This window comes from Canis lupus, chromosome 12 (assembly GCF_003254725.2).
Source record: "Canis lupus dingo isolate Sandy chromosome 12, ASM325472v2, whole genome shotgun sequence".
Classification (NCBI taxonomy): domain Eukaryota; kingdom Metazoa; phylum Chordata; class Mammalia; order Carnivora; family Canidae; genus Canis; species Canis lupus.
Window position 1 is genome coordinate 22,670,769 of NC_064254.1, and position 129,780 is coordinate 22,800,548.

The following is a 129,780-nucleotide window of genomic DNA, read 5'->3' on the forward strand; positions in this document are numbered from 1 at the left end:
GACGAATTGTCACGTGGAACATTTATTCCATGTTGCACCAAGAGGCAAACTGGGATTTTAGGTAGAAGACTAAGAAAGTTATATGTCAGTTTAAGACCTTATTTTAATGTAAACTGAGGTGCTCCATCCAAACTAAGTGGGGGAACATCAGCAATGTTATTAGAAGTTTTCTAATATTAACCTAAGTTCAAGTTAGGTGATGTCCAAGTCCCTTCCATGTCCTATCATGAATATTGAGAATGAAAGGATCCTGGACTCACACTATCAGGAATCCCAAAATATTCTTCTTAGACATGAAATCAATTTCATTCCAGTGGCAGATGACATCAGTCCTGAGTCAAGAAGGAGAAAGATCAGTGGGGTGTGAGGTGTGATGTTCTCTGGAGAGCACTTGTGCTTCCACCACTGTATCCTCCTAAGAATCTGTTTAACATGTAGGTGTCTCCTTTGCTTGATAACATTAACTATGAGAACATTTATGACCCTAGTGCCCTTCAAGCTTTTGCTGCTGTGTTTCTTATTACACTTAATGTTGCAAGTGCAAATTCCAGCTAAATATATCCTTCAATTCAAAAATGGTCTCATTCCCCAGTTTGGAGAAGGGTGGGGGGCGGGGGGGTGGGGAGCGGAGGCGACATCTCTGAGATTCAGCAAGTGCTAAGTCGGCAAAGCCAAACAAATATGAAAACGTTCGCCTGAAATGACACTTTTGCATAAGTCCTGCTTGAGGGGCAGCGCGCTTTTATGTTTATTACTTCATTACTTTTATGTTTACATTAAAGAGACAAACGCATCAACAGAGCCTGTATTAACCATGTGTGGACGTGTTTGCCCGGTCCACGGACCTACACCTGTCCATGTATGGGTTATGGAGACCGCACGTGAGCGATGGAGGAGAAAAGTAGAAGAGAGGGAGGTTTAACCCACGGAGAAATAGGTTCAAATAATGTTCATGCCCCCCCCCCCCCCATCCACCCCCTCACCTCCCCATCCACCCCCGTGGGCTTCTGCTCTCCCTCGGCGCGGGCGGAGGCTGTGGGCTGCAGATTCAGCGCTGGCATGAGGAGGAACTGAGCCTGAGCTGAGCCCGAGGTGGCTTTCCCCTGCCGGGTGTCCCTGCTGCAGCCTCCAGGGCCGGGTCCCTAGTTCCCCAGCCGCCTGTCTTCCCGGTGCAAAATCGTCTGCAAAGACCGAGAAGCCGCCGCCGCAGAAGTTGCCCGGCGCAAGACTCCGGAGGCATTGGCTCAGGAACTTTTCACGTCATTTTCTGCTCTGGAGCCTCTCGTCGCGCCTCCGCGCCGCCTTTCGCACCGCAAATCACAGTGCTCATGGGGCAGGCGGAGAGCGGCTCGCGGCGCTGAGCGGAGCCGGACTCGAGCCCGTGATGTCCGGCACCAAACTGGAGGACTCCCCCCCTTGTCGCAACTGGTCATCTGCTCCGGAGCTGAATGAAACTCAAGAGCCCTTTTTAAACCCCACCGACTATGACGACGAGGAATTCCTGCGGTACCTGTGGAGGGAATACCTACACCCGAAAGAATATGAGTGGGTCCTGATCGCTGGCTACATCATCGTGTTCGTGGTGGCTCTCGTGGGCAACGTCCTGGGTGAGTCTGGCCCCGGGCAGCCCTCCCGAGGGCTGTCACGGCCCCTCTGCGCGGGCGGGGCTGCCGGGGCTCTGAAGACCCTCCCTCCCCCTGGGAGGCAAACAAAGAGGTCGCTGCTCTCGGGGTGGGGTTTTCCATTAAAAAAAAAAAAAAAAAAAAAAAGTTTTCTGATTTTAGGAACCAGGAGCGAGCCCTGGAATGGTCATCCCTTTCTGTGCAGGGGGAAGCGGGGAAGCGCGTTCTCCTTTGCCATCACCTCGGTTACAGAGCGCCCAGACAGGGGCAACGCGACAGGGTCTCCAGGTGGATGGGGTTGGATGTGGGGAAATTAGTCATCCTTTTGTGTAACGTAGCCCGGTGTTTCATGTTTCACGGAGGGGGGGGCTTTCTGGAGAGGTAAAGCCGACAAAATGCAAAGCTGGGCTCCTAAGGAGCAAGCTCTCTGTGGCCATTGAAGTCACAAAGGATTTGTGAGCTGGGTAGAGTGCCCTTTGGAGGTTTAGGCTCTGTCTAGAGGTGGTAATGGAACGGCAGGGAGTGGAGACAGAAGCAAAGCACGGAGGGGCACTCACGCACAGAAGCTGAATTAAACAGGAACCATGCTAGGAGCCAGCAAGAAGGAGGGGCATCTGAGAAAAGTACCAAAGAGATCTCAATCATTCATCTGCCTATCCATTCATTCATTCATCCGCTCAACATATATATATATATATAGAGAGAGAGAGAGAGAGAGAGAGAGAGAGAGAGCCTGCTTGTTGCCAGGCTTGGGGAAATTTTGTAATGGGTCTTTTCCCCCCAAAGACGAGAAAAGCTTAACGCTGGACTCCCTGTCTGCCCCTGTCTGAGTTCCTATGCAAAGATAGATATTCCAGTCCGTTTCCCACCTCAGCACAATTTCTGAGTGTTGGGGAGGGGTTACAGAAGGGTACAGGGCTGTAATGATGGAGTTTATTAGAGCTGCTGGGGAATCCACTTAAAAAAAAAAAAGCTTTGGAAGGGAGGGAGGACTTAACATGAATTGTGAATGGAAGGAGAGTGTACCTTGATGAATGGAAAGTGGGAGGTGTTTCAGATGCAGAGGGCAGTGTGGAGGCAATCTCTGCTGAAAATGACAGGAGGAGATGGGGGAAGCTAGAAGAAGAGGCTCTTGATTTTCAGTTATAAAAAGGGAAGATGAGTGAGGGGAGATAGGCTGGGTGGCTTTGAAGTCCAAAGCAAAGAATTTGTAGCTGCACTGGAGGATGATAAGAACTTACTGGGTTTCAGCACTGATCTGATTTTTACCTTCTCTGCCCAAGTGTGTCAGTCTGGGTAGGAAGCATTCAAAGCAGTCTCTCACCAATTCAGCAGGCAGAGTAGTTGGTAGTATGTGACTGAGAAGCATTCTGCGGAGAGTTAGTAGAATCTTATTTTTCAAGAGAGATATGAATCCTCTGAAAACTTTTGTTTTTCAATAATACTGCATTATTTTCAAGCTACTTCTGTTTTGCTCATGTTTTAAAAATAAACATAAGGGAATCTCTCTCTGGGTGATGCAAACAAGGTGAATGAAGGTGAATGTACACATGCTTAAGGTCCTTTGCTATAAGGATAAGTTTGTTAATAATCATGCCTTTCTTGCTTCCCTTCCTGGCATCCGCTTTTAGAGTTAGAGCTATTAAAACATATGACCATCAGCATAGAAACATATCACTGTACTATGCCAACACTTAATGATAAGTAAGTGATCTAAATTTAACATCCAATGAATACCTACCATGTGCCAGACCCCTTCACATAAACCCTCACAGAATCCTCAAAGTAACCCACATTTGACAGAAGAAACAAGACTTAGAGAAATGAAATGGCTCATTAAAGAACATGATTCACATTCAACTCCATTTCTTCTGACTTTAGATCCAGAATTCTCCATGGATACTCCACTCTAGAGCTAGAAAGTATAGAGAGAATGAATTTGCTCCTGTTGTCTGCAAGCATAGAAAATGTACTTCCTGTTCTCTCTCGCATCTATGTCTACTGTTAATAAGTTACCATGAAGGGTTAATAGCTCTGTCATTGTCTCCAACAAAATGCTATCCAGAGAGGAATGTTATTGCATTGCAGTAAAAATTTGACCTGTTTTGCAGGAGTAACTGCAAATGATAACTATTTCCCTTCCCTGATTTGTTTTTCAGGCTTAAATAATGTGATAAAATTTGTTTCCCTTCGCTTTTACTTTATTCTGGTTTTACACAGAATGTTGATGCATAGTCTTCACCTTCTAATTACATAGTTTAGGGGTACATGTTTGTTAGCCTGAGGAGTGTTTTCGTCTCAAGAAGGAAACACTTCTACCTGTTTCACAAGGTCAAGGAAGAGAGCACTGTCCACAGCCCCAAGTGCTGAAATGGCCAATTCATTCAGCTTAAAAAGAAAAATTTACACAAAGAACTGTGCTCTCAAAATACTGACAGCTATTTTCTTCAGGACTAAATCTCAGTGAAATCCTCTCTGGGTGAACTGAAACCCTTTCTTTACTGACATATTCCCTGAAAGTTGATGAAGTTTAAGTTTGACATTTAAACAAATGATCAGTGTGTCATTACTCACAGACAACTTCCTGCTCTTTGATATCACTGTCAAATTTGCAAAACGGATTAGATTGAGAATTGCCTTTTTGCCCCTTTGGTAAAAGTAATCTTATGCATAAAGTGGCAGGACAAGGAATCACATTATTCATGCAAGATAAAGAGGCAACATTAGATATGAAGGTGAAAGACCACAGTGTAGGCAGTAGATGTAATCCCTGACCCTTTGGGTCCATTCACCATTTGTACTTTCATGTAACTGACTACTTGGAAAATCTCAACCTTGTTGAACTTTCAAATACAATATGATCAATTAGAAGTCATTTCCCCCACAATGTCCTTTTGTAAAGTGATGTAACAGGATATGCCCTGAGCAGAATGACAAAGTCTTGATCATCTCCATCTCTTTTTCTTCTCTCCACAGTTCATCTCTCTCATTGTGTCCCTTCTCCTATTTGTATCAGATATTTCTTCCCAGTGATGGAAAGCAGTTTTCTTTGAAAAAAAGTGCAACACAAGTCATTAAAAATAAGACAAAAGTTACTCTACATTAAATGTCTTGAGTGTATGTATTCTAATAAAAGACATATGCATGTCTACTTATAGAATTTTGGGTCATAGAAAAGATGATAGGACACAGTTCTTTTTGGACAGAGTGTTTTTCCAGTATCTTCAAAATTATGATACATATAACCTATTCCTAAGTATGTCTTGTACTATAGCCAAATAGATGCATTCAATTATTTGACCAGTACATTTTGAGCAATATTATGTTTTTAAAATTGTGTACTGGGGGGAGAGCTCTTCAGGACACTCATAGGAATATATTTGATGTTATTTCTACTTATTTTTCCTTGAGTTAAAACTGGATAGAATGATGGGTTCTATTCAATTCAAACATTAAACAGCTGGAGGAAATGAGTAAGTCTATGCCTCTCTTACTTCTGCATTCAAAGATATCATGATTTTTTACCTGGAATACTTCTATATTCCCTGTTGTTGTCTCCATATTAAAAATTAGGAGAACATTCAACAAATGACATCAATCCAGCTGTGCTTCTTGCTTCTTGTGTAACCATTAGCAAGCTATTGAACTCTTTAAGTCTGTTTTTTCTATTTGAAAATTAAGGTTGATAATGCAGGCCTTGTAGAAATCTTATAAGAATATCAAATACACAGAGGTATACACACACACATCTGTGTGTGTGTAGTTTTATTGACACCTAGTAGACACTGAATGCCAATTTCTATCCCTTCATTCCCAGAGATGAAATCTCTCCGTGATGTAGTTTGCAACCATCTTCTGCTTCCATGGCCAGTCTGCGGCTCTGTAGCTCTGCAACTCTTTGTGGCCTCTGTTCTAGGCTTTCTCTCAGTTGAGAGGCTTCCTAAAAACTATTAGTAAAATGGAGTTGGCAGATGTTGCTCGCTTTTTCCATACCAGCTCCACCCACTCATCCCATAACAGGTGTTTAGTGCGTTCATACTACTGCTTTCCTGACTGTCAGTAAAAAGCCTTTGCTAACCATCAGTATAAAATTCTCTGTCAGCTTAAATTTGCCTGTACAATGTCCCATTTATTCAGAGTTTTGGGTGGTTGTTGGGCTGTTGTTAGGTCTATCACTATTAATGTTTTAAATAGCATATGTACACACACGTACACAGGTAATGTGTTGATTTAACTCAGCTGAAGCACACTGCCTATTAAGAACTTTACCTGATAACATTTAAACTAAATGGAGTGGATGAGGAATATCTGTAATGGGTTGCTTCTTATGGAGCTAATCATATATCCCAGATATGGAACTGGCAGAGTTACAAGTTCCCACTACTTCTAAGCCTAAGAAACATTTATTTCCTGTTTCTCCTAATGCCCAATTCACATCTGTGGGTGTTTCTAAACCCACCCTTTCCTACACAGGAGACAGAAAGAGGTTAAAGATAATACATTACTCATTTCTGTCACGACCTGACGGAAACATGAATAATGACTGTAAAAGGTAACGTTAGCCACCGAGCTTTAAATTTGTGTGTTTTTGGCAACAGAATGTAACATATGCTTATCTGAATAAGAATTAAACTGATGCTGTCACACTTTTACTAAAACCGTAACTACTGTGGGTGCCTGGGTGGCTCAGTAGGTTAAGCGTTTGCCTTCAGCTCGGGTCATGATCTCAGGGTTCTGGGATCTAGTCGCTTCAGCCCCTTAGGGCTCCCTGCTCAGCGGTGCGTCTGCTTCTCTCACTCCTTCTCCCTCTGAGCGTGTTTGAGCTCTCTCTCTAGCTCGAGTTCTCTCTCAAATGAATAAATAAAATCTTACCAAAACAGTATACCCACCTAGTTTTCCTGAGTAAAATAAACCATGTTTTTTATTTGAACAGAATCTCAGTGATAACTTTTTAAGTGGCTACTGCATAGATCATGGCAACATTTATCATGTACAGACAATAATGAGATAATATGTGCTACGGATAATTTAAATGTAATGAATTTTTCCTATATTTGGAAAAAATGAGGAAAATGAAATAATGAAAATAATACCAATTTTCAAAAGAGGCCAAATTCAACACTCAAATACAAATACAATATTCCAGTCTTTAAAATTTTTATTGATTTCATTAGGATATACATATGCATTTACATTCATTTTCATCCTTCTATATTCTAGAATATATTTGCAAATCCTCATGTACTACAGCTGTGTTAGCATTCCAAAGCTTCTAAATTCTCTCTCAGCTCCCCATATTTCAGGAGTATACACTGCTGGTGTTCTTTTACAAGTGAAAGAGGATTTTTCTATCTTTCTTCTTAGAGCATTATGACATAGACCAAAATTGTAGGTATATAGGTTCTGTTAACTACTGGCTCACTAATAGGAGTCAGTCAGTGACCTGTGATAGGGGAAGCAAGGATTCATCTCTAGTTCCCTTTCTCACTGAAAGGCAAATATTTATTGAGTACTATATGCTAAGTCCTGAATGCTAAGCTCCACAATGAATATATATATTCATTTATTCAGAATATATCTATAATTGATGCCTCATAGCAAACTTATAAGAAAGAGAGTAATAGCTTTGTTTTACAAATGAGGAAAATGAAATTCAAAAGCTATTTTAACTTGTTCCAAAGTTTGATCAGTTAGGAGCAGAACTAAGTTTCAAATATGGATTGATCAGTTCCCATGATCCAGCTGTGTTCCATTACTTCATCCTGCCTGTCTTGTTTCTAATCTTGACTCAGAAATACAGAAGAAAAAAGAGTGGAAGTGATGCTTAGATGTGCCCTTTAGACAATTTACAGAGTTGTTCTGGCATGTTGCCATGCTATATCTCTGATAGACTACAGTTCTTCAGCTATGTGGATGAGCTCATTTGATAAGCTAATCAAGGTCAGGCTAGGGTTACTTTACAAGAGAAAATTTCAAGGTAAAATAGGTGCTGCCAAAATAATACACTTTTGCCTGTTTGGGATGGGGGTGGAGTGACTCACTGGTAAATGTTAGATAATTGTGGCCAAGGATTATTTTATTATTGAATGTGCTGTCTTTAGATACAGCTTAAGACTGAGAAACTAAACATTTAACATGTCAAATAATCTAAAGATCTCTTTTTTTCTTCGTTTTTGGTCTTCAAACCACCTACTCACGTATTTCATTTTTTTTCTTTTATAATGACTGTTAACTTTTCAAAAAATCATAAGTTTCTATTGATGTGATTAAATAGTCAATCTTTATATCACATTATGGTGTTCCTGGAGCATAATGGTGTTATGTATGTCCAAAGAGCATTGCCCATCACACCAGACATGAAATGACCTTTAAATGCAGACAGTGGAACACTTTGAGATGCTATTGGATGAAGTACATGACATATATGATCAGTCTTTTGAATTGCTGACTCTTTGGGCTGAATTTATTCATTATACTTTTGTTCTCAATGAAGGATTATCTTTTAACCAAGTAAATGAATATAGGATATATATTTTGAATAGCATTAAATTTGTTTCCAACAGAACTATTTTATCCTAAACAAAGCAAACTGCTCAGAATAAATATGTACTTAATTCTTTAAAAATATTTTGGGATTATCATCACTGAGTATTTTTCTCTCCAGTATTTTTATTTCAATATCAAATATATATGAACAATGTTTAATGATTACATAGCATCTTATCCTTCAGAAGACATTAGTACATTTATATTGTATCACTTACTCTTCACAACAATATTATGAAGTAGGTCTTATTTCATGAATCAAATACTTGAAATGATTTAAAAATTATTTTAAAAGTTTGAGCAACTGGAAATATCAAAGCGTTGTGTGTCAGCTTGAGAAAAGGTTGTCAGTTTCTTGTATTCCAGGAAACTATGGTAAGGGATGCTAACCACTTTTGTTTGGCCTTTAGCTATGTCTTTAATACCTGATTTTGTTAATGTTCTGAGTATAGGTGCACATTAACCAAATTCACAAACCTGGCAAAAAAGAAAAGGTAATAATTCCAGTGTTTTGACTTAAAATAAGGAGTTATTTTTATAAATCTTAGAATATTTGAAGTTCTTTCAATCATCATAGTCTCTTCCATAATAGTCATATCTACATGAAGAGCTTTAATGGTTGGAATTGCTAGACTATGCCACAGTAGCAAGTAAGCCTGAATTTTCATTGGCTTTATGTCACAGAAGTTTATTTCTTGTCCGCTTAACATTTAATGTGGGTTGGAGAGTCTGTTTCATACAATGACTCATGGGTGAAGAGTCCTTCATGATTTATGTACCACCTCAATATGTGGCCTCCATCATAACTAGCCTGCAAACTGGCTACCAACGTTCCCCCGTCAACTCATAGTTACACCCTGTGTAGTTCCCTTTCACACTGTGCCAGAATTGGTCTGAGTGACCAGTAATGCACGTCAAAAGTGATAGTGTGTCACTTTCAATATTACATTATAAAAGGTTACAGCTTTTGCCTTGAGTTCCCATTTTCTCTCTCGCTCTTGGATTTCTTGATCTGGAGAAAGTAATTGCTCTGCTTTGTAAGCAACTCACAGAGTAAAGAATTGAAATATCCAGCCAACAACCATATAGGAAATGTGGCCTGCAAACAACTCCATATCTTGGAGACAAATCCTTCAGCCAGTCTGAGAGAACATAACATCATCATGTCGCCAACCCCTAGCTTGACTGAAACTTAATAACATACTCTGAGACCGAATTATCTCACTACATTTCTCATAGGCACTTTAGAAACTGTTAGATAATAAAGTTTCTTATTTTAAATTTTTAAATTCAGGGATGAGTTATTAGGCCTATAAAGTATCAAGCAGCCTCATAGTAGAATAGTAAACTGGGAAAATATACTGGCTCTAAACTACCTTTGCCAAGTGTTGACAATGTCAGTCATGCCCATAATCATTTGGTCAAAACCAATCATATTCTACCAACCTAACTGCAAGCAGGACTGGAAAGTATAAGGGAACACTGTCTCTGTTACAGAAAGCATGAGGGAACACTGTCTCTGTCTAACTATGCAATAGTTAAAAGTATTTTTAAAAGTCTTTTTAACATGCATGGAATCTGAACAAGGGGAGTTAGAGGAATCAAGTACCTAATGGCATAAGCCTAAAAGAAGCTGATAAGATATATCCATTTCACATTTTGGATCTCTGCCAATGGAAATAACATAAATATTGGGAGACTTTGTGCCAGTTATTGTGCTAAGAAACAAGGGTGTAAAAAGATAATAGAAACCAAGGAGCCTGTACTTTGGTTGAAGAGATATACATGTTAACAGATAATCTCAGTAAATTGTGACAAGTGCTCTGATAGATGGGTAACAGGATGCAGTGGAAGCATATAAGAAGGACACTTAGTTCCATTTGGGGGATTAGAGAAAGATTCAGAAGGAAATGACACCCATGCTGCGTATTAATGCATGAATTCAAGTTACACAGGTGAAAAAAATTGGGTAAGGATGTTCTAAGCAGAGGAAACAACATGAGCAAAATCAAAGAGGCGTGAAATAGAATGGGCTATGAAGAGAATGCTAAGCAATTGGGTAACTCCAGTGTAAGTAAGTGCAGATGAGGAGAGTCTAGGAATGAAGCTGGAGCAGTATCTGAGGACTGGGTTATTAATGACCTTGTGTATCATACTGGAGACCTCATCTAGCTTTGACATTGCAGTTTAGAGGAGGCTCTGAAGACTTAAAAGATAGCGCTGTCGTTAGTTTGCATTTTTCATAGAGCATTGTAGGTATAATGTAAAGAATAAACCTATTTGTGAATAATATTTGTAAAAGATATTTATAAAAGTTTTCACTGGGATTTGTGTTTTGTTTGGGGCTCATTTAATCAAGCCTGCTTCAATGAAAACAAAAATTGATAATACAGGACATAATCAATATTTTCTAGATAATCACCTGTAGGATACTAGAAATATCACTTTTCAGATCTCATTACAAAACGTTACAGCTTTGCCCTGAAGCTCCCACTTTCGTTCTTACTCTTGGATTTCTAGTGATTATGTTGCATAAGGAAGGAAAAGAGAAAAGCAGAGAGTGAGAAATGAAGAGGAAACAAAGGAAGGGAAGAGGGAGATGACTAAAAGCAAAAACTATTGCTATGTTTACTTTGTAGACTATTTCAATTTGAGAAGTAATTTCTCATTTTTTAAAGCTTTTTTTAAAAAATATTTATTTATTTATTTTATAAAGAAAGAGAGCAGGGGGGAGGGGCAGAGGGAGAGCAAGAATCAAAGCAGATGCCACACTGAGCATGGAGCCCAATGTGGAGCTCAATCTCACAATCCTGAGATCATGACCAAGCCCCAACCAAGGGTCAGACACTCAACCAACTCTGCCACCCAGACAGGTTCTTCAAGAAGTAATTTATCTTTAAAATAATTTTCATACATCTTTCCTGAAGACTCTTACATGCCATAGCTCTATTAACATTTTCCAAATTCTGTATAGTTTTTCACTGAAATGATTTTCGTAATAACTTATTTTTGAGGTTTTGATGGGTCACTATATTCCTAACTATCCATTTTTTTGGCCTTTAAATTATTTTTGACCTCATACTGAGATACAAAGATAAAAATTTGAGATCTAATGAAAGTTTTTCATATTTTCCAACTAAAGCCCCAAAATTTTTACTCCAAATTATTTGTAACTTTCTAAATATGTTCCTTTGATATTTTATCTTAAGTAGGTATTTTATCATTCAAATAATCGAAGATGATACTGTATTGACCCCAGGGCAACCATTAGGGAATTACAGGGAACGTTTCTTCACAAATTGACATGGTAACACTTAAAAATTTCTAAAGCTGTTGTTAGTTTAAAACCCTTTATTTGCTATTCTAGCTCATAATGGGAATACAAGTTATTAAAAATTGCAGCATCCTTTTCTAGATTTTCAGTGACTTCTTATTCCTACTCAGTGACTATAAAATGAATTTATAAGATACATGGTTTACAACCATGCCTTTGATGTTATCACTACATTGCTAGAAATGGGGTCAGAAAGCCATTGTCTATAATAATTTATTTTATCAATTTAGAATGAATTTGATGAGTCATCCAGTTTGGTAGAGGACTATATTCCTGATAAATGCCATTTTGAAGCCAATTTGTCTTTCTTAAAATGTGCAGATTATACTGGTCTTTCAGAGACAGAAGTAGAGAGGTATGGTTAAGTGCTTATGAAACAATTCTGTGATTAGGTGAAACTGAGTCAAATTTGGTTATAAAAGAATGGCTAAAAACTTAATCTCGCCAATGAAAATATTTACTATAAAAGTTCCCCAATCCTAGAAAGCTCAAAAAGAAATTCATTAACAAATTTCACCAGCTGGTGCAGGAAAAAGTCTTCATAATTATTAGGACATTTATGGGCTTGGACTTGATTTATATTTTAGACTCAGGAAAGCCTAGAAAGACCTTGTTCTTTGAAGTCATCAGAGATGGTGATGGTGACTCATAGATTCCTGAAAGTCAATAAGATTACCTAGTTTATAAATCTATGTGTTTTTCCCCCAGGCATGGTGAATTTTGCAACTGGTCACTGTTGGGAGGCAAAACTGTCTCAGTGGGAAAGGGGAAAATAAGAATTTAAAAACTTAAAAACACATAAAAATAAAAACATAAATAAGAACATAAAAATAAAAACATGTGTATCCACACACAGGTATTTGCATTATATGACAATATGATTTTAATGCACACTAGTTTTTTTCTTGCAGGATTAAGAAGCTACCTTCCAAATTTGAAAAATTCTAAAAACTCTGTATATCCCTTGACTTTGATAAACTTAAGAGATACTTTCTACTATTCCCTGAGTAAATGAACTAGCCTTTAGGGAAGCAAAAAGAATGTATACATCAGAGATAAGTCCTTGGATAAGCATCTGTATAAGGAGTATCCTTTGGACGATCTATCATTGTAGCAACATGTATTTTCCTTGAACTGAGTGCATGTATTCTAGCTTTAGAGTCTTCACAATGTCTAACCTCCTCTGACCCCCTATAGCTAGCTCCTACTTAGCTCACTTGTCACATCCTCAAAGAAAGTCTCTAAGAAGGCCTGCTCTGGATCACTCTGAATCCCTCTTCATGTCTTATGATACCATCCCTTTTTTTGTCATAGAACTTATTACTGTTTGAAATTATATTGTTGGTTTGTCAATTTTTCTATTGTCTCCCTCAGGTAATATGTAGCTTCTGTTAAACCAGTTTCTTTATTTTCTTTTTGCAGGTGCATCCTCAGTGTCTAGAACAATGCCAGGCATACAACAATTTGTAACTACCAAATAAAATACTGGTTTTCTACCAGGAGGAATTCCTTAGGAATAAGTGTGAATAAATAAATAAATAAATTTAAATATTTAAATTTATATATTTTAAATATATATAAATATATTAATATATCATATATTAATATATATTATATAATATATATTATATATAATTTTTAAATTTATATATGTAAATTTAAATATATATATTTTAAATATATTTAATATATTATATAATAATATAATAAATATAATAATATAATAATATAATAATATAAATATATATATTTAATATATTTATTTATTTTTATGTATATTAAAATCAAACATTGCAGGCTTTACATTTCTTTTACATAAAAATTAAAAATAAAACCTTAATAATTTGAGTTTTCAAATATCTTAAGGAACACATGCATTAAAATAATATATGATTATGAGATTAATAACTATGAAAGACCAACTGTAAAAATCCTCTCCAGCACTGAGATCCCCTTGATATTACTATGAAACTATTTTGCTCTCCCTGTGAAAAGTAAATGGGATTTGTAAACCGTGGCAAGTTTCTTCATTTTTTCTCAAGCAAGTTACACCCAGATCCTTCCAAATAACATGCCATATTTCTGCAATAACTGAGAAGAACGTGTAATATACAAAATCCTTACTTAAGCTGTGTTTGTTTCAAATTAACTTTTAGTTGTCTTTTATGTTTAATAAAAGTCTAAGGAAACTTTTGACCCTTGATGTTTCAGATTAAGTAAGAGAGCTGAGACTGAATATTATGGTGATTCCCTACTTCCTGCAATTAAAAGGACTAAGCATATCTCCCTCTTAACCCAGGATGTTTCAGAAGTGCCCACAGAATCTCAGATTTAGGAATTCTTTGTCATTCTTTCCCATTGCCAGTGACATGCCAACTCTGATACACTAGACTGTCCAGACAATTGAAAAAAAATTTCTAAGTTCAGGTGAAATGTAAAGGTAATATTGGTCAGAGCTGGATCATTCTAGACACTTCATTTAATGGAGGGTAAGGGGACAATAAGCCCTTTTGACTAATTTCAATCTTCAGGTTCCTGAAATATCCATCATATTATAAATTTTTAAAAATTGAAATGCAGGGGCAGCCCGAGTGGCTCAGTGGTTTAGCACTGCCTTCAGCCCGGGGTGTGATCCTGGAGACCCGGGATCAAGTCCCACATTGTGTTCCTTGCATGGAGCCTGCTTCTCCCTCTGCCTGTCTCTCTGCCTGTCTCTCTCTCTCTCTCTCTCTTTCTCTGTGTGTGTGTGTGTCTCTCATGAATAAATAAATAGAATCTTTAAAAAAAATTGAAATGCAGTCTTGGGGTATCTGGATGGCTCAGTTGGTTAGGCATCTGACTCTGGATTTTGGCTCAGTTCATGATCTCAGGATCATGAGATGGAGCCCCATATTGGGTTCCATGCTCAGTGGAGTCTGATTGAGATTCTCTCTCTTTCTTCTCTGCCCCTCCCACCACTCATACAGGCATGTGAGTACACTCTCCCAAATAAATATATAAATCTTCAGAAAAAAACTGTACAAATGTACACTCTTACCAGGGATGGAAAGTATTGTAATTCTACCAAACCATTGACCTATTGAACCAACTGTATTAATATTTCTCATATTATGAATCAAGTGAATTACATGTTAGGTTTAATTAGGTTAGAATTTACATGTTAGGTTTTTAAAAAAATTGTTACATTGTCCTAATTATATAACTCTTCAACAAAAACATTTACCATCTGTTGTCTTAGTTAATCCTACAACCACCTGTGTGATACGGCTGTTATTTTCTCCTTTTCCCACGTAGTGAAATTTAATATTAGAGAGTTCCTATCATGTTAGTTGTTTGAATAGTTTTACATATTATCACTTAGCTTCCCCATTTCTGAACAGTAGGTAAATATAATCTCTGTTCTCCATTTCCATTCCTCTTTTGATAGGGCAGCTATGCTAGTATGCATAGCAAGTTGAAAAATATGATGTCCACAATGTAAGGAAAATACAACTTCTCATGCACATTTTTTGGTAAACTCAGCTGAAGTTTCTGGTTCTAATCACCAGAGCCTTAGTGATCTATAAGTCATTGTTGGTACCTGGCCACAGAGATTAGAGGAGAAGAGCAGTAGCAAGTCAAGCCTGACATAGATTTTCTCTCCTGGTAAATAGGAATTCATTAAGCCTCTCTAAGTGCTGAGTCACCATCAGCTACAATGGCAGTATCTACAGATTATTAGTCTGAAGTTATTCAAATATATTTTTATGATCCAAATGGAGGTAAAAGTAACATAGAGAATCAGTGGTCTCAGTCCAACTGTAGCAGCAAAAGGCACATGCACCAAAAAATAAAGCAGCCTGCACCAACACACTGGTTTTCTAGGGCTTATCTAATTTGAAGCTATTTCCTTTTCTTATTTCATTCAGCAAATATTTATTGAACACTCACAATGTGTAATCTGTTCTATTACATTGTGTGGAGGAAATACAGAAGTGAATGAGGCATGGTCCTTACCTACAAGGAATTTCTAATCTTGTAGGAGAGACTAACATGGAAACAATAGACTATAGTATGAGGGTTATTGAAGAGGCATATGTTAGTTAGAAATCAAAAGCATAAAAGTTGGATCTTACTTAGGGTAGGAGGTACTTCTTCACTGAGGAGTTACCATTTGAGGTATTTTTGATATGAGAGTATAATTTTGAAAAGTTCTAAAGACTGAAAAAAAAAAATATATATATATATGTCAGCTATGTTGAAATACCATCCAGGGAATTCCATTAAAACACAGCATTTCATGGACTTTTCTGAGTGGTTTCAAAAAATGACTTTAAATCATCTCCCTTGATGCTTTGCTTTACTCCCATGGTCTTTTTATTTGTTGGTATCTGCCCCAGTCTTACCAGTAGTGTTACATCATGGTGGATTGGATTTTAAAGTTTGAAATCTTGGAGTTATTTGAAAATGAGTTCTAATATATCAGAGCTTCCCAAAGTAAAATTGACCTGAGACAATTGTAACAATGGATTGAAGTTATGAGAGAACAGATACTGGGAAGATAGTTGTAAATCTGTTGAGACTATCCAAGAAAGTGATTTTGAAGACAAAACCAAAGCAGTAGTATTGAATATGGGGAAAAAAGGAAACAAATATGAAAGACGTTATGGATATAGAAATTAGCGACTCATCAGATGTAGAGATTGATAGGAAGAGTGAAAATCTTCTGATTAACAGAAATTTTTAGATAAAGCAAGTACATCGATTATCTTATTTGTCTTTTTCGTAACATAAGAACATATAGAAAGAAAATCAAGTGTCATTAGTAGAGAAATCATTATGAATTTGGCCAAGGCAGGTTTAAGTTTGAATTGCTAGATGAATATACATGTAGAGCTGTCCAGTAGCCTTGCTCCCTCACATGCCATTCACAATTACTCTGAGTGATGTTTTTCTTTGCAAGCAATGCATACAGTTTATGTGAGAATTTCTAAGGCAATGTCTTTTGGAATAATTTAAAGCTACACAGAATGTAAATTTCTTGATGGGCAAGGCATTTGTTGCAACACTAATTGAATTCATTTGTTCAAAAACATTTATTATGTGCTTACAGCAGCAAACAAAATAGATAAAGCTTCTTCTCTTAGGAAACTTATATTCTAATGGTGATATTTAGGACATATATTGACAATAGAACCAACAGGATTGTTGAGGGATTGCATATGGTTGTAAGAGAAAGAAAGGAGTCAATTTTCATTTTAAGATGGATAGTGGTACTGTTTATTGAGCTATAGGACCCTGGAGAATGGGGCAGATGTGAATCAGGGAAGGAGAATCAAAAGTTTGGTGCTATACATTCTAAATTTGAGATAGTAAAGCTAAGTGTATGATGAGCATTTGAATGTGAAATCAGGAGGTTAAGTAAAAAGTCAAGCCAGGGCATGAAGGAGGGAACTTGATGTAATGAGCATAGGTGTTATATGCAACTGATGAATCACTAAACTCTACCCTCGAATAGTTTAACTAAATTTAAATAAATACAATATATTAAATTTAAATTTATTAAATTTAAATAAATTTTAAAATTTATTAAATTTAAATATTGCATTTAAATAAACAATTTAAATCAAATAGTAAATAAAAAAGGTTCTAATACACTGAATATGAAAATCCTTGCCATAGGAAAATGTAAAGGTAAACCCCCTATTATTTGAGGCCTCCTATTTTTGGAAGCCAACTTGAAAGTCAGGTGCTTGTGCATCTGACCCAAATTCAGTTGTGTTAATAAAGAGATATCAGAGGAAAGAAGATTAAAAGACATGCTTTGCAATGGGATTAGGCAGAGAAAACAAGAAAATGTAGCATGATGGCCAATAGGAGGAGTTAGAGAAGAAAAAGGAAAGGCTAAATGCCCAATTCTTGCAGTGATAACTTTGAAGTTGTAGGGATGGAAAAAATTTCCCTTCTTCCTTTCCAAGTTCTTTGGCTGGTCTAATAATCAAATTCTCATAAAGCAGATTATAAGAGAAAAACAAATTTAATTTCATAGGTATGAGAGCTCCAAAGATATGTAACCCAAGGCCAAGTTGGGCAATTGAGGCTTGCATGCTATCCTGAACTAAGGAATGGGATAATAGCCTGGGACTTCAAAGGGGAAAAGGGTGACTCACAGGGCAATAAGAAGAGCAGATGTCTGATAATTAGATGCTTGTGCTTCCACAGAGATAGGCCTTTCAAATAAAAATTTATCTCTAGTGATAGATCTCTTTCTGGGCCAGGCCCCCTATCCAAATTCTTTTAAATAGTTACTGAAGAGATACAAGTTCTCAAGTTTTTCTTGAGTCCTCTACATCTTGATTATCATCAGCTCAAAATAATCCAAATGCTAAGTGGTATATTTTGGGGTCACATATTCTGCTTCCCATCAAAGTAATATTTAGTTATGTAACATTTTAAGCAGAAATATTATAATAAATATTAGGAATTGCTGGTCACAGAAGAGATAGTGGGATTACATGAAATTCTAAAAACATCAAACACTTTTTGGCAATGATATTGAAGATATGGAAATAGTGGGTAGATATGGATTAAGACAAGGAATAAAAACTCTCCTCCAAGGACTTGTCTACAAGTCTATATCTGTGACTTTAGAAATGCAATTTTTCACTGAGATATCCTTAATCCCCTATATGGAGACAAGGAGGAAACATAAGACTCTTTAGCATGCTCTATGTAATCCACTGCAGACAAATGGTTACTTACCTTTCTCTTCAATATATTGGAGTTTACAAATATTTCACCTCCAAAGAGTAGGTGTTACAAGAGTATTGTAAAAAGTTTATAAGGCTTGAGACATATTTGGCTATAGTAGCTTAGAGAAGAAACATTTTTATTTTGGACTACAATCGCTCAGATTTGGAACATGTAAGTCTAAATTTTTTCATGTAAATTATATATATATATACACACACAATAAGACTAGTAGATGTTTGATACTCTTGTACATAAGAACTTATGTATACTAACATGTACTTTAAGAAGTTATTAGTGTCATTAGTTACAGATAATTCGATTCTCTTTTATATTCAGCTCAAGCAACTCAAATGTAAAGCTTCTATTTTCATTTCTAGATAAATATTTAGCATCTTTTTGTTTCTTAACTACCTTGGCTTTTATTAATAAAGGCATTATCCAAAAAAAGAAAGAAAAAAAGAACAAAAAAGAAATAAAACATTATCTTCAACTTCCCTGTAACTGGATTCCAAGTATGATTTTGTGTTTACTTAGAGTATTGATAAGTAAGATAAGTATAGATTAATAACACAGTTTTAATTCATTCTATACAAAATCTAGCTGTCCTCCTCTTTTGCAGGCAATCTCTAAGTATTATATATTAATCTATATACTCTGTATATAACACAGGAACAGTATATATGTTATAGTTTTTATGCTCATTTTTCTATTAAGCATTATAATTAAGTGCTTAAATTTCTATTTTTAGAATAGTGTGAGTATAAGAAAACATGGTCTGTGCTCATATTTAAGAAGTGAAGAGATTTACTGAAGATTTTTGGGTAATAATTGCAAATTCATAGGCATTGATTCCTTTAGAAGATCATGGAATACCATTTTCTCAAGAGAAAATGTCAGTATCCTGCAGCCCGGATACTGATGTTCTCCAGAGATCTAATCTGGGTGGTATGCTACTGTTGAATGAGTGTAATTAAATCTGAATAATGAGAGAACGTTCATTCATTCATTCACGAAATAATTATTGAACATCTTTTTATTGCCAGTCATTCTCCTTGATACTAGAACAAACAAAGATCAAAGAGATATCATTATTTTCCTCAGAGTTAATGATCTCCTGGAAAGGACAAAAATGCAATATATTACATAAAACCACAATGTGTTATCTCCTATTAAACAGATATGAACAGCATACTGAAATATATGAACATCTGAACATCTGTACAAAATTAGCTTAATGGATGGGAAGGAAACAGTAACACAAAAGATGGGACATCAGGAAGTGAATGACAGGAGGGACAGAAATGGAGCAAACAGTGCTGTAGAGACACAGTCCAAACAAGCTAAACTTTCACAATCTTTAGTTTTTCATAAAATGTCTTGTCCTTTAGAATATTTTTCTCCCTTCCACTCCGAATATTTTTCTCCCCTAGGGTTTAATCACCTCCCTGGCAAACCAGTTTATCCTATCTTCCTGTTTACCTATGAGACTTGACTGAAATATCATCAAATTTAATAGTTTGGCTGTTTTATTATTACTTTTTTAAAATCGATTTTTAAAAAGTTATTAGAGCTAGCATTGCTCATTTTATCAATGTAGGACTACAATACTACAATATTAATTCCTTTAATGGCTATGTTAATACCACTTGCTTTCTGACTTTTGCATGTCCTTTATTTCTCTATTGCTGTCTTAATACTGGTTCTCAGCTTGTTAGCACCTCAGCAATGGAACAGAAATGAATAAATCTCAAATTCATTGTCTGCCCCTGTAATGCTAGGTAAAGTTTTACTTTTTTCACAACCTTTTATTTTATTTTTTTAAAGATTTTATTTATTTATTCATGAGAGACACAGAGCACAAGAGAGAGAGAGAGGCAGAGACACAGGCAGAGGGAGAAGCAAGCTCCATGCAGGGAGCCTGATGTGGGACTTGATCCTCGGTCTCCAGGATCACAACCTGAGCAGAAGGTGGCGCTAAACTGCTGTGCCACCTGGACTGCCCTCACATTTTAAAATAGTGTCCTAAACAAGGTTTTTGATTCACTTGTTTAAATTCCCTTTATTTTCATGGCCATAGAGAATTGAATTAAAAGGACAATATCTTTTACATTTGTATTAGTAGCTTAACATTAGGAAAGTGGAATAAAATCTCGCATATCTTAAAATAAAGTCTATATAGCTAGTTTAGACAATTGGGTTTTCCTTATTTGCAGTAACTTTAGGAATCATATATTATTGGGGACATTGGTCATTTGCAAGTTCATTTAATTAAAGTTGTAATATTATTTTATTTTGCATTTTTAAGTCATTATATGACTTCTCTCTGTAAGAAAATAATGCTTTATTTTTAAACAACACTAATAAAGGAAGTAGAATTTATCTTAAAGATATACTTTTATATGCTAGCCCATTCTGTTTAAAAAATAAGTATGTCATATGGAGAACCTCCTCATGTAGTGGAATTTTGAAAACAATTCAATATATAATTAAATATAGATATTCATTTTCATGTTTCAACGTAGAAAATATACCTGAGATGCTAACTCTAGTTATGTTATTCCAATTTTACTATCGATACTATAAACCTTAAAATACTAATATTAGAACCTAATTTTATAATAAGCATGATGAACAAAGTCACAGAAATAAATTTGAGATTTACCATGGGAGATTCTGTTCAGCTCCCTAATATTCAGTTTCTGCAAGTTTGGTATTTAATTTTGTGTCTTTGTCACTGAGTGGGCTGGAAATATGACTATGGAGACACCAAAACAATGAGATATTAATGATAGTTCTTTATCATCGATTCTGGCACTTTTTAAAAGAAAGAGATTTTGGCCTCTTGAGTTTCTATAAAACTAAAAATTTTATTGCTTTTAATGAAAATACAATCATTTGGGACGACAAAATTAGATTAAAAGCAAACATAGAGTGATTCAAAATAAAATATTTAAAAATTTAATAATGTAGAGACACTTTGTTTCTACTAGTCTTGTTTTCCAGTAAAACAATCACCAAAACATGGTGAAAATGATAATTTTGAAGACATTAACTTTCAGAATAAAGGACAGGAAAAGAATGAAGAAGATACCCACTAATAATAGAGAAGAGAAAGGGTAAATGAAAGAAACAAAAAAATCTATACGATATTGATTTTAAAAAAATACAGAAATACCACAATATAAAACACCTCAGGGAGGAAAACATTACACACACGGGCACACACACACATATACACAATAATAAAATGAAAGGGAAAATGTACCAAAATGATTTGAAGACTAGCTTAAAACTTTTAAAATGTATTTAAATAGAGGTATTTTGAGAAAAATGTTGTATCAAGTTCTTCCAGGTGCCCACTGAATATGAAACCAGAGGAAATGGCTTAAATTAAAATCAGAAAGAGTAAGAGTAGTGGAAGCAAGCATAGAAAGAATATAGAAGTTAAAAAAGAGAGATGCCTGGGTCCCTCAGTGATTGAGCATCTGCCTTCAGCTCAGGTCATTATCCCGGGGTCCTGGGATTGAGTTCCACAACAGGCTCCCAGTGAGCAGCCTGCCTCTCCTTCTGCCTATGTCTCTGCCTTTCTCTGTCTCTCACAAATAAGTAAATAAAATCTTTAAAAATGTAAATGAATGAATGAATAAAAAAGAAAGTAATTTCTATATATCTCAAAAATGCCTAAAATGGCAACAATTTTAAACATCACTATTACATAGAGATCTGTAATAGATACCTACTTTTTGTCTTTCCAGTAACCACATTTGACTTTTTTTGCAAATCAGTATTACCCCTTCCTTTTGGAAACTCATTTCATGTAAATGTAGTGGAAGGGAGAAGAAATCGTCAAAGTACTACCTCACCCTCAAAATCAGAGTCAGAAAGAGCTCATCATTTTCCATCCCTCAGCCATAGTGCTTGGCAAAAGGATGATAATTTGACCCAAATGGAAACAATCAAAGTTTGTCTGTTGGATTTTCCATGTGACTTAAGGGAGATAAATGAACTTTTTTTTTTTTACCTAAGATTTTGCTGCTTAGCATGATTAGATCTATAGATGCTAAGATCTTTCCTTTTGCCATGTAGAAGAAAATCATCTATAGTGGGAGAGTTAGGCGCACTTCCAGAGATACAGACCAAGAGATGGAGGGAACCCTAATGATGCTGGAATTTCTAGATCCAGTGAGACTACTCCTTTCCAGTTAGTTGAGCTTTATTTTGTTTATACTCATTAGATTTGGATAGTCAGTACTGAAAAGTATGAATTAAAACAGCAACCAACCTGCATTATACAAGTGAGAAGAAAAAAAGGAAAAAATGAAGAAGGAAAGTGAGCCCTATGATCATCTTTGTTCTCTAACATTGTTTATGCCTCAGAGATTGTCCTTCTCTGTTTCTGTAGAAGGACAAAGATGATATATGTACTCACAGCTGGGTGGTCTTCTAAGGAGCCCTGACTGAATGTGTCAAGGAGTGTGTTGTTTCCTCAGGAACCTCAAATCTACCTTTAAGCCTAACCATAATGTAACACTAACAAGTAACCTGATCCTTCCTATATACCTACCTGTATCATAACATTAACAATCCTACCTCTAAGCATAACCTAATGTTAACCCACAAACTAACTCTGATTTTGCCTATAGCCATAACCCCATCCTAACTGTGACCCAAAAACCACCTATAAAACTAAACCCAACTTTACCTCTAAACCAAGCCTGAAAAGAACCACAATTCTGTCTCTGTACCTACTCACAAAACTGGTCCAACCATACCTCTCACCAAAATCCTAAAGCTAACCCTAGATCTATCTCTAATCCTACCACTAACTGTAACCCTTATATTAACCCCAAACATACCTAACACAAGCCCTAATCCTAATCACAATCCTAACATCAAATTTAACATTGATCACTCAAATTCCAATGTTACTTATTGGCTCAAAGAACCATAAAATCCAGCACTGCATTTCACAGATAGCTAGATTCAGAGGTCCCAATGCTGCCATTAGGATCTAATCTGTCTCCAACTCCCGACTCCTCTCTTCTCTTTTGGCTTCGTTTTCTAGTTCCCTGTGACAAGATGCTGCCAAGAACTCCAGGCCTATAACACACGAGATTCAACCCCAGTGGAAAAAAAATCTTCCCCTTCTTTTGGTTGCTCATACCTAAATTCTAGGATTGATTTAGATTGAACCCAGTTGACTTTGCTTGGGCCAACATAACATCCTTAACTTATGAATACTAATTTGAAATGAGGCTCTAATTGGCCAGCTCTACATCATGTGTCCAGAGAGTGGAACAGAGCAAAGCAAGGCCACTGGATGCATTTATCTGAAGAGTGAGATGCTTGAGGGGTCCCCTCAAAAGAAAAATCAGGTCATGTTCACAGGAGAGAGAGAAATGGATGCTGGATGGCAAAAAGCATAAATATCCACTGCAAATTTTGAAAAAGAATTTCCCTTCAATATCATCCAGCCCAAATCTAATTTTTTAAAACAATATTTTGTTTATTTATTCATGAGACACACAGAGAGGCAGAGACATAGGCAGAAGGGAGAAGGAGGCTCTCTGTGGGGATCCCGACCTGAGCTGAAGGCAGACTCTCAACCACTGAGCCACCCAGGTGCCTCTAAATTTCTAATCTTAAAAATGAGGATATTGTGTGTTTTATCATTTTTAAATGTAACATGTCACAAAATTAGGGATAGGTCAGCATTCTGAAAAAGTAAAGACTACTAACTAAAGATGTTTAGAAAGAGAAGCACTGAATACTTTCAGGAATGTGAACAGTGACCTCTTTCTTGGGCAGTGTAGGTTCCTTCTAGGAAAAACTGAGTCATGACTGTTTCCTTTCGATTCTTTAATACTAGCTTTTTTGTTGTTGTTGTTGTTTTTGTCTGTCAAATTATCTCCTTTCTCCTTCTAATGTATCTACTCCAGATACACATATGCAGATTAATGTATTTTATTGATTTTTTTAGTAATATATCTATCAAGAAAAAAGGCAATGGACAGAATACTACAAAATGCAATTATACATTTAAGGATAATAGTGTTAAATGCCTCTTATGTGTACTTTAAAATAATTAAATTTGTTTTATTTTGAAAAAAATAGCAAGAACATGTAATTTGGGTATAATTTAAAGCTAGGGGAAAAAACATTCACTATAATTGATGATGAGAGAAAATATTATATTAGAATTCCAGGTTTCTCCCATTTGTGTGAATGAAATGAAAAATTCATAAGGGAAGGATTTAATCAGTCAATCAAAAATCTAAAACCATCAAAACATTATTTGCTGCATACTCTGAATGTGCTCAGGACTTGAATGAATACATTTTAAAAATCTACATCCTGTGTCATGAATGTGAATGAGCAGAGCATAGTGGTTAAGGTTGGTCTTTGGTGCTTGAAAAACCTGAGCTTTGCCACTTACTGCCCCAGGTGAATATTTCCATCTGATTTTTCCACCTGGAAGATCCCTTGATTACAGCAATCAGGATGAAAATGCAGATAATTCAAGATACTTTTATAAAGAATTGTAGCTTAATCTAGGTGTTTTTTTTAAAGATTTATTTATTTGTGAGAGAGTAAGAAATGCAGTGGGGGATGTGGGGGCAGAGAGAGAGAGAGAAAGGGAGAGGAAGAGAATCTCAAGCAGACTCCCCACTGAGCACAGAGTACTAGGTCCCTCTCACAGCCCTGAGATTATGACCTGAGCCAAAACCAAGAGTCAGAAACTTAACCCTCTGAGCCACCCAGGCACTTTTAGGAGTTCTTTTACTATATATTTTCTCTATAATTAAAATGTCTTTTTTCCCCTTAATTTTACTATATATGTTTTTGTGCTTATTTATTTTCTTATCTGCTTTTTAAATTTTTTTTTAGTGATTTTGAAAGTGGGTTTCACAAGCTTGATTTACAATGGTTGTTTTTAAGTCTACCAATTGCTTAATAAATAAAGGCATTAACTGCCTTTTCTCCCTCTTCCCTGCTTTTACTTTTTATGATTCCATATGCTTCTTTACAATTTCCTTGATCCTAGTCTCAAAATTAAAATCTACAGAGTAATTTCTGATTTTTGCCATTTATAACAAGACATTACATACAATTTTGACTCTTCTTATCTGGGCAGTATTTGACTCCTCCTGTCTGCTCACTATATTTTACACAATATTATTATATATTCCATAAAGCTTATTTTATACAATAGCTATTTACTTTGAATTCTATATACATTTTTCAAATTATTTGTTGTTATTCTATGATATAATTCGTTTTCAATATTCACCTATAGTTATTCATACCTTTTTTTTCCAGTGTTGATGTCTTGATTTTGATAAATGTATTGTTTTTGTGAATCCAAATTCTCCTTTCCCTACCGAGAGTACAATTTCACTAGTTTGCAAATGAACATAAGATTGACTGGACATAAAATTCTTCAGTAATAAAGTTTAAAAATCTAATTGTATATACATTTTTTCAAAGGTTTTTGCAAGTCAGGACTGTGAAGAAATAATTTTAGCCATTTTTCTTTTTGAGATATATTTTCCTCCCTCCTTGGGAATCACTTATATCTGATGTTATATGAACATATATCACTTGATTTGAATTTTATATCTAGAAAACATTTGTATTATTTCATAAATTCTATTTGCTTATTCTTGAATTTTCTTCAATAGTACATATAATTCTTAAACTGTATATTTGTTCTATTTATTATCTTCTCTTACGTATTTTTTCTCTTTCTCTTCTGAATTCTGAGATGTTTCTCTGCAGTGTCAGTTCTAGTTTCCAGTACCTGTAGCTTTTAAATTCTTGCATTGAATTTCAAGTCTCATTGTACAGTTTTATTTTGAATTATCTACTTTTTGTTCAGCTCTGCTTTGTTAATGAGTCCTTACTCTTCTTCCAAAGAGGCCACCATACTCTTCCATTTTTGGAAAAACTCAAGCAAAATGTTTCTCAAGATTTTCACCTGCTTTTAGAATAATTTTAAATTATGCCCTGTTTTTGAGTCTTCAGTCCAAATTCTTTTATTCTTTACTCATATATTTTTCCTTACCCTACCATTAACATTCATTTTTAAATTTGAGGAGTAATACGTCCCCCAAGTGCCACCCCCCTTCCTGTCCACTTGGTTGCTGGCAGTTTTTCTTTCTCAGATTCATTCTACAGGGTCAAGTTTATGGGTCCAGTACCTATCTAAAGGTGTGAAATACATAAGGCAGACTTTGGGGAGCTAGTATTAAAGTATTTGTATAGTAAAAAGTATGTTAAAATCTAACTCAACTAATTCTGCAGTTTTTAATTCTTGAAATAAAGTTGAACCTAAAAGATAAAAGAGATTATTAAATCACCAAGCAAACATTGATTCTACCTTACTCTTTGCTCTCTACCTATTTGCAACTTTTTGCTTGCATAAATAAGACTCCTATCTTCCTTCTGCTTGCTTCCATGTGGAATGCTTGCATGGATATAGAAAGAATTGAGCTGATGAGAGTAGAAATTAAGATAGATGTTGGTAAATTTTCCCAAATTTTAGAAGATGACCATCTTTTTTTTTTTTTTTTCTTTCTTGATCACTGAAGTACCTCATATCTTGGAATTAGGTATAGGCAGAGCAGATGTATCAGACTTTCTTCCTTGGTGCCATTTGTCCTATTCTGCTTTAGGGAGAGAAGTACTAGCCCAAGAATTTCCATCGAACTGTATCAACAATGCAATTAGTAAAATTGTGTTTAGACTTAGACCTTTGCTGTTCATTTTTCTTTGTTTCTGTTTAGGTCATGCTAATTATTCTGGAAATCCTGAACAGAAAAGCTTAGAGAAACTGCATCAAAATACACATATGTTAAAAAAAATACACATATGTTCATTTCCAAAATATATTTGTGTGAAATTTTAAAAGTAAATTCCAATGATACAATTCTAATTTACTATGGAAAAATGAGATTTTTGGTGATTTTTGGTGCATTTATGAATATATTATTAAATTCTAGACATAATGCATAAATTATCCTTTTTATTTTTTAGCTGCACTGATTTATCAGTAGCAAAAAAGCCATGGAAAAGTAATTTTTCAAGAGAATAAATGAACTCATATATGACACATACAATGCTTAGGAAGAATTTACATAAATCTAAGAGTTGTATTCCACCTTCTACCTAACTAGAGATTAATTGAATATTCTATACTTCAGGAAAATTTGGATGCACCTAGTTTTTTTCCAGACTATTTAGATCCACATACCACACACAAATTTTATAACAAGTATTAGAAAATTAGGATAAAAATGTCTACTAACACCTATTTATATTTGTTCAAATTTATGATATGGTTACTGGTTTTATTGGTTTCAAAATGTTTCTTGACCATAGATTTAAATAATACATTTTTTGAAGAAGCAATTTTAAGAATCTAATATTAGAAAAGAACTTGAGAAAAATTAAAAAGACTATCCCTGCACTCACAGTAGGGAGAAGTTCAAGGTTATATGAAAGCCCATAGGCTCTAAAATCTGGGAAAAAGAGTGAGAAAATTTTTCAAGTCAAATAATATGTTAATTAAATTTTAAGGAAAAGCTTTGATAATCAGGATAATTTATTTTTTTTATTTCTATCTTTGTTTTTCAAGCAAGATATGATGACTACTAGATGTACAGATCTGTTCCTTTTCTTTCTACTACTTATTCTTGTTTATTCCTTTTTGCCCATTTATAAAATTTAATATCACTGGAAATATGTACTGAATATTCATAAGCAAGATATCTCCTTTTTGTGGAGGTGATAGACCTCATTAAAGGAACAGTCAATCTGAATCCTAGACTTGGTGATCTTTGCCTTATAAATGCCTAACTTCAGGAGCAGATCTGTCTTCATAAGCATGGCTTCTTTCTGGATATGGCCCTGTTGAAAGCATGGAAAGGACAAACAGTATGGGGGGCAACACCCTTATACACACACACACACACACACACACACACACACACACTCATGCCCCTTGAGCCTTGGCAGTTCTCATTTTATCTATGTAGTATTTGGTTGAACATCAAGAGTTGTTTAAATATATATTTAAATTGATTTAAAATGTGAAAACAACTGCTTGAGAAGGAATAGTTAATTTTTATTATTTAGAGTTCTCCAGATTTTATTGATATGTCAAAATCAGAACTGAGAACAGCATAATTAAATTATCCTCTAAAATTGCCTCTATGAAGAGATAAACTATGTGCCCTAACCTTTATAAAGAGACTATCTCTATATGAGTATATAAAATAAAATCTTTCTCAAGGATGGATTATTTTCATTTGACCTATATATAAAACCTTATTTGATAGCCTGCAAAGCTCAAGCTTGAAAAATATTTAATTTTTCTTGATTATTGGTTATCTCTCTTATTAAATAATGATATTCAATGAAATTCAATACTGTAGTCATGGTTTAGGCTGGTGGAGCTATTATGTGCTTAGTTGTGTTAGAAGTACAGGAGTAAAGAAATAAATTAGAAAGAAAAAGTGACTGACCTTATGGAGCTCATTTCTACTGAGAGTTGAGACAGTCAACAAAAGTGATAACTAAAATACGTACATTAAAATTTTAGATGAGGTTAGGTGCTATGGAAAAAAAATAAAATGGAAGAGGAGTTAAGGAATGACTAGGGAGGCATGGGTTTACCTTAAAATTGGATGGTCAGAGAAGTTCTCCCTGAAAAGTAACATTTGAACAAAGATTTTTTTTGGGGGGGGGGTGAGAACTCATGAAGGTATCCTAGGAAAGAACATTCCCAAAAAAGGAAACAGCTAGTGTAAAAGCTCTGATGTAGAATCATATCTAGGTTATATGAGGAAGAGTAAGGAATTAGTGGTGGGGAAAAGAGATGTAGTTGGGGAAAAGATGGAATATCTGATAAGAATTTATAAAGACCTAAGATTTTTTTTTGTTTGTTTGTTTCTTCAGGTGAAATGGGATTCCATTAGAAGGGTTTGAGCAGTAAAACACATTTCATAGGATCTCTGTGGCTGGGTTGAAAATATACTGTAAGAACATATCAGATGCTATATTGACTCTACTTGTATCCACTCAATGCTTAATTTGGCAACTTAAGGTTTTTTCTGTATTCTCTTATAAGTGCTGAAAGAGCCTAATCTGTCCACATGTCCAGCCAACTGAAAGTGCCACACAGCACAGACCAGAAGCACTCTCAACCTGTAAGTCAAGGCAGTTAGTAGGTAAATAACACTGCTTTCTCTCACTCCTTGGGTGGGATAACTCTGAGTTGTGTGTTCTACAGTATTACCATGAGAGTAATACTCTTAGGTAAGCTGAGGTCACTGGTATCTTGCTCCATGACATAATTTTTATTAGTTTTCCTCCTTCTGACCCCACTTATCTATTTCTCAACAGTGTTTCTGAGGAACATTTCCCTAATAAACAACATTTACTTGAATTCTTTTCTTAGAATCTTCTTCAATATATATAAAAAAAATCTTCTTCTAGGGGAACCTGGGCTATGACTAGAGCCAATACTAGAAGCAGAGAATTACTTCATAGGCTATTACAATGCTTTCAGAAAGAACATATTAGCTTAGGTGAAAGTGGAAGCAATGGAGGTGGAGATAGTGAGAACTATCATACTCTGATCATATTTTGAAAGTAGAGCCACCAATATTTGTTGACAAGTGAATTGTGGAAAATGATTTAAAAAGAAAGAAAGAGAAAGAACTTAAGGATGTTACTAAAGTTGCTGTCCTAAGGAAGCAGAAGCTTGGATTTGGTCAAGTTCAAATTAAAAATACAAAAACTTTATTTTCAGATATTTGAGTTGGATATGTCTATTAGCTATCCAAGTAGAGAAGCCAAAGAGGCACCTAAATATATGGGAATAGAGTTTGATAGAGAAGCACAATTTGAAGATATCTTTAGGGAAATATTAGAATGTACTTGGTATTTATTTATTTATTTATTTATAATTTTTTTAAAAGATTTTATTTATTTATTCATGAGAGACACAGAGTGAGACAGGGGCAGAGACACAGGCAGAGGGAGAAGCAGGCTCCATGCAGAGAGCCTGATGTGGGCCTCGATCCCGGGACTCCAGGATCATACTCTGGGCTGAAGGCAGGCACTAAACTGCTAAGCCACCTGTGCTGCCCCTGTATTTGGTATTTAAAGTGGTGAGCCTGGATGAAATCACTAAGTAGGTGAATATGCAGAAAAGAAAACACCTAAGGAGTAAGATGGGATGTGCTCTAAAAAATCTTAGGAAAACAATAAAAAATGAGAGGAGACTGAGAAGAATGGTTAGTGAAGAAGAAATCTAAGGAAGCCTAGGTATTTAACTGTTTTAAGGAGAGAGTAATCAGCTCTGTCAAGCGCTACTAAAAAATCAATAGAGATGGGAGGGGAGAAAGCACCATGAGATTTAGGACTGTGAGCATCACTGATGATCTTTGGGAGAATGTTTTGGTGCATTATGTGGTAGGAAGAAGACAGGTAGAATGAATTCAAGAGAGAATAGAAGAGATATTAGACACATTGATATAGAAAATTCCTTCAATGAGTTTTACGATTAAAGAAAATAAAATAAGAAATAGGAAGTACTTGGAAGGCAGAACACCCTCAAGAATTATTTCTTGAGGTTTTTGTTTGTTGGTTGGCCCATATATTTTATTTTTAGGTAGAGACATATAATCACTTGTATTCTTTTTTAAAACTATTTACTTATTTATTTAACGAAGAGAGAAAGAGAGAGCACAAGCAGAGGAAACAACAGGCAGAGGGAGAAGCAGGCTCCCCACTGAGCAGGGAGCCCATTGTGGGGCTCAATCCCAGGACCCTGGGATCATGACCTGAACCCAAGGCAGACACTTAACTGACTGTACCACCCAGGCACTCTCATCAATTGTATTCTTATCCATGTTTTTATCCTTACTCTGGTTGCCTGGTATAACACATCTCTATTGTTTATCTATTATAGTTTACTTAGCTTGAATTTTCTCATACACTTATTATTATATTTGCACTTCCATTTTTTTTTAAATTATGAACTTTTTACATTTATTAATTAATGTTTACTAACCTTTTCACTTATTGAAAGCATTCTCTCATTTTTTTGAAGACTGGGGCCTAAATAATTTTTTTTCTAAATAAATATTTATTAAAACTTTGAGAAGTATTTAATAAGACTAAAAGAAGGCCAAGTATTGGTTGAAGAAAATTTCAGGTATTTTGAAAGTAGAAAGGAAAGACTAAAACAATTTTAATATACGTGTGGGTGTAGTTTACAAATTAACAATTAATTCTTATAAAAATTAAAACTTTTATTTGAGTTCATGTTTGAAACAATTTGAAAATTAGAGAATTGCTGTGAATAATTATAAAAATGTGAAGTTGAAAGACACCTATACACAAAAAATGATCTCATGACTGAGGGTACACTTGGAAATTTTCTTCGTCGTCTTTGAAAGAAAAATATTTAATCTCCTATTTATATTTCTTTTATGAAACTAGCTATGTGTTGAAAAGATGAGCTAAGGTAAAGTGTGAGAAAAGATATCAATTTTCCTTTTTGAAAAGATAGATTTTCTTTTTTTTTTTTTTTTTTTTTTTAATTTTTATTTATTTATGATAGTCACAGAGAGAGAGAGAGAGAGAGAGAGGCAGAGACACAGGCAGAGGGAGAAGCAGGCTCCATGCACCGGGAGCCTGACGTGGGATTCGATCCCGGGTCTCCAGGATCGCGCCCTGGGCCAAAGGCAGGCGCTAAACCACTGCGCCACCCAGGGATCCCGAAAAGATAGATTTTCACACAGAAACTGGAGGTAGTAGAAACTGTGTAAGACTTAAGAATTTAGTAAGTATTTGTTTTATTTTAAAATAAGAGACACAGGCGGAGGGAGAAGCAGGCTCCATGCAGGGAGCCTGATGTGGAGCCTGGGTCTCCAGGATCATACCCCAGGCTGAAGGCAGCACCAAACTGTTGGGCCATCAGGGCCGCCCTGATCTGCTTTTCTACAAAATGGGAGAACTGAAGATAACTTCCAAAATATCTCATAAGTCAAATAACCCTGGTATTTAAATACAGAAATTTGTAGATTGCTGAGGTTAAGTCCTCTTACCATACTTTATCGCAGGGTAAAAAATTAATTCTAAATTCTCTCCAATTTATATTCATCAATAAATACATTTTACTAATAAGATAAAGACAGCTTATTTTATAGATGTGTGTGTTCCTATCTTATAAAACTAAAACACTCAATTATCAAAATGTTTGTTGGCATTCCAAATGAAATATGTAATATGTAAAACAGAATGTTTTCTTTGCCTTGGGCTCATTTAAATATAGAAATTAATAAGTTAAAGATTTTAATTTTCCATAAATTTAATGATTACTTCTCTTTACAATGGTTCCCATATCAAGCCTGAAAAATATCCATGTGATTTCTTTTAAACTTGCCATTTGGAATAAACCTAGAAGTCCTATTTGATTATGAGATGTAGGAAACAAAAACCAAATTCATTTTCTGTGAAGTTGCATTAGGGCAAAAGGGTGGAAACAGCAGGGAGAAAATTGTAGCTTACAACAGAGAACATATAAGAATTAAATGATAGAATGGACAGGAATGATGACATCAGCTCATAAACACTTTAAATGTTTTAACAATCCACTGTAATAGGGTTATTGTACTAAAGATTTTTACCTTGAATGGGAATTCAGACCAGATGACCTGTAAAATTTCTTTTAAGAGTAAAATAGCACAACTCGCTTTTTCTCTATCTTCGAAAATAATCTAATATCAAGAGAAGTCATGCAATAAACTGTTGCTAGATATCTGTCTGTAGTCATTTAAAAAATATGATACAAGTCCAGATATTAAAAGAAATGGTTTGTAATCTGTGTGATCCTAGAACAAATTTAGCTTTTAAAATCATGCAACCTTTCTTGTTTTAATATATCTTCCTTGGATCTAGCTGAACTTTAATGTCATCATCATGGGATATGGCTTGAGATTTATATATGTAAGACCTGTGAACAACTATAGATTGCTACCTTAAACAACATTTAATCTTTTTAACAAGAGCTGCGTTTTTTTTTAACAAAAGAAGCAGAATTCTTATTCTATCTGGAAACCACCACTTAAGAATGCATTATTCATAAATTTGCCTCCTTGCTGATTAGATCTAATCCTGAAGAGATATATATTCTGATGGGAGCAAGAGGTTATTCCAGGGTGTTATCCATGTCATGTAATGATTTCTACTCTGATTCATATGGATCAAGTTGCATCTCACATTTTAAGCTGGTATCATTCTTGCCATTTTCTGCTGGGATGTGCAGTTCAGAACCTCCAGATTAAATCCGTAATGATAAATATGTATAGGTATATTTAGATGGACTCAATGATGAGCTATGTTTTAATCAACATTAGGCTTAGATGAACTATGTAAATGATAGAATCATGCATTAAATCGTCATTTGTGCAAAAGCATTAGTTACTAGAGTTCTCAATGAGCTAAGCAGAGTACTTAGAATATAAGGACTATGTTGAATTACATTGTCATTTTAATCATGTCTTTTGGGCCTTAACTCAAGGCACAAATATGTTTACTGCTGCTGAAGCATCTGTCAGGAAGATGTGAAGTACTGAAAAATGTTTGCAAATTGAAAAATTATTTTTATTTTACTTACTGTGATTATTTTATTATAGATATATTTTCGAAGTTAACTCTTTGGTATTAAGTTTTGTGCTACATTAACAGAATAATAATGCAAATCAGACTGTTTGCTAAATCCATTAAAGTAGAGCCCCCTAAGGGAATTCTAGACAATTATATCCTTCCATATGTTATTGGCATGCTTCATGAGGTAGTGATTTAATCTCTAAGCCACCTGAATTCATGTACTAATGAGTCAGATAATAAAGAAGGTTTAATCATGCTATTTAAGTGTCAGTGAAAAAGGTTTATTGAATGAGAAAATTGGCTTAGAGAGAGATTATAGAATACTTCATCGAATGGAACAGTTCTGCAAATGTCCTTTGGTTTATTTTTCAGCATGGGACCATTCAAAACTATCTAACTCAGTATAGCTTCTTTTATTTTAACTACTAAAATACATAGACACAGAGGATTATTAGAAATGTATGATTTATTAAGCTAGCATAATCATAGATATAAGTATGGCTACATAATTTAAATAATTAATATAATTAATAACAATTATTAGAATAGGAGAAGTCTTTAGTTTGTTAGTACTGTAAAAGAATTTTGGGGTTTTTCCTTAGCTCAAAAGAACATCTTTTTGGGGAGACCTTTCTCCAAAACTGTAAGACTGGGTGGCCAGCAGATACCAACTCTGTGGCCCTGTAGTTTTGATCTTCACTGAATAGACCAGGGGTGGACATCTGCCCTGGGGACACTCAGATGTTTTCTTCTTAAAATTTACATATGAACTGAGAAGTTGTAGCTCATCTCTGACATCACTTACATTAGAATGAGACAAATACTCAAATTCCACTGTTGCAAGGGTATCTGAGAAACCCAGGTCACAGAGAAAACAAAGAGAAAAATAAAATAGTTAAGCAAGGAAAGGAGAGAGAAAAAAACCACACACACACAAATGGCCTTGATAGCTTTCTATTTCCTGATTATAGTCCCTTTTGGTGGCCAGATATGAACGTGTCTCTGGGCTGTGTAAGACATGCTTGTATCCTTACAAGCACATTTCTACTTCTTTTCATAGAAGAGTTGTTTTCTTTAACTTACAACAGAAAGATCTTGACTAGTACAACTTGACTTTGTCACATTCTTCTGAACTGTAGAACCCTTTCAGACATCAATTGACATTGTTTTCACTTCTTAAGAGTATTATCAAGTCTATTTTATTTTATAGAATTTTATTGCTTCTCTGCTTTTTGGCTGAGATCAAATGTATTTTATAGAATTTGATCATGAGGTCATAAAAAATAAAAATTTTAAAGGTACAGTAAATTTCAAACTATGAATGTCCTGGACCTTCATTCAATCTTATAAGTATCTTGCAAATGATTATAATTCATCTTGCTACTAAAATGCCTGCAAGTAATACTCTGTTTGGTTCTGGAAAAGACATGGCCTAAATATTGACAGGAAAAGATGGGCTCTTTTTTTTCCTATTCCTGCAATCTCCATTTTGCTCAGTATTACATTTAATTCAGGCTCTATGTGTTGCCTGTCCCTTTCTGTTGTAGGTGGGGACGAATTACAAATGCCTTGTTGTTTTTTTTTAAAAAGCCTTCATTATCTAGTCCCATCTTTCATGACTTTCTTTCCAAACTCTGCCATCCAACCTTATTGAATTTCCCTCATTTCCTTGAATAAACCATTCTTCCCTGACCTTTGAACATACAGTGATCTTGCTTTGGAGCTGCTTGCCAATGCTTACTTCTCCTTTAGGTCTCAACTTGAGTTATCACTTCCTCTGGGAAGCTTTTAATAATTTCCAAGTACTCTCACAGTGTGCTGGATATTTACAACACTTACCTTATTTTATTGTTATTTGTTCAATGATATCACCTGACCCATGATGTGTTGTGAGAGTAGAAACCATGGCTATATTATCCTTGTTTAGCACCCACTCTCTCTATAAGTGCTGAACAACAACAAATGTTAAATTCCTCCCCTACACACAGAGGAAATACCTGTCTTTACAGATAGCTGTATGCTGAATGTCCAGCAATTCCCATGCCAGTATTGAAGATGCAAGATGAATATGATATGTCCTAAGAAGTCCTGGATGGCTACAGTTCTGAGTATGAGGTTTGTTTTAGTGCGAGTGGAGGAATTTTGACCCCTCAAGACTATACATCTTTGGAAATGATACTAGGGTGGACATGGGTAGATAACTACTAATGTTATTCCTCACTTTTCCTAGTATATCATCCTAAGTTTCTTCAAGTAGCAATACGCTCAGCTTCAGTGATGAATTATGATTTCTCTAAAGCAACCGTATCAATCCTGTTTCCCTTTCTCAATGATCGCTATGGAGATGGACATGCCAATAACTTGGCGAATTGGATTTAAATTTTGGAGATTCTAATAAAGGTTTTGCTGTGTAACAGAAAACAAAAGCACCAGGAGAAGAGCCTCAGACTCTTCTCAGGCACTGAGTGGCTCCATTGGTTAAGTGTCTGCCTTTGGCTCAGATCATGATCTCTGTTCAGTGGGAAGTCTGCTTCTCCTTCTCTCATTCCCTCTGCCCCTCCCCCTTACTTGTGCACTCTATTGCTCTCTCTCAAATAAATAAATAAATAAATATCTTAAAGAAACGATAAAAAAGAAAAGGTCTTTTCTTCCTGACTTGGATGCAGTTATAAGAAAGTATGATATGAAGATTTGAGGTAGATATTTTATAATTATCTGATGACTAAGTTTAGGATAAAAGCCATATGCTGAAATGGCAGATTTGAAGAATAGAGATTGGGTTCTTTTTATTTCACAAAATGTTGACCCAACCTCAAGACAGAATTTGTCTGGGTTCTTGTTAAATAATAAGTGTCCTTGTGGTTTAAGCTGTTCTCTACTAACAAACATATCATAATTGATGCAATATTTCCTTGGTCTAATAAAAATGTACCTGATATGGGATTGCCTAGTTTAAAAGTCCAGCTATTTAGGCGTTCTAAATAATGTCAGTGCCTCAAAGAGATACTACAAAAGTGCTCATTTGTTGAATGTGGATAGCTTGCTATGATGTTTCATTGACATTGTAACTGTGAATCTTGGTTTTCATTCCAGTGTGGATCAGATTATGTCTGGGTGACTCTCAGGGAAGAAAAGAAAATTAAAGAACATGAAATGAAAGAGAGGTAGGAGAATATAGGGCAGACAAGAAAAGAACAGCAGAACAAGTTCAAAGCCTTGGTAGGAACAAGAAAGTGTCATTACAGAGCATAAAGCCCTGAGGTATTAGAGAACTTGGGAAGGTAGAGTAGAATAAAGAAGAAAGAACATGAAATAGCAACCTTAGAGTCTTGGTGGGTACAGAATTTGCTGCTGTTTATTAAAAGTCATGTTTCAATAAGGTAACAAGGTTATGGTATCTTAAGATTTTTAACACATAAAACATACAACAATTATTTAAATTATTTGCCATGGGTTTTGCCACATTAAAAATTTGGGGAGAATTTAAAATGAATAAGTAACTGCACAGTGACATCAGCTTTCTATTGTATAATAGAAAGCCCCAGATCTTCCTTCTTCACCCAACAGACATACCAACTGGACAACACATGGACCAATTCCCTTTGTGACAAATTCAGAAACCTGTTAAGAGGTTCCCACATCCCAGGCAAACATGAAATTAGCCATATCAAAACTGGTAGGAAAATTTGTGGCACTCCTTCACCATAGCCCATCTTCACAGCATGCCACAGACCAATTGGAAACAAATATCTTCCCAGAAAGAAAAGAAGACTGAACTGTATGTCTAATATTCAGACTTCAGGGGCCGGCCAATGGGACTTGTTTCTGTCTTGCCTAAATCTAAGCACTGATAGGGAATGACACCAGGTTGGGGGCCACTGAAAAAAGAGGCAATGTTCAGACTAGGATGCATTTACTCACTAGAGCCCCTCCCCCTGGTTTGGTAGGGAAGGGGCATGAGAAAATTCAAACACTCAGTTTCTCTCTGAGGAAGGAAAAAATTGGAATATATATGTAAAGTCCCAGCTTCTTTGGTGACTGCTAGAGGTACTAGTTTTTGCCTCACCTGTCCCAGAGCACTGATAGAATCCCCATGTGTTCTAGATGCCTAAGGAAAACTGAGAACAAAAGAGAGCTTGGCAGCTTGGTACTGCTTATACCAAAAGACCCACAGTCTGATACATAGGGGCTAGAAGGAATAAGAGATTACAATATTCTGGGGAAAAGGGGAGGAAGCAATTAGGTATTTACACACACAAGTCTAGAAGATCTTCCATAGACAAGGTATGAGAAGTCCCCAGAATCTCTGGACTGATTGGTGAAGGCCATTCCTTGAACAGAGCCAGTATGTAAAGATTGAGTGAGATTGCTTGTTTTTGTTTTTGTGTGTGTCTTGTTTTGTATGTTGGTTTGTTTTAACATGCAGATGCCAGCATAAAGTTACAAGACACATGAAGAACAGGGAACATTGGCCCAATCAAGTATATTAAATTAATCCAGAAGCTGACTCTAGAGAAACAGGTATATGATTTTATCAAAGACTCAAAATAACCATCACAAAAATGTTCAATAGCTCAGGAAAACCAAGCATGAAAAAAAATGAGAATATAAAAAAATATAAAATTTTTATTTATTTTTATTTTTTTATTTATTTTTTTTTTTAAATATAAAATTTTTAAAAGAACCAAACAGAAATTCTGAAATGAAGAATACAATAATTTATTTATTTATTTTTAAAAAAGATTTTATTTATGTATTCATGAGAGACAGAGAGAGAGAGAGAGAGAAAGAGAGAGAGAGGCAGAGACACAGGCAGAGGGAGAAGCAAGCTCCATGCAGGGAGCCTGATGTGGGACTCAATTCCAGGACTCCAGGATCACTCCTTTAGGCCGAAGGCAGGCCCTAAACCACTGAGCCACCCAGGGATCCCCCAAAATACAATAATTTAATTTTAAAAATTGTTAGAGGTGTTCAATAATGAACTTGATCAAGAAAAGAAAAAGTCAGTAAACTTGAAGACAGGTCATTTGAAGTTATACAATCAGAAAAGCAAAAAGAATGAATAATGAAAAAGAATAAGGAAAGCCTGAGAGATTTATACGGTACCATCAAATGACCAATAAATGAAAATGGAAGTCCCGGAGGGAGTAGAGAGAGAAATGATCAGAAAGCTAATTTAAAGAATTGACTAACATTTCCCAAATCTCAGAGGAAAATGAACATCCATATTCATGATGCCTAAAAGATTCTCAATAGAAGAACCCAAAGGAGACAACACTGAGAAACACTAAATTGTCAAAAGACAAAAACAAAGATTTCAAAAGGATCAAGAAAAAAGTAACTCATCATGTACAAGAAAGCCCTGTAAGACCATCAGTGGATTTTTCAGGAGAAATCTTGCAGAACAGAAGAGTTTGTAAAGTATAGACAGAAGGAAACTATCAAGAAAGAATACTATACTTGGCAAAACTGTCCTTCAAAAATGAAAGAGAGATAAAGACTTACCTAGAATAACAGACTGAGGGAGATCATTAAAGTCTTAAAAAAAAAAAAAAAAGAAGAAGACTAAATAACACAAAAGCATATGAAAATATCAAACTCATTAGTAAAGGTTAATAGACAAAAAATGAATAATACAATACTACAATGGTAGTTTGTAAACAATTTTAATTCTATTATGAATTGAAAGACAAAAGTATAAGATATATTAATGGATACATAATGTAAAAAGATGGAAACTGTCATATCAACAATATAAAATATGGGTTTGGGGGAAAATTAAAAGTGTAGAGTTTTTTGCATGCAATTGAAGTTAAAGTTATTGGCTTCAAATGGATTTTTATCACCCTAAGCTGTTATGTAAGCCTCATAGTCATTACAAAGAAAATACCTAAAGAAAATACACCAAGGAAAACAAAGGAATCAAAGCATATCACTACAAAAAGAGAAATGAACAAATCAAAAAGGAAATCAACAAGAGAGAAAAAGGACAAAAGCAAACAAACCCTATAAGACAGAGGAATAATCATATTGCAAAATAGCAATAGTAAGTCCTTTCCTATAGCAATTACTTTAAATATAAATGAACTAAACTAATTAAAAAACAGCTGAAAGGATTAAGAAAAGAAAAACAAACAAGATCCATTTATATGATGTGTACAAAAGATTCACAGACACTCATGGGCTGAAAGTGAAAGGATGGGAAAAGATACTACACACAAATATTAACCAAGAGAGCCTGTGTGGCTGTATTTATATCAGACAGAAGACTTTAAGTCAAAAATTATCACAAAAGACAAAGGACATTACATAATGGTAAAAGGGTGAACTCACCAGGAACATATAACAATTATATATACACTCAACATTAAAAACAAAACTATATGAAGCAAACATTGACAGAAATAAAAGGAGAAATAGATAGCAACATGACAATAGGGTATTTAAGTATCTCACTTTTTTTCAAAGATTTTATTTAATTGAAAGAGTGTGTGAACATGTGTGGGGGGGGTGCAGATGGAGAGGGAGAGAGAGAATTCTCAAGCAGATACCTCATCAAGTGCAGAGCCCTATGTGGGGCCCAATTCCATGACTCTGAGATCATGACCTGAGCTGAAACCAAGAGTTGGATGCTTAATTGACTGACACTCAGGCAACCCCGTGCTTCACTTTCAATAACAAATAGAACATCCGTACAGAACATCAAATAATAAAACAGAAAACTTGAACATTATAGACCAAATGCACCTAACAGACATATACAAAACATTTCACTCAACATAGCAGAAAACTTCTTAAATGCAATTTGAAACATTCTCCAGGAGAGAGTACATGTAAGACCGCAAAACAGATCTTAATAAATTTGAGACTGAAATCATGCCATGTATCTTTCTGACCATGATGAATAAAGCACAAGATCTAGAAGAGATATTTGCACTCCCATGCTTATTGCAGGATTACTCTCAATATTCTCAGCGTTATTCTCAGTAGCCAAGAGGTGGAAAATCATGTAAGTGTCCATCGATGGATGAATGGATAAGGAAAATGTGACATATACATACATCTATTCATTCAACAATGCTCAAGTACCTGGTAATGCCAACAGTATGTTATAATTCCACATATACTTACATTTTTCCAATGAATGAAGAATGATGCTGTAATTAATAAATTGTAAGTGCATTTAAACATTTTATTATAATTAAATTGAAACTATTTTCTTAACAGAAACTAAAATATAATTTCTATTAAGCATAATAACTTCTTTTAAGTATAACTACTATTAAATGCTTTTGGCATTCTTTGCCTTATATAAGAGTCTTTGTACTTAAAATGCTTGGTAAGCCCTACTTCATATGCTTATCATTGACAAAACATTTTCATTCGGTCCTTAGGACATTGAGAGACAGGCCAGACTGTTTTGTCCTTACTTCACTGGGCATGAGTGTATAATGAGAGGGGTAAACAAGATGATTTTAAGTTCAGGGACATTGGGTTATGGAATCCTTGGAAGACCTATAAGAGCAGCAGTTAGCAAATGTCACCATGCATATGTTTTTAAAGAGTGTGCTGATTCTTACACCTCCTCCATTCTTCTCAATTTTCTCCTTTCTTATTCTCCTCCTTTTTTTCTTCTGTGACTTTATAAGCTTCTTTAAGTTCATATTATAAGATGAATTACTTTTTAAATATAAGATGAATTAAAGTGCTCTAAAGTGCTTTCTATTTGTTCAGGATGCAGTCATAAAGAAAAAAAAGAGAGATCAATATGCATAAGGAAAGTTTAAGGACACCTAAATTCATTTAACAAGTGTCCAATCTCTGAGCTTTTTGAATTTGTAGAGTGATATCAAACCCCAGAAAACTGTTTGCAGTATCAAAGACCTGATGAAAACAGGACATAGATATTACTGAAGCATTTTTTCATTAAAATAGCTATTCTTAATTCAAATTTAATGCATCTACTTTATAAAAGTGATAGAATTTAAATTTTAAATATGGGTGAAGTAAAACAAAGAAAAATTATCATAATCTAAAAATAATTATGAATCATGTTTACTGAGTATTTCTTCTATATGTCAGGCATTGTTCTGTTACTTGGATTTCTTCACTTAGCCCTTATGGACAGCATCTATGAGGTCAGTACTATATTTATCGCAGGGTTACCTTTAGGGCTTAAGAGATTTAAGTGTCTTCTAAGGTTATACTCTTGTAATAAGTGGTAGACACCTACTCAGTTGGCAAATATTTATCGGCTGTTTACTGGGAGTCAGGCATAGAGAAGTCAATATGTGTTATTTCTATTAATTTTTACATTAATTCCATGTGGTTTGGATTAGTGTCCCCATTAGTTTTAGATCATTGAAATATGCTGACCAGAGTCACAGAGCTATTATGTATTTGCAAGTGAATTGGAATTCAGTTCTGATTCCAGTTTCTTTCCCTCATTTCTTGAATGTGTGTGTGTGTGTGTGTGTGTTTGTGCGCGCGCGCGCGTGTGCTGGTGCCCCCCCCCCCCAACCCATCCTAATTTACTGTAATATAAAAAGCACTAATGTTCTAAAATGTGTGTTTGGACAGGGACTTTGGTACAGCATGAAAGCTATCCTTGCACAATATAGCTAGCCAGTCACACAGAATTAAATATTTGAATATTGGTTGTCTTTGGATGTTCCTATAATTGTTTTCTATTCCTATGGAAACTATCCTAAGGACAAGTACTACATCATATACATCTCCAGTTTCTCCATGATGCATAGTACCTGATTTAAATTAGATGCTCTTAGTATACTTGATGACAAAATGGGAGGAATTAAAACTGAAGAGTCGATTTATATTGGAAGAAGGAAAGGAGAAAAAGGAAAGATAAACAGAATTAAACTTAAAATGAAATTGAGATTTAGGAGTGTGGATTAAACTATATAATGAAGATATCAACGTCCTGGGACAGAAAGTTTAGAGAAGGTAGATATATAAAGGTGGACATAAAAATTAATACTATCTAAATTAGTAATAATTTGACAGTTGGAAGATAAGAGATTATTTAGGCACTGGTTAGAGTCAGAAAGATGTTTTGGTAGGTTAGTTTTGTTTGGGCCTAAGGCACTGTGGTACAAACAGACAGTGAGGGAGGAGTCAGTTAAGATTCAGAACAAATGCAGAAGTCATGGTTGAAGTAGTGAGAGCCCAGGGCAGTGATGAATAACAGAATCATAGCAGAAAGAGCATGTGGACATATAGCATTATATGAATAATGATAGAGCAGGGGAAGATAAGACAAGCAGAATGAGGATAAATACAAAGGTTGAAATTTGTATGTATGAGTTCAAAGAGGTTAAAACCTGGCAAACAGACTTTCTTTTTTTTTTTTTTACATCCAATTTGGAAAGAAAACAGAAGGTTTAATTAGCAACAATCAAAATGTGAAAATCCTATTATGTTATATTTTAGGGTTTGACCACCCTTAGCTTGTGAATTCATTTTGGTATATGTTTAAAGCATCACTAGCTTGAAATATAGATTGAAATGTAGGACTTCCCACACTGTATAGTCTGTGACTATTGAGAAGTCAGATTATAATATTGATTACACCCATTAGTTTTCATTGAACCCACAATGATTTACTGATTTCTTCAGTAAACTACTAGTTATAATGTTGATAGACATTACGAATAAAACAAAATTTTTTCCAACAGGTCCCAATGTTTTGCAGCAAACAAAAAGGCCCTGAGATCTCATCTACATTCCCCTTATCTGTTGAAGTCCAATTCAACTTGCTGTATCAAATGAAAACAAATTTCTTACACACGAAGTTCACTTGTATTCTTAAACTTTTTAAACAATTGAATTTATCTCTATTCTAAGATGACATCTTTAACAAAAAATAGCTGAATCTTTTTCAAGATCTCTTTACCCCATTTTAAATTATGTAGTATAGATCTAAATATAACAAATGAGTCATATTTGACCAATGAACATAAACTTCATAAATGCTTTATATGGATGGTATTTGCACAAGTATCTCTAATAATAATAATAACAACAGTAATAACAAGAAAAGTTTGAAATGACAGGATCTTTAGAGCTTAATTACTCAAAGTCTAGTTCATGGACCAGTAGCAGTCATGACCTAATTCAGAAATTTCAAGAATTTTTTCAAAATGTATTAAATGGATTAAAGAAGAGTTTATCCATTAGTTTAAGGAGGATCCATTTAAATGAACTAAAATGAATTTCACATGTACAGTATGGTTTAGAGATGAGTTAGGGAAATTATATTATTTCTCCTGAATTGATCTATTTCAGTATGTGCAGGGGGAAGTATTGAACGAATGACATCAGAACATTTTTCACCATCACCCAGCATAATGACTGACATATATTAGTTATTATATGAATTTCCACTTAATATAAGTGGATACACACATATTGAAAATAGATTAAAATAACTCAAAGCACAGTAATGGTTTTGTATTTTGCATAAAATGAAAATCATGTGGCAAAACATGCCTAAGTTATTTTTCAAACCAAAATATCTTTAATAAATGTGTTGAAATAACAAATTAATGAATAAGAATTCAGGCAAAAACTAATGTGTAGCTCAGTCTTCTGAATGTTACTATCCAGGGAAACAGTACAAAGACTTCCTTTCTAGTTCATTTCTAACCAACAAGACCAAGGCCCATACCATATATTGGCCTCTATATCCTGATTCAGAACCTGTCACTCCCCTCTAATCCCAACTTGTGTCTGGAATGGCAGAGAATTTGCTGCAGTTCTGTACACCCCTCTGCTAGGGGGTGGTGAGTCAATGAGAAAGATCAGATAATTTCATATTTCCATGGTTAGCCCAGGTAATTGATATCTCCCATAACTACTATCCCCCTAGGCTCTTTCCCACCGCTTCCACATTGTAGTCTCATTCAGAGATGTGTATCGGTAAGCACTGAGAAAAAGACGCAATTTTGTTGAAAAACATATCCCATCAGTATACATTAGCATCCATACACACATTTTGAAACTAAGCAAAAATCTATGAAAATTATAAATAGCACTCACTTTTAATAAATAGGCATACACTTACATGTTCTATTAAGAGTACTTTTTAGGGGCCTCTAGGTGGCTCAGTGGGTTAAACATCTGCTTTCAGTTAGGTCATGATCCTAGGGTTGTGGGATAGAGCCCTGTGTCTTTGGGCTCCCTGCTTAGCAGGGAGTCTGCTTCTCCCTCTCCTTCTGCCCCTGCTTGTTCTCTCTCTCTCTCTCACTGTCTCTCAAATAAATAAATATTTGAAAAGAGTACTTTTTAATCTTTAACCTTTAAAATTTTTCATTTTCTATAAAATTAAAATGTATAGTAATAAAATTAGGAAGAGAAACAATAACAAAGTATCCATATGAAATTACACAGTGAATCATTCTCTCTGTTTTAATGGAGAATAGAATTAAAAGAAACATCCACTTTAACTTCTAATAGTGTTAAGGTTCTTGATTTATCATAGAAACCAAGGCACATACACTTTTTAAGTAAAGGAAGCAAGAATTTGTACCAACAAATGTCTGCTTCAGGTCCTTTCAAATTAGAAATGTATGACCCTAATATAACAGGTTCAGCTATTTTAAATATTATATGACCAAAAAAGAAAGAAAAAAAAAGAGAGAAAAAAGAAAAGAAGAAAATGCAATAAACTTATCCATCAAAGGAAAAAGATTGCCAAGGTTTGCAAAATTATGAGACAAGATATTGTGGGCTTATTTTGACAAGGCTTCCCTTTAATAAATGCTATATCACCTTAGATGACTCTTCAAGCATAGATTGAAGATTCTTTTGTTTGTTGTTGCTCTAAATTTAACTACACCACAACACATTTCTTGATGGATATTCCTTAAGCACACCAAATTTAACATTTTCAAAATGAAACTCATAAGCTTCTCACCTCCACCCTTCTTTTCCTACTGTGATTACTTTCTCCATCTTTGTTAATTGTCCACCATCTTCCACAGAACAGATGTGTCCTAACTCATTTTCCTAAACATATTTTTGTGTATCAAATCATTTCCCTTTTTTAAATTTCAAAGATCTATTCTGACAGAAACGTTCAGTGTCAGCATATAATTAAAAACTTAACAATACTAATAGTTGTTTCAAAGAGCATCCTCTCTTTGTCAATGTGCAACTATTTACATTAATTTGCATGTAATTCACTTTCATATCCATTCACTGGGGTATGGATATTACTTAGTCAAATGGACAATTAATTAATACAATCTTTACATATTCACTTATTAAAATGCACTACACAATTCCTATTTTCTTGGGAATTCTCACTGAATCTATGGGATGTGAGCTTTGAACAGCTGCAGCCATTTAAGCCATTGCTCTTGTCTAGAGGAGCCAGGTGGATATTCTTTTTTTTTCCTCTTGCATTAAGTTAAAATAAAAAATCACTTTCTCTGACATGCTGTCTAAAAGCATGTCATCTTACCTTACCCAGTGCGAGTTCTAAAACTAGAACATGTTTATTGATCACTGATTACAGGTCAGATTTTATCTATCCAGTAAAGATTAGAATCTCCAGTAAAATTTTATTTGATTTTATTTTTGTAAAGATTTTATTTGTTTATTTGAGGGAGAGAGAGAAAGAGCACTCCAGGTAGGAGGGGCAGAGGGAAAGGGAGCAGACTCCCCACTGAGCATGGAGCCCAACACTGGGCTCCATCCCAAGATCCCAAGATGCTAAGATCGTGACCTGAGCCCAAGGCAGATGCTTAACTGACTGAGCCACCCAGGCACCCCTCCAGTGAAATTTTAAAAAATATCCAATGCTAAAAGTCTTTGTTTTTGGATAAGAGAGATAACTTGCCCAAGGCAGATGCTTAACTGACTGAGCCACCCAGGCACCCCTCCAGTGAAATTTTAAAAAATATCCAATGCTAAAAGTCTTTGTTTTTGGATAAGAGAGATAACTTAGGGAGAATTTTAAGCTTCACTCTGTTGAAACCATATAATTTTTGTGGACATCTATTTTGCATTTATGTTGTCAACTCTGTGCTAAGAACTTCTATGTTCATTAAAACAATTCTATGAGGTAGATATAAGCATCTTGATCCTATATATGTCAAAACTGAAGCAGAGAGAAGTTAAGTAACTTGCCAAAGGTTAAAAGATATTGAAGCTGGGATTTGAATTGGGTTTTTTAAAATCCAAAATGTGTGACCTTTACCTCCACAGCATCTATTTTTTTTTTTTTGAAGAGAAAAATTTCAATATAAGTAGATTGATGATTTAAAAACTAGGCTACTCTCTTTCAGAAAACAATATTATTATATCATGCCAAACTCTTAGCAGTGATTTGGAGAATTGAATGTCTTATGATCCAAGAAAAGCAAGACACATTTTATATAGCCAAGTGGGAGACAAAGATACATCTTTGGATACTAATTAATCAGTTTTTAAAAGCATTATTACACAATGTTATCAAACTTCATGTGAATGTCAGAATCCAGGACAAGCCTAAAATTAGTAATACTTGGAAAAGATGCAAATTTTATTATCCCCTTTTCCACTTCTTTACTCAGTTATTGAAAATATATTCAATGGTGGCAAATGAAATATTGTTTTTAATTATTTAGTAAAGTTAAGCATGTAGTAATAAGCAGCAGATCTACTATGTTCATTAAATAAAAATTACTATAAATTACAAACAGTATGCTTTGTAGCAGAGTGCACTTTTTATAATTATAATGTACCTATGTCCCAGTAGAAAGGTTTTCTTTCAGTCTCTAGCTCAGGTGAAAATGCATTTCATGTGGTCCATCTTATTATCCAAAAGGTCATTCTATTGTTTTCAGATTTTATCGAAGATACTTTCAGACACTAAATCTTCCAAGGATTTATGTGACCATAATGAGATAAATAGTGCCAAAGTATAAGTAGGTAGTATGATTTTGAATTATTTTTTTAAATTTTCTCTTCCATTTTCAAATGGCCAATAAACATATAAAAATGTTTAAACTTGATCCAATGGAATACCTAACATGAGAAAAAACTCACAATACCAAGTGCTGGTGAAAATATAAAGCAAGTGAACATTCACACCTGCTGGTGGGAGTAAAAACAGGTACTGCAACAAGCGTTTTGGAAAACTCTTTGACAATTATGTAGAAATGGTGGTTATATGCATACTCTATGATTGCAGTTTCACTCTTAGATATGTAACTGACAGAAACCTATACATATGTCTGTCAAAGGAATGTACAAGAATATTAATAGAAATCTTGTTTACAATAGTCCTGAATTAGAACCAACCAAAATGTCCATCAATAGTAGACAACTGATAATTTAATTATGCATTGGAATACTATGCAGTAATGAAAATTATATAACTGCAGTTACCCATATTATATGAATGAACTTGCAAACATAATGGTGAGTGAAAGTCAGACAAAATATAACACATGCATCTTGACTCCATTTAAATGAAGTTTAAAATAGGTGAAAATAGTCTGTGGTGTTATAAATAAGGTACAGATTCTTTTGGTTGCAGGGGCATACTGGTGGAGAGGAAATGTGAATAGAGCTAGAATTTTAGTCATATTCTCTTTCTTGGTCTGGGTAGTAATTACAAGGCTTTGTCTAGTGATATATTTGTGGTTATGTTCATTTTCACACTTTTCTTCAGTAAAACATATATTAAAAGCAACAACAAAAACAGAAGCAATAACAAATCCCATTAACAGCAAGAGATAATTATGCAGATTGACCTTTTCCAAATAAATGCATTTGAAATATCTGCTCTCACTTTGGGGCATATATTTTTATGCTCTTTGGATGCACCTTAACTTCAGGATTGTTTAGCTGATCAAACTTTTCCTTTATGTTCAATATTTATAAGGGAATCTTTTGAAGAAATGCTTATCTATTCCAAGATCATAATGATAGGAGATTTTTCAGTCTTCACCAAAATAATGCTGAAATTTGATTGGAAGTGTATTGAATCTATAGAAGTTTAGAGAAAATGATATCCTTATAGGAGTTATTCCTCTATGAATATGGCTTTACCCCCATTTATTATTTTTATTATTATTTTTCAGTTATTCTCATGATATTTTATAATTTTCTGTGTAGAAGTTGTATGAATCTCTCACTAAATCTTTCCTAGATATTTAGTATTTTAATGTTATTAGTAATGTCATCTTTTTAAATTGCATTTTCTAGTTGTGAATGGTTTATAGAAACAAAATTTGTTTCTGTATTACACATTTTTGTATTGATTTAGTATATTTTATGTATTGCTTCATATCCTAATGTGATAAATTCATTTAGTAAAATTAATAGTTCACCTGCTGATTCTTCTATAATTTTACTTGCAAAATTATGTATTCTATGGATAATAGTAGGTTTTATTGCATCCTTTCTAAACTTTTATTTCTTTTTATTACTTTATTGTGCTAGCTCCAGCACAATGCTTAGTTGATATGGCCATTGGGAGGAATCATTTACTTATTCTTGATCTTTGGGAGAAAGACTATGAGAATTAGCAAATTTTGTTGTTGACATTATTTTTAAGATTGAGGAAGAGCCCTTCTATTCCTACAGTGCTAAGAATTTGTTTATCAGTGGATGATGAACTATAACAAATGGTTGTCCTGCCTTTATTGAAAGATCATATAAATCTTGTACACTTTTTCTATTAATATTGTGAATTACATTGAGTGCCTTTCTTGCATTAATTCAAATTTATATTCCTGAAGTAAGCCCCTTATTGGTAGTAATGGATTATTCTCTTTACAAGAATCACTAGATTTGTTTTGCTGACTTTGTTAAAAATTTTAAAATTTATTTCAAAAGAGTTCATGAGATCATGACTTCCTTTCTTGAAATATCTTTTCCAGGTCTTTAGTACCACGATTTTTATTGGCCTCATATAAGATTGGGAAATGTGCTCTTGGGGAGCCTGGGTGGCTCAGCAGTTAAGCATCTGCCTTTGGCTCAGGGCGTGATCCCGGAATCCGGGATTGAGTCCCACATTGGGCTCCCTGCATGGAGTCTGCTTTTCTCTCTGCCAGTGTTTCTGCCTTTCTCTGTCTCTCATGAATAAATAAAATCTTTAAAAAAATAATGTGCTCTTTCCTTCAATTTTGAAAAATTTAATTTATGCCTTTAGTGTTTAGAATAATTAATAAATAAAGCCATAAGGACTTGGAATTTTTTTTTTTATTTTTTTTTGTGCAAACACACGAGGGTTTATTTACAAGCTCGAGATTGGGTCCAAGTATACCTACCCGACACAGCGGAGCAGGGACTTGGACCCGGAAGTGGGTTACAGCTGGTTTTTTTATAGGCTGGTCTAGGGGATTTTCAGAAGGGGTGGAGGAATTTCTCAAGTTCTGTTTACATGTTGATACGGGGTTTTCAAGGGCATTGAGCTCCGTTCTTATTCTAATAGGGGCTTCCTGGCCTTGGCTTATTCTAATATGGGGCTTTCTAGGACGTTAAGCTGTAAGCTGTTTTCTTCCTGTAACTGAAGTAAGGTAAATTTCAGCTCTTATTCTCAGGGGCCTGGGATGGCTGTACTTGTGCTAATGCTAAACTTGAGGTGGAATGGCCTTGATTTTTCTCAGCCTCCACATTTCTCCCTCTCAGAGGAACCTAAGGAAGGACTCAATCATGGGTCCAGGTTGGTCTCAGAGTGAGCCAGGGGGAATGATTAAATCATGATTCAAACCAACCTTGTTGCTGTTCTTGCTCCCGTTTACATCTAGCCAAACCTTTTCTGACTTTTGCCATAGATTTCTGGACTATTCCTGAGTGGTCAGTAAAGAAGCAACACTCCTCATTTGGGGCAACACATATCCCCCCCCCCCCCCCCCGCTTGCAAAAGCCTCTCTACAGTTAAGATGCTCCCATCTTTTTAACCCTTAAAAGACTTTAAAAGCAAGGCTGAATTGCGTGCACATTTTTAAATGGCTAACGAGGAAGCAACATTAGTGGGGTAAGTGAGAACGGCACAGTCTTAGCTTTAGGGGATTGTCCTTGTCTGGTTAGCCTTTCCATTCTGGAACAAAGTCCTTGAGAACAGTGTGTGGGTCAGCTGGCCGGACATGGGTGTAGGGGACCCAGGGAGTAATCCTGTCGACCTTGAGAGCGGTGGGACTGGTCAGGATCCCGATGTAAGGTCCCTTCCAGCCAGGTTGAAGTGTCTGGTGTTGGTATCTCTGCAGGTACACCCAGTCACCTGGCCGGTATCGATGGGGGCTTGGGGGTGGCCCAGTCTCATAGAGGGCCCTCAGCTTAGGCCACACCTGCTCATGGGTTCGTTTTAACATTTGGAGGGAGAAAAAGAGTTGGTGATCAAATTCAGCAAGCACCTCGGGTTTTAAATTGGTGATAATAGGTGGAGGAAAACCGTACATGATCTCGTAGGGAGTCAGTCCCATCTTATATGGGGAGTTCCTCACCCTATATAGGGCGAAGGGGAGGAGAGTCACCCAGTCCCCGCCAGTCTCCAGGGCTAATTTAGTTAAGGTCTCCTTTAATGTTCTGTTCATCCTCTCTACCTGTCCTGAGCTTTGGGGCCTATTGCACAATGTAATTTCCAATCTGCCCCAAGTACTAGTGCCACTCCCCGTGTTACCTTAGAGATGAATCCTGGGCCATTGTCTGACCCAATCTTTTTTTTTTTTTTTTTAATTTTTATTTATTTATGATAGTCACAGAGAGAGAGAGAGAGAGAGGCAGAGACATAGGCAGAGGGAGAAGCAGGCTCCATGCACCGGGAGCCTGATGTGGGATTCGATCCCGGGTCTCCAGGATTGCGCCCTGGGCCAAAGGCAGGCGCCAAACCGCTGCACCACCCAGGGATCCCTGTCTGACCCAATCTTAACAGGAAAACCATACCTCGGTAAGATGTCTTCCAACAGTTTCTTGGTCATGGTCTGTGCTGTTTCATGTTTGGTGGGAAATGCCTCTGTCCATCCTGGCAGACAGTTTGCAGCTGTGGGAGACAGTTTCCTTCTGTGCATCCATCCACCATCTTTGCCCATCCTTTAATTTGTACCCAAGGTAGCTCACATCTGCTCTGCAGATTTGGGCTTTTTTAGCTGAGGTCCGGTATCCTAGAGCTGCTATGGTTCAGAGCAAGTCCCTGGTGCTTCACAGGCATGTGTCCTGGTCCTCCGCCACCAACAGGATATCAAATGAGGGTGCTCAGAACGGAACTCACCCAAGTCTTCGTGTAAGGTCTCATCGAAGATGGTTGGTGAATTTTTGAATCCTTGTGGTAGTCGAGTCCAAGTGAGCTGACCATTGATGCCTTTCTCAGGGTCTGTCCATTCAAAGGCGAAGAGGTCTTGGCTCTTGGGTGCTAAAGGCAGGCTGAAAAAGACATCTTTTAAATAGAGGAGGGGGTATGGGTTTGGGACCATAGGGTGCATATCCTCTACTCGCCGGTTGACTTCCCTTAAGTCCTGGACTGGCCTGTAATCGTTAGAGTGCGGTTTCCGAACCGGCAGCAAGGGAGTGTTCCAGGCCGATTGGCAGGGCCTTAATATGCCCGAGTCCAGTAGTCGCCATATGTGGGGTGTGATTCCCCTACGCACTATGAGAAGCATGGGGTATTGGCGGACCCTGACAGGGTCTCCCCCCGGCTTTAGTTCTATGTATATGGCCAGTCTGTGCTGGGCCAGCCCAATTCCCCCAGTTTCTGCCCACGCTTGGGGAAATTCCACAGCCAACGGTCAATGTCAGTCATTGGGGCTGAGGGCGTTTGGTGGAGACAATATCTGTCTTCTAAACTCAGGAGAAGCACCTGAATAGGGTGCCCCTCCTTGTTTAGGACTTTTGCCCCCTCGGGGTGGAAACAAATTTGTGCCCTCATCTTGGTGAGCAAATCCCAAACTAAAAACACGTAGGGACACTCAGGGATGATCATGAAGGAGTGGGATACCCGGCCCATGCCGAGATACCCAGTTCTTCGGGTAGTCCATGAGTACTATTTGGTTCCCATGGCCCCTTGCACCCATGAAGTCTTGTTTGCCAATTTCCCTTGGGGTTGTAATAAAACTGAATGTTGTGCCCCAGTGTCCACTAGGAATTCAACAGGTTGCCCCTCCACTCAGAGTTACCCTGGGCTTGGGGAGGAGTGCCGAACCCCAACTCCCCTAGTTGTCCAGGTTCTCCATCTCCAAGATCTTGGCAGGGGCCTTAGGTCTTTTGTTAAGACAGTCTTTCACCCAGTGGCTCTCTTCTTTGCAATAAGCACATTGGTTTTTGTTCAGCTCAGGGTGCTCCTGATGGGGACCAGGACCATCCTCCTTACCTGTCCCTGAAGCCAGCTTCTTGAAGTGCCTCCGTCTTTCCTGTGGGTCGTCCATGGTTGTGGCCAGCAGGATCTTGGCCAGGTTTCAGGTCTGCCGGTCACTTAGTTTGGTTTGTTGCTAAACTCTTTTTGCTACTATAAGTCCTGCAAGCTCTTGTCTCCTAGTATTCTCTCTAGGAAGGCTGCTGGACTCTCATCCTTACCCTGTCTTACATAACCATACCTCGGCCAGATTGGTAGGCTTGCGCGCGGCAGCCTGGAGACCTGCCCCTAGAGTCTGGCGGTGGACCCAGAGTCTCTCCTTACCTTCAGCCGAGTTGTGCACTTTGGGGAGTAAAAATGGTTTTAGCCAAGGAGGGGAATTCTCGATTGTGTCCTGCCGGATGTAGGGCACCTGGTCAGGGTGGCCATCCGGTTTGTCCCTGAAGATCACGGCCTTAACCTGTAAGATAATAGGTAGGTGGAAAGTTCCTTCTCGGGGCCATCTCACGTCAAAGGTTGGCCATTCTAGTATGCAATAAATTTGAAATCTCCCTCTCCTTGTGTAAACAGCTATGACAGTTAACAAAGACACAGTAACACAGACAAATGCACAGTTAACAAGGACATAGTAACAGACAAATGTTCCAATGCGACCACAGAGACAAAACAGAAAGCAACCCGAAGGGCTGGCAGCTGGCCCTCCTCCTTACAGAGGAGGACTCCCGTCCTCCTTACAGACGAAGACCTCCATCCTCCTTACAGATGAGGACCTCGTCCTGCAGGCGGGGGCAAGGGACGTCTCCTCAAGACCCCTGGTCATCGGTCCACCAGCGTGTCCGCCTAAGCCAATGTTGACCCAATACAGATTGGAATTTCTACAGATAAAAGTACAATTTAGAGCTCTCAGAATATATGTGCACAAAAGGTGGAAAAAGTGGAGTGCACTCACCATGCGTGAAACCCTCTGGATGGGGTCCTGGGGGTTTCTCGGATCCCAGACAAGCCCCCAAATGTTGTGCCCAAGATTGTGAATCCGAGAAACCACCAAGGAGCTGACACCGATGCAAATACACAAGGGTTTATTTACAAGCTCGAGCTTAGGTCCAAGTATACCCAACACAGTGGAGCAGGGACTTGGACCAGACTTGGAATTTTCCATATGGAAAGATTCTTTTTTTCCAATTATAGATCCAGTTTTTTTTTTTTTTCCAGTTTTTCAAATTGATATGACATCTCAGATTTTCTATTTCTTCTTTTGTCAGTTGTGATGAACTATAGTTTTAGGGAAATTATCTCATCTAAAATTTGAAATTTAATGACATATTTTTCTTATATTCTCTATACTTCATAGACAAAAGATTTATAGTAAAATTATATTTTTAAAATTCTGATTTTAATATTTGTGACTCATTTTGTATTCATCTTGTTATGAAGTTAATAATTTTACTGTTTTCAACTTTTGGCTTTTTGATTCTAGTTCTTAAATATTTACTATATAATTATTTCAATCCTTTTTTTCTACTGTCTTTGGTTTAATTTTCTGTTATTTTTTACCATTTCAAAATGGATACTTACATCATTGACTTTCAGCTTTTGGTTTTTAATAGATTGATTTAAGTCTATTCATATACTTTTGAGCATAACTTTAGCTTATCCATTTCATGGATTTTGATAGTTTGTACTTTATAATTTAGTTCAAACTATTTTAATTTTTATTTTGTTTTAGCTTATGTCTCATGAGTTTTATAGAAGTGCATTATCTAAAATTCAAATATCAATGGTTTTTTTCAAATATTTTGTTGTTGAATGTTAATTTTACTAAATTCAAATAAGATATCATTTATGATTTTCATCCTTTGAAATCTGTTGACACTCACTTTATAGTCCCAAATATGGTGAATTTTGTTTCAGATACAATGCATACAGTAAAATAATGTATATTCTTCAATTTTGGGATATAGTGTTCCAGAGAATTGAGATTGAGATTGAAATTTACAAATATAAGCCAATTTTGTTATTTAAATAAAACTGAAATGTATGTTGTCGTGTTTATGCTATCATTTACTTAGATATTTTATAATGTCTCTCTGTGAGTCCTACTTTGGCTGTATTATCTTTAGCTTTGTATATATATCATTGTGGCTATGATATTGGAAATTGTTATATCTTTCTGGTGCATTGATTCCTTCATTATTATAAAACTTCTCTCCTTATATTGAGTAATTTTTCTTGTCTTAAAATATAGTTTGTTCAAAATTAATTTAGTTACATCAACCTTCTTTAAAATAGTATTTGCAAGGTAAATGCTCCCCACCATTGAATTTTTAGTTTCATTGCTTCCCTTTATTAAAAGTATGCTCCTTATAAGCAGCATCTGGTTGAGTTTTCTTTTTGTCCTGTTTGATAATCCTTGTATTTTAATTAAAGTTTCAGATCCCTTTATATTTAGTGCAATTACTAGCCTATTTGGGATTAAATTTATCATTCTACTCTTTTTTTCTCTTTGTCCCATATGTTCAATTTCTTTTCTTGACTTCTGCCTTTTAAAAGGTATTTTTCTCCCCCTTAGCTTTTTATATATTCACCTGTAATTATTATTTATTTATTTATTTATTTATTTATTTATTTATTGAGAGACAGGTCGGGAAGGGGCAAAGGGAGAGGGAGAGAGAGACTCTCACAACACTGAGATCATGATCTGAGCCAAATTCAAGAGTCAGATGCTTAACTGTCTGAGCTACTCAGGCATACCTTGTTATTCTTTTAGAGATTTCCCTGTTGATGACAACTGTGTCAATGGCAGTACATTTTAATATTAATTATTTTTTTATATAGTCCATTGTTACTGATGTTCATTCACGTATTTATCATTTCCATTATTTTTCATCACTGTCTATATTTTGTACCTACACTCTAGATGATTTTCTTTCTAACTTCCTTAATTTTTTTTTCATTTGAGAATGCAGTTGACAAATTATTTCAGCTTTTGTTTGTCTGAAATTATCCTTTAGCTTCTTATCTTTTTTCTTCTGAAATTTTATTTAGCTGTCAAGCTCATTATAATGCTTTGATAATGACACATTTTTTTCCCTTGAATTAAGATTTTTCCCCTTTATAACTGTTTTTCAACAGTTTTGCTATAATATAATTTCCTGTAGTTTTATATTTCCCCTGCTTGAGTTTGTAGCACTTTTGATATCTGTGGATAGATGTTGTTAGTCTTTTTTTTTTCAGGTAAAATATAATACATCTAAAATGTCTTTTTGAACATAAGTGCAGTACTACATTTATTTCATAATAGTTCATATTAAGCTTCTCCCATTGCTCCACCCTGACAAGCTTTTGAGTCATGTGGAATCCAAAACATTAATCATTTCTCCCAGTTTTGTTCCATCTTCAAGTTTAACAAATATGCTCTTTTATTACATCTTTTAAGTAACTACTAAAATATTTGAACAATAAGTTAATGTAGTATTAATTAATTACTAATTTAATCTAGAATGAGATTTCTAGTGATGTGTCCCAGGACTCTACCTTTGGCTTTTAATTCGTTTTCATTGTTTTTTTTTGTTTTGTTTTGTTTTGTTTTAAGATTTCTTTATTTAATTAAGAGAGAGAAAGAGAGAGAGAAGGAGAGGCAGAGGGAGAGGAAGAGAGAGAAATCCAAACAGGTTCCCTGTCAAGTAGGTGTCCTGATATGGAGCTCAATCTCACAACCTTGAGAACATAACCTAAGATGAAATCAAGAATCGATGCTTAACCAACTGAGCCAGTCGGGTGTCCCAGCTTTTCATTAGTTTTAACAAAACTATTGGATAATATCTTTTCCTACTACTCTCTTTTAAAATACGTCATTCTCCATCTTTTCTCACATATTGAGAATGCATTTACATGTATTTTAGAATTTGTACCATGAATTGCTCACATTCTTTCCTGTATTTTCATTTTTCTCTATTTTTTAGTTTGGATATTTTTCTATTAGATCTAGTTTGGATAGTCCTATTAGATAGTTCTGTCTGTCTAATCTTCTGTTAAATCCATTATCAAGTTTCCAGTTAACACATTTTTAAGTTCTGCAGTTTCCCTTTGAATATTTTTCCAATTCTTTATTAACATTCTATACAATATCATGTAATTTTGTCAACTTATTATTTAAATAATTTTCAAATTTCTGAAAACTTCATTATTTTTCTATAGACTTTGATCACTTGGTATTGATTTCTTGTATGTCTGATGATTATTTTTATTGAATGAGTAACATTTTATATGAAAAATGTAAAAATTATTTGAGGTTATAGATGATATATTCTATAGAGAATTTGCTTTTGTTTTGGCAGGCTGTTAGTGCTGGAACAGAAAACTTCTATTCAGTCAGTAAATGAAGACATTTGAAGTGAGGCTTCATTCCTTAGGAGATCTTGTTTTCTTCAAGTTTATCCTTACTAGAGTTTGCTCTTTGGGGTTGTGGCTGAAAGCCAGAGTTGTTGACCTTGATGGCGGAATTTGAACTCCGATATTGCCCTCTGTTTAGTAAGGCTAGTCAAGTTCCTGCTCGGCTTCTCACATTGTAGGCTGCTGCTTTTTCTTCTGTACTTAACTGGAGCTTGCAAATTGCCAAAAGCTTTGAGAAAAAAAAAAAAAAAAAGGGCTAAATATCAGGTGAACATCTGTCTTCTTTTCTTTTTTCCAGGATATTGTCCCTTCCACTCATTGCAAAAGTAGTGTTCCAAGGTCTTAAAAAAGATACTGGTTGTTTTAGATGGGAAGCTTGGTCTGCAGCAAGGTTACTTGCCATTACCAGAAATGGAAACTGTTTTGTAATAATAAAACTGGTGTTTCCTTCAGTATTATATTTAGTACTTCAGAGGAAAATTGACACTTCTTGGATATTTGCCATCCTAGAATATGTGGCTAAAATTGCACAGCTCTCTAAATATGACTTAGGTCCTTTGGTTGATATTATTTACTCAGTTAGCTTTCATTGCTATCTCTATCCTGGTCAATCCCAAATATTTACCTCTAACTGAAATATATCTCCGAAATATAAACCCATACATCCAAATGCAAAAGAGATATTGATAGTGGGATAGTTCACAAGTGTTTCCAACTCACGAGAAAAGGAATTCCTCATCTTTTACCTTTACTTCCAGATAAGTCCACCTTATTTTCCCTTATTCCATAGCTCAGTGAACACCGTGATCTTATCCCTACCTACCAAGCAGAATACCTGCTTATCATCCTCAGTTTTTCCAACTCCCTCATCCTCATATCTAATCCCTTACCAAGACCTTATATTTCAACCTCATTATAATTTCTTGAATTCATTTATTTCTCCCCGATTCTTTCATTGCCAATTTATTTCCTTAGAATTCTAAAACAGTCTCAAAATTGGTCCCTCTGCTTCCAGTTTAAAGGCATGTATAATTTTTACATTCTCTCTAAATCATTTTTGAGATAGATGAGATCTGGTCAATCTGTTGCTTAATATCCTTCAGTGATTCTTTATAATCTGCAGGATGATGCCTAAATGCTTTAACATGAAATACATACATTTCCTGATCCATGAGTTGAGTGTGAAGATGGAAATCAAGAAGATAAAAAAAAAAAAAACACCTCGTTACAAATTCTAGTATGAACATTTTTTTTAAAAGAGCCAAGAACTAGTGTTAAAACTTTGTGAATTGATCTCCTAGAAATGAGAATTAAGCTTGTGAGAGTAAATAATAACAAAGTGGAAAGAACAAAAGGACAAGAGGGTTGAAGGTATATATGATGTAAAAGAAGGAAAACATTTCTACAAAGAAGACGCAAAAGGTAAGTTCACTGTAGGCATTGAGATAAACATAAGTCAAACATCAGCAAACGCTTGTGTGTTAAGTAGTGCAAAGAGACGAAAGACGAGAGCTGACTCTTTGTCTTGGAAAAGGTTTGAGGATGGGGTAGAGATCCAGATGCGATTCTGAAAGCTTGTACTGGGAACAGCAACTTTTAGTGATTTACCTAAAGAGTAAAAAGACATAGATAACCATTAAGTTGATACATCTCTCCACAGAAATTCACTGAAGTTATAGCTACCAAATATAGTCATTAATAAAACTGTAGATGTTAAGACCATATTGTCTTTCACCCTCCTAACCTTCCTATAGGTCAGCCATAAAGGCTTAGCAATATCTAATAATAGCAGCAGGGTTTTGATATCTGGCAGCCCCCATACAAAGTCTTGGTTTCAATTTGTGGTTGAGACTCTCCCTGAAAGAAATCATGCAATTCACAGACAGCCAAAAAATCAAATCTAGTTTTCCACTTTTCTCACTGTATTTTTTCTCTCTGAGGAATTCCTTTTGGAATTGATTCCTGTAAATTATTATCTTCTTTGTATTTCTGTTTTATAACATTCTTCTATACACAGTTATTCCCTGCACATTTGTGTTTGTGAAGATACTGACTTTCTAAATCTCTTCCCAGACAAATTACTGACTGTGGTTCCTTAATTATTCTCCACATTACATCACTGGTATCAACACCACAGTGACATCGTTAGTCTCCATGAGAATTCCCCTGCCTGTATTAACATAACGAGCAGGTGCCAATGAGAACACATTTGTCAAATTATAGGCTTTTATATTTTCTTGAGGAAACGAAAACTGAAATACATTTTAAACATATTGTTATGTATGCATATATAGTAATTTTTTAAGTTTGTTCTCTGTTAATATCAGATAACCTTTTGGGTGGCACATTTCACATACACTGCCTCTTGGCAGTGTCCCCTCTGTCAGACTTGTAGAAAAAAAAAGTAGCACATTTGCTTACTGTTCTTCTGAGCACAGACAGATTTATAGGTAACGGTGCCAAGGTGTGGAGGTGGAGAGTGGGAGATTGAGCCAGGTATATTGGTATATTGGCCCAGGAAGAGAAGAAGGCAAAACTAACAGAAGGAAGATGGGCCAATACCTGAGTTGTGAAGTGCAGTGAAGGTGAGAAAAAGGAAAATACCTCAGGATTTCATGCAGTTTTACCCTTTTAGGACTATACCAATAATCAACTTCCCTGCTTTTTAAGTCTATACTCTTAATGATTCTGGATGACCCTGTTCTATGACCTGCTTTCATGATAGATTTCTTACAGAAGCTAAATATATACTATCTTCCTTATGTATTCAATTCCTTTTATTGTTGTTTTCATTTAGAAAAAAAAAATTATTTTACCTAACTCATTTATTTGTATGTAGTTTAAAAGATATTGGCCATTTTATCCTTTCTCAGAAAATCTTTTTGGTCTAGAAAGTCCCAATGAAACAAGTGTACTTATATCCACATTATAAATAATTTTGCAGATCAGGGGCAGAGCATTTGACTGCATAAAGAATTTTTGCAGATAATTTAATGTTTAAAACAACCCTGAAATTAACGGAGTAAACAGTTTCAAAGGCTTTCACTGACACTTTGTGGCAAAGAGTGGAACTACACAATTTTTTAAAAGTTTTCTGACCAGTTTGCCCTCTTATATGTATGTAATATAATCAAGGAATTATCCTCCCCACAATCCTCCCCATGAGGAATTATCGTCTTACAAATCCATATACATAATATGTAAATAAATAACCAAGAAATTAACATTTCATTATGATACTATCAAAATTATAACATCACAAAATAATAATAAATAATACTTTTGTTTTACAAATAATAAAAATTGTATATAAAATCGTGATTGTTGTCTTAAAACTGCCATTAATATATTAGAACTAAAATATTTGTGAATAATTGTGTTTCACTAGATATTAATTTTTAAAAACTTATAAAATGGGTAATTAAGATTGTTCCTTGGCCTTTTCGATCTGTGTTTAAGATTTTTGAGGCATGTGGATAACTCAGTTGATTAAGTGTTTGACTCTTGATCTCAGCTCTGGTCTTGATCACAGTATCTCAGGGTTGTGAATTCAAGCCCTGTGTATAAAAAGAAATAAAGATTTTTGAGGTACATCATTATGGTTCAAAAATTTATTTTCCATTTTATGGCCCTTTATATCATGAAAAAAATTTAAATTATCATAAAATATACACAACTTAAAATTTACCATTTTAACCATTTTTAAGTATACAGTTCAGTGGTATTAAATGTATTCACCTTTTTCTGCAAACATTGCCATCATCTCCAGAACTTTTCCATCTTGCAAAACTGAAACTCTGTTCCCCTTAAAATAACACCTTATTCTCCCCTGTTCCCAATATCTGGCAATCACTATTCTACTCTCTGTTTCAATGAATTTGACTACTCTAAGTACTTCATATTAAGTGGAATCATACAATTACTGGCCTTTTGTGTCTGGCTTATTTCAGTTAGCATAGTGCCTATTCTATAACTTATTTTAATGTTACAAAAATTAAATAAATTTGAAAATGCTTAAAATGAAGTTGCTATATGCCGTACAGATCTTTTCAAGGTACTCAGAAATACACTAATTATATATCATGCACAGTCAATATCATAAGACTAACTTTTAGTTGGCATTTCAAGGCCCAACTGTATGTTCAGTAAGGGATACAATCTCACTTACGTGGTTTATGTATTCTTAATCAGGTCATACCACCAACAGATGAATAGTAAATCACCTCAGCTTAAATTTTTTCAAGCGTAAATATTGATTGAGAGAGAAAGTAACTTTCCCATGGGCCTGCTAGATATTGAAAGTCAGTTTAAAATGGCAAAGTCCTTACTTAAACTAATATTTTATTTCCCCCCTTTTTTTTCTTAAAGATTTTATTTATTCATGAGAGACACAGAGAGAGAGAGGCAGAGACACAGACAGAGGGAGAAGCAGGCTCCCCACGAGGAACCCAATATGCGACTTGATCCTGGGACTCTGGGATCATGCCCTGAGCTGAAGGCAGCCGCTCAACCACTGAGCTACCCAGGCATCCCTTATTTTCCCCTTTGAAAATAAGTTTAAATTTTGACCCATATAATAACAGGCAAATAGCTAAGGTTATTTCTAAAGACTATTTCTATATATTATTTTAAAATTCCATCTTGCATCATAAGCTACAGATGTCCCCATACAGCTTGAGCCACTTTCCATCTGTCAGTCTTGCAGAGAATAAATGGGAGTTGTATATCATCAGATTCTTATCTAGGAGTGATTTCACTGAATCTGCATTCTTGCCTTCTGCTATTCCTTTCATCTCCTCTAGGCTCAACTCTTTCTTATTGATCCTAGGTAATGGAGACTAACTTATAAGTGCAGACTAGCTATAATGGACTTTAGTATTGGTGTGTCATGATCATTCAGGGAACTGAATTCAAAAATAGTACCAAGTTCATGTCTTGGGACCTACTAAAGTCAATCAACAATTGAGAGTCAAGAGAATAATTGATAAGCAGATAAGTTCTCTGTAAGCTCCTAGGCTTTAATCCAAAGGAATGAAGAAAATAAATACTCTGTTCTACTATTGTCCCTCCCCCCCTTTTAAGGGAGCTCATAGTTAAATGTACTGTACCAATGGCAGTAACATACTATAAGTTTATGAAAAAATCAATTCTATGAATATTTAATTTTTATTAATTGTATGTATTATTTGTATAAGGGGACCCTAATCAAACATGACTGGTCTCCTTATAAGAAGACAGCTAGACAGACTCTGGAGAACACCACATAATAATGAAGGCAGGGATTGGAGTTATACAACTGCAAGCAGAGTGTCAAAGGTTATCAGCACACCACAAGTCAGGCAACCATCAAGGAAGGATTACCCTTCATATTTCAGAGGGAGCATGCTCCTGCTAATACCTTCCTTGATTTTGGACTTTTGGTATCCAGAACTGTTAAACAGCCAATTTCTGTTGTGTTAAGACACAATATGTAGTACTTTGTTACTGCAGCCTTAGGAAATGAATACAGGTGCAATGTAGAAAAAAATAGATAACGTTTATTCCTTGAGTTCCAGGAAAGAATTAAGAACCCATGAAAATTAAACAAAAGCAGATATTAGCTCCATATGAGCAAGAACTTCCTTACACCTAAAACCACCATAAAGAGAAATCAAGGGCTATAGCAAGTCATGAATTGCCCATGAGTAAAAATGTTCAAATGGAATGGATCAGGAATGTTGCAGAGATGATTTCTACATCAGATGTCAAGTTAGACTAAATGATCTCCAACTGAAAATTCTATGGACCTGTGTTAAAGGTCTGTCAAACAGTGATGTGACAGCTTCCTTTTCAACTTCTGTTTCAAAGATATATTAAGATAGTTCCTTCCATATCTTGACTATTATGAATAATGCTACAATAAACATGGGGTGTGTATATCTTTTTCAGTTGGTGTTTTCATTTTATTTGGGGAAATACCCAGTAGTGGGATTATATTTGATCATATGGTATTTCTATTTTCAGTTTTTTGAGGAACCTGCATACTTTTTAAAATTGTGGCTGTACCAATTTACATTTTAACCAACAGTGCATGAGAGTTCCTTTTTCTCTGCATCCTTGCCCCAATATTTATTTCTTGGGTTTTTTTTTTTTTTGGTTGTTTAAGTTTTTACTTTAATTACAGTTAGTTAACATGCAGTGTTATATTAGATTCAAGTGTACAATATAGTGATTTAACAAATCCATACAACATCCAGGGCTCATCACAACATGTGTACTCTAGTCTCCATCACCTATTTCACCCATCCCCCCATCACCTCTGTTCTCTATAATTAAGAGTCTGTTTCTTGATTTGTCTCTTTATTTTTCCCTTTGCTCATTTGTTTAGTTCGTTGAATTCCACAGATGAGAGAAATCATATGGCATTTGTCTTTCTCTTACTGACTTATTTCAGTTAGCATTATACTCTCTAGCTCCATCTACATCACTACAAATGGCAAGATTTCATTCTTTCTATGGCTGAATAATATTCCATTCTATATATGTACTACGTCTTCTTTACTCATTCATCAATCAGTGGACACTTGGGCTGCTTCCATAACTCAGCTATTGTAAATAATACTGCTATAAACATAGGGTACATGTATCCCTTTGAATTAGTGTTTTTGTATTCTTTGGGGAAATACCCAGTAGCATTATTGCTGGATCATAGGGCTGTTTTATTTTTAACTTTTTGAGGAACCTCTATATTCTTTTCCACAGTGGATGCACCAGTTTGCATGCTTACCAATAGTGCCAAGTGATCATTTTCTCCACATCCTCACCAACATCCGTTGTTTCTTGTGTTGTTGATTTTAGCCTTTCTGACAGGTGTGAGATGACATCACATTGTAGTTTTGATTTCTATTTCCCTGATGATGAGTGATAATAGGCATGTTTTCATGTGTCCATTGGTTACCTGTATATCTTCTTTGGAGAAATGTCTGTTCATGTCTTCTTCCCATTTATTACTTGCATTGTTTTTTGGGGTATTGAATTTTATAAGAACCTCTTTATAGATTTTGGATACTAATCCTTTGTTAGACATTCATTTGCATATATCTTCTCTCATTCTGTAGGTTGGCGTTTTTTTTTTTTTCCTGTAGTTTTGTTGATTGTTTCCTTTACTGTGCAGAAGATTTTGATTTTGATAAAGTCCCAATAGTTTATTTTTGCTTTTCTTTTCCTTTCCTCAGGAGCATATTTAGAAAAAAGTTGTTATAGCTGATGTCAAAGAAATTACTGCCTGTATTCTCTTCTAGAATTTTTAGGTTTCAGGTCTCACATTTAGGTCTTTAATCTATTTTGAATTTATTTTTGTGTATGGTGTAAGAAAATTGTCCGGTTTCTTTCTTTTGCATATAGCTATCCAGTTTTCCCAACACCATTTGTTGAAGAGACTGTCTTCAAATGGGCATAACTCCATTGGATATTCTTTTCTGCTTTGTTAAAGATTAATTGATCATATAGTTGTGGGCTCATTTCTGTGTTTTCTATTCTGTTCCATTGATATATGTGTCTGTTTTTGTGCCAGTATCATACTCTTTTGATTAATACAACTTTGTAATATAATTTAAGGACAGGAATTGCGATGCCTCCAGCTTTGTTTTTCAAGGTTGCTTTGAGGGTCTTATGCGGTTTCATACAAATTTTAGAACTACTTTTGTGAAAAACACTTTTGGCATTTGATGGGGGTTGCATTAGATATGTGGATTGCTTTGGGTAAACATTTTAATCATATTTGCTCTTCCAGTCTATGGAATATCTTTCCATTTCTTTGTGTTGTTTTTCATTTCTTTCATAGTGTTTTATATTTTCAGAGTACAGGTCTTTCACCTCTTTGATTAGGTTTATTCCTAGGTATCTTATTATTTTGTGTGCAGTTTTAAATGAAATTGTTTTCTTAATTTCTCTTTCTGCTGCTTCATTATCAGTGTACAGAAATGTAACAGATTTCTGCACATTGATTTTGTATCCGGCAACTTTACTGAGTACATTTATCAGTTCTAGCAGGTTTTTGGGTGGTGTCTTTTGGGTTTTCTATATATAGTATTATATCATCTGCAAGTAGTGAAAGTTTTACTTCTTCTTTGCCAATCTGGATACCTTTTATTTCTTTTTGTTGTCTGATTGCTGAGGCTAGGACTTCCAGTAACATGTTGAATAAGATTGATGAGAATGAACATCCTTGTAGTGACCATACAGGAAAGGTTCTTAATTTTTCCCCATTTAAGATGATGTTAGGTGTGGGTTTTTCATATGTGGCCTTCATTATGTTAAGATATGTTCCCTCTAAACCTACTTTGTTGAGTTTTTTTTGTTTGTTTGTTTGTTTGTTTGTTTTCATGGGTGGATGCTGTACTTTGTTGAATGCTTTTGCCACATCTACTAAAATGATCATATGGTTCTTATTCTTTCTCTTACTGATGCGGTGTATCATGTTGATTGATTTGTGAATATTGAATCATCCTAGCAGCCCAGGAATAAATCCCACTTGATTGTGGTGAATGACTTTTTAAATGTATGGTTGCATTCAGTTTGCTAGTGTTTTGGATTTTTTGTTGTTGAGGATTTTTGCAACATCAGGGATATTGGCCTGTAGTTCTCTTCTTTAGTGATGTCTTTATCCAGTTTTGGTATCAGGATAATGCTGCCTTCATAGAATGAATTTGGAAGTATTCCTTTCTTTTCTATTTTTTGGAATAGTTTGAGAAGAATAGGTAATAATTCTTCTTGAAATGTTTGATAGAATTCACCTGTCAAATCATCTGGTCCTGGACTTTTGTGTTTTGGAAGTTTTTTGATTACTTATTCAGTTTCTTTGCTGATAATTTGTCTGTTCAAATTTTCTATTTCTTCCTGTTTCAGTTTTGGTAGTTTATATGTTTCTAGGAATTTATCCATTTCTTCTTGTGCAATTTGTTGCCATATAGTTTTTCATAATATTCTCTTGTAATTGTATTTATGGTGTTGTTTGTTATTTCTCTTCTCTCATTTGTGATTTGTTTATTTTGATCCTTTCCCTTTTTTTCCCTTGGTAATTCTGGCTAGAGGTCTATCAATTTTATTGATTTTTTTATAATGTAAAAATCACCTAAGTGTTTTAATGTTTTGGCTTAAAAATGTGAGTTTTGAATCATAAATTTTTCTTAATCCTTTAAACATCTCCAAATTACAAATTCAGAAGAGAAATGCTCTGGAAGATTTCAGTGGACTGTACTTTAGAGGTCTTCCAAAAGCTGGGGCATTGTGTGTAGCCCTGCTACCAAGCCACTGCTGAGGAGTATATTCTTCTTTGAAAGGAAGGAAAATGATATTTAATGCCTATAGGATTTCTTCTTTATTCATTTTGTTTTTAAAATTTTATATATATATATATATAAATTTATTTTTTATTGGTGTTCAATTTGCCAACATATAGAATAACACCCAGTTCTCAGTCCGTCAAGTGCCCACCTCAGTGCCCGCCACCCAGTCACCCCCAACCCCCAGCCACCTCCCCTTCCACCACCCCTCATTCATTTCCCAGAGTTAAGAGTCTTTCATGTTCTGTCTCCCTTTCTGATATTTCCACTCATTTTTTCTCCTTTCCCCTTTATTCCCTTTCACTATTTTTTATATTCCCCAAATGAATGAGACCATATAATGTTTGTTCTTCTCCTATTGACTTATTTCACTCAGCATAACACCCTCCAGTTCCATCCATGTCGAAGCAAATGGTGGGTATTTGTTGTTTCTAATGGCTGAGTAATAGCCCATTGTATACATATACCACATCTTTATCCATTCATCTTTCGATGGACACTGAGGCTCCTTCCACAGTTTGGCTATTGTGGACATTGCTGCTACAAACATCGGGGTGTAGGTGTCCAGGCATTTCATTGCATCTGTATCTTTGGGGTAAATCCTCAGTAGTGCAATTGCTGGGTCCTAGGGCAGATCTATTTTTAACTCTTTGAGGATTTTTTATTCAAAGAACCAGCTCCTAATTACATTAATCTGTTTTGTTTTTTTTGTTTTTTTTTGTAGTTTGTATATCATTTATTTCTGTTCTAATCTTTATTTTTTTTTTCCTTCTGATGATTTTAGGTTTTGTTTGTTGTTCTTTCTCTAGCTCCTTTAGGTATAAGATTAGGTTGCTTAGTTGAGATTTTTCTTTTCTTGCTTCTTGAGGTAGGCCAGTATAGCTATAAACTTCCCTCTTAGAACTACTTCTGCATCTCAAAGGTTTTGGACCTGTGTTTTCATTTTCATTTGTTTCCATGTACTTTTTTATTTCCTGGTTGATTATTTCCTGGTTGATTCATTCAGTGTTTAGTAGTATGTTATTTAGCAACCATCTATTTGTGATCTTTTCAGCTTTTTTCTTGTCATTGACTCCTAGTTTCATAGCATTGTGGTCAGAAAAGATGAAAGGTATGACTTCAATCTTTTTTAATTTGTTGATGCTTGTTTTTTGTGGACTAACCAATGGTCTATTCTGGAGGATGTTCCATGTGCATTTGAAAGGAATGTATATTATGCTGTTTTAGAATGGGATGTTCTAAATATATCTGTTGCATCCATCTATTCCAGAGTGTCATTCAAAGACATTGTTTCCCTGTTGATGTTCTATTTAGATGACCTGCTCATTGATATAAGTGGGATGTTAAAGTCCCCTACTATTATTGTATTATTACTTATTAGTTCCTTTTTGTTTGTTATGAACTATTTAATGTATTTGTGCTCCTATGTTGGGTACATATTTACAATTGTTGTAGCTTCTTGTTGTGTTGTCCTCTTTAGTATTATGTGGTGTCCTTTGTTTCTTATTACAATCTTTTTTATAAAATCTATTTTGTTTGATATAAGTATTACTACTATGGCTTTCTTTTGACAACCATTTGCTCAATAGATATTTCTCCATTCTTTCACTTTCAATCTGCAGGTGTCTTTAGGCCTAAAATGAGTCTCTTGTAGACCGCATACATATGGGTCTTGTTTTTTTATCCAATTTGTCACCCCCGTGTCTTTTGATTGGAGCATTTAGTCCATTTACAGCCAAAGTAATTATTGATAGACAATTATTTATTGTCATTTTATTACTTGTTTCATGTTGTTTCTGAAGATATTCTTTATCTTTCTCTTTTTCATGGTTTGCTTATTTTCTTCAGTGATACATTTGAATTACTTTCTCTCTAATTTTTGTATGTTTATTAATGTCCCCCAGATGCTCTTCAAATTGCTGTGTCCATGCTATATGTCTGCCAGCTATTTGCCCTTCCTTTTCTCCAAGAGCAGCCCTACGTCCTCCAGGCTCTATCCTGGCCAAACCCCCTGACCTTTAAAACTCCAGGCTTTGAGCCCTGCTATTTGAAAGAACTCACAAAATTCGGCCCCTCTTATTTTCCAACCCAACTGCCATGGGGATATGTTTTTCCTGTGCACTCTCCTGTGTGCTAGTCTGTCTCTAGCTCTTCTATGCAACTGTGGTTCCCTACAAACACCATGATCTGTTTCTCTACAAACTGCATCTCTGCTCTTTCTTCCTTCCCTCTTTGATGTGGCTTCTTCTCTAACTTTAATTTTGGAGTTTGTTCTGCCAGGCTTCAGGTCAAATTCTGGGGTACTTAGGATGTTTTGATAGTTATCTTATATTTGTGGGACAAGTTGAGCCTAGGATTATCCTACTCTGCCACCATCTTCCAACCTCTCTTATATCTTTTGTTTTAGCATTCTAACAGGTATGAGATGATATCTTATTGTGGTTTTGATTTGTATATCCCTGAAAATTAGTGATGTTGAGTATATTTTCATGTGTCTGTTGACAATCATATGTCTTCCTTGGAAAATGACTATTCAGATCCTCTGCCCATTTTTTACTCAGATTGTTTATTATTTTGGTGTTGAGTTGTATAAGATCTTCATATATTTTGGATATTAACTTCTTATAAGGATATTAACCCCTAGAGGCCTAATTATGGAATGAGTAAGTCATGGGAATAAAAGGCAGAGCCTAAGGAATACAATTAATGATATTGGAATAGTAATGTAACAAGACAGATGGTATCACCACACTTGTGGTGAATATAGAATAATGTATAAATTTGCTGAATCATGAAGTGATATACCTGAAACTAATGTAACATTGTGTGTCAACTATACTCAAAAAAGATATTAAAATGGCATAGCATTGAGGATAAGATTTAATGTAAGCTCTAGCACTTACAGATTATTTGTCCTTAGGTAGTTTCCTTAACCTTTCTAGCCTGTTTCACACCTGTTAAGTGGGGATAGTAATAATAATCACTTACAGTGTTATCATGAGAATTAAACTAGTTAACAATTTACATTGCTTAGAACAGGGCATGACACATAGTAAGTTGTATAGAAATGTTGCCTGAAATTATACTTTTCTCATATTGGCTAGTCATAATACATCAACACTGTATTTCCATCAGTGCTTTTCCTCCAAATTATGGAGAATTGGGAGTCATTCTGGAACTAACTATATTTTTTTAAGTCTTTTTTTCTTTCCTAAATCCAAAATTGCACCATTTGGACCATTCGTTGACCATCAGTGGTGTGACACTTATATCAATTTTCCCATAACAAGCCATGATAATGTGTTAGTCACTGCTAGTGTGCCTGTGCGTGTGTCTGTGTTTGTGTCTTCAAGTGTTTCTGGGAAGCAAATCATTCAGCAGTATTACTTTCAAATAATAAAGACTACAGTTTATCCTAATAAAGCTCATCTGAATTTTTGGGTACTAATGTGCTGGAATTAGAAAAATATGTAAAGTTTTTAAAGATTAAATGCTCAGAAATTCAGGTATTGAGTTAGCCTCTGTTGGTGACTGAAAGGTAATTTCAGTTCCAGAAGCTACTGAAAGCATTTTTAAACATATGAAACTCTCAAATAATACATGATTGTCAAAAAGAAATCTTTATTTAGTGACTTAAATTTAACAAAGTGTGCTTTTATTTCTTCACTCTATAAGGTTACTAATTACTGCATCACTTGGGTACATAGGTGACAGCTCTGACAGGTTGATCATCCCCAAGGCAAATACAGTTATTTTCAGTGAAGCAACCCATCAATAGATGTGGGTAGCAGTTCTCACACCTATATAATTCTTGAGCCACTGACTATGTAATCTTTGGATACACCACACAGAGGACAGAGAATTGAGGAACTGGATGTTCTTTCCATAGAGAGCAACTGAATAAGATAGAACAGCTTTTTAATATGAAGATAAACTGAAAGGCAACGAGGAAGGCTCAACTCTGAAAGTATTGAAAAATGTGTTTGATTTGAGGTGATGTGTAGAGGCCATCAAGAGTAATAGAGAGGAAAGAGGATTGAGTCTCTAGAGTTTATATGTGCTTTGTTATAACTTGCTCATTTCCCCCACAAAAAAAGAGAAAGAAAGAAAGAAAGAAAGAAAGAAAGAAAGAAAGAAAGAAGAAAGAAAGAGAAAAAAGAAAGAAAGAAAGAAAGAAAGAAAGAAGAAAGAAAGAAAGAAAGAAAGAAAGAAAGAAAGAAAGAAAAGAAAGAAAGAAAGAAAGAAAGAAAGAAAGAAAGAAAGACAGAAAAAAGCATGGTGAAAAGATCAGCTCCTTACTTTGTGTTGAATCCCAGTGGTTGGTGTAATTCTGTGCTTTATGAGCCATTTGTCCCTAGCCAAGCTCTACAAATTCCCTGTGTCTCAAATACTGCATGTATAAAATGATGGTAACAATGTCTTCCCTTGGGATTGTCAAGATTAAATGACCTAAGTATATGAACTATATAGCTCAATGTTTGCCAATGATAGGAGCTGAATAATTTTTGGCTTTTGGCTTTAAAACTCTTCATCAATTAGAAGTTTCAAATGCAGAGTTTAGGAGCAGATAGTCAATGTCATGGTTGAGGCAAACACCACAGTTCATTGGAAGTAGCTAGCTCCTAATTCATCTCACTTCAGTAAATATTTCTTGAGTCTCTACTACATGCTGAGTACTGAGAGAATAGAAAGAAGAATCAAAGATTGTTCTTTAACTGCTGGGAATCACAATTCAAAATCAAGTAGAAATGGAGGCAATCTTATGATCCATTGAGAAATGTCTTGTAAGATAAATGAACTGATGTTATGCACGGATTCAGGATTTACACAAACTGATTCAACGAGAACAGTACAGCCTTAAAAAAATCTTTCTTCTTCAATGTTTATTGTGGACTTTGTAGGAGTATTGATTAGCTTGTCTGTGTTTCCTCATCATTACCTATTTTCTTTGTATAGTTACTGTCTTCATCTATTTGGGCTGCTATAACAGAATACCATAAATTAGGTAGCTTATAAACCACATAAATTTATTTCCCACAGTTCAGGAATCTGAGAAGTCCAAGATCAAGACTGGCAGATTCAGTGTCTGGCAAGGCCTTATTTCCTGGTTCATAGACAGCAGTTTTTTCACTGTGTCCTCACATGGTGAGAGAGTCAAAGGATTTCTCTAGGGTCCCTTTTATAAGGGCACAATCCCATTCTTGAGGGCTCTAGCACCATAATCTATTCACTTCATGAAGACCCACCTCTTAATACCATTACACAGGGTGTTAGGAATTCAACATATGAATTTTGTGAGGATGCAAGTATTTAATCCTTAACAGTTACTATTTTTTTCTCCCCCCCCCAAATTAGTTTGTGTGGCTGTGTGGAAGAACCACCACATGAGGACGGTAACCAACTACTTCATAGTCAACCTTTCTTTAGCTGATGTGCTTGTGACCATTACCTGCCTTCCAGCCACATTGGTTGTGGACATCACTGAGACCTGGTTCTTTGGACAATCCCTCTGTAAAGTTATTCCTTATTTACAGGTAATTGTTTTTCACACTTCTTCTTATCTAAACACAGAAGCTACTGAAAAAGTATTTTCTTTTTTTTTTTAATTTATTTATTCATAGAGACACAGCTAGAGAGAGAGGCAGAGACACAGCTAGAGAGAAAGGCAGACACACAAGCAGAGGGAGAAGCAGGCACCATGCAGGGAGCCTGATGTGGGACTCGATCTTGAGTCTCCAGGATCACGCCCTTGGCTGCAGGCAGCGCTAAACTGCTGCGCCACGGGGGCTGCCCTGAAAAAGTATGTTCAAGTAAGTATTGAAAGTATTTTCAGTTATAATCATGTGGTAAATTAGTGAGTTAAGAGAAAAATACACTTGCTTAAGGAATTAGCAAACTTAAGAAAAATAACACTTGATACTTTTTCGTAAATAAGTTCTGTGTAAAAAGTAAAGCAATAGGATACTCAATTCATCATTAGATGCTAAACAAACCTATTATTTCTTTGATCTTTAACTTTTCCATTGTAAAATAAGGAAATTGAACAAATTAATGATTGAGCCTTTTCCAGTCTTTTTTTTTAAGCAAAGTCTGTCTATTTTTATAAGTGGTTTTGTTTCACACTAAGACATTAAAGCTATATCATCAAAGCAATACAGTGATCAGATATTAGTGTTGGTTCTGAATCAGACTACCAGGCTTGGAATCTCTGTTCTGCTATTTATTTAATATATGCTATTGAGCCAAATACATAAGCTCTTTGTGATTCACTTATTAGAGAACGGTAATAATTTTAATTATAACTAACTCCTATAGTTGTTATGACATTTTACTTAGCTAATTTCTCTATAAATTACTTGTCATAGTGATTACCCTCTGGAAGATGGCAATCTTGTGAAAATATAGCATACTTTCAATAAATATCAGTCATCATCATAATTAGACATTTTATTCTATGTGAAAGTAGCTTTTCTACAATGAATTGTCCTATAAGAAATTGAGAACAAACACTTTCAGAGAATAATTTTGTGATGGATATTCTGATAGTTCTAAAATCTTTGAAAATTTTCAAGCTAGTGGCCACAGCCACAGCCCTCAAAGAGGTGGATTCCCTTTAGCAATTGGACAGTGAATGAGATTGTGCCCACTCTCTGCTTGTCTTCCTGTAACCATCCTCCTCCCCTCATTCCCTACTCCCTCATTTCTCAGATGGTGATTACAATCTTTGGAAGGGATGAAAATAGGCTCCCAGTAATGAAAAGTTGGTGCAGGTAGAACAATTGGACATGCAAAAAAAAAAAAAAAATCTAGACACCGATCCTTCACCCTTCACAGAAATTAACTCAGAATGGATCATAGACTTGAGTATAAAATGTAAAACTATAAAACTCATAGAAGATAACAAAGAAGAAAACCTAAATAATCTTGATTATGTTGATGACTTTTTAGATATAACACCAAAGGCATGATCCTTGAAAGAAATAATTGATAAGTCATCTTCACTAAAATTAAAAACTTCTCTATGAAAGATAAGAGAATGAGAAGACAAAGACCCAGGAAAAAATATTTTCAAAAGATGCATATAATAAAGGACTGATATCCAAAAGATGCAAAGAACTCTTAAAACTCATCAATAAGGAGACAAATAGCCCTATTTAAAAATGGGGCAAAAAAACTTTAACAGGACTTCACCAAATAAGATATACAAATAACAAAGAAGCATATGAAAAGATGCTCTTCAACATATATCATCAGCCAAATGCAAATTAAAACAATAATGAAATACCACTGTATACCTATTAGTATGGCCAAATTCTTGAACACTGAACCAAATGAGGGTGAGGATGTGGAGCAACAGGAGCTCCGATTTATTTCTGATGGTACAGCTACCTTGAAACATACTCTGGGAGTTTCTTATAAAACTAAACATACTCTCTTCATATGATCCAGCAGTGGCATTCCTTGGTATTTACCCAAAGGAGTTGAAAACTTACATCTACACAAAACCTTTCATACAAATGTTTTATAGCATCTTTATTCACAATCACCAAATCTTGAATGCAACCAAGATGTCCTTCAGTAGGCAAATGGATAAATAAACTGTGGTACATCCAGACAGTAGAATATTGTTCAGAACTAAAATGAAATGAACTATCAAGCCATGAAAAGACATGGAGAAAACTTAAATGCTTATTACCAAGCTGAGAAGGCTACATATTGTATGATTTCAATAATATGATGTTCTGGAAAAAGTAAAACTAGAGAGACAATAAAAAGATAAATGGCTGCCAGAGGTGGGAAGGGATGAGATAGATTATGATAATATAATAGTAAATACATGTCATTATACATTTTTCCAAACACATAGGATGTATAACACCAAGAGGGAACCACAATATAAGTTATGGACTTTAGGTGACTATTACGTGTCAAGGTAGGTTCATCAATTATAACAGATGTACCACTTTGATGGAGGAGGGATGTTGATAATGGGAGAGACAAGAAGCATATGGCAAATCTCTGTATCTTCTTCTCAATTTTGCTGTGATCTTACATGTACCCCAAAAATAAAGTTTTAATAAAACAAAAAGTTTGGGGAGACACAAATAGCCCATTGCTAGAAATTATACTGATAAAGTTTTTTGTTCTGAAGTGTTGTGAAGAGATCTTTAGCTAAAAAGTTCTTCAATAACCTTTTATAAAGAGAAGTGATGATTTTTTTAGATTAGATTAGAAATCACTGATAGAATAGCAAGTATAAAATGCCATGGACATTATAAGCTTTATTGCAAATATTAGCTGTAAGGTTAGTTTGATCAGTCAGATGAAAATTATGAATGTGTTACATAATTCAGTAATTTTATTTGTTTTGAGATAAATAGTACATTAAGCAACAGAGAAAATGATCCTTATTAAAAAGAATCAGTGGGGTGCCTGAGTGGCTCAGTCGGTTAAGCATCTGCCATCAGCTCAGGTCATGACTCCGGGTCTTGGGATCAAGACCCCAAGTCCAGCTCTCTGCTCAGTGGGGAGTCTGCTTCTCCCTCTTCCTCTGCCACTCCACCTACCTATATTCTCTCTTCCTGTATTCTCTCTGTGTCAAATAAATAAATTAGATAGATAGGTGATAGATGATAGATAGATAGATAGATAGATAGATAGATAGATAGATAGATGATAGATAGATAGATAGAATCTTTAAAAAGAATCAGTAAGAAATGAGTCTTATGGTTTTGCATGGAGACACTGGAAAAATGACAAATAGCCCAGAATTCTAATATTTCACCATCTCTTGGTTCTAATAACTACCCAGGGGAAAATTTGAGAGATCCTCTTAAGTTTCAAGTTCGCTACACTTGTCCAGAATCTTCTGTTTGCTGAGCAAAAATATTTTATGCTATCTCTACAAACCAGAAGATTTTCCAGTGAACTGTGGGATGATGAGGGAAGAGTGTATCATCCTATAATATGTATAGTCCTGCTCTAATACAACTGCTCTAACTTTTTAGACCAGGTATTCCAGACTGTCCTGTGAGTACTCAAAGACAAACTGGATATAGTATGTATCCAGTGAGTGATACAGGGCATGGGTCTCTCTTAAAGTTACTGACAGTACTATTTCATTGAGCACAACTTAGTAGCAAGTCCTGCAGTGATGAAACATCTCCATTTCCTGAGAGGTTTTGTCTGCTTCTCTATAAATAGTGTCCTGTCTAATCAAGACCTCAATTGATTCTCTCCTCCATAGGCCAAAAAAAAAAAAACTCCTGAGTAGCCACAAGATCGGAGTCCAATGAAAAAGACTAGATCCATTCATTACCTCAATCTGCACTACTTCTTGATGAAAAGTTATAAAGGCACAAATAACTTGGTGCACTGGTAAAACTAGTATCTCCAAATGTTCTCAGCATTGATTGCCCATTTTTCGTAGAATTTCTTTAAATGGAATGAACAGTATCAATGGACAATAAGCCACTCATTCAAATTTGAATATTTTCCCTTAGTTGGTGATATTCTGAAACTGATGGCTTTTGTCCCTGATATGAAACATGTCCTATTAAATGTTTAAAATCATATTACAAAAACATTTATCCAGCCCGATTTTAAGGTTGTTTGGTTATATTTAAGATTCTTTGGACATGTACTAATTTTCTATGACTTATAGGTCCTTTCTCTTCTAAATACAACCTTTAGGTTTATGACTGATACACAGTAACACTTCAGAAAATGCCCCCAAATCATAAAAATCTCACAAAGGTAATAAAGCTTTGCTGAATAATTCAAATGACCCTTTTGTATCTTTAATAATTCTATAAATCCAAGACCATTAACATTTACTGGGCTATTTACTGAATAATTATCATGAATTTCTTAGAAAATTATAACATATTTCATTTTTCTTCTCACACTTAGAGGAGCAGTTAGGTACTGTTTCAGGGTGACTTTTTTTTCCAACTGCAGAAGAAGCTCCACACAACAAAGGTCAGGAAAAGAACAAAACCTGAATAAAATGGAAGTGGTAGGTGGTGGGTGGGGGTGGGGGGAGAGCGGAGGGTCCCTCACTCCTCAGTCACACTTTCTCACCTTCCAATCCATTACTGCCCATATCCAAATCTGTGGTATGGCAAAATTTCTTTTTCTTTTTTTTTATTTTTAAAATTTTAAAGTAATCTCTATACCCAATATGGGGCTCAAACTCACAACCCTGAGATCAAGAGTCTCATGCTATACTGACTGAACCAGCTAGGTGCCCCCCCAAATTTCCATTTTTACCTGCCTTAGATCTCTGAGGTCTTTTTGTCATAGCTATATGCTAGCATAGAACAGACTCATTGGCTACCAAAGCAAGTCTCCAGCATTGCCCTGACCACAGGGTGCCCATAATATGGGTGAAAGGTCAAGCATCTAACAAAAGAAGTTCTCGTCATCTTATCCCACTTCATTTATAAAATTCATAATCTCCACTGGATTCATTCACAGATGATTTGCTATCAGGTTGATTTAAGCTAATATCAAACTCTAAATGAAAAAGGCACCCAGAAGTGCACTCCTAGAAGTAAAAGCAGCAAGAAATTGTCATTTGTAATCACCTAATCTAAGATGCAATTTTATATACCCCCAAGACAATATTGTTAATTGAATACTAGTGTGTATTATGCACTAGCAAATACAGTAGTCAAACAGTGGATGTAAAATCACTGGTTGCCAAGCATCCATTAAATAGATTCTACTGTTAGGTTAACCATGTCAGCATATTCTATCATATTGCCACATAACAGAGAAGCCACTGCTCCTTGGCTCACTGCTGACACTGGATGATGGTCTTTCAAGTGAACTGCTTTTTAATTGATTATTACTGCTTAATAGTAAGGGAAAATGCTAGAAATGACTTTTGAATTTGAGGCATGCTACTTCTATCCCACCCACCCATGTTGATTACAATTCATGAATGATAAATACTAAGCCTTGTTGAGCATTTTACACTTCTGATAGCTAGATTGCATAAATATATCCCCAGCCCAGCAACTATGAAGGTCAGCTGTGCAGATCTAGACTACCACTGTTCTATTCCTAAATTACCAATAGCATTGAGGGGCCTTGAATGCTTGGCATATTTGCAGGGAAAGAATGAGAGTTGGGAGGCAAGGGGTTGGTTTAAGAAGGACACTTGAATTAGCTCTAAGACCAAGTAATTCTCAAGAGTCACCAACCAATCTAAACCATCTCTGATAGAGTTCAACCTTTAAGATTACCCTCAAAATGCAATTAACCTCCAAGAATTTAGCATAGTTTAGGCCTTTACTTGTAATCTATGCTTTTTTCCTCACTAAAAAGCAATCTGTTCCACTTAAAAGATAGGCTGCCAAGCTTGAGAATGGAAGAGAAAACTAAAGTACAATCATTATCATTGCCATATCATAGTAAGTAATAACAACCACTTACACAACATTTATGCAGCAGGCCAGGGCTAGGTATTTCACATCCCAGTTGACGCTCCCTGTTATTCCATGATTGGGTCCTATTATCATCCAGTTTTACAGATGAGAAAACTGAGGTATACAGAGGTTAAGGAACTTACCCAGGATCATACATTTATCAAGTGAGATGGGGTTCATGCCCAGGTAACCTTGTTGCAGAATTGATTTCAACTGTACTGTTTTCAAGAGAGAACCAAAAGAATCAGAGTAACAATAATTGTATCCAGTCAGTTTCACTCACTTAACAGAAAACGATAACAACACATATACATTTGGCTTAAAACTGTAAAATGTGTGGGGTGCCTGGGTGGCTGTTTAAAACCCAATTTGTAAAAAAAAATAAAATAAAAAAATAAAACCCAATTTGTGATTTTGACTCAGGTCATGATCTCCTAAATCATGAAATCGAGCCCCACATTGTAATTAACTGACATTAACTATGGAAATATGGACTACGTGAATCTATTTGAGTTTTAGAGGCAAGTTGCTTACACCAGCAATGAGCAAACTCTGGTGAGGAAATCCATACAGAATTCGCTTCTAACATAACTTCTGCTTTTGGGTGCAACATGCTGGAAACAAACCAATGTCCAAAGAGTGTTTGTTATTTGAAAATAGACTGAGGTATCCATAAATGTGGCACAGCGGTTTGGCGCCGCCTGCAGCACAGGGCATGATCCTGGAGACCCGGGATCGAGTCCCACGTCGGGCTCCCTGCATGGAGCCTGCTTCTCCCTCTGCCTGTGTCTCTGCCTCTCTCTCTCTCTCTCTCTCTCTCTGTGTCGCTCATGAATAAATAAATAAAATCTTTAAAAAAAAAAAAAAAAAATGTTAATTAAATGCATCACAGTCAAATATCTATATGATATTTTAAAAGCAAGATATGTCATATTATCTTTGTAAGTGAAAGTTTTCCAGTTCAAGATAAATATATATCTTCTATTTTTTGAAGACTGTTTTCCCCGTCAATGCAAAGTTGCAAGTTAAAATGATAGCAATAATTACTTAAAGAATAGCATATTACAAATTAACAGATTTAGCATAAAATTATTTCATAGTCTGGCAAAGTTTTCATGGCACCTCTATCATGTTTAATAGGAAATAGGTTTTTCAATAATATATTTTTAATATTTTATATTTATATATTATATTTTTATAAAAATATGTAAGATAGTAAGAAAAACCTTACATGGAACATTTTCTCACAACTTTGAATCCAATTATCTGTGCAACCCTTTCTTTAATATAGTAAGTATATTAAGAACAATCCATTTAACACCGAGTGCTTCTCTTATCCTATGTTCTTTTTCTTCCTAGACTGTGTCAGTGTCCGTGTCTGTCCTCACACTGAGCTGCATTGCCTTGGATCGATGGTATGCAATCTGTCACCCTTTGATGTTTAAGAGCACAGCCAAGAGGGCCAGGAACAGCATTGTCATCATCTGGATTGTCTCCTGCATTATAATGATTCCTCAGGCCATCGTCATGGAGTGCAGCACCATGCTCCCTGGCTTAGCCAATAAAACCACTCTCTTTACAGTGTGTGATGAACGCTGGGGTGGTAAGTACATTATGGCCCATAAGCTGACATTTATATTACAGATGCAAACTAAAAATTTGATTTGCAAAGCCATTATAAAGCTGACTTTATTGTTTTATTGACATCTATTAGTACAGTTTTGCAAAAGCATGAAAACAAGGTCAAAACCCAAAACCATTTCACTGAATAGCTCTGCCTGTTTAGTCCTTTGGAAATATAATGCACAGTTTTCTGGTTTTCATATTTTTCAGATAGGAACAAAAGGAAAGGCTTTTTCTAGAATTCAGAATTGATTATGGCAGCTTTTCTTAAGTTCTCCAAAACAAAAAGGGCTCCTTTCTACAATCCAGATATGTATTCTGGAATAATTAACATTTTACAAAATAGTACAAGGTTGTATTGCCTCAAGTGTAAATTCCTTAGATACAACTGGAAATTTTATTTTTAAGCCCATGCCCTGCCTGCAAACCTGACTGAAGTTGAGTATGTGGACCTATGCTCTTCTCTGAGTCAAATGATCTCCATATGCTATGTTTATTCATAACATATTAAGTTGATAAGCTATCACTAGCATAATTATTTTCTGATTTAAGAATTATATTAATTATGAATCCTTTCTGGTTTCCAATCTGATAGGTATGACAGTTAAATTTAAACGAGTAGAAGTTTGGAGGCCTTATGCTCCTTTGGTTCAAAACTCTCAGTGACAGCCTTTGAGGTTTTTCTATAACAAGGTAAACATTTCTATCAATGTGTGATCAGGACACAAAACTGGACACAGCAAAGAATGACAAGAAATTAAATAATCCTGTATTTTAGTATGTCATGTACTAGTTACAAAATTATTACACTAAATTTGAGGAAACTGATCTGTCCTGTTCTGGATAAGTATGTAACAATAGCTCATAGTTAGGGAAATTAAACATTAGGAAAGAATTTGTTTATTAGGCAGATGTACATTTATGCTTATTAGAAAATTATGAACAAAAGCAGTATATCCTATGGATTTCTTATGGATCTGGTATTCTCAGGTATTTGAATCTTTGCATTTATATGAAACTCCTACCTTGATACTTTGATTTGCAACACTGAAAAGAAAAAGTCAGGAACTGAAAAATTAGGCATATGCTTTCACTGTAACAGGATAAAATTGAAAAGACCCTGGGATTATTTTTCATATATTACCCAAAGACCTATATTAACTAAAACTTCACAATTTGCTGTGTCTCTAATCCCAAAAATTAGCTAGCCCTTTTTGAAATTTAGACTTTGCCTTCCTTTCTAACATTGTAATTCACTTGCTATATTTTCTCTGGATTATCTTCATATTTCCCCAATTTTCCCCAGTAACAGTGCAGACAAAAACAAAAGTAATGGAAAATTCTCAAATGGTAAGAATACTCCTTAAGAGTCTTAAGTCTCATTTATTTAATGTTCAAACAAAATCTTGAGTACTTAGGATATACCAGGAATGATGCCAACCTAGAGAGAAACGGACTCTGCCTAGGGGAACACATTCCATGTAGTGAGACTGCAAGGTAAATAAACAAATGTTTATAGTGTGCTTAGTATTTTAATATTCTGGTATCCAAAGTGCTAGGCACACAAATGAAAGAACAAACTCATTCCTGGCCATTTGGACCAAAGTTTGTGAAGGAGCTGCTAACATTTCAGCAAAGAATTAAAGATAAGGAGAAATTCTCCATACAGGGAAGAGAGGAAAGGGTGTCCAGAAAGCAAGAAAATCCACTCAATGAGCAGCACCACTTGAAGAAGTAAAGAAGACAGTCCAAACCTGTAGTCTCCACAATAAAGAGATATGCAGTCTAAAGAAGTATGTTTGGAAAGAAGGTGGTTTGGGGACCAATTGTGACCTGTCCCTAATGAAATTCTTTTTTTTTTCTTTAAGATTTTATTTACTTATTCATGAGAGGCACAGAGAGAAAGAGAGAGAGGCAGAGACACAGGCAGAGGGAGAAGCAGGCTCCATGCAGGAAGGCTGATGTGGGACTTGATCCCGGGTCTCCAGGATCACACGCTGAGCTGAAGGCAGACATTTAACAGCTAATCCACCCAGGAGTCCCTAATGCAATTCTTAATGCCATGAGTTCTATCTGGAAAACCCTAAAGATCTCTTGATCAGAATACTTTAGTTAACTAATGATGGAATTGAGCAGGTTATGAAGCAAAGAAGTATATTTAGATCTAAGCCTCCAACTCAAAAGTTGGATCCTTTAAGTTTATGAACATTAATTAGATTAAAATACCTACCTATTATTTAACACGTGTCATTAGTATGTTCTCAAAAATATTTTGGTAATTGGTTTGTAAGTTTGTGGACTGTTTTTATAAGCTTTTCTTCCTTTCTTTCTTCCTTTTTCTTTTTTTTAATGTTGCCCTGAATAATCAAGTAGCATTCATCTTCATTAGCAGAAAGATTGCAGAGCTAAGGAATCCTATCAGTTATTCTGATGAAATAAATAGCCACATCATTTTCTAATTGCTTTGAGCAAAAAATATGAATAAAATTCATTTCAACCTTTAGCATTTTGCAATCTAGCTGTAGCAGGGACATTTTCTTTAAAAAGCCAGCAACTACTATTGCTTATTTATTTATTTATTTATTTATTTATTTATTTATTTATTATTTTATTTATTTTAGAGAAAGAGAGAGGGGGTAAGAAAGCACAAGCAGGGGCAGGGGCAGACGGAGAGGGAGAGAATATGAAGCCCACCTCACATTGAGCACAGAACCTGTTACCTGGGCTCAGTGTCAGAACCCAGGGATCATGACCTGAGCCTAAAACAAAAATGGGTCACGTAACTGATTGAGTCACCCAGGAGGCTCTACTGTTGAATATTTAAAAATCTAAACTCAGCCTTCAGAAGTAATTTAAGAAAACTATTTTAAAATGATTTTATATTAAGAAAACTATTTGGAGATGATTTTATATTAGCCTATAATTACTTAACATGATTATAAAGGCTTAAACTAAGCAATCAAAATTGCATTTATCATCCACATAATCAAACAATAAAATTTACGAAATTGACTTTTTGAATATTAAATGAAATTGTTAATCACTTAATGCTTTCAAGAACAATATAAAGAACGATAGCAGGTTCTTATCATTTTGATCATTAGACTGCTTATTATAATGATTTTTGCATAGCATAAGCTTTGTTGATGTAGGCTATTTGAAAGTCTATGTTTAGATTAAAATGTTAAAACTAAGACATGTTGTGATAGTCACAACCTAAAAAGGCCATAGGAAATTATATTTTACAATGTTAGCTTTCTAAAGTTCAAACATCTTTCAAGTCCAAAACCATTTAACCCAATTTTTAAAAATTTATTGTGAAATATCTTCTATTTGAGCCTAATTCATGAATTATGTTTCTAATTTTTATCCTAAGTTAAATCAATAATGTAGTTGCAAAAGCAGACGGTGATATCATAATTGTCTTACAACCAATATATTCTAGCATGGATGGAGTCAGTGAACAATGTGGTCATTTGATTCATATCAAATCACTTTTAGGAAAGTCTTGCAAATGCTATCTCATGGTACAAAATAACTAAGAACGCTGTCTTAGTCTTACTGAAAATATTACCAGAAATATTTAATATTTTGTGGATAAATTATTTCTGCAACTCATGTATTTTTTATTGCTTATGGCTTGTTCAAAAAAATGACCATAAACCATAACTTCTGGCAGACACACTTGATACTCAAAAACAAATAATATGTGTTAATATTTATCTTAATGATCTTTAAAGCATGTCTTTAGATGTTAAAATAATTCACGCTTCTAAAATTTTTAAATTATTCTAGAATTTACCCAAAGGTCCTTGTTTGCTTCATAAATGGATAGTTGCACGGAATAGCTCCTATTGGAAGGAAAGTAATTTATTTTCTGCACTCAAAGATACAATTGTCTCACCAGTCATCCAATGTTTAATAAGCATATACTGTTAGTCAAACATTTTTCTAGACACTGAGGAATCATAATCTCTCTTTCCTTAGAGTTTACTGCTGGATTGTTCTTTGATGGTCTGAAAGAAATAATAATGGAACTCTTCTTTACAATCAAACTAATTATAGCATCTGTCCTATTATAAGATTTTGAAAAAATGGGATCCCTGGGTGGCGCAGCGGTTTGGCGCCTGCCTTTGGCCCAGGGCGCGATCCTGGAGACGTGGGATCGAATCCCACGTCAGGCTCCCGGTGCATGGAGCCTGCTTCTCCCTCTGCCTGTGTCTCTGCCTCTCTCTCTCTCTCTCTCTCTCTCTCTGTGACTATCATAAATAAATAAAATCTTTAAAAAAAAAAAAAGATTTTGAAAAAATATATACATATGTGTATATGTATGCATATACTTATGGAAAACATTTATTAGAAGATAGTAAGATATATTAGGGATTCTGGTGAACTTTAATGGATCTATAAACTTTGTAAAGGATAGTCTATATCAAATATATGGGAAATTATATTTAATTTACTTGCCCATTGAGTTCCTGATAGTTGTAACATGAAAGAGAAAGTGTTTGTAGTATTTTGGATAATGAGATTAACATGTTGGCTCAATAATGTAACAACTCATCTGAGACTAAGTCTTGTCTTATTAATATATTATTCTTTGGTCTCTGATTTCAAAGACTAAATATCCACATTTTCTTCTTACCTATTGGTTTGATATATATGCAAGAATTGATTCACATTGTGTCTATTCATCAATTGAATAAAGACACCAATTTTGAATGATTGCCAATCTTTTTTTTTTTTTTTTAAAGATTTTTGTTTATTCATGAAAGACACAGAGAGAGGGAGAGACACAGGCAGAGAGAGAAGCAGGCTCCATGCAGGGAGCCTGACGTGGGTCTCAATCCTGGGACTCCAGGATCACACCCTGGGCCAAAGGCAGGCGCTAAACCGCTGAACCACCCAGGGATCCCCTGATTGCCAATCTTTAAGATGCAGTTTTATAGTGCGATTGCTAAGTGGAACAAATTTCCTGTCACTACACTTTAGGTTTCTATAAATGTCTTAAATATATTGAAGACATTGTTCATCAAGTGCAGAGAGAGACTGCAAAGATAATTTCAACACATAAAACATAGAATTCCAATGGCATTTCTGGGTTTTCATTTAGCTTAGATTGTAAGCATGAAATGAAGAATGTTAAAACTATCATATTTCCCCAATTATCTAAAATAATCTCTTTATTAAAACATTCAATCCCAGCCTGCATGTGCAATTTCACTTGATCAACTTTTCTCTGTGTGGGTGTTCATTATCATAATATGCATTAACCAGCCAATTATATATTTTACCAACTATTTATAAATATAGTGACTGGAGAATAATCTTTCTCTCCCAGCTGTTAAAAACCCAAACTGTTGTCACAGTGATGGTATCCATAGCTGTAATTAAAAAAGAAGAATACTAACTCTCAAATCTACCCTCAACTCACTCAATTTACTCTGAGGTAGGGATATCAAATAGGCATTTACTCTGAAGTAAATCTTACTCAATTTACTTCACAGGTGTGTCAGTTTCAAAGGTGGATTTTTATGTGGGAAGATCAGGTGAAACCTTTAAAACAAAAGTTCGAGCCACTCAGGTGCCTGGGAAGTGCTAAATGTCCTCCTCTAGCTCCTCAGAAATTTGCTTACCAAATGCTGCTCAAGCTGTAGCATTTCAAAGAGAAAGGCTGTCATTCCTCCAGGCTGCTTGGATTCTATCACTTTTTCTGTAACTGGCCTACTTTATAGGATAAGCTTGAAAGAAGTTAGAAACTGAGAGCTAAACTGATGCTCCAAGTTGGGCTCTTAGACCTCTGAGCCAGCACAGGCACCCTGCTTCCTCTCTGGGGATAACAGTGAAGAAAAATATCTGCCTGAGAAAGAAGACAGGGTTTTAGAAGGAAGAATTAGGAGAATATCAAACTCAACAAACTCTAGAAGACAAGGCTATGGACTCAAGATTGTGGAGGATATTCAACTCATACATATATGTAAAATACATTTGCGACTATTAAATGAATGTTCGATAAATGTTATCAATTATTGAGGTCATATTCATAGTTATTATTGGCTAATCCTGACTATAAATCGTCCTTACCACATTTGATCACATAACTGAGTCTTCATGCTTTTATATGCCCTTTCTGAAGCAATGAAAAAAATAAAATGCATGGAGGTGATAGTGTTATCCCTCAAAAATAGTATGGAAATAACCTCTTTGCCACTATCAAAGTTGATTTAAGTTGCTTAATTTTTAGAAGTGGAAAAAAGAGGGGAAAAAAACTTTGTTTTGTTAGCATTCAATTAGAATTATATCTAATTGTTGCATTTAATATCCATGGAATCCATGTAGGATATATTGTTTTCTGTTTTGCATGTAAGTAAAAGTAGCTGGATTACTGTGATATATTCAAATTTGAGTATAGGAAAAATATCCTTGAAAGCATTTAAAAAGTTAGTAGGGGAACTCGCTGGCTCAGTCAGTGGAGCATGTCAGTCTTCCTAGGGTGAATTCGAGCCCCACAGTGGATATAAAGGTTACTTAAAAATAAAATATTTAAAAAGACTAGTAAAAACAATTAAAAGTCAGTAATAAACACATTTAGAAAAGCCAAAAAAATTGTGTTAAACTGCAATATTATTTATTATTTGAATAATTGACTCTTTAACAAAGGCCTAATCTGTGGTAGGTATCACCTGTGTGCATAGACTGAATGATAAGAAATTACTAAAATCCTAGAGTGCTTATGACTAAATAAATGAGATGAATATAAAAAAATCCATATTTGTTTAAAAATTAACTTTAAAAAACCATAAAATATCACTTTTATTAAAAGTACATGCATACATACATATATATATATACACACAACATTACTGAAAGAGGAATTTTATATTGTACTAGTAATCCACAAAAAGAATCATTAAATATTCACTGTGTTTAATTTTCCAAAGTTATTCCACGTTTGTATATGGAGGTACAACTGGGAATAGCTTCTCATTTCTCAGGAAACTTCTAATTCTAATGAGGAGGAATCACCTCAGTTTACATTCTTTTCCCAAAAGGATTAGCAATTAGGTTTGATTGTCTTGTTTCTTATTGCAAATTCAAGTACAGCACAATCCAAATTAATTTTTATTAATTAGCCAGAGGTAATCAGACAAAAAAAGTTCTTTTTGATAAATGAAGGCTTGACTGTGGATAGCCTATGTTAACACAGATTAAGAAATGGCTAATTGTTATTCCTCTGAGTACATTAAGTTAAATTAAGATTTCACATTTAGTGTGTATATACTAAGCGTAAGTAATTAATACTATATTACAATATTTGTGTGTGTGTCCTGTGTGTGTGTGTGTGTATAATATGCCAGTCAAATCATATAGAAGTTAATGTGTACTTTTAAGGCAAAGCATTGACAGATATACCTTTAAAAAATTCTGTGATTTATAAAACAAGATTTTATTATTTTGGCTTTCATTCCAGGTGAAATTTACCCCAAGATGTATCACATCTGTTTCTTTCTGGTGACATACATGGCACCACTGTGTCTTATGGTATTGGCTTATCTGCAAATATTTCGTAAACTCTGGTGTCGCCAGGTATGTAATTTCAAATAATTTCCTTGTGTTTTCTTTAGGATGTACTCAGAAATAAAATTCAAGAGGAGTGCTTAGGTAGCTCAGTTGGGTGGGTGGCAGGCTTTTGATTTTGGCTCAGGTCATGACCTCAGGGTCCTGAATCTCATCTGCTCTGCGCTCAGAAGGGAATCTGCTTGAAAATTCTCTCCTTCTGTTCCTCCCCCAATATGTACTCTTTCTCTTTCTGTAAAATAATGAAATATTTTTAAAAATAATAAAATTTAAGAGTAGATTGAACCAATATAATATGGTAACCAAAGGAGTGTGTATTCTAAAATAAGGCACTAACCGTGGAAATATCTCTTGTTCTAGACATTTTTTTAGGGTGGTATTTAGGGAATGTATTTTTTGAACTGCCTTAATGACTTTAAATTTTAAAGCTCTGTGATTAATCGACTTTTTTTGCTAGGACTGATATAAATCTTACTTTGTATGAAAACTAACAAAAATTTCTTTAATGTTTCCTGGACTGTATGTAAAGAATGTTGTCTTTTCAATGAGATTTATGTGATACATTTTTATTTTATGTGTTACGTCTCTGACATCAAAGATCTTATTATTTTTTTGTAGCACAGTAGAATTTAGACTTTTAGAAACTGTTTATAATGCTGATGTGGGAGTATTGTAGTTTGTTAGATATTTTTTCTATGTCAGTGAGTGTATTCATTCTCTATTATTCAATCATCAACTATTTATCATATTTTTTCCATGTATATCTGATAAAAAGCTAAAAGCTCCTGTCGAATTCATTGATGAATTCATAGACTAGAGGAAAGGAAGAGTCAGATGCAGAGTGAAAATCATCTTAATAAGTATAAGCCAGGGGATCAGAGGAAGACCTGCTGGAAGGGTATCTAATTCAAAGCAGGAAACATTTAAGCTGAACATTGATGATTCCAAGTAAATCACCAACAAACACCGTGTAATGGTTTATAAAAGTTTAGGCAAAGTATACAGCTCATCCTCTTGTATTTATACATTTTATTTTAAAATTCCGCATTTTGGGATGCCTGGGTGGCTCAGCAATTGAGCGTCTGCCTTTGCCTCAGGATGTGATCCCGGGGTCCTGGGATAGAGTCCTGCATCGGGTTTCCCGCAGGGAGACTGCTTCTCCCTCTGCCTACATCTCTACCCCCCACCCTGTGTCTCTCATGAATAAACAAATAAAATCTTAAAAAAAAATAAAATTCCACATTTTTTGGAGATGTACTTCTCTAAGTATTTTAGAGCTTATCAGGCACATGAAAAGTTGTGCCCTTAGTCTGTTTGCTCTGATATATTTTACCTAGTTGAAAGAATTTATTGGGCTAACTTAATTCATTAAAAGTATTTCACAAACTTTGTATTTGGTCCTTGAGAATGAGTCTTAATTTGGGTCTCCTTCAACCTTTGTTAGTCAAAGCATCTTTCAAGATATCTTTTACTGGTTGAATATAGGCCACAGTTTCATTTTTCAACACTGTATATCTTATAATTCCAATTTTTTTTCTTTTCCTCTATTTTTGCAAAGAAACAGTTTCTTTTATTTAAAGTTGTAGCCAGTACCAATACTTACTAGCATTCTGACCCCCAGTCTTTTCAACTAAAGTAACAAATGTGTACCATTGTAGAACATGAGTTATGTTTTTCAATCCTAGTATAATTATCTCAATACTCTCAATACTCTGGCCATGATATCACATATTTTAGGGTGTCTGTTACCATTGCACCCACCTCTTGCTAAGTATTACTATACTAGTCAGTTTTTGCTAGGTTATTCTGCTGTAAAAAACAACCCCAGTGTGGGTGGCTTACAACAACAGTGTATCTCACTCATGTTCCATGCCAGTAGTGAGGACAGGCTGTGGATGCTTATCATCTTATTTCAGAACTCAGTCTAAAGGAACAGCAATTCTTGGGACATGCCATTCTGTGACTGAGGGAAAGGGCAAGGAAGTGGGAAGAAATTTGTGATGTCTCTTTGATATTTGCTTTGAACTGGCATATGTTAAGTCTCTTAATACTTTAGGGAAAACACGTATATTTTGGTTAAGCTTGATCATGGAGAAGGAAAGGATACTTTTCTCACAGAAAGACATTACAAGTCAAAGGGCAATAGGATCTTCTTACAAGCTGAGGAAATGATATAGTACAGAGAAGTCAAAAACACAGACTTAAGGTCCAGACTGTATGAGTTTAAATCCTGACTCTGCAATTTAATAGATGCATAAATTTTGTCAATTCTTTAAATTTCTCTGCCTCTCTTTCATTATTTTAAAGTGGGGTTGTGTAACATCTACCTCAAAGAATTATTACACTTATTTGATGAATTAATTCAATGTCTAGAGCACAGAAAGTGCTTATCAATTAAAATACCCTAACAGGGAACCCTGGGTGGCGCAGCGGTTTAGCGCCTGCCTTTGGCCAGGGGCGCGATCCTGGAGACCCAGGATCGAATCCCATGTCGGGCTCCCGGTGCATGGAGCCTGCTTCTCCCTCTGCCTGTGTCTCTGCCTCTCTCTCTCTCTGTGTGACTATCATAAATAAATTTAAAAAAAAAAATTAAAAAAAAAATACCCTAACATATTATTCATCCTTTTAGTTAATTCTGCTTATATATTAAAAATAACAAGTATATGTTGAATCAATGTATGTGACTACTTTCTTTTTTTTTTATTTTTTTATCGGAGTTCAATTTACCAACATATAGCATAACACCCAGTGCTCATCCCGCCAAGTGCCCCCCTCAGTGCCCATCACCCTGTGACTACTTTCTTAAGTAGATCTCTTCCATAGTACTTTTTTTTTAAAAAAGATTTTATTTATTTACTGAGAGAGAGAGAGTGCAAAAGGGGGAAGGAGCAGAGGGAGACAGAGAGAAAGAATCTCAAACAGACTCCATGCTGAGAATGGAGTTTGATGTCAGGCTCAATATCACGACCCTGAGATCAAGACTTGAGCTGAAGTCAAGAGTCAAATGCTTAACCAACTGAGACACCCAAGCGCCCCATTTTCATAGGATTTTAAAAATAACATTACAATGATCTTTTGTATTTGCCTGTCTACTCTAGCCTTTATCTTGTATCCCTCCAACTTGTGTATGCTTAGAGCATATCAGTTGCTTAATAAGTACTTTATAAGAAAAAAAAATGAGTAGAAGAATAAGAGAAAGTTCTGGAACATTTCAATAGAAGAAAATATTGAGGAATCCATTGCTTAACTACTCAGAGAACAATTCATAGAAAAATTGGAATTTGAAAAATTTCTTGAAATATTAAAAGCATTTAATGAGCATGTAGGAATGAAGATATTTTAGACTGAGATTGAGATTTTGGCCAGAAATGTTCAGTGTTAAAAGCATCCCCTACTTCCATACTTTCACTAGTAAGTGTGCATTACATATAATAGATATTTTTATTTGTTTATTCACTTATTTACAAATTGACATAACTTTAAACTTCTGTGGGTACCTAAATCTGTCTTGTTCATCATTGAATTCCCAACAAATAACAAGGTATCTTGCACTAAGAAAGTATTCCAAAAAATATTGAATAGATAATTACTAAACTCCAGCTACTTTATTTCTCCCTTATTTAAGCTTATAGTTCTTAATTTCTCAAACTCTAAAGTAACTTCAAAATTGTATTACAGGTTTAGAAATTCACATTCATTTGATGAAATGTTCTAGCACAAACCATATGATCCAGAAGATTTGCAGTAAAATGCTTAGGGTGTGAAACTAAAAACATTTACAAAACAGATTGGAATGGAAAATGACAAGTTCAGCTTAGCTCATTTTAGCAGCCACAATAAAGTAAATTAACCCCAAATGGGTGATTATGTAGAATGCTGCTTGAGCAACTCTCAATTTCCAACTGTTAATGTCTATAAACAGAGTTCCAAGGCATTTTGTGTGCCATAGGCTACATCAAGTGAGCCATCAAATGGAGGGCCTATCCTATTTGCTTAAAATTACAGATGCATGGAATCTGTTACATACTTTGGAATTTGTAAGATTATTAGTGAGCAAAGTGTGTGACCTTGTCTGACTTTCTCAAAAGCTTTCAGCTTTGTTAAAAGAATTAACCAGTGCTTTGCTATAATCAATGTCTTAATTTCCTTTTTGAGAATGTGATTCAGGGAACTCAGTCAATCTAGAAATTCTACAGACTCTTTTCTAAAAAATCGTTTTAAGACCCACTTAATATTAGTTTATGTGACTCTATCAATATTCTTTCCAGGTTTAGGCCTCAGATAATTCAACATTTAAATTTCAATCATCATGTGAACTCATACTAACTCATTCCAAAAGTATTTATTAAGTACTGACTATGTGTCTCGTACTGTGGGAGGAACTGGCGATGAACCATAATTGATATTTGAGTCTGAACTTAATTTCAATTTACCAAGGATTATAACTTTGAAAAACTTTTCCTGTTTCAATTTTTCTCAGTCTTTTCTACTGCTCTTTATTCTTCAACATTATTCCAAGAAAAATTAAAATAATTAATGTTAGGTGATGACAAGTCAGTCTAGTGGGAGGAAATAGCAAACTGTAATTGCAAAGGCAGAATCAAAAGGTGATAACTCAAGTCCACAGAGAGAGATAAAGAGCACTAATAAAAGTAACTACTTAGGTAAACAAGGAGAGTATAAATGTATTTTTGTTTGTAATTCTTTATTCTCCTATTTGCCTTAAGAGACAACAGCAGAAAACAATAATTATAAAACTGTAGAGATTCAGCTTATAATGTAAATATGTAATTCAAAAGCAGGAGTTGGAACTGAGGCAAGATTGGAGAAAAATTTTTATACACTATTGGAATTAAATTGCCATTAATCCAAATATTGTTTAAGTTGTTAATTACAACTCTCAAGGCAACCACCAAGAAAATAACTCAAGAACCTATAGTGAAGGGAAAAAAAAAGATGGTATACTAGAAAATATCTATTTAACACAAAATAAAGCAGCAATAGAGGAATAGAGGAACAAAATAGACATTATATATGTATATGTATATACACAAAGCAAAATGAGAGATGTAAATCATTCCTTTTCAAATATTTAATTAATTAAATAATTAAATTAAATAATTGAATGTAAATGGATAAAACACTCCAGATTGGCAGAATAGATCAAACAAACAAACATAAAATAATCCAACTTTATGCTATCTACAAAAGACACATCTCATATTCAAAGACACAAATAGGTTAAATATAAAATAAAAATAAAAATACGCAACAAAATACTAGCAAACCAAACCTATTATGTAAAAAAAAATGTTATATATGATGATCAAGTATGATTTAGCTCAGCAGTGCAATGAGGGTTTAACATATGAAAATCAATCAGCATAATACAACATTAACAGATAATAGACAAAACTCACATGATGTGGTCGTGCAGCAAAAGCATTTGCCAAAATACAATACCCTTTCAAAATTAAAGCACTTAACCAATAAGGAATAACAGAGACTTCTTCAATTTGATAAAAAGGTCTGGAGGACCCTTTGGCTAACATCATATTTAATAGTGAAAGACTGGGGCACCTGGGTGGCTTAATCGGTTAAGCATCTGCCCTCAGCTCAAGTCATGATTCCAGGGTCCTGGAATCCAGCCTTGCATTGGACTCCCGGCTCAGCAGAGAGCCTGCTTCTCCCTCTCCTTTCCATTCACGCTCTCTCTCACTATCTCAGTCAGGATCTCGGTCTCTCTCTCTTAAATAAATAAATAAATAAATAAATAAATAAATAAATCAATCTTTAAAAAAATAGTGACAGACTTAATATTCCCCTGCGAGGATCAGGAACAAGACAAGGATGTTTGATCTTATCAGTTCTATTTAATATTGAATAGAGATAGATTCTATACTGGTCAATTATTCAAGAAACAATATTAAGAACAATAACAAGAGGCATCAGGCTTGAAAAGAAGTAAACTATCTCTGTTGGTAGATTACATGATCTTGTATATAGTAGATCCTGAAGAAACCATATGCAAGGGTCGCCTGGGTGGCTCAGTGGTTGAGCATCTGTCTTCCACTCAGGGCATGATCCCAGGGTCCGGGATCAAGTCCCACATCGCACTCCCTGCAAGGAGCCTGCTTCTCCCTCTGCCTATGTCTCTGCCTCTTTCTGTGTCTCTCATGAATAAATAAATAAAATCTTTAAAAAAAAAAAAAAGAATCCACATGCAAAAAATTGAAAACAAGTTTAGTAAGTTTTGAGAAAAATAGTTCAGTAAACAAAAATTAATTACATTTCTATAAACTAGCAAAGAACAATCCAAAAATGGAATTAACAATTTCATTTAAAAGAGCACCAAAAAAGTAAAACACTTAATAAGTCTAAGAGAAGTATATAACATATACAACTACACAGTATCATTTAAAAATTAAAGAAGGACTATGTAAATGAAATGACATAATTTTGTTAAGACTTAATATTGTTAAAATAGAAAAATTCCTCAAATTGATCAATGGATTCATCACAATCCCTATCCATCCCCCAGCTGTCTTGTTTGTTTTTGCACAAATTGGCAAACTACTAAAATCATTACGGAAATGCACGAAATCAGGAATGGACAAAATAATCTTCAAAAAGATGAACAAAGTTGGAAAACTCACTTCTCAATGTCAGATGTTATTATAAAGCTAGAATAATCAAAATAGTGTAGTATTTGCAAACAGTCACATAGATCAATGAAATAGAATTCAAAGTCTATAAATAAACCCTTATATTTATGATTAATTGATTTTTGACATGACTGTCATCACAATTCAATGGGGAAAGTCATAGTCTTGTCAGCAAATGATGCTGGGACAATTCTATAAACTCAAAAGAATGGAACTGGATGTCACCTTACACCATACATAAACTTTAACTCAGAATAGATTATAGACTTAAATGTAAGAACTAATACAGCTCTCCTTAAGCTTACAGTGGGGTTACATACAAATAAACCCATCATAAGTTGAAAATAACCTAAGTCAAAAATTCATTTAAAGTACCTAACCTGTATAGAACATCATAGCTTAGACTAACCTACTTTAAATGTGCTCAGAGCACATATATATTAGCCTACATTTGGGCAAAATCATCTAACACAAAGCCTACTTTATAATAAAGTGTTGAGTATCTCATTTAATCTATTAAATACTTACTAAAGGTAAACAATAATGTTTGTAAATGTATCAGTTGTTTACCTTCATGAGTGCATGGCTGATAGGGAGCTGTAACTCACTGGCACTGCCCAGAATCATGAGAGAATATCACACTACAGTTACTATCTAGGAAGAGATCAAAATTCAAAGTGCAATTTATACTGAATATATATTACTTTTGTACCATCATAAAGTTGAAAAATCAAAGGTCAAACCATTATAAATCAGGGACCATCTGTGCTACGAAACTCTTAGAAGAAAACACATTCATTGTATGTCGGTAGTCAAACATCATTATGACATTGGTTTAGGCTAATGGTTTAAATGACACCATCACCACAAGCAAAAAAAAAAAAAAATTTAAATGGGTAAATTGGATACTATTGAAATAAAACATTTGTACTTCAAAGTATACCATGAGGAAAGTGAAAAAGCAACTCACAGAATGAGAGTAAATATTTGCAAATCACACATATGATAAAAGACTTGTATAATGTATAAAGGACTCTTATTGTTCAACAATAAAAAGAAATCACCCATTGAAAGTAAGTAAAAATTTGAATAAACATTTCTCCAAAGAAGATATACAAATGGCCAATAAGCACAGGAAGAGATGCTCAGCAATATTAATTGTTAGGAAAATGAAAATCAAAACTACAGTGAGATACTTTTTTATACTGAATAGGATGACTAAAATATTTTTTTAAAAGATAAGTATTGGTGAGAATGTGGAGAAATTAGTACTCTCATTATATGGCTGGAAAATGGAAAAATATAAAAGTAGAAGATGATGCAGCTACTTTGGAAAATAGTTTGGCCATTCCTCAAAATCTTTTTTTTTTTTTTTCATTCCTCAAAATCTTAAAGGATTACTGTGTGACCTAACAGTTTAATACTTAGGTATATACCCAAGAGAATTGAAAATGTGTCCACATAAAAATTCATACATTACTGTTCACAGCAGCATTATACATAGTAGCCAAAAAGTGGAAATAAACCAAATGTCCATTAATGAATGAATGGAGGTGGTATATACATACAATTAAATATTATTTAGTGGTAAAAAATAATGAAATATTGATACATACTACAACATGAATGCATCTTAAAATTATTGTTAAATGAAAACTAGACACGAAAGACTACATATTTTATGATTCTGTTTACATGAAATGGAGAGAATAAGCAAATTTATAGAGCCAGAAAGATTTATAGTTACAAGGGGTAGTAGAATGGGGTGATGGGAAGTAACTGATAATAGATTTGGATTTTCATTTCCAGGTGATGGTGTGATAAATGCACAGTTCTGTGAATACACTAAAGCCTACTTAATTACCCCATACAAGGTGAATTTATGGCATATAAATTTATTTATTTATTTGAGAGAGAGAGAGAGAGAGAGAGAGAAGTGGGGAGGGGGAGGGGGAGGGGCAGAAGAGAAGACTCCCTGCTGAGCAGGGAGCCCTATGTGGAGCTTGATTTCAGGATTCCAGGATAATGACCTCAGCCAAAAGCAGATGCTTAACCAACTGACCCATTTCCCTAAGGATTTCTTGCTTGATCATTCACCAGCATTGAACAATGCTGTTCATGGTTTCACTGATTATATACTACCTTCCCATAGCTCTCCTGTCTTTCTGCTTCTCTTTGTTTTGAATATTTCTACACCCTTCTCTGACTGTTAAGTGACTCTTTACTAGGTTCCTTCATAACTGTATAGCATTTTTTAGGTGATGTATTTTCTAGGCACTTTTTAATGGGGTGATTTCCCAAATTTTATTTCTCAGACTGGTTCTCTTTTTTTTTTTCTGAGATACACACAATCCCATATACATACATATACATTATGTATATGATTTTTTTTTTAATTTTTTTGTGTGTGTTTTTTTTTTTGTTTTTTTTTTGTGTTTTTTTTTTTGTTTTTTTTTGTGTTTTTTTTTGTGTGTGTGTTTTTTTTTGTGTGTTTTTTTTTTTTTTTTTTTTGTATATGATTTTAATGTAAATCTCAAAATCAGAGGATATGAGCTTATTAAAGGATATGATAAAGGATATGAATCAACAGCCAGATAAAGAGATACACAGGGCAAGGAGCTTCCATGTCCTCTCCAGGTTTGCCATTCGCCATACATCTCCATATGTTTACCAACCTGGAGGCTCTCTGTAACCCATTGTCCTTTTGGATGTTTATAGAGATTTCATTATGTAGTCATGATTGACTAAGTCATTGGCCATTGGCTGATACAACTCCAGCTTCTCTCTCCTCCTCAGGGGTCAGAGGATCGGACTAAAAGTTACCATTCTTTAATAGTTGGTCCTTCTGGCCACTAGCTCGGGACCTTAGGTTACCTTCATTAAACAAGAGACCCATTACACCTTTACAGCTCTGAAGCATTTTTAAGAATTGTAGATGGAGATCAGATCTATCTGGGAAGTATATTTTGGTCATCTGAATGATGTTATATATATATATATAACATCATTATATCACAAAAATACAACTGATTGTTTATTGATCTGGGGTTCTGCTTATGGCTCAATTTACATATTAGTTCTAGTGGACTCTTTGAAATTCCTTAGGATTTACTTTGTAAACAATAGTATCTCCTTAATAAAATCAATCTATATGCCTTTTATCTATTTTTCTTGTCTTCTTTTCCTGGCTAGGATCTCCAGTGTATTGTTGAGTAGAAGCAGTGAGAAATTTCATTGCTTTTTTCTCAGTCTTAAAGTCTTAAATCTTTCCCCATTAGGTAGGATGATAGCTAAAGGCTATTTATATATGACTTTTACCAAGTTGATAAAGTTTCCTGCTATCACTAAGTTTACAAGTTTACTGAAATTTTTATCATGAAAAGGTGTTGAATTTTTCAAATGATTTTCCTTTATATTGAGATAGTCATATTTTTTCTTATTCTGTTAATAAGATAAATTGCATTAATTTTCGAATGTTAAATGAACACTGAATTGCTAGAATAAATCCGGTTTGTTGAGTGAATTTTATTAATCTTTCTGTATGTTTCTAAATATGATTTGATAATATATTTTAAGCAATTTTTTTATCGCCATTCATGAGAGATAGTCAATTGCTTTCTTTTGTTATCATGTCCATGTCCTTGATTATTGGGGTAACTGTAATCCTATAAAATTAGTTGGAAAGTATTATTTCTTTGAATTTCAGAAAGAGTCTGAATAAGAAGGATATTATTTATTTTGTACTGTTTGATTGAATTCATCACTGGATCTCTCTGGGCCTGGAGGTTTTATGTAGCAAGGTTTGGTATGATAGCATCAAATTTGGTCATCTTTAGTGTCATTTTCGGTAATCTTTGTTTTTCAAGATATTTATCCATCTCACTTAAGTTTGGAAATTTATTCATTATTCATAATATTCTCTATTCTTTTAATGAATGCAGCATGTTTGCCTTTTCTTATAACTTAATCCTGGTCCAAATACTTCTTATGAAAGAGCAGGTTTCAAAATCCATTATTTATGGGCTTTGATATTTCCAATTCATAATTGGAATGGAATTCATACCTCTTCCAGGATGATCAAAGATGATTTTAAAATTTATAATAGTGGAAGGAATAAAAGTGGGGAGAGAGAGAGTGTGTGTGTATGTATGCATGTGACTGTGTGCGCACGTGCATGCATGCACATGCTTTCCACGGTGGGATTGTTGAGCTCTTCCTGAGGTGACAGGGAAAGGCCTTCCTACATGGACAGCTTTCCAGGTTGGATTTCTCAGTGCCCTTTTGTATGACTATTATTTCATGTAACTAAGCATATATTAAAAAATTTACTGACTTCCATAATACATTGTGTTGAAGTTGATAAATGGAAGCCTTAGTGAGAATGGGAAAAGATGAGCTTTGCAATCAGACAGACCTGAGTGCCAATTCTGACTTGTTAGACGCAGACATGGACATTTTGTTTAAGCTTTCTCACTGTCTGCTTGATCATCTCTAAGTGGGATTTATAATAGTCTACATTTAGGAACACATTAGTAATTACTCAAGACTATACAGTGTTCCTGGAGCTCAATTAGTATCAGTGATTTCTATTATCATCATGCTGACTTTCTGTAGACATATACAACTTCTCGATGGGGACATTTGTAGGTCTACTCAAGATGAGTTCAGGATTAAACATCTTCCATCCTTTATTTAGATCATCATCATCTAAAAGAGGACATTATGACTGATTTTGCTTCTTTGTTTTTCCTTCTGAGTGCAGGGACCATAGCCATACTCCCACTGGCAGTTTTCCTTCATGAGGATTCTGTTTCTGAAGGTTGAGGAAGTTACCAGATGCGTAATTTTGTTTCTTTCCTTCAGGGGAGCACTCAGTGATAGATTTGCCAAAGTTTCATTTAGAAAACAGTTCAAGATCATTTAGCAGATATTTATAGGGTTACTCATGTTAGAGTTTTACTGGAACTTTTCAACATCCATTGCAGCTTCTTCTTAGTTATTTTTTAAATGACTATTTAAAAAGAGACTCACAGAGGAAGAAGGATCCTCGGTGCCTCCCCACACACGCCACCAGTAAGATAGATAAGAAAATGTATAAGATCACCATTATGTGGAAAGATGAGTCTACATGACAGAACATATAGATCCAGAAGAGATATAATTTATCAAATGTTTTTCTATTTAAGGGCAGATTTTCATTAACTTTGTTTCTTTTTGAGAGAGAATAGTTATGGTCAAAAGAAGCTCCATATTAATTTGTCTGTGTAGAAATCAAAGTAAAATTCTGTTTGCAAAGATTATCTAACACACCTGGTTCTTGTGATGTATAAAGCAACAGAGCCCATCCAATGTGCATTCTTAGAGAATACAGGAGCGCATGGCTCTGTGCAGGCTAGCTGCACAGAGATAAAAGCAACAATTGAATAATCTTAACAAAACAAAGAGGACCATGGAGTCTTAGAATGAACACAGGGCTATGGTGTTCTTGTTGGCACATTTTCCTCTTAAAAAATTACGTGTGCTGAATTTTATTGTTTTGCTCACTAAACCCTATCAATCTTTGTGAGCTTGCAATTAAGAAAATATTATAGTTGGAAGGACTCCCTGCTATTATCAAATAACTTTGAAAAGAAATGGAAAAGTACAAGTTGTATAACTGTTATTACAAATTCCAGCTATTTGAAATGTTAATGTAAGACCACAAGGGATTCTCACTGTATTTGTATGCGTTTTAAAGGCCAGGCTGGAACACAAAATTGGTTTCAAGCAATTTCATAACAAGAAATAGTAAGCAACAGAGAGTATTTTATTTATTTATTTTTTATTCCCTCATTCAAGGTTTGCCTTGGCCAAACCTGAGAAATAAAATCTAATAAAAAGCACTAGGTATTTGAGTCCTATCTGTCCATCTGGCAGCAGATGGCAGTATTGATGCATGAAAAAAAAATCCATTCGGGTTATTTTGCAATTACCTGTTGGGTTTTCCCCTCTCTTTAAACTGAGGTATTTGAGCTGAGCCTGAATTCCTAACAAGATGATATTGTTGTCCTTTTACAGGTCTTTGCCAGTTTTTACTTCTCTCTCCTTTTAATTAAGAGTTGTGCTTGGTTGTTGTTTGCTTGCTTTGTTTTGCTTTTAAGAGCAGTTGTAAGTTCACAGCAAAATCAAGTGAAAGATACGCAAGTTTCCCAAATGCCTCCTACCTCCACTCATGCAGTGTCTCCCCATTATCCATATCCCTCCCCAAAGTGATACATTCGTTACAACTGATGAACCTACAGTGACATAGAGTCATCCAAAGTCCATAGCTTACCTAAGGGTTCACTCTTAAAGTTGTACATTCCATGGGTTTGGATAGTGTATCCAAATACATTGTATAATGTATAATGACATTTAGCCACTGCCCCAAGAATCCTCTATGCTCTGCCATTTGCCCCCCAACACTCCCTCACCACCACCCGCTGGCCACCACTGACTTATTTATTGTCTTTCTGATTTCACTTTTCCTAAGATATCATATGGTTGTAGCCTTTAGAGCTGTAGCCTTTTCAGATTGGCTTCTTTTACTTAGTAATATGCATTTAAGTTTCCCATGTTTTTTCCTGGCTTCGCATTTCATTTCTTTTTGGCACCGAATAATATTCCATCATCTGGATGTACAACTTTGTTTTCGGTTTATAAAGAGCTATTTGTAGCTCTCTTTAGACCTTGACAAAAATGGGATGTTCAGCTTCTTTTCCAACCAAACTCCTATTTGATATTCAACTGTATTACTCCAGAACATATTCAGCTCAGCAAACGTTCTAGGGAAACAGGCCCTCACGGCTCTCTGGACCACAAGTATCCAGAACACTCTTCTTCCTGTATTTTCTAGTTAGTTTTCCAAAGTGGAACTTCCCTGAGTCAGATAGCAATAAAGAGTCTCTGTTCCTTTTAGATCCCTGGAACATCATCTGTAGTTCAGAGAAAATGGAAGCCCCTGCAGCCTGCTTCACAGCCTCGAGGGCCAGGACAGCAGACCAAGTCCAGGATTAGCGCTGTGGCCGCTGAAATAAAGCAGATCCGAGCCAGACGGAAAACAGCCCGGATGCTAATGGTTGTACTTTTGGTGTTTGCAATTTGCTACTTACCAATTAGCATCCTCAACGTGCTAAAGAGGTAAAGTTCATGTATTCTTTGAAAATAAAGTGACTGTCATTTCTTGGTTCTTAATGAATACCTTTTTCTTGTTCTTCTTCTTTTTCTTCTTCTTAAACCAGAGTAAAACCCTAGCCCTTTGCCCAGATAGTTTGTTAGGCCAGATAACTCAAAGTGCTGTTGTTCCCAACAGGTAAGGCAGAGAGCCTTTTAGAATGCTCAGACTCCACAGGCTCTTGTCCTGGAAATTCTGTGTTGAATGGCAGACAAAAAACAGATGTTCCCCTGACCTCTTCAAGCTAATTGCTGAGCCTTAGTTGCAGAAAAAGTTCTAATGCAAAAAAAAAAAAAAAAACCAAAAACCAAAAAACAAACCTCATTTACAGCTTGGGGCTCTTTTTTGATCAGAACAAACAGGTTTTCCAAAACTTTGTCCTCATACATAGGGAATTATGACAGAAAGATAAAAAGAGATAGGGATGTTTTGTTAGCATTCTAATTATACTTAAAAGTGCATTTGTAAGCACATACAAAAAAATGGAATCACAGCTCAAACTGTGTTTTGAATGTTTAAATAGGGGAAAAAAATCCATTTCCTGAAGGCACTGAATCAAGGGCTCAGGGTGACTATTAATAAAAATTAGCACAAAACGTTTCGGTGAGAAAGTGTGTTATTTGTTAGGCTACAGATACACTGTTCAGTTAAAACAACTGACCAACCGAACAGCGAACAGCGATGCAGGGGCCACGGTACACATGAACTTCACAGCCAGCCAACTTTATTGGGAATTATCATAACTGTTGCAAACAGACTGGCCCCAAGGTAATAGTAATTTTGTTTATAATAGGCTTCGAACTTAAACTAGGATTGCTCCTCTCACTTTTCCCTGATTCAGAGTCAATATCATATTCCTCACAGCTGGAGGCTCTGGAGAGCCGCAGCTTTGGCTGGAGTCACACACAGTAAAGGTGGTATAACCAGCTGCAAAGATTTCTCATTCTTCTTGGCCCTTGTTTTTGATTGCTTAATAACTTTTTTGATGGAAAATGAATCTTTGTTTGGTAGTATTATTTAGTACAGACATAGCCTTAAAGGCGTCAGATTTTCGGCAGCGTGAAGCCTTGAGATACATACTGGCTCACGAGAAACTGAAAGCTCCTCTGCCTTCCACATCTCTTCCTAGTTTCTGTCTGATTTTTCTGGACCACAGAAATCCCATACAAATCTATTGTGATCTTTGGCTAGATGCTGTTTTCTACTTTTACGAATCTTGTAAACATGCTATACTACTGAATGACTTTCAGTAGTCATTTAGAAAAATGTTTGTACTTTTATGGTAGTCTGTCTAAATTCAATGAAAGTTAGATTCACTGCTCTCTGCACTGCTCATTTGGATTCCCTGCATCTCAGCACTTGTACTTGCTCTTTAATTAGTTCCAAATATTTATTTGTCCATAATATTTTCCTTATTTTTCTAATTTAAAGACCTCCCTTTCCAATGAAAATAAACAACTAAGAAGAAAGTCTATGTTAAATTATTTCCTTTTTTTTTTTTTTTTTTTTTTTTTTTTAGCATTCTGCTCTTTTCCACAAAATTTGAGAAAAACTTTAAATAGCCTTGGAAATTGTTTTTCTTTCCCACACACATTTTCTTCAAATGCTTATCCCTTTGCTTGCCCTTGTACCTTATGCTTGTGTTTCCTGTCTCTTACCAATACATTCCTACACTGTTTTCCTTAAAACAGTTTTTTGTCTGACTCCTTAAAACCAGCCTCTGTAAAGCAGTTCTAGTTTGTCTAGGATTTCAAAGACATATTATGCCAGAGGGTCATAACATACCATTAATTCCATTTGTCCATGTTATTTCCCTCCATATTGTATTTTTGTAAAACTCCAGTACTCCACAGAGCATCACTTTATTCCAGAAATGCATTTCTATCATGGGCACCATCACATGTAATCGAATTACACAATCAGTGATGGAGCCTCTGGCAGGAAATGCATCATAATCTTCAGCCTATAAAATTTATTGGGTAGTTACAAGTGACCTGCTGTTGGCTAGTGAATAGAATTTGATAGATGGAATATTTCTGAGTATGGAACAAATCTTTAAAATGATATACTTCTTAAAGATTTTATTTATTTATTAATGAGAGACACACAGAAAGAGAGAGAGGCAGAGACACAGGCAGAGGGAGAAGCAGGCTCCATGCAGGGAGCCTGATGTGGGACTGGATCCCAGGTCTCCAGGATCAGGCCTTTGGCTGAAGGTGGCGCTAAACCGCTGAGCTACTGGGGCTGCCCTTAAAAATGATATTTAAGTTTAAAATAATGAAATATTTTTCAGAGTTTAAGTAATCAATGAAAATACTAAAACCCAGGAATTTTAGGAAGTTACCATAATTTTGCCTACTAAAAACTAGTTTCTCTCTGGCTGTAATGAAGTCCCAGAAGGCAACTTACAACAAGGCTGGGAAGATTATACTTTGATCAATGCACAAAGGCAGGTAGGAAGTAGTTCTCAAAGACTGCAGTTTGGGAGTGCTCTTTAAATGACACACAAGGGCAGCCCTGGTGGCTCAGCTGTTCAGCGCCTCCTGCAGCCCGGGGTGTGATCCTGGAGACCCGGGATCGAGTCCTGCGTCGGGCTCCCTGCATGGAGCCTGCTTCTCCCTCTGCCTGTGTCTCTGCCTCTCTCTCTCTCTCTATGTGTGTGTGTGTGTGTGTCTCATGAATAAGTAAATAAAATATTTTTAAAAAATAAATAAATGACACACAAAATGGAATAGTAACAAAAATTGTTCAGTCGTATTTAGAAACAAAATGAAAGAAGGGACACATATGTATTCAACGTCTATACTCTTACCCACCAGAAATAGTATTATTGCATTTGTTGTTTATAGGAGCGAAAGATCATTATCTGACTTCATTTGGCCTTTGATTTACTAATTGTGCGATGGAGATTTTGTTCAGGCACTGAAATTTTTCTAAACCCAGTACAGTGCCATACACCAATGCCTGCTGCCGAGGAAGACACAGGTTAGGCAGCTTCCATCAAGGGCTATGTTCACTCATAATTTTCTTATTTAAAAAATACTTTTCAGAATCACCCTGGATTTCCCATCATTGTTTTTTGTTTTGTTTTGTTTTTCCCACAGAGTATTTGGGATGTTTACCCACACGGAAGACAGAGAGACCGTATATGCCTGGTTTACATTTTCACACTGGCTTGTATATGCTAATAGTGCTGCGAACCCAATTATTTATAATTTTCTCAGTGGTGAGTTTTCAAATGTTCCTTCAACATAAGCCACAATCCCAGCTAAGCGCAACGGATCGATGACCAAAAGGTTTTGAATGCTCTCGGAATATGTGAAGAGCTTAATTGCTATACAATGAGATATTTTTTTCCCTCGAACTAATTCATCTTGAGGTTTTTCCCTTATGAAAGGGAGCACATGTTACCTAACTCATCAGAGAAAATCATCTAAGTTATTCGCCTGTAAAATTTAAAAGAAATGTTGAATAGGAGGAAAGTGAAAATTGTAGGAACTGGAGAACACAGAATCTTGCTTGTCATATATTAAACTTATGATTTACCAAAATGTAAAATAATTTTGTCTGAAAAAAAAGAACAGGCTTGCTATATTATTTCCTTTGCCAACATTGAGATTGCCTCCTTGAGACTGAATTGGAACCATTCCACTTTGGGGTATTTTTCTGTATTTACATTTCTCTTGTGAGTAACATCTCGTGGGGTTATCTCAAGATTTCTCACTGACCACAAAAAATGATATTACTTCTAAATAACACACAAGCTAAATGACACACACAGACACACATCTGTAACCGATTTAATCTTTCTCTGTTTATGGAACCTACAGAATTGTAAAAAATCATTTATCTAGTTGTTTTATTTACAAACATTTTGCCTGACTGACCTTTATAGTTGTGTTTTAATTAGCTACATCTTGACACTGTCTTCTCTCACTGCTCGGCTATTTCTGTTTCATTGCTATCTCCAAATATATGATAATTTGATATGGAAGAAAAGGCAATTCGTTTTATTGCATACTTAATAAAGTATGTGTATTTTCCAACTTCATCTTTGGCCTTGTAGATTGTATGGGTTATTTAAAAAAAAAAAAAAAAAAGGACCAACTACCCAGTCAGTGAGATTTTTTTTTTTAACAATTTTTTTTTCTCAATCATGACATATACCCTTAATATAGCTGCTTTATTTCATCTTTCAGAGACTCGGGTGGTGTATATGTGGGGTTTGTTTTGGCTTGGATTGCCCCTTTTCTTGCCTTCCCCTGCCACATCCAACCCATCTCCAGAATAAAGACATCATTAGATCTGAGATAACCAAATTCCACTTACTGCTCATGTGCTTCCTTTGAGGGGTCAAGGGACCATGTGGAATTGTGGCTTGGAAAGCAGTGGAGAAGCCACTGGGGTTAGAGATGACTACAGCCCCAAGCCTTGCACTAAGCAGATCAAACCTACAGAAGTCTATAGAGAGAAGTGTTTGAAGTCAAAGCAACAGAACCAAGTCAAAGTGCTATTGTGGGGTGGAGTGAGGCAGGGTAGGTGGCTGAGAATCCCTGGGAACTTGATATGTGCCTGTGATTGTCCAAGTCCCTTGAACATTCTCTTCTTGTGTAATCACTCAGTCACCCAGTTTGGTAATGGAAGCTCAGAGAGGAGAAATGATGACCACCAAAACCGTTCATTTATCCTTAAAAGAATGACTTTTATTTTCATACTTCTCCAATTTCACATCAGTAATGTAAAGATAAGAAATAACTTCTAAAATTTGTAGTTTTTCCTTGTTTTTTCTACTGCCTTATAGAGATTATGAAATTTTAGAAATTTTCTATATATTTTAAGATGTTTTTTCTAGATAACCTTGTTGAACTGAGTGTGCCAGTAGAACAGTTTCTTCGGAGTCTAATGTAGGCGTAATTTCAAAATATTCAGGCTCTATCCAACACAGGTTTCCTCATTTTTGAAATTATTAAGTATCTCTGAACATCCTACCGATGATCATTTTTATTATAGCTATCTATAATAGCCCCCAATCACAAATATAGAAGATGGGACTCTAAGAGAGAGTGAAACAAACTGCAAACATCCCACATGAAAGGCAGTCAGATTACTTTATGGAAATAGCTTATTGTTTCAAGAGTCTAGCAAGCTTCCCGTAATGCCATTTCCTCTTCCCATTTCCCCCTTTTTGCAAAATGCTGCACCTCATTGCTAGTTTGGCTCAAGGGAGCAACTGGGTGGTACCCTATGCACAATTTGTTGAATCATATTTACACATAATTCTTTTTCCTTTCTTTCTCCCTGGTTTGCCAGGAAAGTTTAGAGAGGAATTTAAAGCTGCATTTTCTTGCTGTTGCCTTGGAGTTCACCATCGCCAGGAGGACCGGCTCACCCGGGGCCGGACGAGTACAGAGAGTCGGAAGTCTCTGACCACCCAGATCAGCAATTTCGACAACGTATCAAAACTCTCAGAGCAAGTTGTGCTCACCAGCATAAGCACACTCCCAGCAGCCAATGGAGCAGGGCCACTTCAAAACTGGTAGAACATTCATTCATATGACAGGGATATCTGAGGAAAACTACTCTTTTCTAAAAATCTCTGTGTACACAAACTTTATTACCCTAATGATCTGAAGCTAAAATTACGTTGTGGACCTTTTTTGTTTTTTAATCTATTGCTTTTTGGAAATAAAAAAAAAGTCAGTTTAAAATAATTTCTCAGCTTTGGATTTAAACATGTTAGAAGTTTGACTTTCAACTGAATTTACGTTAGGCTATTTCACTTTTAGCTTCACGTATTATGATTTATGTCCATTAAATGTTTGAATATTTTAAATTCTAATTGTTATTTTAATCTCTTACCTGCAGATTGTTTGCAAAAAATTACCAAGAGTTATCCAATGATTTTCTTTTGTCTACTAAAAGAAGTAGCAATTACTAACTCTGAATTTACAACAGACATGTTAGTTGACTTCGTAGTTTCAAAAATCACAAAAGACTGTCATTATGATGTGGCATCTGAGAGAATATTTATATACAAAATAGTATATTACATGAGATAACTCAAAAGCTATCTTTCAAAACTATTTAAAAATACATACTATTAAACTTTTATTTTCCCTGAATTTTATCACCCATTTACACAATTTTCTCAGGTTTGTAACCTTACCACTGCTAACATTTCTCATCACAACATATGGCCAGTAAGACTGTATTAAAATAATAATTTTGGAGTAACTACAAATACATAACAATCTCCATCTCTAAGAAAAGACTTCAACATTTGAAAATAAGATAGGATTCTTCTAACCAATAAAAATGATGTAGTCGTCCTTGCTGGATTAAATTAAGAATGCAATTTACAAAGAAAAAGAGTAGTGGACTACTGAGTCAGAGCTGGGTCCCCTATGGAACAGTTACTACTGCCATGGAGATTTGATGGTAAATACTTACATTTATTTAAATTTCATAAACATTTATTAAATATGAGCACCCACTGTGCTAGGTGCTGGAGAATGAGGTACATCTAGGGAAGATGTACATGTGCCTTCAAAAGAGCTCTAGGTTACTGAGGGAGACATGCTGATAGAGTTCACCAGACAGCAAACCACTCTTGAGGACAGATTCAAATGTGGGTGGGGCAGTGAAGCAACTAACATGAGACATGAACAGTAAAGCTTTCCTGTTTTGTTTCTGATTCTTACAGTGACATGGTTGATGTCATCAAATAGGCCTACAGGTGATTAGGCTGGAAGTACTGGCTCCAAACTCACACACAAATGAGTAGCCACATAGAGTGTTTTGTACAAATGTGAGATCTGCAATCCAAAGCACTGAATATTTCAAACTTGTCCCTCTGCAAAATTTTTCTAATTCAAATATTCATTTTAAAATTGAACTAAGGGACACCTGGGTGGCTCAGTGGTTGAGCGTCTGCCTTCGGCCCAGGGTATGATCCTGGAGACGCGGGATCAAGTCCCACATCCAGCTCCCCGCAGGGAGCCTGCTTCTCCCTCTGCCTGTGTCTCTGCCTCTCTCTCTCTCTCTCTCTCTGTCTCTCATGAATGAATAAATAAAATATTTTTTAAAAATTGAAGTAAAAGAGATGTTCATGAAACTTTCTGCTCTTCTTATATTACAGCAGCAGATATCCTTATTTTTATTGAAACAAAAGATATAGAGAATAATATTTAAGAAAGATTTTTATAGAAGATAAAAATTATCTCATTCATTTGCATGCTATTTTCCAACTCATCATTTTCCAAAAGAAGTAATACAAGCAAATTGTCCACAAGTTGTTTTCCTATTTTAGAGTATGGGACTACCTTGTGTTTTTTCCTACTCAAAACAAAAACCACCCTCACATATAAAGTTTATTGAAATTATATTGCTAATTAACAGAAAGATAACAACAAAAGCAAAGTATTATAACTCTCTCCTTCCTTCTCTTTGCACATTTGGGAACTTTCTTGTTTATGCTGTGTGAAAGGAGTGTTTTAATACTCAGATTGTGATGAGAGCTAGCATTTTCAATAGTTTGAGTATCCTTCAAGTAATATTGATAGTATGCCTTAATGTCTAAGTGGTATCTCAGAATAAGAGCTAAATTATTAAGACTGTAATATATCTAGTTGTTTTTTATTGTTTAAGAAGGAGTGAGATTGAAAGAGGGAGAGCAAGAGAGAAGGAGAGAGAGAGAGAGAGAGAGAGAAAGAGAGAGAGAGAGGATCCAGGAGGCAGCATCGTATGATTGCCTGTGAAGGACAGACTCATAAGTTAAGATGCCTTTGCTCTAAATAAGTGATTCTCAAAATGTGGTTCTGAACCATCTACATCAGCCTCATCTAAGGACATATTAGACATGCAAATTTCCATCCTATCTTGGATCTTCTGAATCAGAAACTTTGGGGGTGGCGTCCAGGACTCTGTTTGTTAACAAACCCTACAGATTATCCTGAAGCACCTGAAAACTTGAGAACCACTGCTCCAAATAATACCACCTGGCACCTGCTAATTAGCCCATGCAAAATTAAGTATTTTATTGCACAGGTATCTGTGCAGGGACCATCGTCATCACTACTGTCAACCTGGTTGGATGTCTGGAAAAAGAGGCTGAATATCAATGTTAAATGTCATGCAGTGTCATCTCAAAGAGACAGATATGAACCAATTGCCCCGGAGTGACAAGCGCAATGTGAATGAAGACTGGTTTTAAAGCCCTTGTGTACTTTACAGATACCTGGATGACTTGAGTTTCTAACTAAAACTTTTAAATCTCCAGTTTTACTTACACTTATGAAAGACGGTCTTGTGGAAGTAGACAGTTTCTAAGAATGATCATTGCCTGGAAGGAAAACAAACACCAGGACTTATAAGAAACAGTGGTAATGGAGTAGCAGACTGTATGTGTTGCTTGCTTTCAACATGTTAATACTGGAACCCCCTACTAAGAGGTCTGGATGAAGTATGGTTACCTTCCTAGGACAAGGGGTAGAGAAGGTGTTGTTTCCAAAACCTGCCAATCTTATGGAACAAAGGGTCAACTAGTCCCCTCATTATGCGCTAATAACACAAAAGAGAGACTTCTTATGTAAAGACTATGTTACAAAGGTTTTATGCTATACATATAATATGCATCTGTCTTTTTTGCTGTATTTCAAAGATTTAATGTAAGATGTCATTAATGTTACTGAAATTTTGTTATCAATAAGGATGAGATAATTTTATCGAATATAGAATACATTTGAACTTCATTATTTCTGAATTTCTACAAACCCATGAACACTTTGATATTTGAATTCATTCATTCTTGGCAAAAGATGACTCCCAGTTTCTGAGGAAAATGACTTTTAAGTGCTGCAAGACTTGGAGTGATTCTTAGATATCAAATAACTATTACAAATCATTGATGAGTTAATTGCAAAAGTATTAGGCATAGTGATACTGAATTTCACTCCCAGTGTGCATTTTTTTTTTTATCAAAGAAGTAAATATGCTTGTAAAATGAGTTCTGAATATACATAAACCTGAACTATCACAATGAAAACACCTAAACATGCTTATGGACACAAATTGTGAGGAGGGCTATTATTGTTTTATTACCAGTATAATAATAGAATCTTTCATGCTTGATAATAGTAATCAACTGCATTTCAAAAAAAAAAATCTGGTTAGTTATTGCAACTTAGAAAGTTTTTCAATTCCAGTTAATTTTACAATAGACAACTTTTCTACTTTCTACAAGTTACAGGTCAGAAAAAGAAAATTCCATTAGGTTATATACAATTAGTTTCCAAATGTCATGAAGTAAAATAATTGATTTTTTAGTGATAATATGTAAACAAAAAATATTATTAACTTAAATCTATTCTACTACTTCATGTACCTCAGAAAATGAAGTGCAAAGGTATGGAAAACAGTGTTATCTCCCCAGATTCAAAGAGGATTGTATTCTAGAATACTGCTGCAATCAAAGAGGGAGCAAAACAAAACACTCCCTCCCATTTGCCACGTATTTCTATTCTCTTACAATTTCTTTATAAGCTTTGGGGTTAGAATGTCTTTTAAGTTCCTGAAATGTATTTCTATAATTGTTGTATTCCATGTATGTAACATCATGTCACTTGTTTAATAGTTATACATTTAAAGTTCTTTATGCCTGATTTACTGTGTGTTCATGAAGAAATTTCTTATCAAATCCAATGGGATTACACACCAACTACTGTGAAGGATGCTTGTCATGTACTTTTTAAGTAAAAACCATATTGAGAATTCGATAATCACATTTACACTGCCCTCTCTATTGTATGAAAAATCTTGTTTTTGTTGATTAGATACGTTGGATATTTACTCATAACTAGTGTCAAATCTTCACAGTTAAGGATTAAATTAAGCCCTCTGGTGTGGTACTTAATGATAAAAATATTTTTCCCAATAAGTTTATATAACCAGGGATAATCATGATATAAAAGATTTTTAATGTTGTTTTTAAGAGCAGGTACTAAACTAAGGATGGTTAAGATTAATACAGAAATATTTCATAAAAATTATGTTAAGCCACTGACATATATCATTAAATTTTGGAACTTTTATCAGATTCAAGAGACTGAATATTATTTGTATTTAAAGAAAATTATGACCTTGTGATTTTCAATTTATTATTAGACTAATAAGTATGGCATTTCCAAAATTAAGCAATTTTTTTCTTGGTCATTATATATAAAACTTTTAGGGTTCTTTTAAGTTAATTATAAATTTTAAAATGTATATTTTCTGCTTCTCATTTCTTAAATGATTCTGATAAATGACAGCATCAACTGCCAAGGATTTTTATTTAAAAGTTCATTTTTATTTACTACTCTTTATTCTAGCTTGTATCAAAAATGGAGTCAAAGTAACTGGGCAAGGTACATACTTGACTCCATCTAGGGAAATGTGACTTGAGTATGGGATGGTTTCTAGAGACAAAGTGAAACAGAGTAAAATCCCAAGACTAGCTATTTCAGGGGTGAAGGTGTTTTGCTTTGAGTAATCTATTATCATAGACTAGGTACTTGGCTACTTCTCTCAGAGTCAGCCCTGAAGAGATGTAACTCATCTCCGCTTTCATTTAGGCCAGTGGCCATGAATGGGAAATGGGTAATGAGGTAAGTTTCTTGAAGCACCTCTTTGATCTTGCCCTGTTTTTACTATTTCCTTACTCTCCAGCTTTAGTCCTTACCCCAGCCTCCCCGGAAGCTAAGCATGAGCAGACCTCTCCCTACAGCCCACCTCACCCTATGGAGTTCCCTGTCTCCTTTCAGACCAGCCCCAAACAATAGGTATGACTCAGTGCCTCTTGTTATCTCTTGAAATGAACCATGACACATGGTTAATTTAAGAACAAATGAAGCAGAGCTCAAGGAAAAAGGAAAAAAATATTTGCATTATTATAGCCAAAAATTTTAATTTTACATCCTCTCCAAACAGGCCATTTATTTTCTCTCCTGAATATCTATTGGTCTATTGGTCAGTGGTCTATTGGATCTGTATCAGTTTCCATTCCAAGCCCTAGCTAAGCTTGCTGCTTCAACTTGGAAGGGATCTCAACTTTGAGATTCTTAGGCCAAGGCCATGGCAGGTCACTAGGGATTTATGCCAAAAAAGTGGTACTTGTTTCATCTTTTAAAATAAAATATCTATTTCATCCATTGCTTTTCACAGGTTCAGCCCCAATGCAATAGCAGAAAGATAATATTCAATTAAAAAAAACTATTGCTTATTATGTAATCAATTTCCAATTAATTTCACAAAGTTTGAGTTAGACTGATAATTTCCAAAGAAAAAAGGATACAGACAAAGTATTTGTGGAACTGGGAAATCTGTATGGCAACATGAAGTTTAATTTGTTGTAGATGTGATAAAAGATCATGCCCAGAAAGAAGTTATGTTCTCTTTTCACTGGGACACAGATTGAAGAGTTCTCCTTATATGGTATAGATAGATGAAGTAGAGAACTTGCTTATGAAGTCATGTCTATATCATGAAGAGTATTTACTAAAGAATGGGGAAAATTGTCATTTTAGAGTATTACCAACACATATACACATGTATATATATGTATGTCTGAGTGATTATATATATGTGTATGGTGTGTGTGTGTGTGTGTGTGTGTGTGTATCTGAGTTAGGGGTGCCTGGGTGTCAAGGTCGGTTAAGAGGCCAGCTCTTGATTTCTGCTCAAGTCATGATCTCAGGGTCCTGGGATTGAGCCCTAAATCTGGGCTCTGTGCTCTGCAGGGAATCTGCTTGAGGATTCTCTCCTTCTCTATCTCCTCCCACTCTCCCACTTCTCACACACTCTCTTTCACTCTAAAATAAATAAATCTTAAAAAAAAACCCTGAATATATATATATATATATATATATATATATATATATATATATAATTTAGTCTGAGAATAGTACCCAATGTGTGCTAATTTCATGCCTCAGCCTTTTAAAGATTTCCTTTCTTCATCTGGTTTACTCCTCTCTTCAATTATATTTCTTAGTTTGGTGGCTAGTTTTACTCTCTTATACAAATATCTAGGTTTCATATTTTTTCTATTCTAGACAGCATTTTCCATAAAAATAATCTTTCTCTTTCTTTCTTTCTTTCTTTCTTTCTTTCTTTCTTTCTTTCTTTCTTTCTTTCTTTCTTTCTTCTTTCTTTCTTTCTTTCTTTCTTTCTTTCTTTCTTTCTTCTTTCTTCCTTCCTTCCTTCCTTTCTTTCTTCTTTCTTTCTTTCTTCCTTCCTTCCTTCCTTCCTTCCTTCTTTTTTCTTTCTTTCTTTCTTTCTTTCTTTCTTTCTTTCTTTCTTTCTTTCTTTCTTTCTTTCTTCTTCTTCCTTTCTGTATTTGTTTATTTGACTGGTATTCATATAGTTATAACAATTTGGGACAGTGAAAAAAAAAGTCTATAACTGCCAATTCCTCCAAAATTCCATATAATAAATAAAAATATAAGATTCTTGGTGCCACAGACCTTCTCTGTGTTATTTACTACTATATCCCTGGGTTCTAGAATGATGCCTGGTATATAGAAGTCACTTGATAAGTATCTCTTGAATTAATGAATTAATAATAATCACATGGCAATTCTTTCCCCAACTCATGTTTTTGTTTTATTTTTTCTCAATTCTTTCCATGTGCTCTCTGAAACCCTTTTTTTAAATTTTTATTTATTTATTATTTATTATTATTTATTTATTATTTATTTAGTCACAGAGAGAGAAAGAGAGAGAGAGAGAGAGAGAGGCAGAGACATAGGCAGAGGGAGAAGCAGACTCCATGCACCAGGAGCCCGATGTGGGATTCGATCCCGGGTCTCCAGGATCGCGCCTGGGGCCAAAGGCAGGCGCCAAACCGCTGCGCCACCCAGGGATCCCTCTGAAACCCTTTTCGCATTGAGAACAAAATGCCCTATATTCCCAGAGTCTACACTGTTTGGATCTTTTTTTTTTTAATCTAAATTAAACCATATATTGGGAACACTAATTCCCCTTCTCCAACCACCATGGATTTGGGAAGTAGCACCAGCATTCTCCCTGTCATTCATCCTAGGCCCAGATGACTACTCTTCTATTCATCAGTAAAACCTGGCCTTTCTGAGGGCTTTATCATTATTTACCTCTCTCTTTCTTTGCCAGCATTGTCAGCCTTTTTTTATCTCTCATCCCCTCATTCACATACATTAGCTCCTAGATCGAAGTCACACTCTCCAGCCCCAGGTCCATGTAGATGATGTACCCAGCATCCAGCTGTACACTCCCTTGGTTACCTTAATATATACGACTTTGATTTCCACTGTTCTTCACCAAGCCACTCATAGGTTTGCATAGTGCAGTTGGTAGTCTATGAATTGCACTTTGTGCCTTATTATCCCCTATGGCAACATATCCTCCTCTGAAATGCAAAACTCTGATAGTTTATTCCGAGCTGACAATTTATTATCCTTTAATCTCATGCTTGTGTTCCCATACCTTCCTTCAAACCCAAACGGACTATTGGATTCTTTACCCTTTTATTTTATCCTCAGTTTATTAGTCACATCTTGGATTTACTTTCTTCCCCATCTAAAGAAAAATGAGTCCTGAACTCATTACTAGACATTATTTGGTTCAAAAAAATTCTGTTTGCTTTAATGAAAATCAGGACATTTTCCATGCAAGAGTTCCTGCTGTGCTATAGTGTTGAAAATAAATAATTCAAGCAATGCATAAGAGACTTACTGAGTTAGACTGACAGGCCATCAGCCCCAGTCACCCTTCCCTTATTTGGGATTGCATACCAGAGACTCACATCTCCAAGTGGAGAGTCTGCCTTGGCATGAATCACATGACTTACTTTACACTCTCTCAGCTTTCAGGGGCCCTTTGTGTTTTTGATCCTGCATCAGAAATTGTTCTGAAAATAATTACGTTACTTACCAATTATCCTTAAAACCATATAAATTTGCTTAATGTGACCTTGTAAATCCTCTACAGCTCTTCTTACTGTCCAGTCTTTGCTTTTAACTGTGTATGTTTGAGGGCAGGAGTAGGTCATCCCACTTCTTTTCTTGCCTAGCTATTAATAATTTCCTATTGATTCATCTTATAAAAATATTAAATTAGCCGCTTTGAATATCTCTGCAGATGAGGCCCTTTTACTTTATAAATCCCATGGCTTTATTCCTTCTGTTGAGAGCTCCTGTAATAGTAGAACTTACCACACTCTGGCATCATGAAAAGGCAGCAGAGCTCCCTTCCTTGGATTATAAAGTTAATCATACTGCATTTTTCCTACTCTAAGAGGAGGGTTCTTTCTCTGTCAAGCATTTTGGCTTTTAAGAATTGACTTAACTAAATATTTCTTATTAGAAAACTATCCCTTCTCTTTTAAGTATGTATCCTCCCTTGCAGCTATATTTTATCATATTTGTTTGAAAATGTCAAATCCACTTAAATACTTTCCCACCTGGTAGGTTTCAAATCCTGATGAATAACTCAGTTCTGGTGTTCTTAAGACTGAAAAGGTAAACATTTTTTAAAAAGTCTTAACAACTGTCCTCTCAGAAATTATTAATTCAGTAATGTATTAGAAATCCTTTCAGAATCCTGCAGTACCAGTTCAGTAAGTTCATTATATTAAGATATTAATATTTCTCAATAAATTGAATTTGGATCTTTTGATTTAGAGATTTTCTTTCCTGGTAGCACATAAATAATTTAAAGGGGTGAACTAGGCTATATTTATAAGCCCTTGTGCCTCACAGTGCCTCAGTTATGAGCATTCAATAAACCTTTGTTGACTAAATCGATCAATGAAGAACCCCCATTGTACTTGGGGGTTCAATGTTGTACTTTTATTTCACTCAATTCTGAAAAGTGTTAGGAACAATATGAGCCATTGGTCATGAAGAACAAAACTGAATGTTTACAACTCACTTGAACGCTATTACTAGGAATGGTCATACAGTTGAAAAAGACTCAATCCCTGCCCACATGAAGCTAAACTTTTTGTAAGGAGGAATGTAAACAAAGTGAAGAAAAATCAATTGTTAGGTGCTAGATATCAGACAAAATGATATATTTTGGTTCTGCCTAAAGAAAGGTAGCTTTGGAAGCCAAAGGCTTTGCTGGAATTTGAGGGCAGAGATGAGGGAGGCATTCTGAGCAGGAGGGACAGATCCACAATGTGATAGGCATGTCCCACAGCATGACCCCTTCAGGATTTGCACACAATTTAAAGGGAAAATGGGGGCCAGTGGTTAATCAAAAATGGCATTAATGGGTGGGAGAGGGTAGATGGTAAAATGTTTTTTTATAATATTTATGGAAATTTAAACTTGAGTTATGTAATGGAGAACAACTTAGGAATTCTACCTAGAGGAGTGATGTGATTAGGCTGAGGTTCTGGAGAGTATATTAATGGCCCTGTAGCTGACTGGATTTGAAACTTGGACACTGTAAGTTTAGATCTCAGATAAGTTTTTATAGAACTATTCATCCTCAAGAATAACGACTGGATCTAAGCCAAGGCAGTGGCAATAGGGCTGGAAAATAAACATTAGATTTAATATCTAGATGAAGATTTGGGGAGTAAGTGAAGTCACATTAATGTTTAATTCTATTTACAATGGATCTAAGCCACCATCCACTTTAACAGAGGGAGTGCTGTTCTGTAGCTGAGGTGCTTAAATACATTTGTGAACTTGTCTTCCTCTTGTTAACAAGCTTTTTTTCTGACTGTATGTGTTTATGGGAGAGGCAAAGTTATGTAGCCATTCATTCTGTGAGCTGTCCTCTTTCTCTTTTACTCCAAACCAATGACACTCACCCTCTCCTTCCGGCATATGTTGCCTTAGGCACCCAAACACTGCAGCCAGTTTGCTAATCTTAGTGCCAAGAATCTGCCACCACCTTGAACACCACAGCATGCTCTGCTAGCTACTCCCCTCCTTATGTCAGCCTTAGTATACAAGCACAGATATGGAGGATTCTCTTTTCTCCTCCTCGATCTTTGAGTGTGTGATTGTAAGTGTGTGTTTGTGAGAATGGGTGTGTCTACTGCAAACAGAAGAGAGCAAGCTACATTTTCTCCTCTTGTGTTATTAATATCTAAGGGTGTTTCACATCAAAACCTGTCCCAGGTCCAAGTCTTAGAGGCTATTTAATGGTGCAGCTTATACTTGGGCTGCTATTTCTCAAGGAGCCACCTGCTGTGAAATGAAAATCCCATTTCAGTGTCCCTCAGAACTCCTTGAATTCTTTGCCTAGGTAGAAGCAGAAATCAGCTAACATCATAGTCAAGGGTAAAAGTTTGAAAGCTTTTCCTCTAAGATAAAGACTAAGACAAGGCTGTCCACACTCACCTCTTATTTAACATAGTACAGGAAGTCCTAGGTAGAGCTATAAGGAAAGACAAATAAATAAAAAGATTCTAAATTAAAATGGAGAAGTACAATTGTTGTTCATTGCAGATAATACAATCTTACATATAGGAAATCTTAAAGATCAACAAAAAAGATGTTGAAACTAATCAATGAATTCAGTAAAGTTGCAGGAAATAAAATCAACATACAGAAATCAGTTGCATTCCTATGTTGTAACAATGAAACATCTGGAAAAAATATAGAAAACCATCACATTCACAATAACATCAAAAATTAAAATATTAAGACCAAATTTAACCAAAAAATGAAAGCTCTGTGCCATGAAAACCATGAGACTTTAATGGAAAACATTGAAGAAGACACAAATAAATGGGATATGATGTTCACGGAATTATTGTTAAAATGTCCATACCTACTCAAAGACATTAATACATTCAATGGAATCCCTATCAATGTTCTGTTGACATTTTTCACAGAAATAGAAAAAAAGCCCTAAAGTTTGTATAAAACCACAAAAGACCCTGAAGAGGCAAGGAAATCCTGAGAAAGAAGTAAAAAGCTGGAGGCCTCATACTTCTGATGTCAAACTATATTAAAATGTTGTAGTAATCAAAACAGTATGGTTCTGGCACAAAAAAAGACACATAGATCATCATCAAAACAAAGTAGGAGGTCCAGAAATAAACTCACACATATATGGTCAACTAATATTTAACCAGGAAGCCAAGAATACTCAATGGAAAATGTATAGTCTCTTCAACAAGTAGTGTTGGGAAATTGGATAACCAAATGCAGAAAAATGAAATTAGTTTTTTTTTATTACATCACTCACAAAAATTAACTTGAAATGAATTAAAGACTTAAGTATACGACTTGATACTACAAAACTTCTAGAGGAAAACTGGGAAAGAAGTTCCTTGACATTATTCTTGGCAATGATTTTTTGGATATGATACCAAAGCACAAACAAAACCAAAAAAATCAACAATGGGACTACATCACTCTCAAAAGCTTCTGCACAACAAAAGAAACAATGAAAAAATGTGAAGAGGCAATCTATGAAATAGAAGAAAAATATTTGCCAACCATATATTGGATAGGGGTTAATATCCAAACTATATAAGGAACTCTTACAACTCAAAACAAACAAACAAAACAAAACAAAACAACCCAAGCACTTGGATTTAAAAACAGGGGTGGGGGCAGAAGAAGTGAATGGAATTTTTCCAAAGGAGTTATCCTGATAGCCAACTGATACATGAAAAGATGCTCAACATTGCTAATTATTAGGGAAATGTAAATGTTGAGGAATTAAAACAGAAAATAAGAGAATTTTTTGTTAGAAGCAGACAAAAATTTCTGCTGATAGGCAAGTTATGAAAGGGTACATTTTATAAATGCAGTAAATGTTTGCAATAGCCATCTTTGAGAATGGGGAAGATTTTAAGTAGTTGACTGAATGCTGTCTGCAATTGTCAGATATTCTAGTTGAGGACTGAAAGTAATGATAATAATAATTTATGATGTTGCCTCCAACAAACATGGCCATATAGTTTTCTCCAGTATGATTCAGTGGCGCAGACGCAGAGCTCATTTGACTTGGGGATGGACAGCTGTGTTGTATTTAAGGATCATAAGTAGAAGCACCTGATGGTACTAAAGAATGTGAAGAAATATCTTAACAGTCTTCAGGAGGGAAGGCAAGGAAGTGAAGCCAGGAGAGTAATGAGAGAATAAAAAAAATAAAGCCTGTAAAACTGGAGATTATGTCAGATAATCGTGTTGGAAAAGAAACAAGATTTGAAAAGGAAAGAGATTGGTATGCTTGAGAGGTGTGTAGATTCTAATCTTTCGAAGATGGCTGCACCAGTGTATATCCTATTCCACATGCTATTTTTACAACACCAGCTTGATATTTCCCCATTAGGAGGAGACTAAGGAGAACTTTGCAATTGCCTGAACCAATAGCATGCAGTGGAAGGGATGCTGGTTAAATAGAGATGCTAATACACCAAATGCATTAATGGCTTCCATCTGCTTTCTCTGGAGACATACCCTGTGGGAGCCCTGAATTGGCATGTAGGAAGCTCGGCTATCCTAAAGGTGCCATAGTGGAGTGACCACATAGAGAAACTACGTAAAGATAAGGATATATCCAAGGAGTCCCAGCTGTTCAAAGCTTCCCAATTCAGGTGCCAGACAAGTGATGAAGATGCTTTCAAGATCTTCCTTCTGAAATAACTCACGAGGGTCCTGAGCCAAAGCTCTGCAGCCAAGCCTCACCCAAATTTCAGACCAATGGAAACAGTGAGTGATGGTAAATAATTATTGTTGTTTTAAGACACTGATTGTGGGGTAATTTTTACATTGCATATATTTAAAAAAAAAACATGATGCATTGGAAATGTGGAGAAAAAGATGCAAAGTAAGAGAAAATGAGAAGAAATAAAGGAGGAAAAATAATATTCTGTAGGAAATAAAATTTCTGCAGGAAAGATAATATCATCATCAATTGAATGATCCTCAAAAGGAAAGTTTGTTCTGAGCATCTCAGCGGACAAAAACTCAAATTACATGGAAAGCTTCAGGTTCAGATACCATTTTTCAGGCTCTATTTGTAGTAATTCACCTATTAGGAAAATATGAGTTGGAAATGAGCTTTACATCAACAGAGAAGTTGAATTTATTTAGAAATCTATAATGAGATGGAACAAATAAAAGCTGTTGGAAACCATTTTATGATAATTCCATTAAGTAGACAAAGTCCTTTCCAGGAAAGAATTAAAGGGAAGTAAACATATGATAATCTGCTTAAAATGATATAACTTATTAACAGTTCCAGTGAGGCGGCAGGCAGATGTAGAATGCAGAAAGGGAAAAACAAGCAATAATACCACAGCAGGGGAGGAGAAAGCAAACTTCAGGTGGGTGCTTCCAGGTGAGAGACAGAAGAGCTGGAGGAAACCACCAGTATTATAGGTGTGACTCAAACACTCGTTTGATTTTATTTGCCATCAGGAAAAGTGTTTAAGGTGTAGAAAAATCTAATATTTCCAATCCCTTCCTTGATCACACATCCATCTCCAAATACTTCCCCGATTCTTTGCTTCTTTTTACAGGAAATTTCCTTGGAAAAGGATTATCAGAATTTTTTCTGCTTCCATTTTATCCTGAATGCACCCTGTCTAGGTTTTTGCTTCTTAAAGCCCACAAATACTTGTCTCATTATCATCGCCAATAATATCCTCATTGCTAAATCAATATTCTGTCTTAATTTTACTGAAGCTATTAGTAGTGGATTACTTCCTTCTTCTGGGAACATTTCTACCTTGGCTTCAAGGATGCCCTGTTCTCATGGATTTCCTTTCACTTAATTCATTATATCTTCCTAGTTACACATTATCTTCCCATCCTCACAGTTCAGTGCACCCAGGGCACAGAACTAGCCTCCCAAGTAAGCTTTCTGCTTTCACCTTGACTCCCCATATGCTATCCTCCACATAGCAGTAGTTGTGATCCTTTTAAACAAAACAAACAAATCTGCTCAATACTCTCCAATGGCTCCTTATTTTATTCAAGTGAAAAAAAAAAATCAAAGTCCAAACCATAAGCCGACAAAGTCCCATAACCTGTCTGACCCCATGTCCTCTCACTCTTCCCCGTGTTCACTCTGCCCCAGCCACAGTGGCCTTACAGCTGAACATATCAAGCAATTATCTATCTCCCTCTTCCTGGAATCTCCCTCCACTTTTTCTGCTGTCTTGTTCCTTCACTTACTTATCCTATATAAAGTAGTACTTCCTTTCCCTACAACTTTGGCATTTTATATCTCCTTTTTGCTGCCTAGTTTTCTTCTTATACTTACAAATACCTGATGTAAATGGTACTTATTTATTTGTTTATACTTATATTCCCCAACTAGAATATAGACTCCATAAAGGAAGGATCTATGTTTCTTTAATTACTTATCTGTGAAACAGCTGTACTTGGAATATAGTACCTGTAAAATGAATATTTGTTGAATAAATGAAAAAAATATTAGACTAAAGTTAATGGAACACTACACAGACATAAATTAACCATGTTTATATTTACATATGGACATGGAAAGTTACTCGTGGTGCATTGTTAATGGAACAAACCAAACTAGAACATTATATAGTGTATAATTTTAAAATATATATGGTGAATATTTATAATTATGCTTGGCAATTTTTTGAAAGTCGCACATCAAATCTCAACATAATTTATATCTGGAAATGAAATTACACTTTAATTTTATTTTCTTATTTAGAATTTTTTTCTGAATTTTTACCAATGATTATAAGTTTACTTGTATCATTACCAAAAACAACTGAGTAGTTTCCATATGCAAAAAAAAAAAAAAAAAGGCGTTACAATAACAAAGCATTTATTTAATGTGCTAGTCGTGGAACTTGAGTTATTTGGATTTCTACTTTAAAATTTACAGTTTGAAAAGCCTGATTGTTTTAAAAAAATATTTATTTATTTTAGAGAGGAGAGAAAACGAGAATGAGTGCATACTGGAGTGTGAGGGGCAGAAAGAGAGAGAGTCTTTTAACCAGACTCTGTGCTGGGCTCCAAGCCTGCTGCATGGCTCAAACCCATGATGCTGAAATTACGACCTGAACTGAAACCAAGAGTTGGAGAGGTTCAACCCACTGTACCACCCAGATACCTGGAAAAGCTTGATTTTTTAAAAAAATATTACTTTAAATACAAGAAGTGAATGTAGAGTTTTGATGGAAATAGCTGAACATTTAAAATAGATGCTTTCACCAGCTTTTTTCATATTATTTCTACCTATAAGTTATTAATATTTTGTGCTATCTATGCTTTGGAAAATAATATATTGGGTACATATTGATGTATAAATATATAAAAAGACCTAAGATATATAATCAAACATTTACATTAGTTACCCAGAAGTGGTAAAATCATTGATTTTTCTTGACATTTGCAATGAGAAAAAATAATAGATGCTATTAACATTTTATTGTACAAACATATATACAAATCAACAATGATGTTTTAAAAATAATAAATAAATATAAGTAAAACAGTTTAAAGAAAGTACAGCAAAAGGTAAACAGTAGATATCTCTTGGTAGCCTAAATTTAAATATTTTCATTTGTTATTTTTCAAACGCTATACATAAGTACCAAATATTTTACAATGGAAAAAAATTACCTTTGGAAGAAAAAGAAGGTAATTTAAACAATATAAATCTGTTTCCAGTAGGCTTGATACCATACTGAAAATAATATGTTCTTATATATTATTGTCAGACATCTCTCCCATGGGATGTCCAGAGCCTTTCTTCAATACTTTTCTGGGAGAATTACTTTTACAAAAATCATCCAGTCTATAATTCAGCAGAAAGCATCCATCGACTACCCCCAATCATTTATCTCTCTAGAGGACCATGACTGCACTGTGGATGACCCCATTTCAATTCAATTATTATATCCTATAATAAAAGGAAGAACTGTATTAAATTTAAAAATAATATATGGTGCTTTGAGATGATCTGGTAACAAGTGGTCCCTCTCCATTTAATAATAAATTTGCCAAATCAGGAGTTGCATAACATCTTCCTATCATGATAATAAGAATGTACAATAGATGCTAATATTAACATGAAATGGGAAGCAGAGAACAGATATGAAGGTAGGAAAAGAAAATTTAAAGAAATTAAAGATATTTTTCAATGGTTGATCTTAATTATGTTTTTAAAGGTATCATAAATTCCTGAAAATCTGATGCCACTAATAGAAGTTATAGAACAGTGTAAAGCCAGATATAGAACTGCTGTTTTCACTTAGCAATATTAGTTGCTTCATTGACAAAAATCTTCCATGGCATACATTTGACCCTTATGATTAGCCCAATTATATGTGATGTTCTAGTATAACATTTTAAAATTATTTGTGCCAAAGCAAAGGATATTATTAGTACATTAGAGTTGCAATGTTTTCTTAGAACTTGAAGAGATTATCTACCCAGACTTAAACTATAAAATAACAAAACACAACCATGAAGAGATGTCCAATTTCGCTGAGAAAGGTAGCACCATGTCCAGATTGCACTGCTATGATTAAATGGATTAATTTATCCAAAGAAAACAAGAATATGGCATATACCTCATTTTTACAAAGAGCAATATATGGGGACTATCTTAACCTGATGCCATTAAATAATTACGTAATATGGAATTCATTTCAGAACTAATCCCCTTGACCCAAATTTTTCATCTACTAACTTTCCCCTATTAGCATGCCTACATGAAGTAAATATACTGGCTATGAGCTAGGTTTCTTTTTATGGATAAATAGTATGATTAATGTTTCTATGATCCTTTTTTTCTAATGTTAGTAAACTCCTAAAGGATGAATCCAATCTTGATCCTATTAGATTGAGAGACCGATCATATACAGCAGAAATCCCCCAAGGCAATGCTGTCCGGAAGAGTTGTTTTGATCCTCTTGGAAATACCCAGCCTATCTTCCCCAGTGGTACATAGACCACAAGAACCCTTGCTCCATCCCAATATTTAACTTCTTCAATTAATAGAGTTACATTGTATATAGAGCATCTAACTGAGAGGAGTGCGTCAGTAAGTGGCTCATCCTGGACATTTCCTTCTCACCCCCTCCTTCATCTCAAAGGTTCACCAGATCCTGTAAATTTCAAGTCATTCAATATTTTGCATCTACCATCTCTTTTCCATTGTCACTTTAGTTCATCCCTTACCGTGTATCTCCGGAACTGAAATAGCCTCATAACTGGCAATTGTCCTTGTTTCCAAACTATCCTCCACTGCATTTCCCAAGCAATTTTTAAACACGTTGGCATGGTTGCTTCCTGTTTAAAATTCACCAACGGCTTCCATTTTCTTTTTGGATAAATTCTAGTCTCCTTGGTAAGACATAAAAGGCTGCCCAAATCTGGTCATTTCTCTTTTCCTCTTTACCTGCCGTGAGTTTCAAAGATATTAGCCTATTTGTAGTCCTCCAAACACACCTCAGGGTTGTCTCCGTGTTGTTTCTCAGTTTCTTCTTCCCATCCTGGCTGCCCTGTGCCCTGCCTCATGGCCATCTCCCATCAGTTTGTTAGTGAGGAGACCAGTGAGCAGTTCATGGCAAGGTGATTAACTAAACCATCATATTGACTTAATTCTTATTTTCTGGTGAGGATTTCTGGTAAAAGACAGTGAGTCTCTTATCCCCATACCCCCCCCCCCCAAAAAAATGCTGTATAATGTGTTTCTTTATTACTGTCTTAAAGCCTTATTTATAGGCCTTATATCAAGGAACTCCTCACCAGATATACATATTCTTTCCAGAGCTGTCAATTCTAGGTTGACTCTAACTGTGAGGCTGATCAGATTTTATTTCTCTCTTCCAGATATGAACATCTTACAAAATATCAAGTGGACAAATATTGGAAAAATGCAAGAGTGATGAGGGGGTGAAGTCAAATGTCATTAAACAGAAAGTAGTTGACTTATGTTCCAAAAATAGCATCTTCTAATAAATATCTAATATATAGATGTTTCACTGATTTATTATGTTTTTATATTTTCAACATTTTTTTTCTTTTTTATACTTAGTTTCATCTGTACCATATTTGATCTAAATAAAACTGTGGCCATTCTTTATTTTTTATTGTTGGTTTTGCACAGAGCTTTAGACATAGTAGGTTTTCAGTAAATGTTTGCCGAATACAAGTCCTGGTATCTTTTGCCCAGTGACAAGGTGCAAGGCCTAGTGCATTTCATTAACTGTTATAAGAATGGATTCTTTGTGTGAAAAAAAAATTTTAACAAACGAGATCAATAACTTATGAATAGAAGTTCTGGAATATTTTAATGTCTCAATGGCAGCTGTGGATGGTGACAGCAAAGGCAAATTAACAGAGCTTGGACCTCCTCACCCAAATTTCAATCAGAGCAATTCTACTTTCCTCTGTTTCATTTATTTATTGATAGCATTTCATTTAAAACACAGGACACATTTTAAAATCTCACACCATTATCATTATAAACTACTGAAACTGATGATTTATTTTATTATTTGTTTTCACCTATAAAATGTTCTTTTTTTATGATTTTATTTATTTATCCATAGAAACAGAGAGAGACAGAGACACAGGCAGAAGGAGAAGCAGGCTCCATCCCAGGACTCCAGGATCATGCCCTGGGCCGAAAGTGGCGCTACACCGCTAAGCCACCTGGCCTGCCCAAAATGTTCTGATGCAATAACCAGTTTCCGAACAATTAATGGATTTAAAAGTACCTACGTTGATGTTTGTTCATTTTTACATTTCATTAAGGTTTATTAATCTGGAGTGTCTATAAATTTGCTTGTGGCAAAACTATATTCTATTTTTACTAAACTCTAATTGAAATTTAGTACTTCTTGTGCTGTCTTTATCACCAGTAGAAATAACAGATTGTTTTATATGACACTGCATTTAGAGAAAACATCTCAAGTTACTACTTGTGGTCATCTGTACACTGAAATTACAATATTATCAAACTCCCTCTTCCCCGAATTTTGGTATTTACTTTGGTAATAAGGAAGCATGTATATCGCTTTCTCATAAATGTGTGTGTTTAAAGATTTGTTTATTTACTTTAGACATAGGGTGCAGCACAGGTGAGCAAGCACGTGAGCAGGGGAATGGGCAGAGGGAGAGGGAGAAGGGGAAAAGCAAGTGCCCCACTGAGTATGCTTTATTTATTTTAGCTGTCCTGACTCCATATTTCCTTGTTGGGGACCCAGGCCCTGACTACCTAACAGTCCAACTAACTCCTAACAAGTTTCCTAAAGGACTAAGCCACCCAGACACCCCTCTCACAAATTGTTTTAAAAAATATTTTGGGGATCCCTGGGTGGCGCAGCGGTTTGGCACCTGCCTTTGGCCCAGGGCGCGATCCTGGAGACCCGGGATCGAATCCCACGTCGGGCTCCCGGTGTATGGAGCCTGCTTCTCCCTCTGCCTATGTCTCTGCCTATGTCTCTGCCTCTCTCTCTCTCTCTGTGACTATCATAAATAAATAAAATTAAAAAAAAATAAATATTTTGGTGAATATATTTCACTGTGATTCCTTTGTAATCCTTCAAAACAAAATTTGTGCCTTTAAAAAATATTCTAAGGAGATAGTTCTATAGAGAAAGGGGACTAATGACAAAAATTATAAAATACCCTGCTTTAGACAGCTGATTCTCACTATGGGATGAGCAGGTTTATCTGCACAGATGCTTTCTCTACCTGTAAGTACTAGGTCTCAGCAGCGGTACATGTTTGGCCAAGATTCGTGTCATTCACTGTGTGTCTTAACATTCAGCTTCTGTGTAGCACTGCATTGTAGAAAGTCATAACCAAAATACCTCTCTTGAGCAAGAAATTATATTTTGGTATTCTTTTCCTTTGTTTTATTAGTTTATTTTTTCTTGTGGTAGCCCTGCTTTCATTCAGAATTTAGATGCTTTACTGCAATTTTTGTTATTGTTGTTCCAGCGCAGGGCCCTTCACATGCTCTTCTAATACCATGATTTTCCTTGGTGATGCACCCCTCTCTTACTGTTAGTTTCTGTGGTTGGAATAGGGCCAGTCCCACCTACATCCATGATGCTGGATACCAAGGGAGATCAGTTCTACTTGGTGAGATGGATGGGCATGGGAACATTTAACTGATGTGACACAAATCTGGAATTTTACTATGAAAATAGTCACACCTCCTGCTCTGGCTTTGAGGATAGAAGGATGCCTGCCAAGGGCTTCATGGTGCCCTCTTCCCTCCTAGAGGAAAGAAGCTGCCTGAGAATGGAGAGAACACAGAAGAAAACAGCTAAGAGATAAGAGGGGAAACCCTCAGGCCCTAAAGCAAGGTTAAAACATGTCTGAAATCAATTCTACCCCTGGACTCTTCAACTATGGGAGCCTATTAAAGGAGGTCATTGAGAGGACGTGACCTCCAATTGACTCGAGAACTGAACCTAGGCAACAGGAAGCTCCTCATTCCTCCTGCTCCCTGGAATGTAGGTTACATTCACCATTCCCACCATGGGAGCTGTTGCAAGGATGCAGCCCTGAGAAAGGACTGTGCTTTTGAGATCCTCTGGGCCATAGACATGACTGAATCCAGGTAAGGGCTCTACATAAACTTGTAAGATCTGGCAGGCAATGCAGAGATCTACTCATCTTGAGGCTGCTGGAGACAAGCCTCACATGTAAGTTCCCTTACTTCTTAATTCTTAAACCTGCTGCCTACCAATCTGCAGTGCCCTGCCTCTTTCTCAGGCTTTCCTCGCCCTCCCTGTCTGGGGAGTGGGGAGTGGGGGGTTGGGAGGCAGTTTTTGAACCAACAGAGCCACTGAATATCTCTCGAGCTTTAGCCATTTTTAATTGGCTTGTATCAAAAAGAACAACTATCTCAGTAAAATTTATAATACAGTTATTCAGTATCTTTAAAAGATTTTATTTATTTATTAGAGAGAGAGAGAGAGAGAGAGAGTGAGAAAGAGCACACACATGAGCAGGGGGAGGGAGAGGCAGAAGCAGATTCTCCACTGAGCAGCGATCCCCATGAGGGGCTCGATCCCAGGACCCCAGGATCATGACCTGAGCCGAAGGCAGACACTTAACCAACAGAGGCACCCAGGCCCCCGTTAATCAGCATCTCAAAAGGAAATAAAAATAATTGAATAATTTTATGAAGTAATTCTTTTGTTAAGTAAGTCACTGGGCATAGTATAACTGGCATTTATTGATCTCTGGGATACAAGCCCCAATGCATACGTAATGTATATGACAACTATGGATACAATCAGAGCATTTTACAGAGGAGTAAATAAATATAAACAACTTCCAATGTAAAGTCATTTACCTACATTTATGGAGAAAAAAATTTTCAGTTTATCGGACTCCCAAGTCTGTTTTCCCATTATGCCTTCTGAAACCAAAATATGTTGTAACTTCTCTCTAGTGGAAAATAAACTTGGACAATTAGAATCAACAATTCTTCTATTGTGTCACTGTGGCCACAAGGTGCTTCTGTCTTATCTCAAGATAGTAGCTTATCCACATCTGTATTTTCCTAGTATTTGCCAAAACAGCATTGTATATTTCAAGCATCCATTACAGAAAGGTCTCAGATATTTTAAAAGTGGAAGCCTCATGATGCCGCAATGGAACTGATGTTCTCTGGGTTCTTTTGAGGAAGAACACAATGAAATACAAGCTAGATCTAATCCATCCAGGCTGCCATAACAAAAGACAACAGTCTGGTAGCTTATAAACAACAGAAATCTATTTCTCACAGGTCTGGAGACTAGAAGCCCAGCAACAAGTTGCCAGCCAGGTCACGTCTTCAAGAGGTCCCTCATTCTGGTTGATAGCCAGTGCCTTCCAGCTGTGCCCTTGCAGGTGGAAGGAGCAAGGGATCTTTCTGGAGACTTCCATAAGACACTACTTCCATTCATGAGAATTCCACCCTGACAACTTAAACACGTCCCAAAGGCTCTACCTATGAATATAATCAGTTTAGGGGGTTAGAATTTCAACATATGAGTTTGTGGGGAGACATAAATATTCAGACCATAGCAGTCCTCTCATGGAAGCTAGGGGAAAAACAGTTGTCAAGTGATGAACGTAAGTGAACTCTTACCTTTCCAGGGAGCAGGGAATTTCTGCATCGCTGCAAGGAGTCATTTCTTACACTTTTACTGTGTCTGGTGGGTTTGGGGAACTGTAGCTGAACCAGTACAACTTGCAAACATACTGGAGTGTGTGGCATATGCAGACAATATTTCTTGTTTTGGAAGATAAGGCACAGCAGTTTGATTCCAGTGGATCTTGAATTTCCCATACATTTGCCTGGGCTGCTTTTCTCCTTTGCCATATTCTTATATGACATAAAATTGCTGCAATGAGGC

At 35.3% G+C, this 129,780-nt stretch overlaps 1 protein-coding gene across 1 annotated transcript; it reads left to right on the plus strand.

Moving 5' to 3' along the window:
- The first annotated feature begins 1,184 nt into the window (after positions 1–1,184).
- HCRTR2 (hypocretin receptor 2) lies at positions 1,185–111,503 on the plus strand. Its single transcript, XM_025419075.3, has 7 exons — positions 1,185–1,607; positions 72,289–72,467; positions 79,728–79,971; positions 87,463–87,578; positions 101,172–101,392; positions 104,531–104,652; positions 106,737–111,503. Exons 1-7 carry the CDS (start codon positions 1,385–1,387, stop codon positions 106,964–106,966), a joined length of 1,335 nt encoding a protein of 444 aa, XP_025274860.1. The 5' UTR covers positions 1,185–1,384; the 3' UTR covers positions 106,967–111,503.
- The last annotated feature ends 18,277 nt before the right edge of the window (positions 111,504–129,780 follow it).

What these genes read in the sequence shown, in the direction of transcription:
- HCRTR2 (XM_025419075.3), top strand. Translation starts at nt 1,385, where the DNA reads ATGTCCGGCACCAAACTGGAGGACTCCCCCCCTTGTCGCAACTGGTCA. An exon ending in TCTCGTGGGCAACGTCCTGG is followed by an intron (nt 1,608 to 72,288) that starts GTGAGTCTGGCC and finishes CCCCCAAATTAG; the next exon opens with TTTGTGTGGCTGTGTGGAAG. An exon ending in GTAAACTCTGGTGTCGCCAG is followed by an intron (nt 87,579 to 101,171) that starts GTATGTAATTTC and finishes TGTTCCTTTTAG; the next exon opens with ATCCCTGGAACATCATCTGT.